General features: G+C 46.5%; 2 protein-coding genes and 1 long non-coding RNA gene across 6 annotated transcripts; all 3 read left to right on the forward strand.

Moving 5' to 3' along the window:
• Positions 1-7,824: 7,824 nt before the first annotated feature.
• On the forward strand, positions 7,825-85,216 carry LOC110511734 (exostosin-1a). 2 transcript variants are annotated; one of them, XM_090215869.1, is made up of 12 exons: positions 8,230-8,585; positions 8,746-10,055; positions 53,455-53,548; positions 64,918-65,025; positions 65,790-65,909; positions 66,411-66,543; positions 73,731-73,849; positions 75,327-75,422; positions 76,706-76,795; positions 77,860-78,020; positions 82,776-82,947; positions 84,243-85,216. In XM_090215869.1, the coding sequence occupies exons 2-12, from the start codon at positions 9,106-9,108 to the stop codon at positions 84,426-84,428; spliced, it is 2,229 nt and encodes a 742-aa protein (XP_090071995.1). In that variant the 5' UTR covers positions 8,230-8,585; positions 8,746-9,105; the 3' UTR covers positions 84,429-85,216. The 2 variants fall into 2 exon arrangements, with proteins under 2 accessions (XP_090071992.1, XP_090071995.1); XM_090215866.1 differs by having other exon boundaries at positions 7,825-10,055.
• A 2,342-nt stretch (positions 85,217-87,558) lies between these two features.
• Positions 87,559-91,138, forward strand: LOC149984743 (uncharacterized). The gene is made up of 2 exons (XR_016490601.1): positions 87,559-89,478; positions 89,536-91,138. It is a non-coding gene; the product is annotated as an uncharacterized LOC149984743 (long non-coding RNA).
• A 4,363-nt stretch (positions 91,139-95,501) lies between these two features.
• Positions 95,502-114,947, forward strand: LOC149984744 (double-strand-break repair protein rad21 homolog A-like). 3 transcript variants are annotated; one of them, XM_090215878.1, is made up of 14 exons: positions 95,502-95,686; positions 96,463-96,652; positions 97,221-97,350; positions 97,592-97,691; positions 98,013-98,119; positions 99,780-99,974; positions 101,130-101,252; positions 101,798-101,923; positions 102,958-103,181; positions 104,490-104,640; positions 108,090-108,223; positions 109,491-109,673; positions 111,143-111,223; positions 113,874-114,947. In XM_090215878.1, exons 2-14 carry the CDS (start codon positions 96,509-96,511, stop codon positions 114,063-114,065), a joined length of 1,890 nt encoding a protein of 629 aa, XP_090072004.1. In that variant the 5' UTR covers positions 95,502-95,686; positions 96,463-96,508; the 3' UTR covers positions 114,066-114,947. The 3 variants fall into 3 exon arrangements, with proteins under 3 accessions (XP_090072004.1, XP_090072007.1, XP_090072011.1); XM_090215881.1 differs by lacking the exon at positions 95,502-95,686 and adding an exon at positions 95,820-95,919; XM_090215885.1 differs by lacking the exons at positions 95,502-95,686; positions 96,463-96,652; positions 97,221-97,350 and adding an exon at positions 97,419-97,476.
• Positions 114,948-116,468: the final 1,521 nt, after the last annotated feature.

Raw genomic sequence — 116,468 nt, forward strand, 5'->3', positions numbered from 1 at the left:
TAACCACTAGGCTACCCTGCCTCCTCTACACTCTAACCACTAGGCTACCCTGCCTCCTCTACACTCTAACCACTAGGCTACCCTGCCACCTCTACACTCTAACCACTAGGCTACCCTGCCACCTCTACATTCTAACCACTAGGCTACCCTGCCGCCTCTACACTCTAACCACTAGGCTACCCTGCCTCCTCTACACTCTAACCACTAGGCTACCCTGCCTCCTCTACACTCTAACCACTAGGCTACCCTGCCACCTCTACACTCTAACCACTAGGCTACCCTGCCTCCTCTACACTCTAACCACTAGGCTACCCTGCCACCTCTACACTCTAACCACTAGGCTACCCTGCCGCCATGATGGACGGCGATGGCTGCTCCCCCTGACTGTCGTTTTCCGTCAACAACCTGCTTCATCGCAGCCAAGACCGTGTTGCAGACAAGACCGTGTCACAGCCAAGACCGCGTTGCAGACAAGACCGTGTCACAGCCAAGACCGCGTCGCAGACAAGACCGTGTCCCAGACAAGACCGTGTCACAGACAAGACCGCGTCGCAGACAAGACCGTGTCACAGACAAGACCGCGTCGCAGACAAGACCGTGTTGCAGCCAAGACCGTGTCCCAGCCAAGACCGTGTCCCAGACAAGACCGTGTCGTAGACAAGACCATGTCCCAGCCAAGACCGTGTCCCAGCCAAGACCGTGTCCCAGACAAGACCGTGTCGCAGCCAAGACCGTGTTGCAGACAAGACCATGTCCCAGCCAAGACCGTGTCCCAGCCAAGACCGTGTCGCAGCCAAGACCGTGTTGCAGACAAGACCATGTCGCTGCCAAGACCGTGTTGCAGACAAGACCGTGTCCCCAACACACATTCTGTATTCCATATATTTCTGCTGAGAATACATTTGGAATCCCCACGTTCTGTATTCCATATATTTCTGCTGAGAATACATTTGGAATCCCCACGTTCTGTATTCCATATATTTCTGCTGAGAATACATTTGGAATCCCCAACACACGTTCTGTATTCCATATATTTCTGCTGAGAATACATTTGGAATCCCCACGTTCTGTATTCCATATATTTCTGCTGAGAATACATTTGGAATCCCCACGTTCTGTATTCCATATATTTCTGCTGAGAATACATTTGGAATCCCCACGTTCTGTATTCCATATATTTCTAAGCCTCGTACAACCATCCTGATCTCATCAGCTTGCGCTCTGTTTCTCTGAGTGAAAGGATATGAGAGAGCAGCTGGTCAGGATGGTGGATCAGGCTGTACGTTTCCTGCCTTTTGGTGTTAAACCATATCAGTTGACATAGCACACCTCATAGTGCTCTGCATCCCTGGTTTCTACACAAGCATGGCTGTGCTTGCTAATGCTAACCCTGATGCTAACGCGTCGATAGCGATCAGCAGCTAGCTCTACCGGAGACCTCAGAAAATATATTGTATTTCACACCCTTTCAGGACACAATACTGTCCACTAATGTCACTGTCTCTTATCAGGACAACTTGGTCTCATCCCTAATGGCACCCTATTCCCTATATAGTGCACTACTTCTGACCAGAGCCCTATGGCACCCTATTCCCTATATAGTGCACTACTTCTGACCAGAGCCCTAAAGTTGTCGCCGGGACACTGCTGGTAAGATTCCCTTTAAATGATATTCATTGTTTTCATTGGTTAAGAATAACTCTATTTGTACGATTAACATCAGTATATTTTTGTGCTTAGAGAGGACAAAGGGTTTTTAATTGTGTCAATCAATTTGAATCTTGATGATTGTTAGACCCAGTGTGTGCCCTATATAGCCATTAGGGCTGCAAACTATTCCACCCCCCCCCCGCCCCCGCCCCAGTGAAATCCTACTATCTGTCCGCTGATGTCACTGATGCCACTGATGTCACTGATGTCACTGATGTCACTGATGTCACTCCCGTCTGCTGATAGGCTGGAGCTTGGAGCTAAACAGTCCTAAAACTATTTCCATTTATGCACTTCAACAATCCATGAAGGATTGTGTGGAAAAATACCCATTTTGTAACCATCCCATTCTGCATTGATTCAACATTCAAAACCCATTCATAATTGAGCCTGTTGCAGTCAATATTACCTCCCCCTACGTTTGGTTAAATGTCCCATCACTACTAACACAACATAATGTACATTTCAAATGTGTGCAGAACCACAAATTACCCTCAATCCGACCCAGCAGCTGACAAATAAGCCCCATTTGGCAGCTCTGATAAGGGAAGGGCGGCGTTGACCCTGGCAGCATCTGAATTACATTTTGGCTTCTACATGTATTACCAGCCTGGTCTCATAGACTAGACGTAACATAGTAAATGTAAAACCAAGACACTCCAATTACTATGATATGTTACCTTTGGTATGATTATATAAGTGGAGGCAGGCAGCCTAGTGGTTAGAGCGATGGGCCAGTAACCGAAAGGTTGCTGAATCGAATCCCCGAGCTGACAAGGTAAAATTATGTTGTTCTGCCCCCAGAACAAGGCAGTTAACCCACTGTTACCCGGTAGGATGTCATTGTAAATAAGAATTTGTTCTTAGCTCACTTTCCTAGTTAAATAAAGGTTACTTAAAAAATAAAAATAAGACACAAGGTCACTTGTTTAAAAAGCAAAAACAAAAGGAGGTTTTTTTTTTATTTGATTTTATTTAACCTTTATTTAACCAGGTAGGCTAGTTGAGAACACCTTTATTTAACCAGGTAGGCCAGTTGAGAACACCTTTATTTAACCAGGTAGGCTAGTTGAGAACACCTTTATTTAACCAGGTAGGCTAGTTGAGAACACCTTTATTTAACCAGGTAGGCTAGTTGAGAACACCTTTATTTAACCAGGTAGGCTAGTTGAGAACACCTTTATTTAACCAGGTAGGCTAGTTGAGAACACCTTTATTTAACCAGGTAGGCTAGTTGAGAACACCTTTATTTAACCAGGTAGGCTAGTTGAGAACACCTTTATTTAACCAGGTAGGCTAGTTGAGAACACCTTTATTTAACCAGGTAGGCTAGTTGAGAACACCTTTATTTAACCAGGTAGGCTAGTTGAGAACACCTTTATTTAACCTGGTAGGCTAGTTGAGAACACTTTTATTTAACCAGGTAGGCTAGTTGAGAACACCTTTATTTAACCAGGTAGGCTAGTTGAGAACACCTTTATTTAACCAGGTAGGCTAGTTGAGAACACCTTTATTTAACCAGGTAGGCTAGTTGAGAACACCTTTATTTAACCAGGTAGGCTAGTTGAGAACACCTTTATTTAACCAGGTAGGCTAGTTGAGAACACCTTTATTTAACCAGGTAGGCTAGTTGAGAACACCTTTATTTAACCTGGTAGGCTAGTTGAGAACACTTTTATTTAACCAGGTAGGCTAGTTGAGAACACCTTTATTTAACCAGGTAGGCTAGTTGAGAACACCTTTATTTAACCAGGTAGGCTAGTTGAGAACACCTTTATTTAACCAGGTAGGCTAGTTGAGAACACCTTTATTTAACCAGGTAGGCTAGTTGAGAACACCTTTATTTAACCAGGTAGGCTAGTTGAGAACACCTTTATTTAACCAGGTAGGCTAGTTGAGAACACCTTTATTTAACCAGGTAGGCTAGTTGAGAACACCTTTATTTAACCAGGTAGGCTAGTTGAGAACAAGTTCTCATTTGCAACTGCGACCTGGCCAAGATAAAGCATAGCAGTGTGAACAGACAACACAGAGTTACACATGGAGTAAACAATTAACAAGTCAATAACACAATAGGGAAAAAAGGAGAGTCTATATACATTGTGTGCAAAAGGCATGAGGAGGTAGGCGAATAATGGGTGGAGGGGTACGCATACATCTAGCAGCCAAAAGGTTCATTTGAATCTCATCATGGACAACATTAGTATTTTAGCTAATTAGCAACTACTTACTACTTTTTAGCTACTTAGCATGTTAGCTAACCCTTACCCTAACCATAACCCTTTAATATAACTCCCAACCATAACCCTACACCCTAGCCTCGCTAATGTTAGCCACCTAGCTAACATTAAACTGAAAATCGTAACATATAGTACGTTTTTGTGGCAAAATCATAAAATAATCAAATTGTAATTCGTAACATATCATACGAAATGGACGATGAACATCTACAAATGAATACACACCATACGCAACGAAACGTAACATATCATACTAAATGGATTATCTCGGATTTATGTACAGAATAAAAGGAAATGTTCTGAGACCAGGTTGGCATTAAACAGTGGGGAGACTAGCTTAGCAGCTTAGCATCCCTGCTGATTCTAATATAGAGATAATGGGCAACCAGACAGAAAATCATTGGCCATCTAAATGTTTACTGTGCCGCGTGTTTTCCTAGAAACCAATCCATTGTATTTGGATTGTATTCTATTCCACTGCTCATTCTGTAAACACCATCTCTGAGAACGTTTAGTCGTTAAAGGGGGGCTGGTTTCCTGGAGACAGATTAAGCCGAGTCCTGACTTGGACTGAAAACACATGGTCATTGGGAAAACGTTCATTGAATAGCTTTTCAGTCCAGTACGAACTCCCCTGTGTGTCAACAGAATTAGCTGAACTGGTGCCGTGGGTCAGCTGTTTGTTCACCTGCACCCAGCAATTGCTAATAACCCATTCGCAACCGCCTGACTATATGTGATTAAGTGAAAGTCTAAGGTCCACACCCGACCCTAACCTGCTAATATAGAAAATACGCTGTAGGCTACAGTCAGAGACAGGTGTGTTGACAGGGGGTGGGATTTTATTTAGCCAGGTTGAGATGTTTCTACTTATCCTTTCTTATAAAGACTATTAGTTAGTCAACTTGTCTATAGTTAGATACATGTAGCTTCTCTTCTGTCATTATACATTGCCCTAGAAGACTAAAGAAACAATTGCTCACCGGAATAATGTAATCAGTTATTGAATGAATGCTTCAGTCTAGCTGACATGGGTAAAGACGTTCAGGGACCGGGGAGAAAATGCATTACCTAAAAATTAAGTGAAAGATCTTCTGTGTAAAGTTTCCAAATGAAATCAGTTTGACCGGTGGTAAGGAAATAAAAAGCTGTGAAAACAACTAGCCAACATGTTTCTGATCAGGTTTCAGATCTGCTTGGATGTATATATTATGTAGTTGAACTACTATCAGCTTTTATGACGCTGATAAAGATGGCAACTTTACAGACGTACCCTAACTGTGGTTGAAATACTATCAGCTTTATTAATGACGCTGATAAAGATGGCACCTGTGATGTCGATTAAGGCAGCGCCCCGCATATGTCACGACTTCTACCTGTCACGGGGGACTAGGTGTGTGAGGGAAGAATCAGGCGCAGAGAGCAGAGAGTTCCACAGGGAGAAGTGCACTTTAATATGGCACCAAAATACAATGCCCAAAACACAGGGCGCGAAAAATATGGACCAACCCAAAACAGCATTACAGCATCTCTCTGATTCAGAGGGGGTTGGGTTAAATGAGGAAGACACATTTCAGTTGAACGTATTCAGTTGTACTACTGACTGGCTATCCCCCTTTCCATTTTAACTTTCCTCTACAGAAGTAGGCTACCTAACTGAGCATTCACATTATCTCAAGATGCTGAAAGAAAGAAATCATATTTCTCCACTCCTGTTCCCAAGTCAAAATCGTAGCCTACATTTGGTGGATCAATTTTACTGCAAGAAAATTTTAATTCTGCAGGTGTTAATATAGAAGGCTCTGTGAGAGGTTATAGACCTACAGTCAGTGTCCAGATGTCAGTTTCCATTTATCCCATCTGAACATTAGGATACAGTTCCCTGTGACGTTCCATAGGCCTGTTTGAAGTCTCGGTCTTGTGACTGTTGTATTTGTAAGGCTAAGGTTCCCTTTGAGGTGCTGTAGGCCTGTTTGAAGTCTCGGTCTTGTGACTGTTGAATTTGTGGGTTACAGTTCCCTTTGACGTTCCATAGGCCTGTTTGAAGTCCCTCCTCCTGTGACTGTTGTATTTGTAAGGCTACAGCGCCTCACAATCATCACATCATTACACAACTGCTATCATCTCTTCTACTACTTCACCTAATCTAATCTAATGAAAGAGAGAGGGATGGAAGGAAGGTTGGGCCAAGGAGGAATGGGGAGGGGAGGAGGAATAGGGAGGAAAGGAAGGAGGATGAATAGGGAAGAGAGAAAGGAAGACAGGAAGGAGGAGAGGAGGACAGGAAGGAGGAGAGGAAGAGGAATAGGGAGGAGAGGAATGATGAGAGGAGGAGAGGAGGAGGAGGACTTGTCTTTGATCAGTGGACCATAGGAGCAGCACCCGCTGTCCACCGAACACAGACCCTGCTCCACAGCTCCCGAGGAACGCAGGTCAAATTCCTCTTTCGCTCACTCCCTGGCTGTGTCCCAACTGACACCTTATTCTCTATATAGTGCACTACTTTGGACCAGAACCCTATTCCCTATATAGTGCACTACTTCGAAACCAGAGCCCTATTCCCTATATATTGCACTACTTTGGACCAGAGCCCTATTCCCTATATAGTGCACTACTTTGGACCAGAGCACTATTCCCTATATAGTGCACTACTTTGGACCAGAGCCCTGGTCTAAAACCTTATGGGCTCTAGTCAAAAGTAGTGCACTATATAGGGAATAGGGTGCCATTTGGGATGCAAACACCTCCTGTCTCTCCGCTCTGCAGAATCACTTCTAGTCTTTCCGATCTCTTTCAGACCACGGCAGCTGTGAAAACAGATCAGGCCAGGAGGACATGCCTCAAGACTACAAGCCCAAAAGATTTATAAGCAACATAACTAAAGCTGATATATGAAGTAGTCAGCCATCTCCTGAAAACAACACGAGTGTTGGTAATATCATCCTGTGGATGGACGTATATAACAGCATAAATATGCCATTCACAGTGTGCTGGTGGGAGCTAGTGGTATCCTGCACCGTCCAATCACAGTGTGCTGGCGGGAGCTAGTGGTATCCTGCACCGTCCATTCACAGTGTGCTGGTGGGAGCTAGTGGTATCCTGCACCGTCCAATCACAGTGTGCTGCTGGGAGCTAGTGGTATCCTGCACCTTTGCAGAACGCTTCCAACCAATTCAGCCGTAGTGTCTGGTGCTCTGCTGTGACAGGGCTCATCCTGTCTTCATTGCAGAGTTCCTCAAAGCCCAATCAGAATAGTGAGATTAGGGGGGGGGGGTCAGAGGTTGTGCTGAATGGGAACAACAGTGTATTAGTGCCCTGCAAGGAGAGATGCAAAGTGCTTTGCAAGTATTGTGCCAGTGTAGCAGATGGGAAGCTCACTCCTCAGCCTGAATGGCTCCGGTAGCTAGCTGAATGGCTCCGGTAGCTAGCTGAATGGCTCCGGTAGCTAACTGAATGGCTCCGGTAGCTAGCTGAATGGCTCCGGTAGCTAGCTGAATGGCTCCGGTAGCTAGCTTTTCGGTGACGACTGGATAAGACGCTTCAGAAGGGTGGTCAGTCACTGGGTGGTTTGTGAGGCAGAGCTCCTGGGGTTTTGAGCCCCAGTATGAGCTGAAAATCAAAAGGAAGCAGTTTTGTCTGTACTCTGCATTTGCATAAAGAATAAATTAGAATATAGTCCTAGACTATCATCAAGAGGATGAATGAAAATGAGTTAGAAATGTGTTTTTATTTTTTATTTCACCTTTATTTCACCAGGTAGGCTAGTTGAGAACAAGTTCTCATTTGCAACTGCGACCTGGCCAAGACAAAAGCAAAGCAATTTGACACAATACAACAACACAGAGTTACACATGGAGTAAACAAAACATACAGTCAATAATACAGTAGAACAAAAGAAAGTAAAAAGTTTATATACAGCGTGTGCAAATGAGGTAAGATAAGGGAGTTAAGGCAATAAATAGGCCATGGTGGCGAAGTAATTACAATATAGCAATTAAACACTGGAATGGTAGATGTGCAGAAGATGAATGTGCAAGTAGAGATACTGGCGTGCAAAGGAGCAAGATAAATAAATAACAGTTAGGAGAGGTCGAACCAAAATGTGCTGTTAAAATGAGATATATTTAAAATAAAAGCAATGCAATAGAGAAACCCTGTCATGCATCTCTAACCTCTAGGGTTAGGTTACTCTTGGCGGGTCTCCAGTTGTGAATGGGATGCGGAAGCCCCGCCTGTTTCGGTATATGACGCGAACCAATGAAAAAGCCCAGTGCGTTATGGAAGAACGTCATATCGTCATCAGACGCCGTAGGGTTGGAATGCCTCCGTGTGAGATCCAGAACAACTCACCAAACATTTTTTACAATTGGGATATGTTACGGATATGTTTCTTTCAAATGTGTAACAATAATTTCCCGACGCTTCAAGAGACTGCGTTGTCTTTCCTTGGACTAGGAGAGTAAATGAGAGAGAAATAGTGTTGTGAATGCTGCCAAGTCGAATTGCTTTCAACTATTGATTGAAGTGCAGAAATTCATATGGACCAGAAGGCTAGATATCAGGCTTGGTACCCTCCAACATTATGTTATATAGTTCGTTTGGACCATGGAGTAGTCCAACACGGACCGTTATAATGTGAGTCCTGAATCTCTGGATGTTTGGGCAAGCTAGCCAAGTTGGCTACATTCTTGTCGCCCCGTGTAGCTGGCTAGAAAATTGTGATTGTGTGTTGCTGGAGCGTTAGGCTACAAAGCAAGAAAGTGTAAGTGAAAACACCTGCTTCTTTTTCATACAGGCAGATGAAACACTGAAGACGAATCCGCTAATGGCATAAAGAAATGTAAGGTCCGGGTGCATCTTCAATCCCTAACTTACCAGGAAGGTAGTCTACTCCTAAGTGCTGGAAGATAGCCACTGTTAGCCATAACTATTGACAAGGGGAGAAGTAAATGATCATTATAAATCGCCCACATGCGCTGGATCAATCGTCGGCTTGGGGAAAGGAATCAGAAGGTGGTGGACGTGTTGAGCGCTAAACCCTTCCTGGCTGCAGGAAGATGGCGCAGCCGTTCAATTGGAAGTAGTGGCGAGAGGAGTGAAACTTCATCGGGGCTCGTTGGATTTACTAGACATCTCGACCCTGATCGAAGGACACATGCAGGCCAAAAAACGGTACTTAATTCTGTTCTCCGCCGGTGCGTGTCTCATTCTGTTGTTGTACTTTGGAGGGATGCAAACCCCGCTATCCAGAAGCAACAACCGGCGTGATGACCGCAGCCTCGATGGACACCACGGGAGTCCCCAGTGGCACCACTTCTCGGGGTCCCTGCAGCCGTTCAGCCCCTGGGACCAAATGGAGACCGAGGAGTACAACGTTCACATATCGCCACGACAGAAGAGGGATGTCATTTCGGGAGTTTATAACGGGAAACGTTGCCGGATGGACTCCTGCTTTGATTTTTCCTTGTGCAAAACCAACGGATTTAAAGTTTACCTTTACCCGCAACAGAAAGGAGAGAAGATGTCAGAGAGTTATCAGAATATTTTATCTTCCATTGAGGCTTCCAGGTTCTATACGTCTGACCCGGGACAGGCTTGTCTGTTTGTCCTGAGTTTGGACACTCTAGACAGGGACATTCTGTCTCCGCAGTATGTTCACAACCTCAGAACTAAAGTCCATAACTCGCATCTGTGGAATAACGGAAAGAATCACCTCATCTTCAACCTCTATTCGGGAACTTGGCCCGACTACACGGAAGATCTGGGCTTCGACTTTGGACAGGCCATGCTAGCCAAGGCAAGCATCGGCGCAGAGAACTTCAGACCCAATTTCGATGTCTCCATCCCTCTTTTTGGGAAAGACCACCCCAGCGCCGGAGGGGAGAGGGGCTTTTTAAAACACAACTCTATCCCACCGTACAGGAAATACATGCTTGTGTTCAAAGGGAAACGATACCTCACTGGAATCGGATCAGACACGAGGAATGCGTTATATCACGTCCATAACTCCGAGGACGTGGTGCTACTCACCACATGTAAACACGGGAAAGACTGGCAGAAGCACAAGGATGCCCGCTGTGACCTCGACAACGCCGAATATGACAAGTAAGTACATTACTATTGCCATGGTCCTGTATAGAGAGAGGTCTGTTGTCGTTTTAGATTTTTTTCAGGTAAATGTGAGGGTGGCAGTGTGACATCACTCACCAGCCTTGATGTGTGGCTGGCGTGGGACACATCAATGGATCAGTGTTGTCTGAGTTTGTTCGGACCCAAGGGAATTCATTAACTCAGTCGATATTGAAACAGATCTCATTAATAGAATGGAATAACAGTGATACTGCCCAGTGTGTTTATAACAGTGATACTGCCCAGTGTGTTTATAACAGTGGTACTGCCCAGTGTGTTTATATCAGTGGTACTGCCCAGTGTGTTTATAACAGTGATACTGCCCAGTGTGTTTATAACAGTGGTACTGCCCAGTGTGTTTATAGCAGTGGTACTGCCCAGTGTGTTTATAGCAGTGGTACTGCCCAGTGTGTTTATATCAGTGGTACTGCCCAGTGTGTTTATATCAGTGGTACTGCCCAGTGTGTTTATCAGTGGTACTGCCCAGTGTGTTTATATCAGTGGTACTGCCCAGTGTGTTTATAGCAGTGATACTGCCCAGTGTGTTTATAACAGTGATACTGCCCAGTGTGTTTATAGCAGTGGTACTGCCCAGCATGTTTATAACAGTGATACTGCCCAGTGTGTTTATAGCAGTGGTACTGCCCAGTGTGTTTAACAGTGATACTGCCCAGTGTGTTTATAGCAGTGATACTGCCCAGTGTGTTTATAGCAGTGGTACTGCCTAGTGTGTTTATAGCAGTGGTACTGCCCAGCATGTTTATAACAGTGATACTGCCCAGTGTGTTTATAACAGTGATACTGCCCAGTGTGTTTATAGCAGTGGTACTGCCCAGTGTGTTTATAGCAGTGGTACTGCCCAGTGTGTTTATAGCAGTGGTACTGCCCAGTGTGTTTATAGCAGTGGTACTGCCCAGTGTGTTAATAGCAGTGGTACTGCCCAGTGTGTTTATAGCAGTGGTACTGCCCAGTGTGTTTATAGCAGTGATACTGCCCAGTGTGTTTATAGCAGTGATACTGCCCAGTGTGTTTATAGCAGTGGTACTGCCCAGTGTGTTTATAACAGTGATACTGCCCAGTGTGTTTATAACAGTGTGTTTATAACAGTGATACTGCCCAGTGTGTTTATAACAGTGATACTGCCCAGTGTGTTTATAACAGTGGTACTGCCCAGTGTGTTTATAACAGTGGTACTGCCCAGTGTGTTTATAACAGTGATACTGCCCAGTGTGTTTATAACAGTGATACTGCCCAGTGTGTTTATAGCAGTGATACTGCCCAGCGTGTTTATAACAGTGTGTTTATAACAGTGATACTGCCCAGTGTGTTTATAACAGTGTGTTTATAACAGTGGTACTGCCCAGTGTGTTTATAATAGTGGTACTGCCCAGTGTGTTTATAACAGTGATACTGCCCAGTGTGTTTATAACAGTGATACTGCCCAGTGTGTTTATAACAGTGGTACTGCCCATTGTGTTTATAACAGTGATAGTGCCCAGTGTGTTTATAACAGTGATACTGCCCAGTGTGTTTATAGCAGTGATACTGCCCAGCGTGTTTATAACAGTGTGTTTATAACAGTGATACTGCCCAGTGTGTTTATAGCAGTGATACTGCCCAGTGTGTTTATAACAGTGTGTTTATAACAGTGATACTGCCCAGTGTGTTTATAACAGTGGTACTGCCCAGTGTGTTTATAACAGTGATACTGCCCAGTGTGTTTATAACAGTGATACTGCCCAGTGTGCTTATAACAGTGGTACTGCCCATTGTGTTTATAACAGTGATAGTGTCCAGTGTGTTTATAACAGTGATACTGCCCAGTGTGTTTATAGCAGTGATACTGCCCAGTGTGTTTATAACAGTGTGTTTATAACAGTGATACTGCCCAGTGTGTTTATAGCAGTGATACTGCCCAGTGTGTTTATAACAGTGTGTTTATAACAGTGATACTGCCCAGTGTGTTTATAACAGTGATACTGCCCAGTGTGTTTATAACAGTGATACTGCCCAGTGTGTTTATAACAGTGGTACTGCCCAGTGTGTTTATAACAGTGGTACTGCCCAGTGTGTTTATAACAGTGATACTGCCCAGTGTGTTTATAACAGTGATACTGCCCAGTGTGTTTATAACAGTGATACTGCCCAGTGTGTTTATAACAGTGGTACTGCCCAGTGTGTTTATAACAGTGGTACTGCCCAGTGTGTTTATAACAGTGATACTGCCCAGTGTGTTTATAGCAGTGATACTGCACAGTGTGTTTATAACAGTGGTACTGCCCAGTGTGTTTATAACAGTGGTACTGCCCAGTGTGTTTATAACAGTGATACTGCCCAGTGTGTTTATAACAGTGATACTGCCCAGTGTGTTTATAACAGTGGTACTGCCCAGTGTGTTTATAACAGTGATACTGCCCAGTGTGTTTATAACAGTGATACTGCCCAGTGTGTTTATAACAGTGGTACTGCCCAGTGTGTTTATAACAGTGATACTGCCCTGCGTGTTTATAACAGTGTGCTTATAACAGTGATACTGCCCAGTGTGTTTATAACAGTGATACTGCCCAGTGTGTTTGTTTTATACCGGTGAGACTCTCCCTGTTTGTTTCAGGTCGTATTGACAAGAACAATGTAGTGTTGAAAGCCAGTTGAAGGCCCACCACTCTGAAACCAGGAGGCAAAGTATGTTGAATCTTTGCATCCAAATTTGTCCCTTTTTATTGAACCAGATGGGTCTAATCTCCAGTCAACATCTAGAATTACCACTGCTGGTCTGATGGTGCTGCTAATATCAGTCACAGTCTACGATCAGTCACAGTCTACGATCAGTCACAGTCTACGATCAGGCAGCCAGTCACAGTCAGTCAGTCACAGTCTGTCAGCCAGACAGTCCAGTATCAGTCAGTCAGTCAGTCAGTCAGTCAGTCAGTCAGTCAGTCAGTCAGCCAGTCAGTCACAGACAGACTGATAGATACTGGACTATCAGTCAGTCAGTCACAGAGCTACTGCATATTGTTCCTGCTGCTCTGAGGTCAAACCCTTCTGAATGACCATGTTCAGGAAGCCCAGGTCCCTTCCCTGGCATTAAAACCGTCTGAATAAACTGACCCGGTCTCTGTTTAGTCAGTGGGCTCCCTGTCCTCCAGACCCTACAGTACTGTTGTTACTCTGACCGTGGCTCAGCTGGCACACGTTCATCAGGGCACAACGTTTTGAAACCTCTCCACTTTAAAACAAAACAAGCTCTTCTCATTGGACGATGTCCTCTTAGTCCCTCCGGCCTGTTTTGAGTCTTGTTTTCATTGCGTTTTATTGCCTTATGAACACAACCCTGCCCTGTGTGTTGGACTGTGGCTCATTGATGGGTTAGTGGGGTAGTCTGGTTACACTGCCCCGGTGACAGCAGGGAAAGCCTACCTCCCACTGTTGACTCAGTCACTTCCCAGCAGCAGGACCCCACTCTGTAGCTTGCTTCCCAATTGGCTCCCTATTCCCTAGTTAGTGCACTAGTTTTGACCAGGGCTGATAGGTCTCTGGCCAAAAGTAGTGCACTTATATAGGGAATAGGGAGCCATTTGGGATGCAGGCAATGGCCCCTGGAATGTGTCCTGTTTAAACTTCCTGACTGTGGTGGTGCTGTGTGTGGATGGTGCTGGGTGGCTTAGAGCTCTCCTACCCCAGCACGACGGGCCCCGACAGGATACATCGGGTTAGGGCCGGGCCTGTTTTCTTTCATCAGTAACTAGGGCCGGGCCCGTTTTCTTTCATCAGTAACTAAGGCCGGGCCTGTTTACTTCATCAGTAACTAGGGGCCAGGCCTGTTTACTTCATCAGTAACTAGGGGCCAGGCTTGGGGAACCCTAACATTTCTTTAACCTGAGACATTTCCAGTCCCGTCATGTCGGACTAAGATCATAACGTGGTGTCAGAAGTCCTTCAACCTCGTCAAATATAAAACACCACAGATTTTTATTTCACACCAACTAATAATGTTCCTTGAGTTTTGTCAGAGTTTTTAGAGTGACAACGTAACTAACTGCTAACTGCTCTCATGTCTCTTCATTGAGCAGAGCCGTTGCTATGGATACTCAGAGCGCCATGAGCAGAGTGCATGCAGAGCGAGTGGCGCAGGGAGCGAGTCACAGACTGACAGAAGCAGCTCATGGATTTACTGACGGAAGGAACTTATTTCGGACAGGGCCGGGGGTTTAAATTTGGCAGAAGCAATCGGGCCTGGATAGTGTAGGGCGTTGAGCGTCGTGGGTATGGGTAGGATTCCGGCTTAAAATACACGCAGGGCTCTAGTGTGGCTGTTTCTGTGTGGTGTGGGGCTGTCACTGTGTGGGGCTGTTACTGTGTGGGGCTGTTACTGTGTGGGGCTGTTACTGTGTGGGGCTGTTACTGTGTGGGGCTGTTTCTGTGTGGTGTGGGGCTGTTTCTGTGTGGGGCTGTTTCTGTGTGGTGTGGGGCTGTTTCTGTGTGGTGTGGGGCTGTGTGTGTGGTGTGAGGCTGTTTCTGTGTGCTGTGGGGCTGTGTGACCCCCCCCCCCCCACTATCAACCCTGCCTTCACAGGAAGGAACATTGTCTGCCCTTTATGGATCAGCTGAGGACCTACTATGCCTTCTGTCCACACAGATGAGCCGACAACAAGAACATCTACCCTGTAGACACTGGCCCACGTACACTACCAGTCATACGTTTGGACACACCTAATCATTCAAGGGGTTTTCTACATTGTTGAATAATAGTGAAGACATCAAAACTATGAAAAAACACACATGGAATCATATAGTAACCAAAGAAGTTTTGAGATTCTTTGAAGTAGCCACCCTTTTTGCCTTGACAGCTTTGCACACTCTTGGCATTCTCTCAACCAGCTTCATGAGGCAGTCACCTGGAATGCATTTCAATTAACAGGTGTGCCTTGTTAAAAGTTAATTTGTGTAATTTCTTTCCGTCTTAATGAGTTTGAGCCAATCAGTTGTTTTTGTGACTAGGTAGGGGTGGTATACAGAAGATAGCCCTATTTGGTAAAAGACCAAGTCCATATTATGGAAAGATGCATCGACCTGTCAACTGTTTCCAGGGAAACTAAGATGCATCGACCTCTCAACTGTTACCAGGGCGGCTAAGATGCATCGACCTGTCAACTGTTTCCAGGGAAACTAAGATTCATCGACCTGTCAACTGTTTCCAGGGAAACTAAGATGATGAAGAGGAGTCAAACCCTAACAAAGGAACATCACTTATGACTAATGTCCTAGAGATATATTGATAAAAGTCACCTTGTCCTAGAGATATATTGATAAAAGTCACCTTGTCCTAGAGATATATTGATGAAAGTCACCTTGTCCTAGAGAGATTGACATGGTAATTAAAACGCCACACCGGGGTAAACTACACCAAACACAGCCCTTATTTTAACTGTTTCTAAAATCCCCTATAGGGGGGGGAAAATGAATGGTGAGAGAAAGATTGGAACCATTTCCCTGTTTTTGACCCGCTAGGTTTTATGGGTATTATGACACCACCTCCACGGTGGGGCTCTATACCTCCAGTACCCTGCTGAAGTGAAGTCCTCTCAGCCAGAGGCTCTCCATTGGGATAAATACAGAGCTGGTACAGATACTGTATGACTCCATGTGAAAATGCTGCTAGCGTTCATGTTGAACAATTAAAAAATATATATATTTTAAACATTTTTTACCCCCTTTTTCTCCCCAATTTCGTGGTATCCAATTGTTAGTAGCTACTATCTTGTCTCATCGCTACAACTCCCGTACGGGCTCGGGAGAGACGAAGGTTGAGAGTCATGCGTCCTCCGATACACAACCCAACCAAGCCGCACTGCTTCTTAACACAGCGCGCATCCAACCCGGAAGCCAGCCGCACCAATGTGTCGGAGGAAACACCGTGCACCTGACAACCTTGGTTAGCGCGCTCTGCGCCCGGCCCGCCACAGGAGTCGCTGGTGCGCGATGAGACAAGGACATCCCTACCGGCCAAACCCTCCCTAACTCGGACGATGCTAGGCCAAGTGTGCGTCGCCCCACGGACCTCCCGGTCGCGGTCGGTTACGACAGAGCCTGGGCGCGAACCCAGAGTCTCTGGTGGCACAGCTGGCACTGCAGTACAGGGCCCTTAACCACTGCGCCACCCGGGAGGCCCATTGAACAATTTTTTATTACATTTCTCTTTATTTTCCAGTCTTTTATCTGATGCTTTCTACATTTTAATTTATAGCTTGTACCATTTCTGTATCCATACAAATCGGTAGAATATGTTATTTTTTGGTTCTGTGGAGTTGTGATCCTATGTGATGCACCTGGGCTCTGGTTTATACACACCTGGTCACATCACCTGGCTAATCACTTTTAAAGTTCTCCCAATCCTCTGTAAGATGTTTTTCCAATGGGGAATCCTTAAAGCTGGCTGGGGTTAGCGTGTCCTGTCTGAAGTCCAAGCCGTTAGCTCTGTGTGGACACAGACAGCAGACCTGGGAAGTGCTTCAATGGATGAAATGGGGTTTTTATGTTTCCACTGATACTTCCTCTTCGCCAGGAGGGACTACTATTTAGACTTCGGCTTATTGTAGGCTTACATGTGTTCAGTATAGCTAGTCCCAGATCTGGAGCTAGGCCCAGAGCTGTAGCTAGGCCCAGAGCTGAGGCTATGTTCAGTATAGCTAGGCCCAGATCTGAGGCTATGTTCAGTATAGCTAGGCCCAGATCTGAGGCTATGTTCAGTATAGCTAGGCCCAGAGCTGAGGCTATGCATGCATTGAAGAGGCCATAACAGAGAAATGGTTGGTCACCATGTTGACGCTGCATTGAAGAGGCCATAACAGAGAAATGATTGGTCAGAAAAGACTTCTATGACTAAATATACCAGCAGCCTACAACCTTGGATCGACTAGCAGGAAATAACCTTCATGACAACATAAACCTGTTTTATTATTCCCGTGTGACCCATACAGCATCTATCAAATGCATACTGAATGTCAACACAACACATATCCACAGGCTTCATAATACTGTGTGTTTAAAAACATTTTTGATCAGGCATTATATTACAAAGAAACAGAGATTCAGAGACCTAATGAGACAGGCATCCTGAAACGGCACCCTATTCCCTACATAGGGGACTTATTGACCCTAGTCAAAAGTAGTGCACTAAAAAGGGGACTAGGATGCCATTCGGGACACAGGCGTGGTTCCTATCTAGAGACTGGGTCAGATGGAGAGAGAGAGAGGGCAGTCTGGTTTACTAGCGAGAGACTGGGTCAGATGGAGAGAGAGGGCAGTCTGGTTTACTAGCTAGAGACTGGGTCAGATGGAGAGAGAGAGAGGGCAGTCTGGTTTACTAGCTAGAGACTGGGTCAGATGGAGAGAGAGAGGGCAGTCTGGTTTACTAGCTAGAGACTGGGTCAGATGGAGAGAGAGAGAGGGCAGTCTGGTTTAATAGCTAGAGACTAGGTCAGATGGAGAGAGAGAGGACAGTCTGGTTTAATAGCTAGAGACTGGGTCAGATGGAGAGAGAGAGAGAGGGTAGTCTGGTTGACTAGCTAGAGACTGGGTCAGATGGAGAGAGAGAGGGCAGTCTGGTTTGACCAGGCGGAAGCCATGTTATTTCTCCCTCACAGTGGCCCATTGTGGGACATATCCTGCTTTCCTCTCTCTCTGTCTATAAGGAAGTTATTGCCATCCTGCAGGGGTTCATCCTCTGATATTAATACCATATTAGAACTTAGTAATAACCTTTAAATACGTTATTGTAGTTGTTATTTATTATTATTATGGTTATTATTTATAATTATTATTATGGTTATTATTATTTATAATTATTATTATGGTTATTATTATTGTAATTGTTATTATTATTATGGTTATTATTATTTATAACTATTATTATGGTTATTATTATTTATAATTATTATTATGGTTATTATTATTTATAATTATTATTATGGTTATTATTATTTATAATTATTATTATGGTTATTATTATTTATAATTATTATTATGGTTATTATTATTTATAATTATTATTATGGTTATTATTATTTATAATTATTATTATGGTTATTATTATTTATAATTATTATTATGGTTATTATTATTTATAATTATTATTATGGTTATTATTATTTGTAATTATTATTATGGTTATTATTATTTATAATGATTATTATGGTTATTATTATTTGTAATTATTATTCTGGTTATTATTATTTATAATTATTATTATTATGGTTATTATTATTTATAATTATTATTATGGTTATTATTATTTATAATTATTATTATTATTGTAATTGTTATTATTTATAATTATTATTATGGTAATTATTATTGTAATTGTTATTTATTATTTATTGTTATTATTTATAATTATTATTATGGTTATTATTGTTTTTACTACTATTATTATTTGTTATTACTAGGCATACACTTGCCTTTTGAGAAATACTGAGAGGGATTCAGAAATGACTGTCTGCTTTAATACAAAAAACAACATCCTGAAGTAGAGAGACTTCATTCCCAGGAGGCTGTATGTGGTAATGAGAACCGTGGACTGACAGACTAGTGTAGCTGTCTAGAGGGCTAAAGAGACACACACACACAACATTCCTCTGGGAGCATTGTATACACGATGCAGGGGATTGGTGGCTTTTGGGTTTCAAAAGTGCCCAGGATAAAAAGCATCTCATAGAGAGGACAGGGCTGTAGAGACTGTTCCTGGAACAGAACAGAGCACCTGTATCAATCCTACAATAGAGAGGACAGGGCTGTAGAGACTGTTCCTGGAACAGAACACCTTGGTCAATCCTACAATAGAGAGGACAGGACTGTAGAGACTGTTCCTGGAACAGAACAGAACACCGGTATCAATCCTACAATAGAGAGGACAGGACTGTAGAGACTGTTCCTGGAACAGAACAGAACACCGGTATCAATCCTACAATAGAGAGGACAGGACTGTAGAAACTGTTCCTGGAACAGAACAGAACACCTGTATCAACCCTACAATAGAGAGGACAGGACTGTAGAGACTGTTCCTGGAACAGAACAGAACACCTGTATCAACCCTACAATAGAGGGGACAGGACTGTAGAGACTGTTCCTGGAACAGAACAGAACACCTGTATCAACCCTACAATAGAGGGGACAGGACTGTAGAGACTGTTCCTGGAACAGAACACCTGTATCAATCCTACAATAGAGAGGACAGGGCTGTAGAGACTGTTCCTGGAACAGAACACCTGTATCAATCCTACAATAGAGAGGACAGGACTGTAGAGACTGTTCCTGGAACAGAACAGAACACCTGTATCAACCCTACAATAGAGGGGACAGGACTGTAGAGACTGTTCCTGGAACAGAACACCTGTATCAATCCTACAATAGAGAGGACAGGGCTGTAGAGACTGTTCCTGGAACAGAACACCTGTATCAATCCTACAATAGAGAGGACAGGGCTGTAGAGACTGTTCCTGGAACAGAACAGAACACCTGTATCAATCCTACAATAGAGAGGACAGGACTGTAGAGACTGTTCCTGGAACAGAACACCTGTATCAATCCTACAATAGAGAGGACAGGACTGTAGAGACTGTTCCTGGAACAGAACAGAACACCTGTATCAACCCTACAATAGAGAGGACAGGGCTGTAGAGACTGTTCCTGGAACAGAACACCTGTATCAATCCTACAATAGAGAGGACAGGACTGTAGAGACTGTTCCTGGAACAGAACAGAACACCTGTATCAATCCTACAATAGAGAGGACAGGACTGTAGAGACTGTTCCTGGAACAGAACACCTGTATCAACCCTACAATAGAGAGGACAGGACTGTAGAGACTGTTCCTGGAACAGAACAGAACACCTGTATCAACCCTACAATAGAGAGGACAGGGCTGTAGAGACTGTTCCTGGAACAGAACAGAACACCTGTATCAATCCTACAATAGAGAGGACAGGGCTGTAGAGACTGTTCCTGGAACAGAACACCTTAGTCAATCCTACAATAGAGAGGACAGGACTGTAGAGACTGTTCCTGGAACAGAACAGAACACCTGTATCAACCCTACAATAGAGAGGACAGGGCTGTAGAGACTGTTCCTGGAACAGAACACCTGTATCAATCCTACAATAGAGAGGACAGGACTGTAGAGACTGTTCCTGGAACAGAACAGAACACCTGTATCAACCCTACAATAGAGAGGACAGGACTGTAGAGACTGTTCCTGGAACAGAACAGAGCACCTGTATCAATCCTACAATAGAGAGGACAGGGCTGTAGAGACTGTTCCTGGAACAGAACAGAGCACCTTAGTCAATCCTACAATAGAGAGGACAGGACTGTAGAGACTGTTCCTGGAACAGAACACCTGTATCAATCCTACAATAGAGGGGACAGGACTGTAGAGACTGTTCCTGGAACAGAACAGAACAGCGGTATCAATCCTACAATAGAGGGGACAGGACTGTAGAGACTGTTCCTGGAACAGAACAGAACAGCGGTATCAATCACGTTAGGATGGACATGAGCAGAAAATGAGTTCTCTGGGGACGTTTGTTGTCTACAATTAGAAAAGTATGTTTGATCTGAGCGCTCTCCTTTCATCCCTCTTGAACACAGTATCTCTCCTCATACAGAGACTGATGTTAGGAGACAGACAGACAGGCCGACAGACAGGAAGACAGACAGGCCGACAGACAGGCCGACAGACAGACAGGCCAGCAGACAGGCCGACAGACAGGAAGACAGACAGACAGGCCGGCAGACAGGCCGACAGACAGACAGGCCAGCAGACAGGCCGACAGACAGGAAGACAGACAGACAGGCCGGCAGACAGGCCGACAGACAGACAGGCCGGCAGACAGGCCGACAGACAGACAGAGAGAGAGCCCTGACATTTCTCTGGTGAAGTGATGAGCATCGCATATATCCACCACATTTTGAGTTTCACATGTACACTTCAAACAGCCTGCTGGTGGGGGGGGGGGGGTAAGCTAGGAAATGGTGGAAAATTTAGGTCAGATAAATGATCCTCTTTCTGACATTTATCTGATGCAGAAGATCCCAAAGAAGCGATCTCATTTGAGTGAGAGGTGAGAGAGGATGATGAAAGCTTTGTGGCATATTCTATTTTATTACTTAGCCTATGTCTATCTATGTTATTACTTAGCCTATGTCTATCTATGTTATTACTTAGGCTAAGTAATGACCTACATAGGCTAAGTAATAACATACATAGGCTAAGTAATAACATAGGCTATCTATGTTATTACTTAGCCTATGTCTATTTGAATTTCAGTGGGTGAGTTTTAAGAGCTGTCAGCCAGTTCCCTTTTTAAATATTGTGGCAGCAGTTTGTCGTCTGCCCCTCTTCCCATCTCCTCTGACGATGGGATGGGTCCTAAACCTACTCCTAGCTAGCTGTTCATCCCTGTGTTTAGTTAAATATTGTGGCAGCAGTTTGTCGTCTGCCCCTCTTCCCATCTCCTCTGACGATGGGTCCTAAACCTACTCCTAGCTAGCTGTTCATTACTGTGTTTAGTTAAGTATTGCCATGCTTGATGTGAATGTCACAGATCAGCTGGGACCTCTCTGTATCATTCTGCATCTGACCAAGGCAACCCAGAGCTGTAAATAGCCTATATGGCTCTGTTCTGAGGCAACCTGCCTTTTCAAAGTATGCAGGTCCCTTTAATGCAAAATCTTTGTCTCTGGTTGGTCCACGGCTCTTCCTAGGAGTCTCTGGTTGGTCCACGGCTCTTCCTAAGGGTCTCTGGTTGGTCCACGGCTCTTCCTAAGGGTCTCTGGTTGGTCCACGGCTCTTCCTAAGGGTCTCTGGTTGGTCCACGGCTCTTCCGGAGGTCTCTGGTTGGTCCACGGCTCTTCCGGAGGTCTCTGGTTGGTCCACGGCTCTTCCGGAGGTCTCTGGTTGGTCCCCGGCTCTTCCTAAGGGTCTCTGGTTGGTCCACGGCTCTTCCGGAGGTCTCTGGTTGGTCCACGGCTCTTCCGGAGGTCTCTGGTTGGTCCACGGCTCTTCCGGAGGTCTCTGGTTGGTCCACGGCTCTTCCGGGGGTCTCTGGTTGGTCCACGGCTTTTCCAGAGGTCTCCTGTTGCCCTAGCTAGCTAGCTTCTGTTGTCCTAGCTAGCCGAGTACTGGTGTCCTAGCTAGCTAGCTCCTGTTGTCCTAGCCAGCTAGCTCCTGTTATCCTAGCTAGCTGAGTTCTGGAGTCCTAGCTAGCTAACTCCTGTTGTCCTAGCTAGCTGAGTACTGGAGTCCTAGCTAGCTAACTCCTGTTGTCCTAGCTAGCTGAGTACTGGAGTCCTAGCTAGCTAGCTAGCTCATGTTGTCCTAGCTAGCTGAGTACTGGAGTCCTGGTTGAAAAATGGACCTATAGAAGTATAAAGAGACGTTCCTGCCGAATTGTGGGCCGCAAAACACAACCTTTTCCCTAGGGCAGGGATGATTTCTGTCTGTCTACCCGACTGCCCTTCCCCCCGTCTGCCTGTCTACCCGACTGCCCTTCCCCCCGACTGCCCTTCCCCCCGACTGCCCTTCCCCCCGACTGCCCTTCCCCCCGACTGCCCGTCTCCCCGACTGCCCGTCTCCCCGACTGCCTGTCTCCCCGTCTCCGGGTCTGCCTGCTCCATTGCCCAGCTCTGTCCTGAGGGGGTTGGTTGGAGAGAACACGTTGGCCTGCAGCAGCACATCATCAGGGTTTAGTTTAGCCAATACCCAGGATTAAACTTCTCTATAAATACTTCTATCAGACTAACGTCATTCAGTGGCATCTCTCTCTCTCTCTGTCTTCAGTCTCTCTCTCTTCCTCTCTCTTCAGTCTCTCTCTCTCTTCCTCTCTCTTCAGTCTCTCTCTCTCTTCCTCTCTCTTCAGTCTCTCTCTCTTCAGTCTCTCTCTCTTCCTCTCTCTTCAGTCTCTCTCTCTCTCTTCAGTCTCTCTCTCTCTCTCGTTCGCTCGCGCTTGGCACTGCCTCTTAATTGGAACCATGCTGGCAGCTTTCAGTTTCAGGTTAAACATTTGATATCCTCAGCCTCCTGGCGTGACTTTCCCTTTCTCAGGGCTCACAATCTACAGTGTCCTACGCGGTAGTGGCTCGTGTCCTACGCGGTAGTGGCTCGTGTCCTACGCGGTAGTGGCTCGTGTCCTACGCGGTAGTGGCTCGTGTCCTACGTGGTAGTGGCTCGTGTCCTACGTGGTAGTGGCTCGTGTCCTACGTGGTAGTGGCTCGTGTCCTACGCGGTAGTGGCTCGTGTCCTACGCGGTAGTGGCTCGTGTCCTACGCGGTGGTGGCTCGTGTCCTACGCGGTGGTGGCTCGTGTCCTACGCGGTTGTGGCTCGTGTCCTACGCGGTAGTGACTCGTGTCCTACGCGGTAGTGGCTCGTGTCCTACGCGGTGGTGGCTCGTGTCCTACGCGGTGGTGACTCGTGTCCTACGCGGTTGTGGCTCGTGTCCTACGCGGTAGTGGCTCGTGCCCTACGCGGTAGTGGCTCGTGTCCTACGCGGTAGTGGCTCGTGTCCTACGCGGTAGTGGCTCGTGTCCTACGCGGTAGTGGCTCGTGCCCTACGCGGCAGTGACTCGTGCCCTACGCGGTGACTTGTAGCTGTGAGAGGATGGGCCATATTGCACAGTAGTGTATGTAAGGAGCAATAGTTTCCACAAAGTCAAAATGAGGAGAAGGTACTCAGAGTCTCTCTGGGGAGAATGAAGAGACGCTACTCACCGAGTCTCTCTGGGGAGAATGAAGAGACGGTACTCACGGAGTCTCTCTGGCTGTATTCTACATACTGCAGGGTACACAGTGGTAAAGTATTGACATGTAGATGAGGTAGAATGAAGAGACGGTACACACTGAGTCGTGACTCACTCCGCCAGCTGGTACAGACGACAGGGTGTCTCAAACTAATGACGATGGACAGCAGGAAGTCGAATGACAAAAAAAATAATTTAGCTATGTCATTTAGTTAATCATCTCTGTAACTTGGCTTTGTGATGGCTTTGTGATTCTCTACAGAGGCAGTAGCTACTAGCTAGCTACTAGTTTATCACCCTGTGGCGCTCTGGAGCATCCCGTCTTGTAAATATATCTCAGCTGTGGGGGGGTTTTCCCCCCCATGTTGACCAACCATTCTAATCTGTCCAGAGGTTATGTGATATTTGTTAACATGTTTGATTTAGAGACCTGCCTCTTTCCCCAGTAGAACGACATTTTAATGAGAGGGAAAATAAATCCCCCTGTGTTTCCTTCCTCGTCCAGAGGACTGGGCTTTCCCCGATGTGTTAATGATATGTGTTAATGATATGTGTTTATTAGGCATTGCAGGGTACTTTCTTTTAACAACATACAAACTTGCAAGGATGATTGTGTATTTTTTTTAAATTATTTTTTTAATGGTCTTATCAAAACAACTGTAATGCAGACCAAAGATTATGTCTTATGCAACTGATAACGTCTTCCTTGGCTCACTGTGGACAAGAGTAATGAAAGGCGGAGAGCAGATGTCCCCACGCACTGCAGTTTCACGGTTGAAGTGCTGGTTGAATCTGTGGCGTGTAGCATATAGCTTAGGCCTAGGCATGTTGAACACTTTCCATGTAGCCTTGGCATATTGAACACTTTCCATGTAGCCTAGGCATATTGAACACTTTCCATGTAGCCTTGGCATATGGAACACTTCCCATGTAGCCTAGGCATATTGACCACTTCCCATATAGCCTACTGTAGGCATATTGAACACTTCCCATATAGCATAGACATATTGAACACTTTCCATATAGCCTACTGTAGGCATATTGAACACTTCCCATATAGCATAGGCATATTGAACACTTCCCATATAGCATAGACATATTGAACACTTCCCATATAGCCTAGGCATATTGAACACTTCCCATATAGCCTACTGTAGGCATATTGTACACTTCCCATATAGCCTACTGTAGACCTACGGAACACTTGCCGTGTAGTTTACTGTAGACCTACGGAACACTTGCCGTGTAGTTTACTGTAGACCTACGGAACACTTGCCGTGTAGCCTACTGTAGACCTACGGAACACTTGCTGTGTAGCTTACTGTAGACCTACGGAACACTTGCCGTGTAGCCTACTGTAGACCTACGGAACACTTGCTGTGTAGCTTACTGTAGACCTACGGAACACTTGCCGTGTAGTTTACTGTAGACCTACGGAACACTTGCCGTGTAGCCTACTGTAGACCTAGGGAACATTTCCCGTGTAGCCTAGACATATTGACAATCAGGCCGTTCTGTCCCATAGGGCTCTCAAACGGCACCATATTCACTACCCCATATGGCTCTGGCCAAAAGTAGTGCCCTACCCCATAGGGCTCTGGTCAAAAGTAGTGCCCTACCCCATAGGGCACTGGTCTAAAGTGGTGCCCTGCCCCATAGGGCTCTGGTCTAAAGTAGTGCCCTACCCCATAATGCTCTGGTCTAAAGTAGTGCCCTGTCCCATAGGGCTCTGGTCTAAAGTAGTGTCCTATGTAAGATTTGGGATGTAGTCATGTTGTTTGGTGTCAGGAAATACCCAGTCTCTTTTTAGAGAGATCTAACAGAGTGACATGTTGTCTTTAAACTACTGGATGTGTTGAGTCCCTGCTGGGAAGTGTTTAAATCCTAGGTTGTATACCGTATAGGTCCTTTTAGGACTGGGTTGTATACCGTATAGGTCCATTTAGGTCCTAGGTTGTATACCGTATAGGTCCATTTAGGACTAGGTTGTATACCTTATAGGTCCATTTAGGACTGGGTTGTATACCTTATAGGTCCATTTAGGTCCTAGGTTGTATACCTTATAGGTCCATTTTAGGACTAGGTTGTATACCTTATAGGTCCATTTAGGTCCTAGGTTGTATACCATATAGGTCCATTTAGGACTAGGTTGTATACCATATAGGTCCATTTAGGTCCTAGGTTGTATACCTTATAGGTCCATTTAGGACTGGGTTGTATACCGTATAGGTCCATTTAGGACTGGATTGTATACCATATATGTCCATTTAGGACTGGATTGTATACCATATATGTCCATTTAGGACTGGATTGTATACCATATATGTCCATTTAGGACTAGGTTGTATACCTTATAGGTCCATTTAGGACTAGGTTGTATACCTTATAGGTCCATTTAGGACTGGGTGGTTTTACCTTCTGTAACGGTATTTGAGTGTTTGGTTTGTTAAATGGGATACGCAGTGTGTAAAGTCCATTTTTATAGTTTACTTGGCTCCTTGAGTCATTACTCTCCGCTTCCCACACAGACCTAGCCCCGCCCCGCCCTGCCCCGCCCCGCCCCGCTGCGATTCAAGGAGCGCCTTTGTTGTTCCTCGCCCACAACACACTTGTGTTCAGTCTCTGCATGGTCAATGCAGCGCATGTAACCATGTTGATGACAACGATGCTGTTTTCTCTTTGCATCTTAATATAAATCCACTAGTGTTCTATAGTGACACTATTAGTTTGTGTTTCTTACATCTGCAAACATCTAGTTTGTCTTTTTTCTTAGCAAGTTGGGCCTGAGTCATGTTAGCAGCTCTTAACCCTGATTGGTCCAGTAAGTCGCTCTGGAGAAGAGCGCCTGCTAAATAACTCAAATGTAAAAGTTGAATTGAACAGTATTTAACCAATCAGAATGGAGAAAGACCCATTGACATCACTTAGAATGTGTGTGTGTTGCCACCCTGGGATCACTCACTTCTCCTAAAGCACCCTGGGATCACTCACTACTCCTAAAGCACCCTGGGATCACTCACTACTCCTAAAGCACCCTGGGATCACTCACTACTCTTAAAGCACCCTGGGATCACTCACTACTCCTAAAGCACCCTGGGATCACTCACTACTCATAAAGCACCCTGGGATCACTCACTACTCCTAAAGCACCCTGGGATCACTCACTACTCATAAAGCACCCTGGGATCACTCACTACTCATAAAGCACCCTCGGATCACTCACTACTCATAAAGCACCCTGGGATCACTCACTACTCCTAAAGCACCCTGGGATCACTCACTACTCACTACTCCTAAAGAACCCTAGGATCACTCACTACTCATAAAGCACCCTGGGATCACTCACTACTCCTAAAGCACCCTGGGATCACTCACTACTCATAAAGCACCCCAGGATCACTCACTACTCCTAAAGCACCCCAGGATCACTCACTACTCCTAAAGCACCCCAGGATCACTCACTACTCATAAAGCACCCCAGGATCACTCACTACTCCTAAAGCACCCTGGGATCACTCACTACTCCTAAAGCACCCTGGGATCACTCACTACTCATAAAGCACCCTGGGATCACTCACTACTCATAAAGCTCCCTAGGATCACTCACTACTCCTAAAGCACCCTGGGATCACTCACTACTCCTAAAGCACCCTGGGATCACTCACTACTCCTAAAGCACCCCAGGATCACTCACTACTCCTAAAGCACCCTGGGATCACTCACTACTCCTAAAGCACCCCAGGATCACTCACTACTCCTAAAGCACCCTGGGATCACTCACTACTCCTAAAGCACCCTGGGATCACTCACTACTCATAAAGCACCCTGGGATCACTCACTACTCATAAAGCTCCCTAGGATCACTCACTACTCCTAAAGCACCCTGGGATCACTCACTACTCCTAAAGCACCCTGGGATCACTCACTACTCCTAAAGCACCCTGGGATCACTCACTACTCATAAAGCACCCTCGGATCACTCACTACTCATAGAGCACCCTGGGTCCATATCGCCCAGCCCTAGCTCCATTCCCGTCTCCCTCCCACACTGTGACTGATATGTGTGTCTCTGACGGGAGTCTCCGGCTGACTCCGGCATCATGATTAAACCAGGGAGTCGAGCCTGGGCATGTTCTCTAACAACCAGGACTAGAATTTAAGACCCGGGACACTGGAATGCTCTGAAAGTGAAGACTGGGTCAACCTCTAATGATCTCTATAGACTTCTTTAGGACAAACGTGCACGTCTAGTTGTAGGTGACTGTTTAAAGTGGAGAGTACCCTGGTTTGAGGCTCTCGACTACAGAAACCAACCTGATTTCCCTGGTGATCATTTTCCATAGTTTGCTACATTATACTTTTAAATTATTTTATAAAGATCTTTCTCAGTAAACCGAATGTGGGCCTCTACACGCCTGAGGAGGGAAAAGCTGAGCTTGTCGAATTCAGATCCATGCTGTGTGTTCAGGCTGTGTGTTCCTACCATCATCCATCACAATAAGGCAATGTGTTCAACTCTCCTAACTACTGCAGTAGTACTTAATATATATATACAACCATCATCAACTCTCCTAACTACTGCAGTAGTACTTAATATATATACAACTATTATCAACTCTCCTAACTACTGCAGTAGTACTTAATATATATACAACTATTATCAACTCTCCTAACTACTGCAGTAGTACTTAATATATATACAACCATTATCAACTCTCCTAACTACTGCAGTAGTACTTAATATATATACAACCATCATCAACTATCCTAACTACTGCAGTAGTACTTAATATATATACAACTATTATCAACTATCCTAACTACTGCAGTAGTACTTAATATATATACAACCATCATCAACTATCCTAACTACTGCAGTAGTACTTAATATATATACAACTATTATCAACTCTCCTAACTACTGCAGTAGTACTTAATATATATATACAACCATCATCAACTCTCCTAACTACTGCAGTAGTACTTAATATATATACAACTATTATCAACTATCCTAACTACTGCAGTAGTACTTAATATATTTACAACCATCATCAACTATCCTAACTACTGCAGTAGTACTTAATATATATACAACCATCATCAACTATCCTAACTACTGCAGTAGTACTTAATATATATATACAACCATCAGCCAACCAGCGCAGGTCCATCGTTAGGCCCAACCATCAGCCAACCAGCGCAGGTCCATCGTTAGGCCCAACCATCAGCCAACCAGCGCAGGTCCATCGTTAGGCCCAACCATCAGCCAACCAGCGCAGGTCCTTCGTTAGGCCCAACCATCAGCCAACCAGCGCAGGTCCATCGTTAGGCCCAACCATCAGCCAACCAGCGCAGGTCCATCGTTAGGCCCAACCATCAGCCAACCAGCGCAGGTCCATCGTTAGGCCCAACCATCAGCCAACCAGCGCAGGTCCATCGTTAGGCCCAACCATCAGCCAACCAGCGCAGGTCCATCGTTAGGCCCAACCATCAGCCAACCAGCGCAGGTCCATCATTAGGCCCAACCATCAGCCAACCAGCGCAGGTCCATCGTTAGGCCCAACCATCAGCCAACCAGCGCAGGTCCATCGTTAAGCCCAACCATCAGTCAACCAGCGCAGGTCCATCGTTAGGCCCAACCATCAGCCAACCAGCGCAGGTCCATCGTTAGGCCCAACCATCAGCCAACCAGCGCAGGTCCTTCGTTAGGCCCAACCATCAGCCAACCAGCGCAGGTCCATCGTTAGGCCCAACCATCAGCCAACCAGCGCAGGTCCATCGTTAGGCCCAACCATCAGCCAACCAGCGCAGGTCCATCGTTAGGCCCAACCATCAGCCAACCAGCGCAGGTCCATCGTTAGGCCCAACCATCAGCCAACCAGCGCAGGTCCATCGTTATTCCCAACCATCAGCCAATCAGCGCAGGTCCATCGTTAGGCCCAACCATCAGCCAACCAGCGCAGGTCCATCGTTAGGCCCAACCATCAGCCAACCAGCGCAGGTCCAACCATCAGCCAATCAGCGCAGGTCCATCGTTAGGCCCAACCCATCTCCCTGTAGAGGAGCCAATGTTTTGAACATACACAGGTTTCAGACGACCAACAATCAGCCAACCAGCGCAGGTCCAACCATCAGCCAATCAGCGCAGGTCCAACCATCAGCCAATCAGCGCAGGTCCAACCATCTGAGCGGTTTCTGAGGATTCTGTGTTTGTGGTGTGTTTCTGATTGATTTTCTCCTGTGTCATTTGTCTTCGTTCTGACTCCACTTGCTTTTGACTCCCGTGGATTTTACCGCAGCAAACGGACCAATAACTCGTAACATCCGTGAGTTATAGACCCGCGGAGAGGAGCCTGGGGAGAGGAGCCTGGGGAGAGGATCAACTGGATGTGTTGGTGAACAGGGCGAATAGGGCACAAGGATTATCAGGTGGTCATACTGCAGGGATTATAGAGAACTATAGCTGTTATCAGCTGGTCATACTGCAGGGATTATAGAAAACTATAGCTGTAACCAGCTGGTCATACTGCAGGGATTATAGAAAACTATAGCTGTTACCAGCTGGTCATACTGCAGGGATTATAGAAAACTATAGCTGTTACCAGCTGGTCATACTGCAGGGATTATAGAAAACTATAGCTGTAACCAACTGGTCATACTGCAGGGATTATAGAGAACTATAGCTGTAACCAGCTGGTCATACTGCAGGGATTATAGAAAACTATAGCTGTAACCAGCTGGTCATACTGCAGGGATTATATAGAACTATAGCTGTTACCAGCTGGTCATACTGCAGGGATTATAGAGAACTATAGCTGTTACCAGCTGGTCATACTGCAGGGATTATAGAAAACTATAGCTGTTACCAGCTGGTCATACTGCAGGGATTATATAGAACTATAGCTGTAACCAGCTGGTCATACTGCAGGGATTATAGAGAACTATAGCTGTTACCAGCTGGTCATACTGCAGGGATTATAGAAAACTATAGCTGTTACCAGCTGGTCATACTGCAGGGATTATAGAGAACTATAGCTGTTACCAGCTGGTCATACTGCAGGGATTATAGAAAACTATAGCTGTTACCAGCTGGTCATACTGCAGGGATTATAGAGAACTATAGCTGTTTCCAGCTGGTCAAACTGCAGGGATTATATAAAACTATAGCTGTTACCAGCTGGTCATACTGCAGGGATTATATAGAACTATAGCTGTTACCAGCTGGTCATACTGCAGGGATTATAGAAAACTATAGCTGTTACCAGTTGGTCATACTGCAGGGATTATAGAAAACTATAGCTGTTACCAGCTGGTCATACTGCAGGGACTATAGAGAACTATAGCTGTAACCAGCTGGTCATACTGCAGGGATTATAGAAAACTATAGCTGTAACCAGCTGGTCATACTGCAGGGATTATAGAGAACTATAGCTGTTACCAGCTGGTCATACTGCAGGGATTATAGAGAACTATAGCTGTTACCAGCTGGTCATACTGCAGGGATTATAGAAAACTATAGCTGTTACCAGCTGGTCATACTGCAGGGATTATATAGAACTATAGCTGTAACCAGCTGGTCATACTGCAGGGATTATAGAAAACTATAGCTGTTACCAGCTGGTCATACTGCAGGGATTATAGAAAACTATAGCTGTTACCAGCTGGTCATACTGCAGGGATTATATAGAACTATAGCTGTTACCAGCTGGTCATACTGCAGGGATTATAGAGAACTATAGCTGTTACCAGCTGGTCATACTGCAGGGATTATAGAAAACTATAGCTGTTACCAGCTGGTCATACTGCAGGGATTATAGAGAACTATAGCTGTTACCAGCTGGTCATACTGCAGGGATTATAGAAAACTATAGCTGTTACCAGCTGGTCATACTGCAGGGATTATATAGAACTATAGCTGTGGAATTAAAGAGAATGACGGATGAAAAGCGATCCAATCGGGATTTGTTATCCGAGAAGCAGTGTCATCTGTCCCAAGTCTCTCCTCTCCATCACTAGTTAACCCTTTTCATCGTGTGCCCCATGCTGACTGCTGGGATTGAATCAGCAGCTGTACCATTTATGGAGCTGTCGAAGGTTTTGGGCTTCGTCTGTTTTAAACTGACACAATGTCAATGGGTTGGACCTCGTCTGTTTTAAACTGACACAATGTCAATGGGTTGGACCTCGTCTGTTTTAAACTGACACAATGTCAATGGGTTGGACCTTGTCTGTTTTAAACTGACACAATGTCTTTGGGTTGGACGTCGTCTGTTTTAAACTGACACAATGTCAATGGGTTGGACCTTGTCTGTTTTAAACTGACACAATGTCAATGGGTTGGACCTTGTCTGTTTTAAACTGACACAATGCCAATGGGTTGGACCTTGTCTGTTTTAAACTGACACAATGCCAATGGGTTGGACGTCGTCTGTTTTAAACTGACACAATGTCAATGGGTTGGACGTCGTCTGTTTTAAACTGACACAATGTCAATGGGTTGGACGTCGTCTGTTTTAAACTGACACAATGTCAATGGGTTGGACGTCGTCTGTTTTAAACTGACACAATGTCAATGGGTTGGACGTCGTCTGTTTTAAACTGACACAATGCCAATGGGTTGGACGTCGTCTGTTTTTGAAGTTTTAGATGTCCAGCAGACTTCATAGATCAAATAAAATGTATTTATAAAGCCCTTCGTACATCAGCTGATATCTCAAAGTGCTGTACAGAAACCCAGCTGAAAACCCCCAAACAGCAAGCAATGCAGGTGTAGAAGCACGGTGGCTAGGAAAAACTCCCTAGAAAGGCCAGAACCTAGGAAGAAACCTAGAGAGGAACCAGGCTATGTGGGGTGGGCCAGTCCTCTTTTGGCTGTGCCGGGTGGAGATTATAACAGAACATGGCCAAGATGTTCAAATGTTCATAAATGACCAGCATGGTCAAATAATAACAATCACAGAGACCAATGATGGGCTACTTCAAGCACATTTGAGGCTGGTGGTCATGTTTGACGAGTGGTGAAACCTAATGCTTTGCTTCCCTGTTTCCAGTCACCGAGCAGCGGTATGAGCCCTGCTGGAAGGGAGGGAGGTGGAGACGGGTAGAGGGCATTGCCATTGTTTACTTAGCTTTCCCCTGTGTTCTGACAAGATGATGTATCTGTGGACCTTGGCAGCTCCATGCGCAGGTGATGTATTTGACTTGGAATGCTCTGGGTAGATATTATGCTCATAACCAGCCAGCCAGACGCAGTCAGAGCCAGCCAGCCAGCCAGTCACATAACCAGCCAGCCAGACGCAGTCAGAGCCAGCCAGCCAGTCACATAACCAGCCAGCCAGACGCAGTCAGAGCCAGCCAGCCAGATGCAGTCAGAGCCAGTCACATAACCAGCCAGCCAGACGCCGTCAGAGCCAGTCACATAACCAGCCAGCCAGACACATAACCAGACAGCCAGTCACATAACCAGCCAGCCAGACGCCGTCAGAGCCAGTCACATAACCAGCCAGCCAGACACATAACCAGACAGTCAGTCATATAACCAGCCAGCCAGCCGGTCACAGTATGGAATCAGCCAACCAGCCAGCCTCAGAACCAACTAGTCAGCTACAGAGCAGAACCAGCCATCCAGCAGCCAGCCAGTCACAGTATGGAATCAGCCAACCAGGAATATAGCATAGCCAGGCAGCTACAGAGCCAACCAGGAATATAGCACAGCCAGGCAGCTACAGAGCAGAGCCAGCCAGGACTATAGCATAGCCAGGCAGCTACAGAGCAGAGCCAGCCAGTCAGCTACAGAGTAGAGCCAGCCAGTCAGCTACAGAGCAGAGCCAGCCAGGAATATAGCATAGCCAGGCAGCTACAGAGCCAACCAGGAATATAGCACAGCCAGGCAGCTACAGCGCCAACAGGAATATAGCATAGCCAGGCAGCTACAGAGCCAACCAGGAATACAGCACAGCCAGTCAGCTACAGAGCCAACCAGGAATATAGCACAGCCAGGCAGCTACAGCGCCAACCAGGAATATAGCACAGCCAGGCAGCTACAGAGCCAACCAGGAATATAGCACAGCCAGGCAGCTACAGAGCCAACCAGGAATATAGCACAGCCAGTCAGCTACAGAGCCAACCAGGAATATAGCACAGCCAGGCAGCTACAGAGCAGAGCCAGCCAGGAATATAGCATAGCCAGACAGCTACAGAGCAGAGCCAGCCAGGAATATAGCATAGCCAGACAGCTACAGAGCAGAGCCAGCCAGGAATATAGCATAGCCAGACAGCTACAGAGCAGAGCCAGCCAGCCAGGAATATAGCACAGCCAGGCAGCTACAGAGCAGAGCCAACCAGGAATATAGCATAGCCAGGCAGCTACAGAGCCAGCCAGGAATATAGCACAGCCAGGCTGCTACAGAGCCAACCAGGAATATAGCACAGCCAGGCAGCTACAGAGCCAACCAGGAATATAGCACAGCCAGGCTGCTACAGAGCCAACCAGGAATATAGCACAGCCAGGCAGCTACAGAGCCAACCAGGAATATAGCATAGCCAGGCAGCTACAGAGCCAACCAGTAATATAGCACAGCCAGGCAGCTACAGAGCCAACCAGTAATATAGCACAGCCAGGCAGCTACAGAGCAGAGCCAGCCAGGAATATAGCATAGCCAGACAGCTACAGAACCAACCAGGAATATAGCACAGCCAGGCAGCTACAGAGCCAGCCAGGAATATAGCACAGCCAGGCAGCTACAGAGCAAAACCAGCCAGTCAGCTACAGAGCCAGCCAGGAATATAGCACAGCCAGGCAGCTACAGAGCAGAACCAGCCAGTCAGCTACAGAGCCAACCAGGTATATAGCACAGCCAGGCAGCTACAGAGCAGAGCCAGCCAGGAATATAGCACAGCCAGACAGCTACAGAGCCAGCCAGCCAATCAGCTTGCCTGTGCGTGACCTGGATGCACCATTCCCCCTCCCCCTTCCTTCAAAGCCAATTGATAACCTGCTTCCTCAGTATGACAAGGCTTTAGTAATTATCCCCCTGTGTACAATGGAATCTGTTCTGAGAGCCGAATGGAGAATGAAGTGCATGTAGCCAGTAAAACCACAGGCAGGTCAAATCCTATGGGTTGTAATCCTGCTGTACTGCAGAGGAGAGACCTTCTGGCTCTCTGACTCTTTACCATCAGGGCCTGATTTTAGTTTTTTTTGGGGGGGGGGGGGGTAAAAAAGAGGATTATGTGCCATATTAATCAGCCTTAGTAATGTCTGTAGATTTGCAGTGCAAACCTAGGGGGAAGCTGGTGGAGAGAATGCCAAGAGTGTGCAAAGCTGTCATCAAGGCAAAGGGTGGCTACTTTGAAGAATCTCTCATCTGAAATATATTTTTTATTTAATTTTAACTATAGTTAAATAACTATATAACTTTATTTAACTTTAGTTGCGTGGCTGGACTACATGTCTTGTCAGCAGTATGTTGTGTGGCTGGACTACATGTCTTGTCAGCAGTATGTTGTGTGGCTGGACTACATGTCTTGTCAGCAGTATGTTGTGTGGCTGGACTACATGTCTTGTCAGCAGTATGTTGTGTGGCTGGACTACATGTCTTGTCAGCAGTATGTTGTGTGGCTGGACTACATGTCTTGTCAGCAGTATGTTGTGTGGCTGGACTACATGTCTTGTCAGCAGTATGTTGTGTGGCTGGACTACATGTCTTGTCAGCAGTATGTTGTGTGGCTGGACTACATGTCTTGTCAGCAGTATGTTGTGTGGCTGGACTACATGTCTTGTCAGCAGTATGTTGTGTGGCTGGACTACATGTCTTGCCAGCAGTATGTTGTGTGGCTGGGCTACATGTCTTGTCAGCAGTATATTGCGTGGCTGGGCTACATGTCTTTCCACCAGCAGTATGTTATGTGGCTGGGCTACATGTCTTTCCATCACCAGCACTATGTTTTGTGGCTGGGCTACATGTCTTGTCAGCAGTATATTGCGTGGCTGGGCTACATGTCTTGTCAGCAGTATGTTGTGTGGCTGGGCTACATGTCTTTCCATCACCAGCAGTATATTGAATGGCTGGGCTAGCCAGTACTGATTTCAGGATAACACCACTCCCTTACACCTAAATGCTATCTCCTCCAGCCCGGAGTCGCCACTTCTTCACTGGTGATAAGGGCCGAGGTCTGATACCAACACTGACTGTCTGAGGGCCAAGTGGGGCCGTTACCATCCTCACAACACACAGAGGCTGCTGGTAGAAGGGTGCAATTCCCTCCCATTCCTCTATGGGTTTGGCTCGATCAGTGTCTGTTCATTTAGCCTTTGTCACACGCTCTTCCAAGCTCTCCTCATCTTCAACACACGGTACACTCGTGACTCAACACTTTTTTAAAAAATTTTAAGGTCATTGCTTTTTATCTTTAGGGAAACAAACAAAAGAAGCTTCTGGTCTGAAATGGCGTGCGACATCAGACTTCCTTCATCAAGATGTTCTGATTCTTTTTTTTAGATAACCTGCTTGGCTCCTACCTCCCATACTGTGTCCCGATTATGGTCTCTTCTGCTTGAGGGAACTTGTACAGTCCCTTGGCCTCTGTCCACTGCCTGGTTGGGAACACTGGGGGGTGGGGGGTATGTCCCAAATGGCGCCCTATGGGCCCTGTTCAAAAGTAGTGCGCCGTATATGAAAAAGGGTGCCATTTTGGGACACATGCCTGGTGATTTGTATGGTGAGATCAGGTTGCACCACCACCACCACCATTCCTGGCTGAGTGGATGGGATGATTTTGGTTCCTAGCCCACTGCTTCTCCTCTTCCTGCTCCTCCAAACCTGTCTAAACAACACCAGACTATTCAAACAGAGCCGTGGGAAGACCCCCCCCCCCCCCTCCTTAAAGGTTAGGCAGGCGGGCTACTCCTCCTCCTGCATTCTTTGTCTCAATGGTGACCTTTTTAAACGAAAACAGCTGTTTTGCATATTACTGATGTTCCTCTAAAGCAATCTTTAAAAAAAAAAATATGTTGACATTTTACTAGTTTACTAGTTGAAATTTTACTAGTTTACTAGTTGACATTTTACTAGTTTACTAGTAGACATTTTACTAGTTTACTAGTAGACATTTTACTAGTTTACTAGTAGACATTTTACTAGTTTACTAGTAGACATTTTACTAGTTTACTAGTAGACATTTTACTAGTTTACTAGTAGACATTTTACTAGTTTACTAGTAGACATTTTACTAGTTTACTAGTAGACATTTTACTAGTTTACTAGTAGACATTTTACTAGTTTACTAGTAGACATTTTACTAGTTTACTAGTTGACATTTTACTAGTTTACTAGTTGACATTTTACTAGTTTACTAGTTGACATTTTACTAGTTTACTAGTTGACATTTTACTAGTTTACTAGTTGACATTTTACTAGTTTACTAGTTGACATTTTACTGTTGTGTTTTTTTTGCTTGACCATCGATGGGACGACTTCGAACTGTCGTAGCCTCTTCTGAGGTAGATCTGCCGTTGTTTAGTCTGAAGACTGGGTCCACCTGGTTTCACAGCAGGCAACCCTTTGGACAGGCTCTTCCTCTCTTTCTGCTAAACTGTCCTCGAGCTCCAGAAACCTTCTGCCTTCCATCCTGCCACCTCAGTGGAACCTCTGACTTCCTGGTGTAGAGGTCATAACTAAGGAGGGTAGTGCTCTTTTAATCCCTCCCTCCTGGAGAGTTAACAACACCCTCAGTGGAACCTCTGACTTCCTGGTGTGAGGTCATAACTAAGGAGGGTAGTGCTCTTTTAATCCCTCCCTCCTGGAGAGTTAACAACCCTCAGTGGAACCTCTGACTTCCTGGTGTGAGGTCATAACTAAGGAGGGTAGTGCTCTTTTAATCCCTCCCTCCTGGAGAGTTAACAACACCCTCAGTGGAACCTTTGACTTCCTGGTGTGAGGTCATAACTAAGGAGGGTAGTGCTCTTTTAATCCCTCCCTCCTGGAGAGTTAATAACACCCTCAGTGGAACCTCTGACTTCCTGGTGTGAGGTCATAACTAAGGAGGGTAGTGCTCTTTTAATCCCTCCCTCCTGGAGAGTTAACAACCCTCAGTGGAACCTCTGACTTCCTGGTGTGAGGTCATAAATAAGGAGGGTAGTGCTCTTTTAATCCCGCCCTCCTGGAGAGTTAACAACCCTCAGTGGAACCTCTGACTTCCTGGTGTGAGGTCATAACTAAGGAGGGTAGTGCTCTTTTAATCCCTCCCTCCTGGAGAGTTAACAACCCTCAGCTCGACTCGGCTGTCGGCCCTGGACTTCATTAACACGGGGTTTATCGGTGGTGATTTGTCTGTCAGTTTTACTGCTAGCTAGACCTTCCTTTTAACCTTTCGGGTCCAACTGAGGTTAATAAGATATTCATGACTGCCTCAAAGACGGGGAAAAACGACATTTCGAAGCTGTTAAATTAACGTGTTTTATTGGGAGGTGTATTGTCCTGTTTGCTATTATGCTGCCTTGCCCATTCTGTTCTATACCATCTCTCTAAGGTGGTCTGCTCTGGATATATCTAACAGCCACTGAGGAGTTGACCTGTAGTCTGAGGAGTTGACCTGTAGTCTGAGGAGTTGACCTGTAGTCTGAGGAGTTGACCTGTAGTCTGAGGAGTTGACCTGTAGTCTGAGGAGTTGACCTGTAGTCTGAGGAGTTGACCTGTAGTCTGAGGAGTTGACCTGTAGTCTGAGGAGTTGACGTGTAGTCTGAGGAGTTGACCTGTAGTCTGAGGAGCTGACGTGTAGTCTGAGGAGTTGACCTGTAGTCTGAGGAGTTGACCTGTAGTCTGAGGAGTTGACCTGTAGTCTGAGGAGTTGACCTGTAGTCTGAGGAGCTGTCCTGTAGTCTGAGGAGCTGACCTGTAGTCTGAGGAGTTGACCTGTAGTCTGAGGAGTTGACGTGTAGTCTGAGGAGCTGACCTGTAGTCTGAGGAGTTGACCTGTAGTCTGAGGAGTTGACCTGTAGTCTGAGGAATTGACCTGTAGTCTGAGGAGTTGACCTGTAGTCTGAGGAATTGACGTGTAGTTTGAGGAATTGACCTGTAGTCTGAGGAGTTGACCTGTAGTCTGAGGAGTTGACCTGTAGTCTGAGGAGTTGACCTGTAGTCTGAGGAGTTGACCTGTAGTCTGAGGAGTTGACCTGTAGTCTGAGGAGTTGACCTGTAGTCTGAGGAGTTGACCTGTAGTCTGAGGAGTTGACCTGTAGTCTGAGGAGTTGACTTGTAGTCTGAGGAGCTGACCTGTAGTCTGTCTGAGGAGTTGACCTGTAGTCTGTCTGAGGAGTTGACCTGTAGTCTGTCTGAGGAGTTGACCTGTAGTCTGTCTGAGGAGTTGACCTGTAGTCTGTCTGAGGAGTTGACCTGTAGTCTGTCTGAGGAGTTGACGTGTAATCTAGGGGCTAGCCCCAGAGGAGTTGGTGTGTAATCTGAGGCGTTGGTGTGTAATCTGAGGAGTTGTGTAATCTAGGGGCTAGCCCAGAGGAGTTGGTGTGTAATCTGAGGAGTTGGTGTGTAATCTAGGGGCTAGCCCCAGAGGAGTTGGTGTGTAATCTGAGGAGTTGTTGTGTAATCTGAGGAGTTGGTGTGTAATCTAGGGGCTAGCCCAGAGGAGTTGGTGTGTAATCTAGAGGAGTTGATGTGTCAATGTGTAATCTAGGGGCTAGCCCCAGAGATGTTGGTGTGTAATCTGAGGAGTTGGTGTGTAATCTGAGGAGTTGTTGTGTAATCTAGGGGCTAGCCCCAGAGGAGTTGGTGTGTAATCTAGAGGAGTTGGTGTGTAATCTGAGGAGTTGTTGTGTAATCTAGGGGCTAGCCCCAGAGGAGTTGGTGTGTAATCTGAGGAGTTGGTGTGTAATCTAGAGGAGTTGATGTGTCGATGTGTAATCTAGGGGCTAGCCCAGAGGAGTTGACATGGGCAAAATGTGGAAAAAGTCAAGGGGTCTGAATACTTTCAGAGGTGCTTTGTGCTTACACTGAGTACCCTCTCTGTCTTGGGTACTCTCTTTGCCTTGTACTCCAGTTTAGCCTTTACTACCTTCTATCTTCTTTCAGGGTTTAGATGTTGACAGTTATTGCCACTAAGTACAATTACATTGATCTGGTTTTTCTTCATGAGATCCCATTTAAAAGAGAAAGGTTGTTTGGGAAGAAATAGGCTTGTTGTTGACATGATACTCTGTGTGATCTCCTCTAATGGAGATATCCAGTCCTGTCAGGTCACGAGGACTGTTCCCGTCGGGTCACCATGACTGTTCCCGTCGGGTCACCATGACTGTTCCCGTCGGGTCACCATGACTGTTCCCATCGGGTCACCATGACTGTTCCCGTCGGGTCACCATGACTGTTCCCGTCGGGTCACCATGACTGTTCCCGTCGGGTCACCATGACTGTTCCCATCGGGTCACCATGACTGTTCCCGTCGGGTCACGATGACTGTTCCCGTCGGGTCACCATGACTGTTCCCATCGGGTCACCATGACTGTTCCCGTCGGGTCACCATGACTGTTCCCGTCGGGTCACGATGACTGTTCCTGTCAGGTCACGATGACTGTTCCTGTCGGGTCACGATGACTGTTTCCTGTCGGGTCACGATGACTGTTCCCGTCGGGTCACCATGACTGTTCCTGTTGGGTCACGAAGTCCGTTCCTGTCGGGTCACCATGACGGTTCCTGTCGGGTCACCATGACGGTTCCTGTCGGGTCACCATGACGGTTCCTGTCGGGTCACGAGGACTGTTCCTGTCGGGTCACGATTACTGTTTCCTGTCAGGTCACGATGACTGTTCCCGTCGGGTCATGATGACCGTTCCTGTCGGGTCACGATGACCGTTCCTGTCGGGTTCCTGTCGGGTCACGATGACCGTTCCTGTCGGGTCACGATGACCGTTCCTGTCGGGTCACGATGACCGTTCCTGTCGGGTCACGATGACCGTTCCTGTCGGGTTCCTGTCGGGTCACCATGACTGTTCCCGTCGGGTCATGATGACCGTTCCTGTCGGGTCACGATGACCGTTCCTGTCGGGTTCCTGTCGGGTCACGATGACCGTTCCTGTCGGGTCACGATGACCGTTCCTGTCGGGCCACGATGACGGTTCCTGTCGGGCCACGATGACTGTTCCTGTCGGGTCACTGGTGTGGACTGTTCCCTGTCGGGTCACTGGTGTGGACTGTTCCCTGTCGGGTCACTGGTGTGGACTGTTCCCTGTCGGGTCACTGGTGAGGACTGTTCCCTGTCTGGTCACTGGTGCGGACTGTTACCTGTCGGGTCACTGGTGAGGACTGTTCCCTGTCGGGTCACTGGTGCGGACTGTTCCCTGTCGGGTCACTGGTGAGGACTGTTCCCTGTCGGGTCACTGGTGCGGACTGTTCCCTGTCGGGTCACTGGTGCGGACTGTTCCCTGTCGGGTCACTGGTGCGGACTGTTCCCTGTCGGGTCACTGGTGCGGGCTGTTCCCTGTCGGGTCACTGGTGCGGGCTGTTCCCTGTCGGGTCACTGGTGCGGACTGTTCCCTGTCGGGTCACTGGTGCGGACTGTTCCCTGTCGGGTCACTGGTGCGGACTGTTCCCTGTCGGGTCACTGGTGCGGACTGTTCCCTGTCGGGTCACTGGTGCGGACTGTTCCCTGTCGGGTCACTGGTGCGGACTGTTCCCTGTCGGGTCACTGGTGCGGACTGTTCCCTGTCTGTCGGGTCACTGGTGTGGACTGTTCCCTGTCGGGTCACTGGTGCGGACTGTTCCCTGTCTGTCGGGTCACTGGTGCGGACTGTAGTCGAGGGATTCATTTCCTCAGCCTTCTGCTTTACAACTAACCCAGTTGTGTCAAGTGCTTCAACATGTCTTCTGCTGTAATTCTGTCTACTTAAGAGCCTGAATGCCAATGTTCACTCTCTTCCCCCCATCCACACCCCATAATCTGTCAAACTCCGTGACAAAGCCTGACTGACTCTAGGCTTCGACTGTGGTTTGGTAATGTTGGGACTGAGGGTGTATCTACACACATTCTGGCAGTTCACTGAAATCCTGCTTTAGTCTCCACACTGCAGGTGAAATCCTGGGTTAGTCTCCACACTGCAGGGTAAATCCTGGTTTAGTCTCCACACTGCAGGTGAAATCCTGGGTTAGTCTCCACACTGCAGGGGAAATCCTGGTTTAGTCTCCACACTGCAGGTGAAATCCTGGTTTCGTCTCCACACTGCAGGTGAAATCATAGTTTAGTCTCCACACTGCAGGTGAAATCCTGGTTTAGTCTCCACACTGCAGGTGAAATCCTGGTTTCGTCTCCACACTGCAGGTGAAATCATAGTTTAGTCTCCACACTGCAGGTGAAATCCTGGGTTAGTCTCCACACTGCAGGTGAAATCCTGGTTTAGTCTCCACACTGCAGGTGAAATCCTAGTTTAGTCTCCACACTGCAGGTGAAATCCCGGGTTAGTCTCCACACTGCAGGGGAAATCCTGGTTTAGTCTCCACACTGCAGGTGAAATCCTAGTTTAGTCTCCACACTGCAGGTGAAATCCTAGTTTAGTCTCCACACTGCAGGTGAAATCCCGGGTTAGTCTCCACACTGCAGGGGAAATCCTGGTTTAGTCTCCACACTGCAGGTGAAATCCTAGTTTAGTCTCCACACTGCAGGTGAAATCCTGGTTTAGTCTCCACACTGCAGGTGAAATCCTAGTTTAGTCTCCACACTGCAGGTGAAATCCTGGTTTAGTCTCCACACTGCAGATTGAATGGGGTACTGTGGATCGCGCTAACATGCTGGAGATGACTCTGGCACTCTGAGTTAAAATGGGACCAGAATAACAGGTTGTTGATGGTGACAGGGAAATTAACTCATTGTTGAAATCACACTGAGCAGTCTTTACCCTAGAGATGACCTCTGTGATGTCATCATCCTGACCCACCCCAGCTGCCCTGACCGTGTGTGTGTGTGTGTGTGTGTGTATACTGTCATTATCCTAGTGAGGACCAGACCACTGCCCTGACCGTGTGTGTGTGTGTGTGTATATACTGTCATTATCCTAGTGAGGACCAGACCACTGCCCCTGCAGCTCTGCTAGATTACGTCTCTATCTGCTCTGCCACTTGGTATATTGGATCTGATCTGACTGACTCTGTGTTCCAAACGGAACCCCATGTCCTATATAGTGTCCCTATAGGGCCCTGGTGAAGGTAGTGTCCTATACAGTGTCCCTATAGGGCCCTGGTGAAGGTAGTGTCCTATAGGGCCCTGGTGAAGTTAGTGCCCTTATATAGTGTCCTATACGGCCCTGGTGAAGGTAGTGCCCTATAGAGGGTTGTATTTGGGACATGCCCTCAGTCTGCTCCTGTCTGATGGTATGATGGGAAATCCATAATCAGATGGCATTTAGGATGTAACCTACTGTCTCTTGTTGTCTAGGGTGTCATGGTTACTTTGACATTTAAAGGCAATATCTGCTGTGTGGTTTTCTAAATCAAAGGTGTGTTTGATAAAGGATTAGGATTAGTTTTGTTTTGTTTGTCGACTGCTTAAGAACGTGAGGTGAATTCTGAAAGGGTTGTTGTGAATCGCTCGGCTCTGGGGCTGATGGTTGCTGGTTGAAGGGTTTTAACCTCCGTTGTCCTCAGATCAAGTCCCTCTCAAACCATCTCTCTCTCATCCTCTCTCCTTTCTCTCTCTTTCTGTCTCTGTCTCTCTCTCCCTCTCTCCCTCTCTCTCTCCCATCCTCTCTCCATCCCCCTCTGACATGTCTGGCCCAGGAACAATCACATTCCTTCTCTCTGATTAACTCTCGAGTAGAACAGATCTCTTTTTTCCAGGAAGCAGAAACAACAACACTCCTCTCCTCGTTGTTATGTCTGAATCAGTCTCTCAGCTGAGAGGGACTCCTGACTCATCTCCTCAAGGGTTGTATCCCAAATGACAGCCTGTTCCCTATAGAGCCCTGGTCTATAGTAGTGTACTATATAGGGAATAGGGTTCCATTGGGTTCTGGTCTATAGTAGTGTACTATATAAGGAATAGGATGCCATTGGGTCCTGGTCTATAGTAGTGCACTATATAAGGAATAGGGTTCCATTGGGTCCTGGTCTAAAGTAGTGCACTATATAGGGAATAGGATGCCATTGTCCCCCTCCCCCTCATTTTCCTATTGGCCTAGAGACAGAGAGAGGCCTATTGGGTTGATGTATCTTGATGAATTGATTGAAGATAAGAAACCTCTAACCTCTGTCATGACTGTCCACCAGAATCCAAATAGGTCAGAACAGCTTTGCAATGAATAACTTCAATCAGACGCCCCCCTTCTCACCCGCGGAGGAGGATGGGGAGGAGGGAACTGGTAAGGGGGTGAACAACTCCCGTTCTGTTGTAAATCATGTGGAGATTATCCAAGTCTCGCTCTCCCAGGAGTCACCAAAGTATTTGTCCTTTTGTTTCAATAGACTTTTCCAGCTGAAACGCTTAACACGTTCAAAAGCAGGATACTGGAACAATATTTCTGACATGGGAACCTGGGGAATGGTCATAGGCGATCTATAGAACACGGCTGCAGCTGCACGTTTTTATATGGTTTTAACTGTGAATTTCAACACGAGGTGGAGGCGATAAAACTCACCTCCCGGACAATCACTGGTACGGCTGATTTAAAACTGTCCTAAGTAAAGTATCTTAGAAAAGCGAATTTCAGTAGGACCATTCTGTTACTCTGCTCAAACCATCGTATATCACTGCTCTCATCATCACCCCACTGGGGAACCATCGACACGGCTGGCTAGCCTATCTTCAAAGAAGCATCTTCAAGAGCGAATGGAAGGGAAATGAACTTTGTTCTGTTCAGGACTACGTGACACGTCACCGGACACCGGACTCGACTACAAATCATAAGTAAGGCTAGGGTTTTTGCAGATGCAAGGTTACGACTGTTCAGAATGGTGATATAACACAAGGTTATGATTAATAAATTGACTGTTTTATAGATGTGATAGGTAAAGACCTTTTTAGATTTTCATTTGGGAGAGGGTCACTCTTTTAAAGAACTGCTCTCATGGTGCCCCAGATCCTAATGAGTTAATTGTTACATGATTAATTTCATCAGGTAAAAATTTAACATAGTTATTAGTTGATTAGATAATTAACCTCTTGATGTTGCCTCACATTACGAGCCCCTGACAATCAAACGTTAATGGTCGTACCATTAACACACATTTTAATGAACTCTTTATGGGTTAGGTCACTCACCCTAGTTTATGGAGAGTACTTTGTAGGTTTTCCTGGTAACCGATACTATGGGTGGAGAATGTACAGGTAACTGCCAAAATAAAGGAAACCCAATCATAATAGGGCTTTAGGCCACCACGAGCTACCAGAATAAAGGAAACCCCAACATAATAGGGCGTTGGGCCACCACGAGCTACCAGAATAAAGGAAACCCCATCATAATAAGGCGTTGGGCCACCACGAGCTACCAGAATAAAGGAAACTCCAACATAATAGGGTGTTGGGACACCACGAGCTGCCAGAATAAAGGAAACCCCATCATAATAGGGTTTTGGTGGGAGAGAGAGGTGGGGGGGGGAGAGCGAGATGAGAGATGGTTTGGCTAGTTCTTTGTGTTGTAATTAGATAATTTAACCCAGGGTCTTTTCATGTAGAGTTGTGATGATGAAGCTGTGGAGACTCCTCTCATCTCTGTGGGGCTCTAAATGCTTTATGACGTCTGCTTTGATCCCCTCCACCGCACCAGAAGCCTGGGATTAAAGCCAGGGATTGAAGCCTGGGATTGAAGCCCGGGATTAAAGCCAGGGATTGAAGCCTGGGATTGAAGCCTGGGATTGAAGCCCGGGATTGAAGCCCGGGATTGAAGACCGGGATTGAAGACCGGGATTGAAGACCGGGATTGAAGCCCGGGATTGAAGCCCGGGATTGAAGACCGGGATTGAAGCCAGGGATTGAAGCCTGGGATTAAAGCCAGGGATTGAAGCCAGGGATTGAGGCCTGGGATTGAAGCCAGGGATTAAAGCCTGGGATTGAAGCCAGGGATTGAAGCCTGGGATTAAAGCCTGGGATTAAAGCCAGGGATTAAAGCCAGGGATTGAAGCCTGGGATTGAAGCCAGGGATTAAAGCCAGGGATTGAAGCCAGGGATTGAAGCCAGGGATTGAAGCCAGGGATTGAAGCCAGGGATTGAAGCCAGGGATTGAAGCCAGGGATTAAAGCCAGGGATTAAAGCCAGGGATTAAAGCCAGAGATTAAAGCCAGAGATTAAAGCCAGGGATTAAAGCCAGGGATTAAAGCCAGGGATTAAAGCCAGGGATTGAAGCCAGGGATTGAAGCCAGGGATTGAAGCCAGGGATTGAAGCCAGGGATTGAAGCCAGGGATTGAAGCCAGGGATTAAAGCCAGGGATTAAAGCCAGGGATTAAAGCCAGGGATTAAAGCCAGGGATTGAAGCCAGGGATTGAAGCCAGGGATTGAAGCCAGGGATTGAAGCCAGGGATTGAAGCCAGGGATTGAAGCCAGGGATTGAAGCCAGGGATTGAAGCCAGGGATTGAAGCCAGGGATTGAAGCCAGGGATTGAAGCCAGGGATTGAAGCCCGGGATTGAAGCCCGGGATTGAAGCCCGGGATTGAAGCCCGGGATTAAAGCCCGGGATTAAAGCCTGGGATTGAAGCCTGAGATTGCCACTAGTGTCAAGGGAATCTTTTTGATAGAAGTGATTTGGAATTACATTTGATGGAACCAGGAATACAGACTCTTCTCTTCCTGTATCAGTGTTATCTCTCTTCTGTTAGCTGAGTCGTGCTTGCTGAGTCGTGCTTGCTGAGTCGTGCTTGCTGAGTTGTGCTTGCTGAGTCGTGCTTGCTGAGTCGTGCTTGCTGAGTCGTGCTTGCTGAGTCGTGCTTGCTGAGTCGTGCTTGCTGACTCGTGTTTGCTGTCTCGTGTTTGCTGACTCGTGTTTGCTGACTCGTGTTTGCTGACTCGTGTTTGCTGACTCGTGTTTGCTGTCCAATCCATGACAGATTGTGGAATAAATGTCAAGTACACAACACTGTTTATGGTCTGAACATTTACCTTGCTGTGAAGTCCGCTGGAAGAGGGCGTGTGTTGTGGATGATAGCACTTCTTTACACACTGACTGGTGGTCAGGAAAAACCAACCATTGTGGCCATTTTGATTGCAACATTTGGTTGAGTTTAAACCGCTTGTGAACATTGCAGTGTAAACCACAATCACTCAAAAACCACCCTGTCATTAGGAGAATAGAGACTCTATAACCACCCTGTCATTAGAACAGAGACTCTATAACCACCCTGTCATTAGGAGAACAGAGACTCTATAACCACCCTGTCATTAGGAGAACAGAGACTCTATAACCACCCTGTCATTAGGAGAATATAGACTCTATAACCACCCTGTCATTAGGAGAACAGAGACTCTATAACCACCCTGTCATTAGGAGAACAGAGACTCTATAACCACCCTGTCATTAGGAGAACAGAGACTCTATAACAACCCTGTCATTAGGAGAATAGAGACTCTATAACCACCCTGTCATTAGGAGAACAGAGACTCTATAACCACCCTGTCATTAGGAGAACAGAGACTCTATAACCACCCTGTCATTAGGAGAATAGAGACTCTATAACCACCCTGTCATTAGAACAGAGACTCTATAACCACCCTGTCATTAGAAGAACAGAGACTCTACAACCACCCTGTCATTAGGAGAACAGAGACTCTATAACCACCCTGTCATTAGGAGAACAGACTCTATAACCACCCTGTCATTAAAACAGAGACTCTAACCACCCTGTCATTAGAACAGAGACTCTATAACCACCCTGTCATTAGAACAGAGACTCTATAACCACCCTGTCATTAGGAGAACAGAGACTCTATAACCACCCTATCATTAGGAGAACAGAGACTCTATAACCACCCTGTCATTAGGAGAACAGAGACTCTATAACCACCCTGTCATTAGAACAGAGTCTCTATAACAACCCTGTCCTTAGGAGAACAGAGACTCTATAACCACCCTGTCATTAGGAGAACAGAGACTCTATAACCACCCTGTCATTAGGAGAACAGAGACTCTATAACAACCCTGTCCTTAGGAGAACAGAGACTCTATAACCACCCTGTCATTAGGAGAACAGAGTCTCTATAACAACCCTGTCCTTAGGAGAACAGAGACTCTATAACCACCCTGTCATTAGGAGAACAGAGTCTCTATAACAACCCTGTCCTTAGGAGAACAGAGACTCTATAACCACCCTGTCATTAGGAGAACAGAGTCTCTATAACAACCCTGTCCTTAGGAGAACAGAGACTCTATAACCACCCTGTCATTAGGAGAACAGAGTCTCTATAACAACCCTGTCATTAGGAGAACAGAGACTCTATAACCACCCTGTCATTAGGAGAACAGAGACTCTATAACCACCCTGTCATTATGAGAATAGAGACTCTATAACCACCCTGTCATTAGAACAGCACTGCATATTCTTCCCCTGGAGACTAGGCCTAACTCCTTCAGAGACAATGCGATGTGTTATCAGTCTTGTATGATAAATTAGTATTTTCAGAGACGACTCAATGATTTTTTTGGGGGGTGACTGGTTGACATCCTGCTGACAGTCTATTGCCAGTTTCTCTGCATGGAAGATCTTTTACCATTTGATGTGACTCTGGGGATTCTGTCTGTGAATTTATTCAGATGGGAAAAACTAAAATCAATATTGTGCATCAGGGGTGGCAGCTGGTGGGTTGTTCGTTTCCGTCTTTACAGGAAACACATGTCAGGTGGTGAACGCATGTGCTTCAATGTCCATTTTTAAGGACATTCGCTCGACTCGCACTGGTTATTATGCCTTCTAATGAAAGCTTTTCTTTTACTATTCTTGTACGCGGTTGTACTTTACTGTAAATCGAAACATGTTTAGGTATTTGTGAGTTGGCCTAAGTGTTGCCATAACTCAAAGCTATAGGACTGATTTATACATTACGTTTGACATTTGAGTAATTTAGCAGAGGCTCTTATCCAGAGTGACTTCCTGTTAGTCCCATTCATCTTCAGATAGATAGGTCAGACTACCACATAGTGACTTCCTGTTAGTCCCATTCATCTTCAGATAGATAGGTCAGACTACCACATAGTGACTTCCTGTTAGTCCATTCATCTTCAGATAGATAGGTCAGACTACCACATAGTGACTTCCTGTTAGTCCATTCATCTTCAGATAGCTAGGTCAGACTACCACATAGTGACTTCCTGTTAGTCCCATTCATCTCCAGATAGATAGGTCAGACTACCACATAGTGACTTCCTGTTAGTCCCATTCATCTCCAGATAGCTAGGTCAGACTACCACATAGTGACTTCCTGTTAGTCCATTCATCTCCAGATAGCTAGGTCAGACTACCACATAGTGACTTCCTGTTAGTCCATTCATCTTCCGATAGCTAGGTCAGACTACCACATAGTGACTTCCTGTTATAGGTCCAGACACTGAGCTATAGGTCCAGACACTGAGCAAAAGGTCAAGACACTGAGCTATAGATCCAGATACTGAGCTATAGGTTGACACTGAGCTATAGATCCAGACACTGAGCTATAGGTTGACACTGAGCTATAGATCCAGATACTGAGCTATAGGTTGACACTGAGCTATAGATCCAGACACTGAGCTATAGGTTCAGACACTGAGCTATAGGTTGACACTGAGCTATAGATCCAGATACTGAGCTATAGGTTGACACTGAGCTATAGATCCAGACACTGAGCTATAGGTCCAGACACTGAGCTATAGATCCAGACACTGAGCTATAGGTTGACACTGAGCTATAGGTTGACACTGAGCTATAGATCCAGACACTGAGCTATAGGTTGACACTGAGCTATAGATCCAGACACTGAGCTATAGATCCAGACACTGAGCTATAGATCCAGACACTGAGCTATAGATCCAGACACTGAGCTATAGATCCAGACACTGAGCTATAGATCCAGACACTGAGCTATAGATCCAGACACTGAGCTATAGGTTGACACTGAGCTATAGGTTGACACTGAGCTATAGATCCAGACACTGAGCTATAGGTTGACACTGAGCTATAGATCCAGACACTGAGCTATAGATCCAGACACTGAGCTATAGGTTGACACTGAGCTATAGGTCCAGACACTGAGCTATAGATCCAGACACTGAGCTATAGATCCAGACACTGAGCTATAGGTCCAGACACTGAGCTATAGGTCCAGACACTGAGCTATAGATCCAGACACTGAGCTATAGATCCAGACACTGAGCTATAGATCCAGACACTGAGCTATAAGTAGACACTGAGCTATAGGTCCAGACACTGAGCTATAGGTAGACACTGAGCTATAGATCCAGACACTGAGCTATAGATCCAGACACTGAGCTATAGATCCAGACACTGAGCTATAGATCCAGACACTGAGCTATAGGTTCAGACACTGATGACGTACGTATGGCCTCATCTATACATTATCGTTCTCTTGATGACGTACGTATGGCCTCATCTATACATTACCGTTCTCTTGATGACGTACGTATGGCCTCATCTATACATTGATTTCCTGTTAGTCCCATTCATCTCCAGATAGATAGGTCAGACTACCACATAGTGACTTCCTGTTAGTCCCATTCATCTCCAGATAGCTAGGTCAGACTACCACATAGTGACTTCCTGTTAGTCCATTCATCTCCAGATAGCTAGGTCAGACTACCACATAGTGACTTCCTGTTAGTCCATTCATCTTCCGATAGCTAGGTCAGACTACCACATAGTGACTTCCTGTTATAGGTCCAGACACTGAGCTATAGGTCCAGACACTGAGCAAAAGGTCAAGACACTGAGCTATAGATCCAGATACTGAGCTATAGGTTGACACTGAGCTATAGATCCAGACACTGAGCTATAGGTTGACACTGAGCTATAGATCCAGATACTGAGCTATAGGTTGACACTGAGCTATAGATCCAGACACTGAGCTATAGGTTCAGACACTGAGCTATAGGTTGACACTGAGCTATAGATCCAGATACTGAGCTATAGGTTGACACTGAGCTATAGATCCAGACACTGAGCTATAGGTCCAGACACTGAGCTATAGATCCAGACACTGAGCTATAGGTTGACACTGAGCTATAGGTTGACACTGAGCTATAGATCCAGACACTGAGCTATAGGTTGACACTGAGCTATAGATCCAGACACTGAGCTATAGATCCAGACACTGAGCTATAGATCCAGACACTGAGCTATAGATCCAGACACTGAGCTATAGATCCAGACACTGAGCTATAGATCCAGACACTGAGCTATAGATCCAGACACTGAGCTATAGGTTGACACTGAGCTATAGGTTGACACTGAGCTATAGATCCAGACACTGAGCTATAGGTTGACACTGAGCTATAGATCCAGACACTGAGCTATAGATCCAGACACTGAGCTATAGGTTGACACTGAGCTATAGGTCCAGACACTGAGCTATAGATCCAGACACTGAGCTATAGATCCAGACACTGAGCTATAGGTCCAGACACTGAGCTATAGGTCCAGACACTGAGCTATAGATCCAGACACTGAGCTATAGATCCAGACACTGAGCTATAGATCCAGACACTGAGCTATAAGTAGACACTGAGCTATAGGTCCAGACACTGAGCTATAGGTAGACACTGAGCTATAGATCCAGACACTGAGCTATAGATCCAGACACTGAGCTATAGATCCAGACACTGAGCTATAGATCCAGACACTGAGCTATAGGTTCAGACACTGATGACGTACGTATGGCCTCATCTATACATTATCGTTCTCTTGATGACGTACGTATGGCCTCATCTATACATTACCGTTCTCTTGATGACGTACGTATGGCCTCATCTATACATTACCCTGCGTCAGACCAGATGTCACCATGTGTCTATGGGACAGGATAGGTGAGGGCGTACAGTGCATGTAGTCCTCATGTTGATGGTAGACGTCTGATCTGTTAGAGCCACAGAGAAGGACAACACGCAGCTGGTTCTAGAACCATCTATCCCTGACAGCTCAGTTAGCAGTGATGGTTCGTACGGACGCCGTCAGGTCCTGCCATGAGTGCGATGTGATAAACAGCATGGGATTCTCCCTGCCAGGGGCCAGGAATGACTTCCTGTTTCATGTATCTGCTCTGTACGTAGGTCAGGCTTTCTTGGCTTGACTAGAGATCTCCGGGCTAGGTACGGCTTCATCAGGGTCCAATTACACAATAATTATCACTGTACAGGTTGTCCCACATCTGTCAAACGTCACTCTCATGCTTCCCGTAGTTTCTACTCATCTGATTGATGGGGAAGCTGATTCAACTCAGACTCATCGTGTGAACAAACTAACAGGATGTTTCTAAGGCAACTAGTAAACACAACAGGCTAGCTAGATAAACAGGACGTTGTTGGGCTGTGTGAACATAACTGTTGTTTCTACACGGCTGGGAAGACATCTCTGTACTAGTCTTATCTATCAGCTTACTGGGTTCCAAGACTAGAACTCATCAATCTATCAGCTTACTGGGTTCCAAGACGAGAACTCATCAATCTATCTATCTATCAGCTTACTGGGTTCCAAGACGAGAACTCATCAATCTATCAGCTTACTGGGTTCCAAGACGAGAACTCATCAATCTATCAGCTTACTGGGTTCCAAGACGAGAACTCATCAATCTATCAGCTTACTGAGTTCCAAGACGAGAACTCATCAATCTATCAGCTTACTGAGTTCCAAGACTAGAACTCATCAATCTATCTATCTATCAGCTTACTGGGTTCCAAGACGAGAACTCATCAATCTATCAACTTACTGGGTTCCAAGACTAGAACTCATCAATCTATCTATCAGCTTACTGGGTTCCAAGACGAGAACTCATCAATCTATCAGCTTACTGGGTTCCAAGACGAGAACTCATCAATCTATCTATCAGCTTACTGGGTTCCAAGACGAGAACTCATCAATCTATCTATCAGCTTACTGGGTTCCAAGACGAGAACTCATCAATCTATCAGTTTACTGGGTTCCAAGACTAGAACTCATCAATCTATCAGTTTACTGGGTTCCAAGACTAGAACTCATCTATCTATCAGCTTACTGTCACGTTCTGACCTCAGTTCCTTTGGTCAGGGCGTGAGTTGGGTGGGCAGTCTGTTTGTTTTTCTATGTTGGTTTTTGAGTTTGGCCTGGTATGGTTCTCAATCAGAGGCAGCTGTCAATTGTTGTCCCTGATTGAGAATCGTACTTAGCTAGCCTGGGTTTCAGTTTTTGGGTTGTGGGTGTTTGTCTTCCGTGTCAGTGTTTGTGATGCTGCACACAGTCACTGTTGTAAAGTCACTGTTGTGAAGTCACTGTCGTTAAGCCACTGTCGTGAAGTCACGTTAAGTCACTGTTGATACGTGTCTACTGAATGCCAGGTCATATTAACGTGTAAAGTCACTGTTGATACGTATCTACTGAATGCCAGATCATATTAACGTGTAACCCGTCTGTTCTGTCTTCAGACATGATTACAGAGAGATGCTTCACAACTCTACCTTCTGTCTGGTTCCCAGAGGACGACGCCTGGGATCCTTCCGCTTCCTGGAAGCACTGCAGGTACACACACACCATGCACACACACACACACACACACCATGCACACACACACACCATGTACACAAACACACACCATGTACACACACACACACCTTGTACACACACACACACACAACACGCACACACACACAACACGCACACACACACACACACACAACACGCACACACACACACACCCCGTACACACACACCACGTACACACACACACACCACGTACACACACACACACACACCACGCACACACACACACACACACACACACCACGTACACACACACACACACACACCACGTACACAACACGTACACACACACACCCCGTACACACACACACCCCGTACACACACACACCCCGTACACACACACACCCACACACTCTCTCTGTCCCGACCCCAGAAAGAGAGAGAGAGAGCAGCCTTCCTCTGTGTCTCTGTCCCGACCCCAGAGGGAGAGAGCAGCCTTCCTCTGTGTCTCTGTCCCGACCCCAGAGGCAGAGAGCAGCCTTCCTCTGTGTCTCTGTCCCGACCCCAGAGAGAGAGAGCAGCCTTCCTCTGTGTCTCTGTCCCGACCCCAGAGGCAGAGAGCAGCCTTCCTCTGTGTCTCTGTCCCGACCCCAGAGGGAGAGAGCAGCCTTCCTCTGTGTCTCTGTCCCGACCCCAGAGGGAGAGAGCAGCCTTCCTCTGTGTCTCTGTCCCGACCCCAGAGAGAGAGAGAGAGCAGCCTTCCTCTGTGTCTCTGTCCCGACCCCAGAGGGAGAGAGCAGCCTTCCTCTGTGTCTCTGTCCCGACCCCAGAGGGAGAGAGCAGACTTCCTCTGTGTCTCTGTCCCGACCCCAGAGGGAGAGAGGGAGAGAGCAGCCTTCCTCTGTGTCTCTGTCCCGACCCCAGAGGGAGAGAGGGAGAGAGCAGCCTTCCTCTGTGTCTCTGTCCCGACCCCAGAGGGAGAGAGGGAGAGAGCAGCCTTCCTCTGTGTCTCTGTCCCGACCCCAGAGGGAGAGAGGGAGAGAGCAGCCTTCCTCTGTGTCTCTGTCCCGACCCCAGAGGGAGAGAGCAGCCTTCCTCTGTGTCTCTGTCCTGACCCCAGAGGGAGAGAGCAGCCTTCCTCTGTGTCTCTGTCCCGACCCCAGAGGCAGAGAGCAGCCTTCCTCTGTGTCTCTGTCCCGACCCCAGAGGGAGAGAGCAGCCTTCCTCTGTGTCTCTGTCCCGACCCCAGAGGGAGAGAGCAGCCTTCCTCTGTGTCTCTGTCCCGACCCCAGAGGGAGAGAGCAGCCTTCCTCTGTGTCTCTGTCCCGACCCCAGAGGGAGAGAGCAGCCTTCCTCTGTGTCTCTGTCCCGACCCCAGAGGGAGAGAGGGAGAGAGCAGCCTTCCTCTGTGTCTCTGTCCCGACCCCAGAGGGAGAGAGCAGACTTCCTCTGTGTCTCAGCTTTCATCTACTGTCCCCATCTACTGTCCCCATGTAGATCACTATACTGTCTCCATCTACTGTCTCCATCTACTGTCTCCATATAGATCACTATACTGTCTCCATCTACTGTCTCCATCTACTGTCCCCATGTAGATCACTATACTGTCTCCATCTACTGTCTCCATCTACTGTCCCCATGTAGATCACTATACTGTGTCCATCTACTGTCTCCATCTACTGTCCCCATCTACTGTCCCCATGTAGATCACTATACTGTCTCCATCTACTGTCCCCATCTACTGTCCCCATGTAGATCACTATACTGTCTCCATCTACTGTCCCCATCTACTGTCCCCATGTAGATCACTATACTGTCCCCATCTACTGTCTCCATGTAGATCACTATACTGTCCCCATCTACTGTCTCCATCTACTGTCTCCATGTAGATCACTATACTGTCTCCATCTACTGTCTCCATCTACTGTCCCCATGTAGATCACTATACTGTCCCCATCTACTGTCCCCATCTAGATCACTATACTGTCCCCATCTACTGTCCCCATATAGATCACCATCTACTGTCCCCATATAGATCACCATCTACTGTCCCCATATAGATCACCATCTACTGTCCCCATATAGATCACCATCTACTGTCCCCATATAGATCACCATCTACTGTCCCCATATAGATCACCATCTACTGTCCCCATATAGATCACCATCTACTGTCCCCATATAGATCACCATCTACTGTCCCCATATAGATCACCATCTACTGTCTCCATCTACTGTCTCCATATAGATCACCATCTACTGTCCCCATATAGATCACCATCTACTGTCCCCATATATATCACCATCTACTGTCCCCATCTACTGTCCCCATATAGATCACCATCTACTGTCTCCGTATAGATCACCATCTACTGTCCCCATATAGATCACCATCTACTGTCCCCATATAGATCACCATCTACTGTCTCCATATAGATCACCATCTACTGTCTCCATATAGATAACCATCTACTGTCCCCATATAGATCACCATCTACTGTCTCCATCTACTGTCTCCATATAGATCACCATCTACTGTCCCCATATAGATCACCATCTACTGTCCCCATCTACTGTCCCCATATAGATCACCATCTACTGTCTCCGTATAGATCACCATCTACTGTCTCCATATAGATCACCATCTACTGTCCCCATATAGATAACCATCTACTGCCCCCATCTACTGTCTCCATATAGATCACCATCTACTGTCTCCATATAGATCACCATCTACTGTCTCCATATAGATCACCATCTACTGTCTCCATATAGATCACCATCTACTGTCCCCATATAGATCACCATCTACTGTCCCCATCTACTGTCCCAATATAGATCACCATCTACTGTCCCCATATAGATCCCCATCTACTGTCCCCATATAGATCACCATCTACTGTCCCCATATAGATCACCATCTACTGTCCCCATATAGATCACCATCTACTGTCCCCATATAGATCACCATCTACTGTCCCCATCTACTGTCCCCATATAGATCACCATCTACTGTCCCCATATAGATCACCATCTACTGTCTCCATATGATCACCATCTACTGTCTCCATATAGATCACCATCTACTGTCTCCATATAGATCACCATCTACTGTCCCCATATAGATCACCATCTACTGTCTCCATATAGATCACCATCTACTGTCTCCATATAGATCACCATCTACTGTCTCCATATAGATCACCATCTACTGTCCCCATATAGATCACCATCTACTGTCTCCATATAGATCACCATCTACTGTCCCCATATAGATCACCATCTACTGTCTCCATATAGATCACCATCTACTGTCCCCATATAGATCACCATATACTGTCTCCATATAGATCACCATCTACTGTCCCCATATAGATCACCATCTACTGTCCCCATATAGATCACCATCTACTGTCCCCATATAGATCACCATCTACTGTCCCCATCTACTGTCCCCATATAGATCACCATCTACTGTCCCCATATAGATCACCATCTACTGTCTCCATATAGATCACCATCTACTGTCTCCATATAGATCACCATCTACTGTCTCCATATAGATCACCATCTACTGTCTCCATATAGATCACCATCTACTGTCCCCATATAGATCACCATCTACTGTCCCCATATAGATCACCATCTACTGTCTCCATATATATCACCATCTACTGTCTCCATATAGATCACCATCTACTGTTCCCATATAGATCACCATCTACTGTTCCCATATAGATCACCATCTACTGTTCCCATATAGATCACCATCTACTGTCTCCATATAGATCACCATCTACTGTCTCCATATAGATCACCATCTACTGTCTCCATATAGATCACCATCTACTGTCTCCATATAGATCACCATCTACAGTCCCCATATAGATCACCATCTACTGCCCCCATCTACTGTCTCCATATAGATCACCATCTACTGTCTCCATATAGATCACCATCTACTGTCTCCATATAGATCTCCATCTACTGTTCCCATATAGATCAGCATCTACTGTTCCCATATAGATCACCATCTACTGTCCCCATATAGATCACCATCTACTGTCTCCATATAGATCACCATCTACTGTCCCCATATAGATCACCATCTACTGTCCCCATATAGATCACCATCTACTGACTCCATATAGATCACCATCTACTGTTCCCATATAGATCACCATCTACTGTCCCCATCTACGGTCTCCATATAGAGCACCATCTACTGTCCCATGTAGATCACCATCTACTGTCTCCATATAGATCACCATCTACTGTCTCCATATAGATCACCATCTACTGTCCTCATATATATCACCATCTACTGTCCCCATCTACTGTCCCCATATAGATCACCATCTACTGTCCCCATATAGATAGATCACCATCTACTGCCCCCATCTACTGTCTCCATATAGATCACCATCTACTGTCTCCATATAGATCACCATCTACTGTCCCCATATAGATAACCATCTACTGCCCCCATCTACTGTCTCCATATAGATCACCATCTACTGTCTCCATATAGATCACCATCTACTGTCCCCATATAGATCATCATCTACTGTCCCCATATAGATCACCATCTACTGTCCCCATATAGATCACCATCTGTCCCCATATAGATCACCATCTACTGTCCCCATGTAGATCACCATCTACTGTCCCCATCTACGGTCACCATCTACTGTCCCCATCTACGGTCTCCATATAGATCACCATCTACTGTCCCCATGTAGATCACCATCTACTGTCTCCATCTACTGTCCCCATGTAGATCACCATTCACTGTCTCCATCTACTGTCTCCATATAGATCACCATCTACTGTCCCCATATAGATCACCATCTACTGTCCCCATCTACTGTCTCCATATAGATCACCATCTACTGTCCCCATGTAGATCACCATCTACTGTCTCCATCTACTGTCCCCATATAGATCACCATCTACTGTTCCCATCTACTGTCTCCATATAGATCACCATCTACTGTCCCCATATACAGTACCAGTCAAAGTTTGGACACACCTACTCATTCAAGGGCTTTTCTTAATTTTTTACTATTTTCTACATTTTAGAATAATTGTGAAGACATCAAAACTATGAAATAACACATATGGGATCATGTAGTAACCAAAAAAGTGTTAAACAAATTTTATTTGCCTTAATGACAGCTTTGCACACTCTTGGCATTCTCTCAACCAGCTTCATGAGGTAGTCACCTGGAATGCATTTCAATTAACAGGTGTGCCTTGTTCAAAGTTCATTTGTGGAATATCTTTCCTTCTTAAAGTGTTTGAGCCAATCAGTTGTGTTTATGACAAGGTAGGAGGGGTATACAGAAGATAGCCCTATTTGGTAAAAGACCCAAGTCCATATTATGGCAAGAACAGCTTAAATAAGCAAAGAGAAACGACAGTCCATCGTTACTTAAGACACAAATGTCAGTCTATCCGGAGAATTTCAAGATCTTTGAAAGTTTCTTCAAGTGTAGTCGCAAAAAACCATCAAGCGCTATGATGAAACTGGTTCTCATGAGGACCGCCTCAGGAAATGAAGAACCAGACCAATAAGGAGAGTGATGGAGTGCTGCATCAGATGACCTGGCCTCCACAATCATGGAGCCTCTATTTGGACACAGAGACAGTGGAGCACAGAGAGTGACACACACACACACACACACCCACACACACACACGCGCAAACAAATGAATTTGCATACACATTTACACATTCTAATAGGCTCAAATGAAACATTTACCATTTTACTTTAGTCACAATTACAACAACAATTTGAGCAATTTGAGTCCTTGGCAGTGGAATTAATTAGGCTATTTTAATGACTAGAGTTCACAGGTCATGTCTTGCTGTGCGGCGCGTGAATAAAATGGTCTATCTGCTCTTACAGCTGAAAGGGAAGTAGAAAGATCTGCTGAAGAAACCGACGTCCAGATGGCGCAGCGTGTTTTAAAGCCCCAAACCACTGATCACATGTCCGGGATGATTTCTTTGTTGTTTTTGCTGACGATAATTTGCATTATTAGATGGTTCGGCAGACTGCATTAGTGTCATTAGTACTGACATCAGGGACACGCTGCTTTGACTTCCTCTTGTCCTCATGGAACTAGACACAATACTAGTGGTGTCCTGTCCTGTCCTCATGGAACCAGACACAATACTAGTGGTGTCCTGTCCTCATGGAACTAGACACAATACTAGTTGTGTCCTGTCCTGTCCTCATGGAACCAGACACAATACTAGTGATGTCCTGTCCTCATGGAACCAGACACAATACTAGTGGTGTCCTGTCCTCATGGAACCAGACACAATACTAGTGGTGTCCTGTCCTGTCCTCATGGAACCAGACACAATACTAGTGGTGTCCTGTCCTGTCCTCATGGAACCAGACACAATACTAGTGGTGTCCTGTCCTGTCCTCATGGAACTAGACACAATACTAGTGGTGTCCTGTCCTCATGGAACCAGACACAATACTAGTGGTGTCCTGTCCTCATGGAACTAGACACAATACTAGTGGTGTCCTGTCCTCATGGAACCTGACACAATACTAGTGGTGTCCTGTCCTCATGGAACCAGACACAATACTAGTGGTGTCCTGTCCTCATGGAGCCAGACACAATACTAGTGGTGTCCTGTCCTGTCATCATGGAACTAGACACAATACTAGTGGTGTCCTGTCCTCATGGAACTAGTCACAATACTAGTGGTGTCCTGTCCTGTCCTCATGGAACTAGACACAATACTAGTGGTGTCCTGTCCTCATGGAACCAGACACAATACTAGTGGTGTCCTGTCCTGTCCTCATGGAACCAGACACAATACTAGTGGTGTCCTGTCCTGTCCTCATGGAACCAGACACAATACTAGTGGTGTCCTGTCCTGTCCTCATGGAACTAGACACAATACTAGTGGTGTCCTGTCCTGTCCTCATGGAACTAGACACAATACTAGTGGTGTCCTGTCCTCATGGAACCAGACACAATACTAGTGGTGTCCTGTCCTGTCCTCATGGAACCAGACACAATACTAGTGGTGTCCTGTCCTCATGGAACCAGACACAATACTAGTGGTGTCCTGTCCTCATGGAACCAGACACAATACTAGTGATGTCCTGTCCTGTCCTGTCCTCATGGAACTAGACACAATACTAGTGGTGTCCTGTCCTGTCCTCATGGAACTAGACACAATACTAGTGGTGTCCTGTCCTCATGGAACTAGTCACAATACTAGTGGTGTCCTGTCCTCATGTAACCAGACACAATACTAGTGGTGTCCTGTCCTCATGGAACTAGACACAATACTAGTGGTGTCCTGTCCTCATGGAACCAGACACAATACTAGTGATGTCCTGTCCTGTCCTGTCCTCATGGAACTAGACACAATACTAGTGGTGTCCTGTCCTGTCCTCATGGAACTAGACACAATACTAGTGGTGTCCTGTCCTCATGGAACTAGTCACAATACTAGTGGTGTCCTGTCCTCATGTAACCAGACACAATACTAGTGGTGTCCTGTCCTGTCCTCATGGAACTAGACACAATACTAGTGGTGTCCTGTCCTCATGGAACTAGTCACAATACTAGTGGTGTCCTGTCCTCATGGAACCAGACACAATACTAGTGGTGTCCTGTCCTCATGGAACCAGACACAATACTAGTGGTGTCCTGTCCTGTCCTCATGGAACTAGTCACAATACTAGTGGTGTCCTGTCCTGTCCTCATGGAACCAGACACAATACTAGTGGTGTCCTGTCCTCATGGAACTAGACACAATACTAGTGGTGTCCTGTCCTGTCCTCATGGAGCCAGACACAATACTAGTGGTGTCCTGTCCTGTCCTCATGGAACCAGACACAATACTAGTGGTGTCCTGTCCTGTCCTCATGGAGCCAGACACAATACTAGTGGTGTCCTGTCCTGTCCTCATGGAACCAGACACAATACTAGTGGTGTCCTGTCCTGTCCTCATGGAACTAGACACAATACTAGTGGTGTCCTGTCCTCATGGAACCAGACACAATACTAATGATGTCCTGTCCTGTCCTCATGGAGCCAGACACAATACTAGTTAGTGGTGTCCTGTCCTGTCCTCATGGAGCCAGACACAATACTAGTGGTGTCCTGTCCTGTCCTCATGGAACTAGACACAATACTAGTGATGTCCTGTCCTCATGGAACCAGACACAATACTAGTGATGTCCTGTCCTCATGGAACTAGACACAATACTAGTGGTGTCCTGTCCTGTCCTCATGGAACCAGACACAATACTAGTGGTGTCCTGTCCTGTCCTCATGGAACCAGACACAATACTAGTGATGTCCTGTCCTCATGGAACCAGACACAATACTAGTGGTGTCCTGTCCTGTCCTCATGGAACCAGACACAATACTAGTGGTGTCCTGTCCTGTCCTCATGGAACCAGACACAATACTAGTGATGTCCTGTCCTCATGGAACCAGACACAATACTAGTGGTGTCCTGTCCTGTCCTCATGGAACCAGACACAATACTAGTGGTGTCCTGTTCTGTCCTCATGGAACCAGACACAATACTAGTGGTGTCCTGTCCTGTCCTCATGGAACCAGACACAATACTAGTGGTGTCCTGTTCTGTCCTCATGGAACCAGACACAATACTAGTGATGTCCTGACCTCATCATTGTGTTAGAGAATAGGGTTGACACAAGCACCATAATACACTATTAGACCTAAACTAGGATTTCACCTGCAGTGTGGAGACTAAACTATGATTTCACCTGCAGTGTGGAGACTAAACCAGGATTTCACCTGCAGTGTGGAGACTAACCCAGGATTTCACCTGCAGTGTGGAGACTAAACCAGGATTTCTCCTGCAGTATGGAGACTAAACCAGGATTTCACCTGCAGTGTGGAGACTAACCCAGGATTTCACCTGCAGTGTGGAGACTAACCCAGGATTTCACCTGCAGTGTGGAGACTAACCCAGGATTTCTCCTGCAGTGTGGAGACTAAACTAGGATTTCACCTGCAGTGTGGAGACTAAACTAGGATTTCTCCTGCAGTATGGAGACTAAACCAGGATTTCACCTGCAGTGTGGAGACTAACCCAGGATTTCACCTGCAGTGTGGAGACTAACCCAGGATTTCACCTGCAGTGTGGAGACTAAACCAGGATTTCACCTGCAGTGTGGAGACTAAACTAGGATTTCACCTGCAGTTTGGAGACTAAACTAGGATTTCAGTGAACTGCCAGAATGTGTGTACACCCTCAGTCCCAACATTACAAAACCACAGACGAAGCCTAGAGTCAGTCAGGCTTTGTCACGGAGTTTGACAGATTATGGGGTGTGGATGGGGGGAAGAGAGTGAACATTGGCATTCAGGCTCTTAAGTAGACAGAATTACAGCAGAAGACATGTTGAAGCACTTGACACAACTGGGTTAGTTGTAAAGCAGAAGGCTGAGGAAATGAATCCCTTGACTACAGTCCGCACCAGTGACCCGACAGGGAACAGTCATGGTGACCCGACAGGGAACAGTCCGCACCAGTGACCCGACAGGTAACAGTCCGCACCAGTGACCCGACAGGGAACAGTCCGCACCAGTGACCCGACAGGGAACAGTCCTCACCAGTGACCCGACAGGGAACAGTCCACACCAGTGACCCGACAGGAAACAGTCCACACCAGTGACCCGACAGGAAACAGTCCACACCAGTGACCCGACAGGGAAGAGTCCGCACCAGTGACCCGACAGGGAACAGTCCACACCAGTGACCTGACAGGAACAGTCATCGTGACCCGACAGGGAAGAGTCCGCACCAGTGACCCGACAGGGAACAGTCCGCACCAGTGACCCGACAGGGAACAATCCGCACCAGTGACCCGACAGGGAACAGTCCTCACCAGTGACCCGACAGGGAACAGTCCGCACCAGTGACCCGACAGGGAACAGTCCGCACCAGTGACCCGACAGACAGGGAACGGTCATCGTGACCCGACAGGAACGGTCATCGTGACCCGACAGGGACAGTCATCGTGACCTGAAAGGAACGGTCATCGTGACCCGACGGGAACAGTCATCGTGACCTGAAAGGAACAGTCATCGTGACCCGACGGGACCAGTCATGGTGACCCGACAGGAACAGTCATCGTGACCTGACGGGAACAGTCATCGTGACGAGACAGGGAACAGTCCACACCAGTGACCCGACAGGGAAGAGTCCTCACCAGTGACCCGACAGGGAACAGTCCGCACCAGTGACCCGACAGGGAACAGTACGCACCAGTGACCCGACAGGGAACAGTCCGCACCAGTGACCCGACAGACAGGGAACAGTCCGCACCAGTGACCCGACAGGGAACAGTCCGCACCAGTGACCCGACAGACAGGGAACAGTCTGCACCAGTGACCCGACAGGGAACAGTCCGCACCAGTGACCCGACAGGGAACAGTCCGCACCAGTGACCTGACAGGGAACAGTCCGCACCAGTGACCCGACAGGGAACAGTCCGCACCAGTGACCCGACAGACAGGGAACGGTCATCGTGACCCGACAGGGACGGTCATCGTGACCCGACAGGGACGGTCATCGTGACCTGAAAGGAACAGTCATCGTGACCTGAAAGGAACAGTCATCGTGACCTGACGGGAACAGTCACCGTGACCTGACGGGAACAGTCATCGTGACCCGACGAGAACAGTCATCGTGACCTGAAAGGAACAGTCATCGTGACCTGACAGGACTGGATATCTCCATTAGAGGAGATCACACAGAGTATCATGTCAACAACAAGCCTATTTCTTCCAAACAACCTTTCTCTTTTAAACTGGATCTCATGAAGAAAAAAAACAGATCAATGTAATTGTACTTAGTGGCAATAACTGTCAACATCTAAACCCTGAAAGAAGATAGAAGGTAGTAAAGGCTAAACTGGACTACAGGGCACAGACAGTAAACCAAGACAGAGAGGGTACTCAGTGTAAGCACAAAGCACATATAGCGCCCTCTGAAAGTATTCAGACCCCTTGACTTTTTCCACATTTTGCCCATGTCAACTCCTCTGGGGCTAGCCCCTAGATTACACATCGACACATCAACTCCTCTAGATTACACACCAACTCCTCTGGGCTACCCCCTAGATTACACAACAACTTCTCAGATTACACACCAACGCCTCAGATTACACACTTTTATTTATTTTACCTTAATTTAACTAGGCAAGTCAGTTAAGAACAAATTCTTATTTTCAATGACGGTCTAGGAACAGTGGGTTAACTGCCTGTTCAGGGACAGAACGACAGATTTGTACCTTGTCAGCTCAGGGGGTTTGAACTTGCAACCTTCCAGGTTACTAGTCCAACGCTCTAACCACTAGGCTACCCTGCCTGTGTGTCGGCCTGCAGGCTGCCTGTGTACCTGTGATACTCAGTAACGGCTGGGAGATGCCCTTCTCTGAGATCATCCACTGGAACACAGCAGCTGTGATCGGGGACGAACGACTGCTACTTCAGGTGACGTAGATATTTTAACCCTGTGTTCACCAGGTAACGTTGGCTGAGAGACAACACATTCTTATTTTTTATATTTTTTTAATATTTGTGATCAGTTCCACCAGTATGTTAGAATGGTCTATTTGACTGAATGGTCTATTTGACTGAATGGTCTGTTTGACTGAATGGTCTATTTGACTGAATGGTCTGTTTGACTGAATGGTCCATTTGACTGAATGGTCCATTTGACTGAATGGTCCATTTGACTGAATGGTCCATTTGACTGAATGGTCTATTTGACTGAATGGTTTATTTGACTGAATGGTCTATTTGACTGAATGGTCTGTTTAACTGAATGGTCTATTTAACTGAATGGTCTATTTAACTGAATGGTCTATTTGACTGAATGGTCTATTTGACTGAATGGTCTATTTGACTGAATGGTCTATTTGACTGAATGGTCTATTTGACTGAATGGTCTGTTTGACTGAATGGTCTATTTGACTGAATGGTCTGTTTGACTGAATGGTCCATTTGACTGAATGGTCTGTTTAACTGAATGGTCTATTTAACTGAATGGTCTATTTAACTGAATGGTCTATTTGACTGAATGGTCTATTTGACTGAATGGTCTATTTGACTGAATGGTCTATTTGACTGAATGGTCCGTTTGACTGAATGGTCTATTTAACTGAATGGTCCATTTAACATGTCCAGTGTCTCTGACTGTTTGATTGACAGATCACGTCACTGTATTCGTTCTGACTGTAGTTCTGTTGTTCCAGATTCCGTCTACGGTGCGTTCCATTCACCGGGACAACATCTTGTCTCTCAGACAGCAGACCCAGTTCCTGTGGGAGGCCTACTTCTCTTCTGTAGAGAGGATAGTACTCACAACACTAGAGGTAAGAGGACCGTATACTGCTGCTACTATTATTACTACCACTACTACTACTACTGCTGCTACTACTACTACTACTGCTACTACTACTACTGCTACTACTACTACTACTACTGCTGCTACTGAGGTAAGAGGACCGTATACTACTACTACTACTACTATTATTACTATTACTACTTCTACTACTATTACTACAACTACTACTACTATTTCTACCACTACTACCACTACTACTACTACCACTACTAGTACTATTACTACCACTACTACTACTACCACTTCTAGTACTATTACTACCACTACTACTACTACCACCACTACTACTACCACTACTACTAGTAGTAGTAACAGGTGTTTGTCAGAGAGCTACTCAGAAGCCTTCTTGGCCGTAGCTCTGCTTGGGTGCCTCGTGAGGGTTCAGGTAATCCTCGACCAGTGAATTGTCTCGTTAGCAGCTTTGATTATTACTGTTGTTGACTTGACTCTGTTTCTCTCCCTGCACCAGATCATCCATGACCGGGTGCTCCAGCATGCAGCCCGTAGTAACCTGATGTGGAACAGTCTTCCCGGAGGTCTCTACTCCCTGCCTCAGTACTCCTCATACCTGGGGGACTTCCCTTTCCACTATGCAAAGCTAGGTGAGTCCTGCCACGATCTTCAGATAGATCTCAAATGTGCATCAAAGTTCATCCATGTGGATGGTCATGAATTTGGTTTTCCGGGCATTACGACAGGGTAAAACAAGGTTCTATTTTAGGCCCTGTTCAGTTCACCATTTAAATATCCTATCTGGTAGACTTCCCCGTTCGCCAAAGCCAGGTGAGTCCTGCAACGATCTTCAGATAGATGAACTTTGATGCACATTTGAGATCTATGTGGATGGTCATGAATTTGGTTTTCCGGGCATTACGACAGGGGTACCGCAAGGTTCTATTTTAGGCCCTGTTCAGTTCACCATTTAAATCTCCTATCTGGTAGACTTCCCCGCTCGCCAAAGCTAGGTGAGTCCTGCAACGATCTTCAGATAGATGAACTTTGATGCACATTTGAGATCTATGTGGATGGTCATGAATTTGGTTCTCCGGGCATTACGACAGGGGTACCGCAAGGTTCTATTTTAGGCTCTGTTCAGTTCACCATTTAAATCTCCTATCTGGTAGACTTCCCCGTTCGCCAAAGCCAGGTGAGTCCTACTGTAACATAACGTGTGGTGTTGTTCCACGAGCATCTACATGCTTGTAATTGCTCAGATCTTCCACTACGCCAAGCTACATGTCGGTGAGTCTTGTAACCATCTGTTAAAGAGAACCCAGAACGTTAACGCGGATGGTTGTAAAATCTGGTTTCCAGGACATTACAAAAGAGTGTACCACAAGGTTCTATTTTAGGCCCAGTCCTTTTACCATTTCTATAAATGACATTGGTAAAACGGGGGAGCGAAATGTAGCTTCATCTGTATTTAATTTTTTTTATTTTTATTTCACCTTTATTTAACCAGGTAGGCAAGTTGAGAACAAGTTCTCATTTACAACTGCGACCTGGCCAAGATAAAGCAAAGCAGTTCGACACATACAACGACACAGAGTTACACATGGAATAAACAAAACGTACAGTCAATAACACTGATTGTTGATGATACTCTTCTACATTCATGTGCTCCCTTATGAAGATGCATATCACATCCGTTAGCAATATTGTGTGTTCGTTGTATATAGTGGGAAGTCACATATCAGCCTACTACCATACACTTGTGGAATAATCTCCAAAGGTCTCTCAAAAGTGGATGGTTTGGTGTCCAGGGGTAATTCAGACGGCTGGATGAGGTCCTTCAAAGTGGATGATTTGGTGTCCAGGGTAATTCAGACGACTGGATGAGGTCCTTCAAAGTGGATGATTTGGTGTCCAGGGTAATTCAGATGGCTGGATGAGGACCTTCAAAGTTGATGGTTTGGTGTCCAGGGTAATTCAGATGGCTGGATGAGGACCTTCAAAGTGGATGATTTGGTGTCCAGGGTAATTCAGATGGCTGGATGAGGACCTTCAAAGTGGATGATTTGGTGTCCAGGGGTAATTCAGATGGCTGGATGAGGACCTTCAAAGTGGATGATACGGTGTCCAGGGGTAATTCAGACGGCTGGATGAGGTCCTTCAAAGTGGATGATTTGGTGTCCAGGGTTAATTCAGACGGCTGGATGAGGTCCTTCAAAGTGGATGATTTGGTGTCCAGGGGTAATTCAGACGGCTGGATGAGGTCCTTCAAAGTGGATGGTTTGGTGTCCAGGGGTAATTGAGACGGCTGGATGAGGTCCTTCAAAGTGGATGGTTTGGTGTCCAGGGGTAATTGAGATGGCTGGATGAGGTCCTTCAAAGTGGATGATTTGGTGTCCGAGGGTAATTCAGACGGCTGGATGAGGACCTTCAAAGTGGATGATTTGGTGTCCAGGGGTAATTCAGACGGCTGGATGAGGACCTTCAAAGTGGATGATACGGTGTCCAGGGGTAATTCAGACGGCTGGATGAGGACCTTCAAAGTGGATGATTTGGTGTCCAGGGGTAATTCAGACGGCTGGATGAGGACCTTCAAAGTGGATGGTACGGTGTCCGAGGGTAATTCAGACGGCTGGATGAGGTCCTTCAAAGTGGATGATTTGGTGTCCAGGGGTAATTCAGACGGCTGGATGAGGACCTTCAAAGTGGATGATTTGGTGTCCAGGGGTAATTCAGACGGCTGGATGAGGACCTTCAAAGTGGATGATTTGGTGTCCAGGGGTAATTCAGACGGCTGGATGAGGACCTTCAAAGTGGATGATTTGGTGTCCAGGGGTAATTCAGACGGCTGGATGATGACCTTCAAAGTGGATGATTTGGTGTCCAGGGGTAATTCAGACGTCTGGATGAGGTCCTTCAAAGTGGATGATTTGGTGTCCAGGGGTAATTCAGACGGCTGGATGAGGTCCTTCAAAGTGGATGATTTGGTGTCCAGGGGTAATTCAGACGGCTGGATGAGGTCCTTCAAAGTGGATGATTTGGTGTCCAGGGGTAATTCAGACGGCTGGATGAGGTCCTTCAAAGTGGATGATTTGGTGTCCAGGGGTAATTCAGACGGCTGGATGAGGTCCTTCAAAGTGGATGATTTGGTGTCCAGGGGTAATTCAGACGGCTGGATGAGGTCCTTCAAAGTGGATGATTTGGTGTCCAGGGGTAATTCAGACGGCTGGATGAGGTCCTTCAAAGTGGATGATTTGGTGTCCAGGGGTAATTCAGACGGCTGGATGAGGTCCTTCAAAGTGGATGATTTGGTGTCCAGGGGTAATTCAGACGGCTGGATGAGGTCCTTCAAAGTGGATGATTTGGTGTCCAGGGGTAATTCAGACGGCTGGATGAGGTCCTTCAAAGTGGATGATTTGGTGTCCAGGGTAATTCAGACGGCTGGATGAGGACCTTCAAAGTGGATGATACGGTGTCCAGGGTAATTCAGATGGCTGGATGAGGTCCTTCAAAGTGGATGATTTGGTGTCCAGGGTAATTCAGACGGCTGGATGAGGTCCTTCAAAGTGGATGATTTGGTGTCCAGGGGTAATTCAGACGGCTGGATGAGGTCCTTCAAAGTGGATGAATTGGTGTCCAGGGGTAATTCAGACGGCTGGATGAGGTCCTTCAAAGTGGATGATTTGGTGTCCAGTGGTAATTCAGACGGCTGGATGAGGTCCTTCAAAGTGGATGATTTGGTGTCCAGGGGTAATTCAGATGGCTGGATGAGGTCCTTCAAAGTGGATGATTTGGTGTCCAGGGGTAATTCAGACGGCTGGATGAGGTCCTTCAAAGTGGATGATTTGGTGTCCAGGGGTAATTCAGACGGCTGGATGAGGTCCTTCAAAGTGGATGATTTGGTGTCCAGGGGTAATTCAGACGGCTGGATGAGGTCCTTCAAAGTGGATGATTTGGTGTCCAGGGTAATTCAGACGGCTGGATGAGGACCTTCAAAGTGGATGATACGGTGTCCAGGGTAATTCAGATGGCTGGATGAGGTCCTTCAAAGTGGATGATTTGGTGTCCAGGGGTAATTCAGACGGCTGGATGAGGTCCTTCAAAGTGGATGATTTGGTGTCCAGGGGTAATTGAGACGGCTGGATGAGGTCCTTCAAAGTGGATGGTTTGGTGTCCAGGGGTAATTGAGATGGCTGGATGAGGTCCTTCAAAGTGGATGATTTGGTGTCCGAGGGTAATTCAGACGGCTGGATGAGGACCTTCAAAGTGGATGATTTGGTGTCCAGGGGTAATTCAGACGGCTGGATGAGGACCTTCAAAGTGGATGATACGGTGTCCAGGGGTAATTCAGACGGCTGGATGAGGACCTTCAAAGTGGATGATTTGGTGTCCAGGGGTAATTCAGACGGCTGGATGAGGACCTTCAAAGTGGATGGTACGGTGTCCGAGGGTAATTCAGACGGCTGGATGAGGTCCTTCAAAGTGGATGATTTGGTGTCCAGGGGTAATTCAGACGGCTGGATGAGGACCTTCAAAGTGGATGATTTGGTGTCCAGGGGTAATTCAGACGGCTGGATGAGGACCTTCAAAGTGGATGATTTGGTGTCCAGGGGTAATTCAGACGGCTGGATGAGGACCTTCAAAGTGGATGATTTGGTGTCCAGGGGTAATTCAGACGGCTGGATGATGACCTTCAAAGTGGATGATTTGGTGTCCAGGGGTAATTCAGACGTCTGGATGAGGTCCTTCAAAGTGGATGATTTGGTGTCCAGGGGTAATTCAGACGGCTGGATGAGGTCCTTCAAAGTGGATGATTTGGTGTCCAGGGGTAATTCAGACGGCTGGATGAGGTCCTTCAAAGTGGATGATTTGGTGTCCAGGGGTAATTCAGACGGCTGGATGAGGTCCTTCAAAGTGGATGATTTGGTGTCCAGGGGTAATTCAGACGGCTGGATGAGGTCCTTCAAAGTGGATGATTTGGTGTCCAGGGGTAATTCAGACGGCTGGATGAGGTCCTTCAAAGTGGATGATTTGGTGTCCAGGGGTAATTCAGACGGCTGGATGAGGTCCTTCAAAGTGGATGATTTGGTGTCCAGGGGTAATTCAGACGGCTGGATGAGGTCCTTCAAAGTGGATGATTTGGTGTCCAGGGGTAATTCAGACGGCTGGATGAGGTCCTTCAAAGTGGATGATACGGTGTCCAGGGTAATTCAGATGGCTGGATGAGGTCCTTCAAAGTGGATGATTTGGTGTCCAGGGTAATTCAGACGGCTGGATGAGGTCCTTCAAAGTGGATGATTTGGTGTCCAGGGGTAATTCAGACGGCTGGATGAGGTCCTTCAAAGTGGATGATTTGGTGTCCAGGGGTAATTCAGACGGCTGGATGAGGTCCTTCAAAGTGGATGATTTGGTGTCCAGTGGTAATTCAGACGGCTGGATGAGGTCCTTCAAAGTGGATGATTTGGTGTCCAGGGGTAATTCAGATGGCTGGATGAGGTCCTTCAAAGTGGATGATTTGGTGTCCAGGGGTAATTCAGACGGCTGGATGAGGTCCTTCAAAGTGGATGATTTGGTGTCCAGGGGTAATTCAGACGGCTGGATGAGGTCCTTCAAAGTGGATGATTTGGTGTCCAGGGGTAATTCAGACGGCTGGATGAGGTCCTTCAAAGTGGATGATTTGGTGTCCAGGGTAATTCAGACGGCTGGATGAGGACCTTCAAAGTGGATGATACGGTGTCCAGGGTAATTCAGATGGCTGGATGAGGTCCTTCAAAGTGGATGATTTGGTGTCCAGGGTAATTCAGATAGCTGGATGAGGTCCTTCAAAGTGGATGATTTGGTGTCCAGGGGTAATTCAGACGGCTGGATGAGGTCCTTCAAAGTGGATGATTTGGTGTCCAGGGTAATTCAGACGGCTGGATGAGGTCCTTCAAAGTGGATGATTTGGTGTCCAGGGGTAATTCAGACGGCTGGATGAGGTCCTTCAAAGTGGATGATTTGGTGTCCAGGGGTAATTCAGACGGCTGGATGAGGTCCTTCAAAGTGGATGATTTGGTGTCCAGGGGTAATTCAGACGGCTGGATGAGGTCCTTCAAAGTGGATGATTTGGTGTCCAGGGGTATTTCAGACGGCTGGATGAGGTCCTTCAAAGTGGATGATTTGGTGTCCAGGGGTAATTCAGACGGCTGGATGAGGTCCTTCAAAGTGGATGATTTGGTGTCCAGGGGTAATTCAGACGGCTGGATGAGGTCCTTCAAAGTGGATGATTTGGTGTCCAGGGGTAATTCAGACGGCTGGATGAGGTCCTTCAAAGTGGATGATTTGGTGTCCAGGGGTAATTCAGACGGCTGGATGAGGTCCTTCTGACTGAAGAATGTGTTTGTTTTCTATGATTCTGTTTTTGCTTTTCCCAATTGTATTGATACAACACACACACACACACACACACACACACACACACACACACACACACACACACGCATAAACACACACACGCATAAACACCCACACACACACACATAAACACCCACCCACACACACACGCATAAACACACACACACGCACAAACACCCACCCACACACACACACACACACACACACATAAACACCCACCCACACACACACACACACGCATAAACACACACACACACACACACACACACACACACGCATAAACACACACACACACGCATAAACACACACACGCATAAACACCCACACACACACGCATAAACACCCACCCACACACACACGCATAAACACCCACCCACACACACACACGCATAAACACCCACCCACACACACACGCATAAACACACACACACACACCGACTTGAGAGCAGGTTAACGTCATTTATTAGGGTGAGTCTTGTCCTTGGATGCAGTACTGAGTCATTTCTGCTAGATGGGCCAGCTACAAAGTCAAAATGGTCTATATTGGAAGAATTCATGGGGGAAAAAATTGCTTTTTGGTCTTAATCTAAGGTTAGGGTTAGGCATTAGGGTTAGCAGTGTGGTTAAGGTTAGGGTTAGGCATTAGGGTTAGCAGTGTGGTTAAGGTTAGGGTTAGGCATTAGGGTTAGCAGTGTGGTTAAGGTTAGGCATTAGGGGTAGCAGTGTGGTTAAGGTTAGGGTTAGGCATTAGGGTTAGCAGTGTGGTTAAGGTTAGGGTTAGGCATTAGGGTTAAGGTTAGGTTTAAAATCAGATTGTATGACTTTGGGGCTGTGCCAGCTAGTGACCACTCTACAGAGCTTCCTCCAGATCACGATTCGTGAAACAAAACTCTAACCTTCGTCTTGGGAGGTCGTTATTGTTAACCCGGTGACTGACGCAATCGTTGATACCGTCCCGTCCCCCAAATTGGAAGTAGTGGGATACTGGATTGGGAGAATGAGGAACGGTCCTAGTGTTTAATATTCTGACTGGCAGCTAGCTACTGTATTCATTGGCTATATCACTGTTGAGTTGAGTTTATATTTATTACAGGGACAGTGCACATTAATCAACGTTTCAGTAAAAGTGCAGGTTTTAGCCAGTCGGCTAATTTTCAACCGAAGTGCCTGTTACACTGTGCCTGAAACAATGCATCATGATGAGATGCAAGGAGGGACACATTTCCAGCATCCTTTTGGTGTTAATATGTAAATAATCTAGATAACATTGTTGACTTTGACATTCGTCCTGTGTAGCTCAGTGGGTAAGAGCATTGGCGTTAGCCATGCCAGGGTTGTAAAGGTTCAATTCCTGCAGGGATCATGCACACTCGTAAATGTATGCACGGACGACTGGAAGTGGCTCTGATGTAGTGAATATTGTTGTTATTCGGCTGTGTTTCAGGTATCAAGCCTCGTCCCAAGTTCACGGCGATCATCCATGCTGTGACTCCCCTGGTCTCCCAGTCTCAGCCCATCCTCAAGCTACTGGTGGCTGTCTCCAAGTCCCAGCACTGTGTCCAGGTAGACTATCTAACTCACATCTCAACACTGTGTCCAGGTAGACTAACTAACTCACATCTCAACACTGTGTCCAGGTAGATTAACTCACATCTCAACACTGTGTCCAGGTAGACTAACTAACTCACATCTCAACACTGTGTCCAGGTAGACTAACTAACTCACATCTCAACACTGTGTCCAGGTAGACTAACTAACTCACATCTCAACACTGTGTCCAGGTAGATTAACTCACATCTCAACACTGTGTCCAGGTAGACTAACTCACATCTCAACACTGTGTCCAGGTAGACTAACTCACATCTCAACACTGTGTCCAGGTAGATTAACATCTGTACAAACAATAGTACGCAAGTATAAACACCATGGAACCACGCAGCCGTCATACCGCTCAGGAAGGAGATGCGTTCTGTCTCCTAGAGATGAACGAACTTTGGTGCGAAAAGTGCAAATCAATCCCAGAACAACAGCAAAGGACCCAGTGAAGATGCTGGAGGAAACAGGTACAAAATTATCTATATCCACAGTAAAAGGAGTCTTATATCGACATAACCTGAAAGGCAGCTCAGCAAGGAAGAAGCTACTGCTCCAAAACCGCCATAAAAAAAGCCAGACTACAGTTTGCAACATGGGGACAAAGATCGTACTTTTTAGAGAAATGTCCTCTGGTCTGATGAAACAAAAATATAACTGTTTGGCCATAATGACCATTGTTATATTTGGAGGAAAAAGGGGGAGGCTTGCAAGCCGAAGAACACCATCCTAACCGTGAAGCAGGGGGGTGGCAGCATCATGATGTGGGGTTGCTTTGCTGCAGGAGGGACTGGTGCACTTCACAAAATAGATGGCATCATGAGGAGGAAAATGATGTACATATATTGAAGCAAAATCTCAAGTCATCAGTCAGGAAGTTAAAGCTTGGTCGCAAATGGGTCTTCCAAATGGACAATGACCCCAAGCATACTTCCAAAGTTGTGGCAAAATGATTTACGGGCAACAAAGTCAAGGTATTGGAGTGGCCATCACAAAGCCCTGACCTCAATCCTATAGAACATTTGTGGGCAGAACTGAAAAGGCGAGTGTGAGCAAGGAGGCCTACAAACCTGACTCAGTTACACCAGCTCTGACAGGAGGAATGGGACAAAATTCATCCAACTTATTGTGGGAGGCTTGTGGAAGGGGCTACCCGAAACATTTGACCCAAGTTAAACAATTTAAAGGCAATGCTACCGAATACTAATTTAGTGTAGGTAAACTTCTGACCCACTGGGAATGTGATGAAAGAAATAAAAGCTGAAATAAATAATTCTCTCTACTATTATTATTCTGACATTTCACATTTTTTAAATAAATTGGTGATCCTAACTGACCTAAAACAGGGACATTTTACTAGGATTCAATGTAGTAGCTTTTGGTTGTGATATAATCCATCCTGATGAAAACGCCATTTCATGTTTAAATGGATGTCATATTATTCCAGGTGATCGTCCTATGGAACTGTGACAAGCCCCTCCCGGCCAATCACCGCTGGCCTGCCACCGCCGTACCTGTCCTGGTCATAGATGGGGAGAGCAAGGTGAGTCCTCAATACCTGTCCTGGTCATAGAGGAGGAGAGCAAGGTGAGTCCTCAGTACCTGTCCTGGTCATAGATGGGGAGAGCAAGGTGAGTCCTCAGTACCTGTCCCGGTCATATAGGAGGAGAGCAAGGTGAGTCCTCAGTACCTGTCCTGGTCATATAGGAGGAGAGTAAGGTGAGTCCTCAGTACCTGTCCTGGTCATAGAGGAGGAGAGCAAGGTGAGTCCTCAGTACCTGTCCCGGTCATATAGGAGGAGAGTAAGGTGAGTCCTCAGTACCTGTCCTGGTCATAGAGGAGGAGAGCAAGGTGAGTCCTCAGTACCTGTCCTGGTCATAGAGGAGGAGAGCAAGGTGAGTCCTCAGTACCTGTCCTGGTCATATAGGAGGAGAGTAAGGTGAGTCCTCAGTACCTGTCCTGGTCATAGAGGAGGAGAGCAAGGTGAGTCCTCAGTACCTGTCCCGGTCATATAGGAGGAGAGCAAGGTGAGTCCTCAGTACCTGTCCCGGTCATATAGGAGGAGAGTAAGGTGAGTCCTCAGTACCTGTCCTGGTCATAGAGGAGGAGAGCAAGGTGAGTCCTCAGTACCTGTCCCGGTCATATAGGAGGAGAGTAAGGTGAGTCCTCAGTACCTGTCCTGGTCATAGAGGAGGAGAGCAAGGTGAGTCCTCAGTACCTGTCCTGGTCATAGAGGAGGAGAGCAAGGTGAGTCCTCAGTACCTGTCCTGGTCATAGATGGGGAGAGCAAGGTGAGTCCTCAATACCTGTCCTGGTCATAGATGGGGAGAGCAAGGTGAGTCCTCAGTACCTGTCCCGGTCATATAGGAGGAGAGCAAGGTGAGTCCTCAGTACCTGTCCTGGTCATATAGGAGGAGAGTAAGGTGAGTCCTCAGTACCTGTCCTGGTCATAGAGGAGGAGAGCAAGGTGAGTCCTCAGTACCTGTCCCGGTCATATAGGAGGAGAGCAAGGTGAGTCCTCAGTACCTGTCCTGGTCATATAGGAGGAGAGTAAGGTGAGTCCTCAGTACCTGTCCTGGTCATAGATGAGGAGAGCAAGATGAGTCCTCAGTACCTGTCCTGGTCATAGAGGAGGAGAGCAAGGTGAGTCCTTTTCTCCTATAGCTTCACATACATCAATGTGCTGATGGATGTGCAGAGAAAAGTCTACATTTATCCCTAGTAAGCACATTCTAGTCACGGGTATTGATTGTTCTCAGATATATAGTGACTTGTATTGATTGTTGTTGCAGTGAAGAGTCCTACTGTTTGTTGCTGTGTCTTCAGGTGATGAGCAGTCGTTTCCTTCCCTATGACACAATACCAACAGACGCCGTTCTGAGTCTGGACGAGGATACAGTTCTCTCTACTACTGAGGTGAGTTACTGCCAGGAGTTTATTACTGTATGTAAACTAAAGGGGGTACCACATGGTTCTATTTTAGGCCCAGTTCTCTCTACTACTGAGGTGAGTTACTGCCAGGAGTTTGTTACCGTATGTAAACTAAAGGGGTAAACTAAGGGGGTACCACAGGGTTTTATTTTAGGCCCAGTTCTCTCTACTACTGAGGGGAGTTACTGCCAGTAGATTTATTACCGTATGTAAACCAAAGGGGTACCTCAGGGTTTTATTTTAGGCCCAGTTCTCTCTACTACTGAGGGGAGTTACTGCCAGTAGATTTATTACCGTATGTAAACTAAAGGAGGTACCCCAGGGTTCTATTTTAGGCCCAGTTCTCAAATCAAATCAAAGTTTATTTGTCACGTGCGCTGAATACAACAGGTGTACAACAGACCTTACAGTGAAATGCTTACTTACAGGCTCTAACCAATAGTGCAAAAAGGTATTAGGTGAACAATAGGTGGGTAAAGAAATAAAACAGTAAAAAGACAGGTTATATACAGTAGAGAGGCTACATACAGTAGAGAGGCTACATACAGTAGAGAGGCTACATACAGTAGAGAGGCTATATACAGTAGAGGCTATATACAGTAGAGGCTATATACAGTAGAGGCTATATACAGTAGAGAGGCTATATACAGGAGAGGCTATATACAGTAGAGAGGCTGTATACAGTAGAGAGGCTACATACAGTAGAGAGGCTACATACAGTAGAGAGGCTATATACAGACACCGGTTAGTCAGGCTGATTGAGGTAGTATGTACATGTAGATATGGTTAAACTGACTGCATATATGAGGAACAGAGAGTAGCAGTAGCGTAAAAGGAGGGGTTGGCGGGTGGCGGGTGAGACACAATGCAGGTGTTCACCATTTTATATAAATGACAAAAACGGTCAACTTCATCGATATATGCTGGATGCACTGTCACAACAGATGAGCTGAAGCTGAATGGAAGGATTGAAATCATGTACTGTAGTTGTATTACGAGCTATAGGGGCTCAATGTTAAACCACTCTCTCTCTCCCCCGTTTTTTGCAGGTGGACTTTGCTTTCACGGTGTGGCAGAGTTTCCCAGAGAGGATTGTGGGATACCCGGCCAGGAGTCATTTCTGGGACAGCAACAAGGAGAGGTGGGGTTACACCTCCAAGTGGACCAACGACTACTCTATGGTCCTGACAGGAGCTGCTATATACCACAGGTGAGAAGACTGAGGCTTGTTAGATTAGGGCTGACTACTCTAGGAGCTGCTGTATACCACAGGTGAGAAGACTGAGGTTTGTTAGATTAGGGCTGACTACTCTCTGGTCCTGACAGGAGCTGCTATATACCACTACCTGTCTTTACCTGTAGATATTACCACTACCTGTAGATATTACCACTACCTGTAGATATTACCACTACCTGTCTTTACCTGTAGATATTACCACTACCTGTAGATATTACCACTACCTGCCTTTACCTGTAGATATTACCACTACCTGTAGATATTACCACTACCTGGAGATATTACCACTACCTGTCTTTACCTGTAGATATTACCACTACCTGGAGATATTACCACTACCTGTAGATATTACCACTACCTGTAGATATTACCACTACCTGTCTTTACCTGTAGATATTACCACTACCTGGAGATATTACCACTACCTGTAGATATTACCACTACCTGTCTTTATCTGTAGATATTACCACTACCTGTAGATATTACCACTACCTGTCTTTATCTGTAGATATTACCACTACCTGTAGATATTACCACTACCTGCCTTTACCTGTAGATATTACCACTACCTGTAGATATTACCACTACCTGTAGATATTACCACTACCTGTAGATATTACCACTACCTGTAGATATTACCACTACCTGTATATATTACCACTACCTGTAGATACCACTACCTGTCTTTACCTGTAGATATTACCACTACCTGCCTTTACCTGTAGATATTACCACTACCTGTCTTTACCTGTAGATATTACCACTACCTGTAGATATTACCACTACCTGTAGATATTACCACTACCTGCCTTTACCTGTAGATATTACCACTACCTGTCTTTACCTGTAGATATTACCACTACCTGTAGATATTACCACTACCTGCCTTTACCTGTAGATATTACCACTATCTGTCTTTACCTGTAGATATAACCACTACCTGTCTTTACCTGTAGATATTACCACTACCTGTCTTTACCTATAGATATTACCACTACCTGTCTTTACCTGTAGATATTACCACTACCCGTCTTTACCTGTAGATATTACCACTACCTGTCTTTACCTGTAGATATAACCACTACCTGTCTTTACCTGTAGATATTACCACTACCTGTAGATATTACCACTACCTGCCTTTACCTGTAGATATTACCACTACCTGTCTTTACCTGTAGATATAACCACTACCTGTCTTTACCTGTAGATATTACCACTACCTGTCTTTACCTATAGATATTACCACTACCTGTCTTTACCTGTAGATATTACCACTACCCGTCTTTACCTGTAGATATAACCACTACCTGTCTTTACCTGTAGATATTACCACTACCTGTAGATATTACCACTACCTGCCTTTACCTGTAGATATTACCACTACCTGTCTTTACCTATAGATATTACCACTACCTGTCTTTACCTGTAGATATTACCACTACCCGTCTTTACCTGTAGATATTACCACTACCTGTCTTTACCTGTAGATATTACCACTACCTGTAGATATTACCACTACCTGTCTTTACCTGTAGATATAATCACTACCTGTCTTTACCTGTAGATATTACCACTATCTGTAGATATTACCACTACCTGTAGATATTACCACTACCTGTCTTTACCTGTAGATATTACCACTACCTGTAGATATTACCACTACCTGTCTTTACCTGTAGATATAATCACTACCTGTCTTTACCTGTAGATATTACCACTATCTGTAGATATTACCACTACCTGTAGATATTACCACTACCTGTAGATATTACCACTACCTGTAGATATTACCACTACCTGTCTTTACCTGTAGATATTACCACTACCTGTAGATATTACCACTACCTGCCTTTACCTGTAGATATTACCACTACCTGTCTTTACCTGTAGATATTACCACTACCTGCCTTTACCTGTAGATATTACCACTACCTGTCTTTACCTGTAGATATTACCACTACCTGTCTTTACCTGTAGATATTACCTGTAGATATTACCACTACCTGTAGATATTACCACTACCTGTAGATATTACCACTACCTGTAGATATTACCACTACCTGTAGATATTACCACTACCTGTAGATATTACCACTACCTGCCTTTACCTGTAGATATTACCACTACCTGTAGATACCACTACCTGTCTTTACCTGTAGATATTACCACTACCTGTAGATATTACCACTACCTGTCTTTACCTGTAGATATTACCACTACCTGTAGATATTACCACTACCTGTAGATATTACCACTACCTGTCTTTACCTGTAGATATTACCACTACCTGTAGATATTACCACTACCTGCCTTTACCTGTAGATATTACCACTACCTGTAGATATTACCACTACCTGGAGATATTACCACTACCTGTCTTTACCTGTAGATATTACCACTACCTGGAGATATTACCACTACCTGTAGATATTACCACTACCTGTAGATATTACCACTACCTGTCTTTACCTGTAGATATTACCACTACCTGGAGATATTACCACTACCTGTAGATATTACCACTACCTGTCTTTATCTGTAGATATTACCACTACCTGTAGATATTACCACTACCTGTCTTTATCTGTAGATATTACCACTACCTGTAGATATTACCACTACCTGCCTTTACCTGTAGATATTACCACTACCTGTAGATATTACCACTACCTGTAGATATTACCACTACCTGTAGATATTACCACTACCTGTAGATATTACCACTACCTGTATATATTACCACTACCTGTAGATACCACTACCTGTCTTTACCTGTAGATATTACCACTACCTGCCTTTACCTGTAGATATTACCACTACCTGTCTTTACCTGTAGATATTACCACTACCTGTAGATATTACCACTACCTGTAGATATTACCACTACCTGCCTTTACCTGTAGATATTACCACTACCTGTCTTTACCTGTAGATATTACCACTACCTGTAGATATTACCACTACCTGCCTTTACCTGTAGATATTACCACTATCTGTCTTTACCTGTAGATATAACCACTACCTGTCTTTACCTGTAGATATAACCACTACCTGTCTTTACCTGTAGATATTACCACTACCTGTCTTTACCTGTAGATATAACCACTACCTGTCTTTACCTGTAGATATTACCACTACCTGTAGATATTACCACTACCTGCCTTTACCTGTAGATATTACCACTACCTGTCTTTACCTGTAGATATAACCACTACCTGTCTTTACCTGTAGATATTACCACTACCTGTCTTTACCTATAGATATTACCACTACCTGTCTTTACCTGTAGATATTACCACTACCCGTCTTTACCTGTAGATATAACCACTACCTGTCTTTACCTGTAGATATTACCACTACCTGTAGATATTACCACTACCTGCCTTTACCTGTAGATATTACCACTACCTGTCTTTACCTATAGATATTACCACTACCTGTCTTTACCTGTAGATATTACCACTACCCGTCTTTACCTGTAGATATTACCACTACCTGTCTTTACCTGTAGATATTACCACTACCTGTAGATATTACCACTACCTGTCTTTACCTGTAGATATAATCACTACCTGTCTTTACCTGTAGATATTACCACTATCTGTAGATATTACCACTACCTGTAGATATTACCACTACCTGTCTTTACCTGTAGATATTACCACTACCTGTAGATATTACCACTACCTGTCTTTACCTGTAGATATAATCACTACCTGTCTTTACCTGTAGATATTACCACTATCTGTAGATATTACCACTACCTGTAGATATTACCACTACCTGTAGATATTACCACTACCTGTAGATATTACCACTACCTGTCTTTACCTGTAGATATTACCACTACCTGTAGATATTACCACTACCTGCCTTTACCTGTAGATATTACCACTACCTGTCTTTACCTATAGATATTACCACTACCTGTCTTTACCTGTAGATATTACCACTACCTGTCTTTACCTATAGATATTACCACTACCTGTCTTTACCTGTAGATATTACCACTACCTGTAGATATTACCACTACCTGTAGATATTACCACTACCTGTAGATACCACTACCTGTCTTTACCTGTAGATATTACCACTACCTGCCTTTACCTGTAGATATTACCACTACCTGTCTTTACCTGTAGATATTACCACTACCTGCCTTTACCTGTAGATATTACCACTACCTGTCTTTACCTGTAGATATTACCACTACCTGTCTTTACCTGTAGATATTACCACTACCTGTAGATATTACCACTACCTGTAGATATTACCACTACCTGTAGATATTACCACTACCTGTAGATATTACCACTACCTGTAGATATTACCACTACCTGCCTTTACCTGTAGATATTACCACTACCTGTAGATACCACTACCTGTCTTTACCTGTAGATATTACCACTACCTGTAGATATTACCACTACCTGTCTTTACCTGTAGATATTACCACTACCTGTAGATATTACCACTACCCGTCTTTACCTGTAGATATAACCACTACCTGTCTTTACCTGTAGATATAACCACTACCTGTCTTTACCTGTAGATATTACCACTACCTGTCTTTACCTGTAGATATTACCACTACCTGTAGATATTACCACTACCTGTAGATATTACCACTACCTGTCTTTACCTGTAGATACTACCTGTAGATATTACCACTACCTGTAGATATTACCACTACCTGTAGATATTACCACTACCTGTCTTTACCTGTAGATATTACCACTACCTGTACACCAGTTACCTGCCGGCTAGTCTGAGGGGCCTGGTGGACCAGCTGTCGAACTGTGAAGACATCCTGATGAACTTCCTGGTGTCGGCCGTCACCAAGCTGCCGCCCGTCAAGGTCACCCAGAAGAAACAGTACAAGGAGACTATGATGGTGCAGGTGAGGTCTTTCTGGTCTTCCCCCGTTTGGTCTGCTTCAGGAACAACAACAGGAGGAGATATTACTATAGGGTCGTCACGAAGGAGCAGCGTGGTATGTTTTCATCCTTTTTATTAGGAAGAAAAACTTATAACAAAAATAAATACCGCGAACAAACCAAACGGGAAGCTCAGGGAGTAGTGCTCACAGGCAACTATACCTAGACAAGATCCCACAAAGCACAAAGGGGGAAATGGCTGCCTAAATATGATCACCAATCAGAGACAACGATAAACAGCTGCCTCTGATTGCGGAATCATACCAGGCCAAAATAGATCTATAATTACCTAGATGACCCACCCATGTCACACCCCCGACCTGACCAACATAGAGAATAACAGGCTCTCTATGGTCAGGGCGTGACAACAGCATGGTCAATGAGAAGTTTACACAAACACATCCAACTAACTTTTCCGATGCAGGGTAGCCTAGTGGTTAGAGTGTTGGACTAGTAACCAAAAGGTTGTAAGTTCAAATCCCCGAGCTGACAAGGTACAAATCTGTTGTTCTGCCCCTGAACAAGGCAGTTAACCCACTGTTCCTAGGCCGTCATTGGAAATAAGATTTTGTTCTTAACTGACCTGTCTAGTTAAATAAATAATAAAAAATAAAATAAAAAAACAATAACATTTAATTTAACATTGAATTTGAGCCTTCTCAGGAATAGGAGTCCCTTGCTGCTGTGCCATATCTGTAGGGGGAAATGGTGATAAAGATTATTCTTGATTTATTTCCCATTTCTCAGGAAGTGCACAGGAAGTGCCGTGGCTTTTTAATGTTATTTTTTATTTCCTTTAATGTTCCTGATGACTTCAACAGACGCCACAGGTTCCACCTGCGTTGTTATAGATGTTTCTTATTGTTGCGTAAATAGATTTGGTTTCTGGCCTGAAACAAATAAACAAACCAATAACTACAGTAAAACCATCAACTTTAATTGGTAACATTATGAATCCATCAGTACTAATATCTCTGTCTCTCTCTCTCTCTCTCTCTGTCTCTCTCTCTCGCCCTCTCGCCCTCTCTCTCTCTCTCCCCCTCTGTCTGTCTCTCTGTCTCTCTCTCTCCCCCCTCTCTCTCTTCCCACCCCCCCCCTCTCTCTCTCTCTCTCTCTCTCTCTCTCTCTCTCTCTCTCTCTCTCTCTCTGTCTGTCTCTCTCTCTGTCTCTGTCTCTGTCTCTCTCTCTCTCTCTCTCACCCCCTCTCTCTCTGTCTCTGTCTCTCCCTCTCTCTCTCTGTCTCCCCCTCTCCCTACAGACCTCCAGAGCGTCTCGGTGGGCCGACCCAGACCACTTTGCCCAGCGACAGAGCTGCATGAATAAGTTTGCCAGCTGGTTTGGCAGCATGCCCCTGGTGCACTCTAATGTGCGTCTGGACCCGGTGTTGTTTAAAGACCAGGTGTCCATACTGAGAAAGAGATACAAGGACATAGAGAGACTATAACCTGCCTGATCCTCTCTGTCTCCATGGTGGAGTGGAGAGGGACAGAGAGAGACTAGAACCAGCCTGTTCCTCTCTGTCTCCATGGTGGAGTAGAGAGAGACTATAACCAGCCTGATCCTCTCTGTCTCCATGGTGGAGTGGGACATAGAGAGACTAGAACCAGCCTGATCCTCTCTGTCTCCATGGTGGAGTGGAGAGGGACAGAGAGAGACTAGAACCAGCCTGATCCTCTCTGTCTCCATGGTGGAGTGGAAAGGGACATAGAGAGACTATAACCAGCCTGATCCTCTCTGTCTCCATGGTGGAGTGGAGAGGGACAGAGAGAGACTAGAACAGCCTGATCCTCTCTGTCTTCATGGTGGAGTAGAGAGAGACTAGAACCAGCCTGATCCCCTGCTGCCCCCTAGAAGGACAGGAGAGTAGAGGGACAGAGAGGGACTACAACAAGCCTGAGACCCCTGCTGCCTCCTGGAAGGACAGGAGAGTAGTGGGATGGGAGACACACAGAGACCCTCCCAGAGAGAAGAGAGGAACAGGGGAAGAAACGAGAGGAGAGGACAGGGCGCTGTGGAGCCAGGACGCCACGGTTGACCCTCCCAGAGAGAAGGGAGGAACAGGGGAAGAAATGAGAGGAGAGGACAGGGCGCTGTGGAGCCAGGACGCCACGGTTGACCCTCCCAGAGAGAAGGGAGGAACAGGGGAAGAAATGAGAGGAGAGGACAGGGCGCTGTGGAGCCAGGACGCCACGGTTGACCCTCCCAGAGAGAAGGGAGGAACAGGGGAAGAAACGAGAGGAGAGGACAGGGCGCTGTGGAGCCAGGACGCCACGGTTGACCCTCCCAGAGAGAAGGGAGGAACAGGGGAAGAAATGACAGGAGAGGACAGGGCGCTGTGGAGCCAGGACGCCACGGTTGACCCTCCCAGAGAGAAGGGAGGAACAGGGGAAGAAATGAGAGGAGAGGACAGGGCGCTGTGGAGCCAGGACGCCACGGTTGCGTCTTCCACCCACACTCTCCATCTTTGAATGCTGTTGCTGGTGCCAACAGTGGTAACCGTGACAACCCAGGCTGTATTTCGGTAGGAGCTGTACACAGAAATTAAACTAGTTCATGCACAACTGACAACATGGACGTCTGGGGAGGGGGGGGGGACTTTGTTCTAGAACTTTCTACACGAGGAGAGACCCTGGCTGATGCCGTCTCCTCAGAGTCAACACGACGGCCGTTATAGTCAAGGAGAGACCATGGCTGCAGTCCTAACGACGGTCCACTGGTAGACTGTCTCTACAGACTGTGTTCAGTCTGCCAGTGGTAAATCTCTCCCAACCTACTAAAAAAACCCTACGATGAAACCAAGGGAGGAGTACTTGTTTAGTTATAGAAGTGAACCTTTGTTCTGTTTGGTTCTTAACACTATGCACAGGTTCAACACAATTGCTGCCAGAATCTGAAAATGCTATTTGGCTGTGTTTTAGTTAGTTTTTATAGTAAAGAATGAATGTCCAGCATTACTGTCTCTACTGTGTCCAGCCTTGGGTGGGGGGGGGGGTCTGTGTTTTCCTGCTGTGACAGGCTAGAAATACAGAGCTCAACCACAGAACTGACATTTCACTGTACCTGTAGTTAGGACTAATGTTGTGGTTGTTGTGCTCTGGGAGTCCTGAGTGTGACTGGGAGTCCTGAGTGTGACCGGGCGTGAATCGATGCTCACCTTGATCACGCTGCTTCACCTTTGATGATTCGGTGATTTTTTAACTTGATTTGCCATTTCTTTTTTCAGTATTCTAGAGAAGTTCTAAAAATCACCAACAAAATATATATTTCTGAGTGTCTGACTGAAGTACAATGAATCTTGCCCTTTGACCTCATCCTCCTTATCCCTTATTAGCGTATTGATCCAACTGCATTGTAAGGTTTAACAGTTGAGTTTCATATTGATCCAGCTGCATTGTAAGGTTTAACAGTTGAGTTTCATATTGATCCAGCTGCATTGTAAGGTTTAACAGTTGAGTTTCATATTGATACAGCTGCATTGTAAGGTTTAACAGTTGAGTTTCATATTGATCCATCTGCATTCCCCGTTCCACGTTCTCCCCCTCACAATTTATTCCCCGTTCCACGTTCTTCCCCTCACAAGACCTGGTGAACCACTATAATCACACAGCCCTCACCTAGTCAGCCCCCACTATAATCACACAGCCCTCACCTAGTCAGCCCCCACTATAATCACACAGCCCTCACCTAGTCAGCCCCCACTATAATCACACAGCCCTCACCTAGTCAGCCCCCACTATAATCACACAGCCCTCACCTAGTCAGCCCCCACTATAATCACACAGCCCTAGTCAGCCCCCACTATAATCACACAGCCCTCACCTAGTCAGCCCCCACTATAATCACACAGCCCTCACCTAGTCAGCCCCCACTATAATCACACAGCCCTCACCTAGTCAGCCCCCACTATAATCACACAGCCCTCACCTAGTCAGCCCCCACTATAATCACACAGCCCTAGTCAGCCCCCACTATAATCACACAGCCCTCACCTAGTCAGCCCCCACTATAATCACACAGCCCTCACCTAGTCAGCCCCCACTATAATCACACAGCCCTCACCTAGTCAGCCCCCACTATAATCACACAGCCCTCACCTAGTCAGCCCCCACTATAATCACACAGCCCTCACCTAGTCAGCCCCCACTATAATCACACAGCCCTCACCTAGTCAGCCCCCACTATAATCACACAGCCCTCACCTAGTCAGCCCCCACTATAATCACACAGCCCTAGTCAGCCCCCACTATAATCACACAGCCCTCACCTAGTCAGCCCCCACTATAATCACACAGCCCTCACCTAGTCAGCCCCCACTATAATCACACAGCCCTAGTCAGCCCCCACTATAATCACACAGCCCTCACCTAGTCAGCCCCCACTATAATCACACAGCCCTCACCTAGTCAGCCCCCACTATAATCACACAGCCCTCACCTAGTCAGCCCCCACTATAATCACACAGCCCTCACCTAGTCAGCCCTCACTATAATCACACAGCCCTCACCTAGTCAGCCCCCACTATAATCACACAGCCCTCACCTAGTCAGCCCCCACTATAATCACACAGCCCTAGTCAGCCCCCACTATAATCACACAGCCCTCACCTAGTCAGCCCCCACTATAATCACACAGCCCTCACCTAGTCAGCCCCCACTATAATCACACAGCCCTCACCTAGTGTATAATATAATAACTATAATAACAACATATAATATCTAACACAACCTTTTATGCAAAGACACAAACATTTTACATCTGGGTGGTCCCAGGAATCGAACCCACTACCAAGACTAACACCCACATCACCTGTTTTGACCAATAATGGCTCTCTTCTTTGTCCATCTTCAGCTCTCATTCACATTAACATGATCAGATTGATTTGAGTTGACACACATTCATCATCTTTAGAGTTAAAAGGACACTAAGGGGGTTTTGGCATCTACTGACCCAGAGTCAGATGAGGTCCATTATCTACTGACCCAGAGTCAGATGAGGTCCTTTATCTACTGACCCAGAGTCAGATGAGGCCCTTTATCTACTGACCCAGAGTCAGATGAGGTCCTTTATCTACTGACCCAGAGTCAGATGAGGCCCTTTATCTACTGACCCAGAGTCAGATGAGGTCCTGTATCTACTGACCCAGAGTCAGATGAGGTCCTTTATCTACTGACCCAGAGTCAGATGAGGCCCTTTATCTACTGACCCAGAGATGAAGGCCTTTATCTACTGACCCAGAGTCAGATGAGGCCCTTTATCTACTGACCCAGAGTCAGATGAGGTCCTGTATCTACTGACCCAGAGTCAGATGAGGTCCTTTATCTACTGACCCAGAGTCAGATGAGGTCCTTTATCTACTGACCCAGAGTCAGATGAGGTCCTTTATCTACTGACCCAGAGATGAAGGCCTTTATCTACTGACCCAGAGATGAAGGCCTTTATCTACTGACCCAGAGTCAGATGAGGTCCTTTATCTACTGACCCAGAGTCAGATGAGGTCCTTTATCTACTGACCCAGAGATGAAGGCCTTTATCTACTGACCCAGAGTCAGATGAGGTCCTTTATCTACTGACCCAGAGTCAGATGAGGTCCTTTATCTACTGACCCAGAGTCAGATGAGGTCCTTTATCTACTGACCCAGAGTCAGATGAGGCCCTTTATCTACTGACCCAGAGTCAGATGAGGTCCTGTATCTACTGACCCAGAGTCAGATGAGGTCCTTTATCTACTGACCCAGAGTCAGATGAGGTCCTGTATCTACTGACCCAGAGTCAGATGAGGTCCTTTATCTACTGACCCAGAGTCAGATGAGGTCCTTTATCTACTGACCCAGAGTCAGATGAGGTCCTTTATCTACTGACCCAGAGATGAAGGCCTTTATCTACTGACCCAGAGTCAGATGAGGTCCTTTATCTACTGACCCAGAGTCAGATGAGGTCCTTTATCTACTGACCCAGAGATGAAGGCCTTTATCTACTGACCCAGAGTCAGATGAGGTCCTTTATCTACTGACCCAGAGTCAGATGAGGTCCTTTATCTACTGACCCAGAGATGAAGGCCTTTATCTACTGACCCAGAGTCAGATGAGGTCCTTTATCTACTGACCCAGAGTCAGATGAGGTCCTTTATCTACTGACCCAGAGTCAGATGAGGTCCTTTATCTACTGACCCAGAGTCAGATTCCATCTTTATGTCTCTGTGTACAGTATGAAGGAAGTTAATTAATAAGAGGTAGTTCCGTGAGCCAATGCTAATTAGCATTAGCGCAATGAATGGAAGTCTATGGGTATCTGCTAGCATGCTAGCAGGGACATGGCTAGTCTTTATTTGAACAGGTAGTTTGTCTGATGGAGCGGTGTACATCTATATAGATTCATTATTAATATGACATTTAGATTATTGTGCCAACAGTTCAATGTTTTAATGTTCAATGATTTCACATCCCTAGAATGTCCCCTTGTTTTGATAAGAGAAAAGTCCCCCTTTCCATTTTTAGGTGAGGGCTGTGTGACTAGGTGAGGGCTGTGTGACTAGGTGAGGGCTGTGTGACTAGGTGAGGGCTGTGTGACTGTAGGTGAGGGCTGTGTGACTGTAGGTGAGGGCTGTGTGACTGTAGGTGAGGGCTGTGTGACTGTAGGTGAGGGCTGTGTGACTGTAGGTGAGGGCTGTGTGACTGTAGGTGAGGGCTGTGTGATTATATGGTGTGTAGTGTGACTGTGTAGTGTGACTGTGTAGTGTGTGACTGTAGTGTGACTGTGTGTGGTGTGACTGTGTGAGGTGTGACTGTGTTGTGTGAATGTGTAGTGTGTCTGTGTGAGGTGTGACTGTGTAGTGTGACTGTGTGGTGTGACTGTGTAGTGTGACTGTGTGAGGTGTGACTGTGTGAGGTGTGACTGTGTAGTGTGACTGTGTGAGGTGTGACTGTACAGTCCAGGATGTAGCCCCTAGCTCTGGTCCAGGGCATTAGTGCTGCTCTCTAACACTGAGCCTCCTGAACAGGCTGCACTAACATCCTGGACCAGAGCTAGTGGGCCTCGTGACAGACAACAGATGAGATATCTCAGCATTAATAGAAACACATTGTGTGTGTGTGTGTGTGTGTGTGTGTGTGTGTGTGTGTGTGTGTGTGTGTGTGTGTGTGTGTGTCAGAACCCTATGGGTTAATTCTCATGGTGCAATATGTGTTTGAGATTAAATCTAATCTCTCTCTGATCCTGTTCTCATTCTGGGTTGTGTCCCAAATGTCCCCCTATTCCCTATGGGCCCTGGTCAAATGGCCCCCTATTCCCTATGGGCCCTGGTCAAATGGCACCCTATTCCCTATGGGCCCTAGTCAAATGGCCCCCTATTCCCTATGGGCCCTGGTCAAATGGCCCCCTATTCCCTATGGGCCCTGGTCAAATGGCACCCTATTCCCTATGGGCCCTAGTCAAATGGCACCCTATTCCCTATGGGCCCTAGTCAAATGGCACCCTATTCCCTATGGGCCCTAGTCAAATGGCACCCTATTCCCTATGGGCCCTAGTCAAATGGCACCCTATTCCCTATGTGTCCTGGTCAAATGGCACCCTATTCCCTATGGGCCCTGGTCAAAGACAACACATCACATAGTGCACTATAAAGGGAATGGGGTGACATTTGGGATGCAAGCCTCTGATTCCCCTGTTGCTGTTCTAGGATGAAAATGATTGTGCCTTTTTAAAGAAAGCCACTTCAGAATGATTGTATTGTTGCCTTTTTAACAGAGGAGTTCCCATTTTAGTGAAGATCTCTCTGTGTCCCCAGTAACACTGACTGCTACAGTAGCTGGTTGTTTAGGTGACCTTATTGTCTAAACACTGGGACGTGACTCCATCTGATCTGTAACAGACAGGTTCCTGTCTGTGTTTCGCTGGAACATTACGGAGCCTCTGTCGGTTCAGTCACAGTCTGGTCCCAGATCTGTCTGTAGTGTCTTGCCAACTCCTGTTATGATCGTTGTAGCGCAGCACAAACTGATCTGGGACCAGGCTAATTCAGACACTCTTCTTCCTGCCTGTTCTCTTCCTCCACCCTGGTCATTTACACACATCATTTTATAGAGATTGACATTCCAATAGAAACATCAACATTTTGTAAAGTGATTTTATAAAAGAAATAAACAAATATTTGATACATTTGTTGTCATGTTTCCTTCATGTTGTTGTTGTTGTTGTTGTTGTTGTTGTTAATGTGTTGATGTGTTGTGTTGTTGTGTTGATGTGTTGTTGCGTTGCTATGTTGTTGTGTTGCTGTGTTGTTGTTGATGTGTTGATGTGTTGTTGTGTTGATGTGTTGTTGTGTTGCTGTGTTGATGTGTTGCTGTGTTGTTGTTGTTGCTGTGTTGTTGTTGATGTGTAGCTGTGTATTGAATCTGTTGAAACTACAGGCCTAGAATCTATCCTAGCAGCCATTGGAGGCCAAAGTTCCACCACCCCAACTGCTCTTAACACACTCAGATAGGCTAATACCTCTACACAGATAAACAGTCAGACAGGCCAATACCTCTACACAGATAAACAGTCAGACAGGCTAATACCTCTACACAGATAAACAGTCAGACAGGCCAATACCTCTACACAGATAAACAGTCAGACAGGCTAATACCTCTACACAGATAAACAGTCAGACAGGCTAATACCTCTACACAGATAAACAGTCAGACAGGCTAATACCTCTACACAGATAAACAGTCAGACAGGCTAATACCTCTACACAGATAAACAGTCAGACAGGCTAATACCTCTACACAGATAAACACTCAGACAGGCCAATACCTCTACACAGATAAACAGTCAGATAGGCCAATACCTCTACACAGATAAACACTCAGACAGGCCAATACCTCTACACAGATAAACACTCAGACAGGCCAATACCTCTACACAGATAAACACTTAGACAGGCTAATACCTCTACACAGATAAACATCAGACAGGCTAATACCTCTACACAGATAAACACTCAGACAGGCTAATACCTCTACACAGATAAACACTCAGACAGGCCAATACCTCTACACAGATAAACACTTAGACAGGCTAATACCTCTACACAGATAAACACTCAGACAGGCTAATACCTCTACACAGATAAACATCAGACAGGCTAATACCTCTACACAGATAAACACTCAGACAGGCCAATACCTCTACACAGATAAACAGTCAGATAGGCTAATACCTCTACACAGATAAACAGTCAGACAGGCTAATACCTCTACACAGATAAACACTCAGACAGGCTAATACCTCTACACAGATAAACAGTCAGACAGGCCAATACCTCTACACAGATAAACACTCAGACAGGCCAATACCTCTACACAGATAAACACTCAGACAGGCTAATACCTCTACACAGATAAACACTCAGACAGGCCAATACCTCTACACAGATAAACAGTCAGATAGGCTAATACCTCTACACAGATAAACAGTCAGACAGGCCAATACCTCTACACAGATAAACACTCAGACAGGCTAATACCTCTACACAGATAAACACTCAGACAGGCTAATACCTCTACACAGATAAACATCAGACAGGCTAATACCTCTACACAGATAAACACTCAGACAGGCCAATACCTCTACACAGATAAACAGTCAGATAGGCTAATACCTCTACACAGATAAACAGTCAGACAGGCTAATACCTCTACACAGATAAACATCAGACAGGCTAATACCTCTACACAGATAAACACTCAGACAGGCCAATACCTCTACACAGATAAACAGTCAGATAGGCTAATACCTCTACACAGATAAACACTCAGACAGGCCAATACCTCTACACAGATAAACACTCAGACAGGCTAATACCTCTACACAGATAAACACTCAGACAGGCTAATACCTCTACACAGATAAACACTCAGACAGGCTAATACCTCTACACAGATAAACAGTCAGACAGGCTAATACCTCTACACAGATAAACAGTCAGACAGGCTAATACCTCTACACAGATAAACACTCAGACAGGCCAATACCTCTACACAGATAAACAGTCAGACAGGCTAATACCTCTACACAGATAAACAGTCAGACAGGCTAATACCTCTACACAGATAAACAGCCAGACAGGCTAATACCTCTACACAGATAAACAGTCAGACAGGCTAATACCTCTACACAGATAAACAGTCAGACAGGCTAATACCTCTACACAGATAAACAGTCAGACAGGCTAATACCTCTACACAGATAAACAGTCAGACAGGCTAATACCTCTACACAGATAAACAGTCGTAGTTATAATTCATTAAATAATCCATCTGGACATTTACTGCGGCAGGAAAGCCCCCCCCCCCCCCCCTCACGTCCTCTTGTAAATCAGGCTCTCATTGGCAGAGGATCATTCCCAAGCATACCAAGCATGTTAGGTGAAACGGTGGGCGTCACTGGGCGAGCCAGACTAAATTATAACGCTCTGTGTGTGTGTGTGTGTGTGTGTGTGTGTGTGTGTGTGTGTGTGTGTGCGTGCGTGTCAGCCGAGCCCCATTACAAAACAGCAGCTGTGAACATCAGTCTCAGAGGGAGGCAGCGATCGGTTAAGACAAGTAAATAACAGCTACCATCTATCTATCCAAGCTGATCCCATAGTGGTACCACTGTCAACAACCATCTATCTATATATCCAAGCTGATCCCATAGTGGTACCACTGCCAACAACCATCTATCTATATATCCAAGCTGATCCCATAGTGGTACCACTGACAGCTACCATCTATCTATCCAAGCTGATCCCATAGTGGTACCACTGACAACAACCATCTATCTATCCAAGCTAATCCCATAGTGGTACCACTGCCAGCTACCATCTATCTATCCAAGCTGATCCCATAGTGGTACCACTGACAGCTACCATCTATCTATCCAAGCTGATCCCATAGTGGTACCACTGCCAACAACCATCTATCTATCCAAGCTGATCCCATAGTGGTACCACTGACAACAACCATCTATCTATCCAAGCTGATCCCATAGTGGTACCACTGCCAACAACCATCTATCTATCCAAGCTGATCCCATAGTGGTACCACTGCCAACAACCATCTATCTATCCAAGCTGATCCCATAGTGGTACCACTGTCAACAACCATCTATCTATCCATCCAAGCTGATCCCATAGTGGTACCACTGACAACAACCATCTATCTATCCAAGCTGATCCCATAGTGGTACCACTGCCAGCAACCATCTATCTATCCAAGCTGATCCCATAGTGGTACCACTGACAACAACCATCTATCTATCCAAGCTGATCCCATAGTGGTACCACTGCCAGCAAACCATCTAACTATCCAGGATCAGCTTGGAGAATAGGGAAGCCCTGACCACAGTAGATTAGGGAAGCCCTGACCCGTCATCAGGTTATCTGCACCAAACTCCCTCCCTTCACAGTACCCCTTCACAGTGACTCTGTACTCCTTGTATATAGTCTCATTACTACCTGGTACCCCTGCACAGTGACTCTGTACTCCTTGTATATAGTCTCATTACTACCTGGTACCCCTTCACAGTGACTCTGTACTCCTTGTATATAGTCTCATTACTACCTGGTACCCCTGCACAGTGACTCTGTACTCCTTGTATATAGTCTCATTACTACCTGGTACCCCTGCACAGTGACTCTGTACTCCTTGTATATAGTCTCATTACTACCTGGTACCCCTGCACAGTGACTGGTACTCCTTGTATGTAGTCTCATTACTACCTGGTACCCCTGCACTGTGACTCTGTACTCCTTGTATATAGTCTCATTACTACCTGGTACCCCTGCACAGTGACTCTGTACTCCTTGTATATAGTCTCATTACTACCTGGTACCCCTGCACAGTGACTCTGTACTCCTTGTATATAGTCTCATTACTACCTGGTACCCCTGCACTGTGACTCTGTACTCCTTGTATATAGTCTCATTACTACCTGGTACCCCTGCACAGTGACTCTGTACTCCTTGTATATAGTCTCATTACTACCTGGTACCCCTGCACAGTGACTCTGTACTCCTTGTATATAGTCTCATTACTACCTGGTACCCCTGCACAGTGACTGGTACTCCTTGTATATAGTCTAATTATTGTTATTTTATTGTGTTACTGTTACCTTTTTTGCTCATTGTTTTTACTTTTTAACCCTGCATTGTTGGGAAAGGGCTTGTACATAAGCATTTCACGGTCGGCGCATGTGACATTTATAAACATTTATTACATTTACTTTTGCCCGTTCAAGTCACGGGCCATAGACTGGTGCCCCTTGGCTAATCGAATCCGCACATTTTAAAGTCTGGCTGAGGAGCAAAGCATCTCGTCCTTCTCTATCTTTCACACACATACATTTTTTTGTCTGTTATCCAGAGCGATTTTACAGTACAATTTTACACACTTGAATTAATCAGATTGCATATTTTATTTTTGCAATAATCGAATTTAAACAATCTCGCCCGCTATCATTGGTCAATGCATTTGCCATTTGCAGCTGGCTGTCAACACGAGCAGACTCCTCCCTTCGCCATGTTTCGGGCTGTAAACATCCTGCTGATTTTAAAAGGACACTGAGCGGGAGGAAGTCTACTGGCGCCATCTTGACTCTTTTCATGAGTACAACAGGAAGAGACAATCGCTGGGAGTAATTGCATAATCATTGATATTTATTTTGAAAGGGGGGGTACAATCGGTAAGTTAAATATATTTTACTTTATGAAAAAAAAAAAATGATTTGTGAGTTTTGTGATGAGAAATTAGCGTGCACGCCGATGCTTTCTGTACCGGGGCCCTCCTACCAACTAGCGCGCCTGCTAACCGCTACCGGGGGGGAAAAAAGTGTTTGCAGTTAATGCACGCACGCTCAGCACCGTCGCTAGTTAGCGTGAAATGATGCATCCCACAATTATGATCAATTAGGATGATGTATTATCATGCTTATCTTCTTATTTTGTTTACTTTGATAGATTTTCCGAAATTGTTGCTAGGATTTCAAGCTAGCTAACTAGCTCTCTTGCTAACTGAACAGTTAACGTGAGCTAGCATGTTAGCATGCTAGCCTAGCCATGTTCAATCAAAGCCCCAAGTAGTAGATTTTTTTTTTCCGGACAACTTTTAACTCGCAAGTCCACCAGTACTTGAATATGAGCTGCTAACTATATAAATCCCGTTTCAACCAGTACAATAATTAGCTACCTTAAGTTATTTATTAGATTGCAAGGCAGATATTTCTGATTATTGGTCTCCTATCATCCAAAAAGTCAAAAGAGTCGTGAATGAGTCTTATTTTCAATCCAAAACTACACATTTCATTTGTTGATATTAGTTGATATTAGCTACAACTACCGTCTATTTTGCATGTAGAATTTTCTTCCCAAAAGCTTAGCTACCTAAACATTTTGAGAAAGTTGCTATTTCACATACCATCACATACCATAAAGCTTTCAAATACGTCTTTCTCTATTCCAGGTGCTCTTACCCCCGGTTCTTCAAGAGCTAGCAACCAACCGGGGCAATGTTCTACGCCCACTTTGTCCTGTCCAAACGTGGGCCTCTGGCCAAGATCTGGCTAGCGGCCCACTGGGACAAGAAGCTGACCAAGGCTCATGTGTTTGAATGTAACCTAGAGAGCAGTGTGGAGAGCATTATCTGCCCCAAGGTAAGCGGAGACCTGGCTCGCAGATATCATGATTCATGTCTCTGTTGAATGCCCTTACACAATGAAGACCCAGTCTGAGAAGTCAGTCTCATCCCTTGGCCGTTCATTAGACATCCCATTGGCTAACCTTATTTCCGCATTGACCAATCCTATGGTTTCAGATCTACGTGTGGAAGAAGTAGGTATGGGTCTAATGATGGAACTAGGTAGTGACCAGATTAGAACCAGGCCGATTGACTGAGGCAGCATGCATGTTACCCACATCAAGTAACATACCTTGGTAGTGACCACAGCTACTGGGTAATGCTTGCGGTCGACTGTTCTTCAGCCGACGATGATGATGATGATGTAATGTTACCTATGACGTCTCCTCCCTGATGTGATCCATGGGACCTGGTCAGGAGGGCACATCGTTACGCAACGTTCACACTAGAAGTCTATTCTTGTAGACCAGAAATGATTGTCAGATAGAATAGGGAATCATATAGTCTCTCTTCATTCTGTATCAACTGCGTTCCGAACATTTCACCACACTGAATACACCCATGGTTCTGTCTCCTCCCCCTAGGTGAAGATGGCGCTGAGGACCTCGGGTCACCTCCTGCTCGGTGTGGTGAGGATCTACAACAGGAAGGCCAAGTACCTCCTGGCTGACTGTAATGAAGCCTTCATCAAGATCAAGATGGCTTTCAGACCAGGTGCGTAGCTTGGCTCTTATTATGGGACTAGGAAATAAACTTAATCAAGATGGCTTTCAAACCAGGTATGTAGCTAGGGTCTTATGGGACTAGGAATAAGGTTAATCAACGTGGCTTTCAGACCAGGTACTTGACTAGGACTAAACTTGAGGAGATCAGGAGTTTGAGCGGCTGGTGATCCTAGTCTTACTGATTTTTTTGTTTGTTTATTTGCTCACCACTCTGTCTGGCTGCCCCCCAGGTGTGGTGGATCTGCCAGAGGAGAACAGAGAGGCTGCCTACAACGCTATCACCCTGCCGGAGGATTTCCACGACTTTGACCAACCCTTACCTGACCTTGAGTAAGTCATGTATATATATATATATGTGTGTATATGTGTGTATATGTATATGTGTGTATATGTATGTATGTGTGTCTATGGAGGAAGTTCCCTCCCAATACAACCCTACACAGCCCTCCCAGGAAGAGGACTGTTGCTTTTGTAACAGGCAACTAATGAGGATGCAAATCACCTAACAAGTATCCTCCTAATTTTAGGAGACCCCCGTCCCTTCCTAACCAAATACAGATTGTACTCGGCTATCTGACGTAAGGAACGGGTGATTATGCAGCGCTATAACGAACTGAGTTGAAACGTTGACACTTCCGGTTGTTTCCACAGCGACATAGACGTCGCCCAGCAGTTCACCCTGAACCAGAGCAGAGTGGAGGAGATCACCATGAGGGAGGAGGTGGGGAACCTCAGCCTCATGCAGGACAATGACTTTGGTAAGGGGCTGTCTGTCAATATTCCTGGTTTTTGTTCGACGTGCTCCGGTATTTTTGGCGACCAAGAAAGTGTGTATATTTATTTCAACTCCCGTCTTTGGCTTGATGTCAATGTGGAGTTTACATCTCCCCCATGTGGGCCGGTCAGCCACCTAGCGATTTCAGTTCTAGCCAATGAGCTTCAGCTCCTCCCATTTTGCATAATCTATGAGCAGAATTACTCATACCTCAATTAGCTGTGAAATCCCCAGTTTCAAAGCAACTTTTTAAATATTTTTTTAATTTTAATTTTTTTTTTTTTTTTAACTGTAAGGTACATTTGGCATGGCACATCTCCCCCATGTGGGCCAGCCCCCTAGCAATTTTAGTTCTAGCCAATGAGCTTCAGCTCCTCCCATTTGAGTGACTGCTAGCCAGAGGCCTGCCCAGCGATATCCAGGGCGGGCTCAACGGCCCAGTGGACACAGCAGAGAGAGAGAGCAACGACGTGGTGCACATATCAGCACGTGTGTGATGTATTATGCAAATTTTTGTGGGCCGCTTTTGGCTCGTGTGCTACTTTCAGAACTACTGGCTGAAAAGTATACAAAGTACCTGAGAATCTCTTTAACCGGGTTTTGGATCGCTACTGAATATGCAACAGCAAGTCATGTTCATAATACACAACGTTGCATTTCCCCTGTAAAAACCAAACTGGTTCATGAATATGCAAATCTAAAACTAAGTCATACATTCTCATAATGCTAACTAGGTTACTTAGCTGGAGACATTCTCATAATGCTAACTAGGTTACTTAGCTGGAGACATTCTCATAATGCTAACTAGGTTACCTAGCTGGAGACATATATTGTTATTATGCTAACTAGATCACCTAGCTGGAGACATTCTCATAATGCTAACTAGGTTACTTAGCTGGAGACATTCTCATAATGCTAACTAGATTACCTAGCTGGAGACATTCTCATAATGCTAACTAGGTTACTTAGCTGGAGACATTCTCATAATGCTAACTAGATTACCTAGCTGGAGACATTCTCATAATGCTAACTAGGTTACTTAGCTGGAGACATTCTCATAATGCTAACTAGGTTACCTAGCTGGAGACATTCTCATAATGCTAACTAGATTACCTAGCTGGAGACATTCTCATAATGCTAACTAGGTTACTTAGCTGGAGACATTCTCATAATGCTAACTAGGTTACCTAGCTGGAGACATATATTGTTATTATGCTAACTAGATCACCTAGCTGGAGACATTCTCATAATGCTAACTAGGTTACTTAGCTGGAGACATTCTCATAATGCTAACTAGGTTACCTAGCTGGAGACATATATTGTTATTATGCTAACTAGATCACCTAGCTGGAGACATTCTCATAATGCTAACTAGGTTACTTAGCTGGAGACATTCTCATAATGCTAACTAGATTACCTAGCTGGAGACATTCTCATAATGCTAACTAGATTACTTAGCTGGAGACATATTCTCATAATGCTAACTAGATTACCTAGCTGGAGACACATTCTCATAATGCTAACTAGATTACTTAGATTAGTTAGAATCAGACCTTCTCATGAATATTACCTTACATCCTATCTCTTTGCCATTGGCTTTCCATGTATTGTAACAACCCTCTGTGTCCCTCCCGCGCTCCCAGCTGACTTTGGCATGGATGACCGTGAGATGATGAGGGTAGAGGGAGGCTTTGAAGAGGACATCATCCATGGAGCGACAGCCTCCAATCTGCTGCTGGAGGCAGAGCCTGGGCCTGCTCACCTGCCGGACAAGTCCAACCACCTGGAGTACGACGACTTTGGAGACACCATGGAGAACAACGAAGGGGGAATGCTGGGTAGGGAGGAGGAGGAGGAGGGGGGGGGGGGGGTGCTGGGAGGGAGGGGAATGCTGGGTAGGGAGGGGGGGTGCTGGCGGGGTAGGGTAGGGAGGGGGGTGCTGGCGGGGTAGGGAGGGAGGGGGATGCTGGGTAGGGAGGGGAATGCTGGGGGGTGGTTGGGGGGGGGGGGGGTGCTGGGAAACCGCTCTTAGTGTTGACTGTCTCTGTGCTCTTAGGGAGGGAGGGGAATGCTGGGATACCGCCCCATAGTGTTGACTGTATCTGTGCTCTTGGGGAGGGGAATGCTGGGAAACCGCCCCATAGTGTTGACTGTATCTGTGCTTTTAGGGAGGGGAATGTTGGGTAGGGGGGAGGGGAATGCTGGGATACCGCCCCATAGTGTTGACTGTCTCTGTGTTCTTAGGGAGGGGAATGTTGGGTAGGGGGGAGGGGAATGCTGGGATACCGCCCCATAGTGTTGACTGTCTCTGTGTTCTTAGGGAGGGGAATGTTGGGTAGGGAGGGAGGGGAATGCTGGGAAACCGCCCCATAGTGTTGACTGTCTCTGTGCTCTTAGGGAGGGAGGGGAATGCTGGGATACCGCCCCATAGTGTTGACTGTCTCTGTGTTCTTAGGGAGGGAGGGGAATGCTGGGATACCGCCCCATAGTGTTGACTGTCTCTGTGTTCTTAGGGAGGGAGGGGAATGCTGGGATACCGCCCCATAGTGTTGACTGTCTCTGTGTTCTTAGGGAGGGAGGGGAATGCTGGGATACCGCCCCATAGTGTTGACTGTCTCTGTGTTCTTAGGGAGGGAGGGGAATGCTGGGATACCGCCCCATAGTGTTGACTGTCTCTGTGTTCTTAGGGAGGGAGGGGAATGCTGGGATACCGCCCCATAGTGTTGACTGTCTCTGTGCTCTTAGGGAGGGAGGGGAATGCTGGGTAGGGTGGGAGGGGAATGCTGGGTAGGGAGGGGAATGCTGGGTAGGGTGGGGAATGCTGGGATACCGCCCCATAGTGTTGACTGTCTCTCTGCTCTAAGCTGTGTGTTTGTGTGAAGGATTAATATAGTACTATTCTAGATTCAGAGTGATGTGATGACGGCAGTCACCCCCCCCTCCCCAAATGGTTTGTCCCGGAGCCTGAACCGTGTGTTGTCTCGTTTGTCCAGTGGATAAACTACTGTCCCAGGAGGATGGGGGTGGTATATTTGACGACCCTCCAGCCATCACAGAGAGCGTGATTCCCCCAGACCATGGAGACGATGAGGATGACTTCGACAACCTACAGTCACGTGCGTTCATTACCCAGACCGATGTGGTCATTTTAAAACCTGTTGATCTTTCTCTCTTTCTGGGATAACGTGTCAGTGTGTTGTTCATTACCCAGACCGATGTGGTCATTTTAAAACCTGTTGATCTTTCTCTCTTTCTGGGATAACGTGTCAGTGTGTTGTTCATTAGGGCGTACCGTAGCAAATACGTTTCCCACAGAAAAACAAAACACCTGTGTTCTCATTTGACAAGTTCAGGTTGTAACCTCCCTGTTTCAAAACATTTTCTCCCTACTGAACACTACCCGGATCACAAGCTTGTGTGTTTGGTTAATCGATAACAATTCACCATTAAAAGACCTAGAAGCTTGTTATTGTCGACTTAACCATGACACCATTAAAATGACCTAGAAGCTTGTTATTATCGACTTAACCTTGACACCGTTAAAACGACCTAGAAGCTTGTTATTATCGACTTAACCATGACACCGTTAAAACGACCTAGAAGATAATTACTGCTGTCATCACTGCTACTGTGTGCATTAAGATGTGTTGTTGTCCCACAGCGGGTCCAGACAGTCCCGACTCCGGCCCAGTCGAGCCCCTGCCGGCCATGCAGGACCAGACGGAGCAGACCACTCTGGTCCACAATGAGGAGGAGGCTTTTGCCTTGGAGCCCATCGACATCACTGGTGAGCAGCTCTCCTCTGTCAGAATACTGTAGAGACACGACCAATAACACTTCTCTCAGCTCTCCTCTGGTACAGAGACATTCTAGAACTCTCTGGTACAGAGACATTCTAGAACTCTCTGGTACAGAGACATTCTAGAACTCTCTGGTACAGAGACATTCTAGAACTCTCTGGTACAGAGACATTCTAGAACTCTCTGGTACAGAGACATTCTAGAACTCTCTGGTACAGAGACATTCTAGAACTCTCTGGTACAGAGACATTCTAGAACTCTCTGGTACAGAGACATTCTAGAACTCTCTGGTACAGAGACATTCTAGAACTCTCTGGTACAGAGACATTCTAGAACTCTCTGGTACAGAGACATTCTAGAACTCTCTGGTACAGAGGAGAATTAATTCATGGTTCCTTCTATTAAGGCAAGTCGTCCAGGTCCTGAGGCAGCAAAGCATCCCCAAAACCATCAAAATCAAATGTATTTATATAGCCCTTCGTACATCAGCTGATATCTCAAAGTGCTGTACAGAAACCCAGCCTAAAACCCCCAAACAGCAAGCAATGCAGGTGTAGAAGCACGGTGGCTAGGAAAAACTCCATAGAAAGGCCAAAACCTAGGAAGAAACCTAGAGAGGAACCAGGCTATGTGGGGTGGCCAGTCCTCTTCTGGCTGTGCCGGGTAGAGATTATAACAGAACATGGCCAAGATGTTCAAATGTTCATAAATGACCAGCATGGTCGAATAATAATAAGGCAGAACAGTTGAAACTGGAGCAGCAGCACGGCCAGGTGGACTGGGGACAGCAAGGAGTCATCATGTCAGGTAGTTCTGTCTAGTGAACGAGAATGACATCCACACTTCCCTGTCTAGTGAAAGAGAATGACATCCACACTTCTGTCTAGTGTCAGAGAATGACATCCACACTTATGTCTAGTGAATGAGAATGACATCCACACTTCCCTGTGTAGTGTCAGAGAATGACATCCACACTTCCCTGTGTAGTGTCAGAGAATGACATCCACACTTCTCTGTCCAGTGAAAGAGACCAAGGCGAAGAGGAAGAGGAAGCTGATTGTCGACAACCTGAAGGAGCTGGACAGTAAGTCGATCCGCGCCCAGCTCAGCGACTACTCGGACATCGTGACCACGTTGGACCTGGCCCCTCCCACCAAGAAGCTGATGATGTGGAAAGAGACCGGAGGAGTGGAGAAACTCTTCTCTCTCCCCGCACAGCCGCTCTGGAACAGCAAACTGCTGAAGGTAAGAGACAGGAGGAGATCAACGCACAGACGTGAACACACACAGACACATACACACAGACGTGAACACACACAGACGTGAACACACAGACGTGAACACACACACACAGACGTGAACACACACACACAGACGTGAACACACACACACAGACGTGAACACACACACACAGACGTGAACACACACACACAGACGTAAACACACACACACAGACGTGAACAATGGCCTTTTGAAGTTGCAGTAACCGATGCATGAAACCATTTACCTTTCAGCTTGTATCTCACTAGATATAGACGAGTCTAGACTTCTGAATCAGCTTGTCTGGAGGGGGTGGACACGCAGCTTTAGTCTGGAGGGGGTGAACACACAGCTTTAGTCTGGAGGGGGTGGACGCGCAGCTTTAGTCTGGAGAGGGTGAACACGCAGCTTTAGTCTGGGGGGGGTGGACACGCAGCTTTAGTCTGGGGGGGGTGGACACGCAGCTTTAGTCTGGAGGGGGTGAACACACAGCTTTAGTCTGGAGGGGGTGGACGCGCAGCTTTAGTCTGGAGAGGGTGAACACGCAGCTTTAGTCTGGGGGGGTGGACACGCAGCTTTAGTCTGGGGGGGGTGGACACGCAGCTTTAGTCTGGGGGGGTGGACACGCAGCTTTAGTCTGGAGGGGGTGGACACGCAGCTTTAGTCTGGAGGGGGTGGACACGCAGCTTTAGTCTGGAGGGGGTGGACACGCAGCTTTAGTCTGGAGGGGGTGGACACGCAGCTTTAGTCTGGAGGGGGTGGACACGCAGCTTTAGTCTGGAGGGGGTGGACACGCAGCTTTAGTCTGGAGGGGGTGGACACGCAGCTTTAGTCTGGAGGGGGTGGACACGCAGCTTTAGTCTGGAGGGGGTGGACACGCAGCTTTAGTCTGGAGGGGGTGGACACGCAGCTTTAGTCTGGAGGGGGTGGACACGCAGCTTTAGTCTGGAGGGGGTGGACACGCAGCTTTAGTCTGGAGGGGGTGGACACGCAGCTTTAGTCTGGAGGGGGTGGACACGCAGCTTTAGTCTGGAGGGGGTGGACACGCAGCTTTAGTCTGGAGGGGGTGGACACGCAGCTTTAGTCTGGAGGGGGTGGACACGCAGCTTTAGTCTGGAGGGGGTGGACACGCAGCTTTAGTCTGGAGGGGGTGGACACGCAGCTTTAGTCTGGAGGGGGTGGACACGCAGCTTTAGTCTGGAGGGGGTGGACGTGTCGGAGATCTCATTAACTGTCCCTCTGGGACGACCGGAGTTGAATGGGTTTTAACTGAAATATGTCCTGTGTTGTCAGATGTTCACGCGCTGCCTGACTCCCCTGGTGCCAGATGAGATGAGGAAGAGGAGGAAGGGAGGAGAGGCTGATAGTCTGGATGAGTTCCTGAAGGACCTGGAGAACCCAGAGGTGCCCAGAGAGGAGGCTCTGTCTGGCAGGGACGTTATTGGTAAGTTACCTTCAGCCTCCCATCCCTCATATACTAACCCCAGAGAGGAGGCTGTCCCATCCCTCATATACTAACCCCAGAGAGGAGGCTGTCCCATCCCTCATATACTAACCCCAGAGAGGAGGCTGTCCCATCCCTCATATACTAACCCCAGAGAGGAGGCTGTCCCATCCCTCATATACTAACCCCAGAGAGGAGGCTGTCCCATCCCTCATATACTAACCCCAGAGAGGAGGCTGTCCCACCCCTCATATACTAACCCCAGAGAGGAGGCTGTCCCACCCCTCATATACTAACCCCAGAGAGGAGGCTTTCTCCCTGTCTCACCCCTCATATACTAACCCCAGAGAGGAGGCTGTCTCACCCCTCATATACTAACCCCAGAGAGGAGGCTTTCTCCCTGTCTCACCCCTCATATACTAACCCCAGAGAGGAGGCTGTCTCACCCCTCATATACTAACCCCAGAGAGGAGGCTGTCTCACCTCTCATATACTAACCCCAGAGAGGAGGCTTTCTCCCTGTCCCACCCCTCATATACTAACCCCAGAGAGGAGGCTGTCCCACCCCTCATATACTAACCCCAGAGAGGAGGCTTTCTCCCTGTCTCACCCCTCATATACTAACCCCAGAGAGGAGGCTGTCTCACCCCTCATATACTAACCCCAGAGAGGAGGTTTTCTCCCTGTCTCACCCCTCATATACTAACCCCAGAGAGGAGGCTGTCTCACCCCTCATATACTAACCCCAGAAAGGAGGCTGTCCCATCCCTCATATACTAACCCCAGAGAGGAGGCTGTCCCACACCTCATATACTAACCCCAGAGAGGAGGCTGTCCCACCCCTCATATACTAACCCCAGAGAGGAGGCTGTCCCATCCCTCATATACTAACCCCAGAGAGGAGGCTGTCCCATCCCTCATATACTAACCCCAGAGAGGAGGCTGTCCCATCCCTCATATACTAACCCCAGAGAGGAGGCTGTCCCATCCCTCATATACTAACCCCAGAGAGGAGGCTGTCCCACCCCTCATATACTAACCCCAGAGAGGAGGCTGTCCCATCCCTCATATACTAACCCCAGAGAGGAGGCTGTCCCATCCCTTATATACTAACCCCAGAGAGGAGGCTGTCCCATCCCTCATATACTAACCCCAGAGAGGAGGCTGTCCCACCCCTCATATACTAACCCCAGAGAGGAGGCTTTCTCCCTGTCTCCCCCCTCATATACTAACCCCAGAGAGGAGGCTGTCTCACCCCTCACATACTAACCCCAGAGAGGAGGCTGTCCCATCCCTTATATACTAACCCCAGAGAGGAGGCTGTCCCATCCCTTATATACTAACCCCAGAGAGGAGGCTGTCCCATCCCTTATATACTAACCCCAGAGAGAAGGCTTTCTCCCTGTCTCACCCCTCATATACTAACCCCAGAGAGGAGGCTTTCTCCCTGTCTCACCCCTCATATACTAACCCCAGAGAGGAGGCTTTCTCCCTGTCTCACCCCTCATATACTAACCCCAGAGAGGAGGCTGTCTCACCCCTCATATACTAACCCCAGAGAGGAGGCTGTCCCATCCCTTATATACTAACCCCAGAGAGAAGGCTTTCTCCCTGTCTCACCCCTCATATACTAACCCCAGAGAGGAGGCTTTCTCCCTGTCTCACCCCTCATATACTAACCCCAGAGAGGAGGCTTTCTCCCTGTCTCACCCCTCATATACTAACCCCAGAGAGGAGGCTGTCCCACCCCTCATATACTAACCCCAGAGAGGAGGCTTTCTCCCTGTCTCACCCCTCATATACTAACCCCAGAGAGGAGGCTGTCTCACCCCTCATATACTAACCCCAGAGAGGAGGCTGTCCCACCCCTCATATACTAACCCCAGAGGAGGCTTTCTCCCTGTCTCACCCCTCATATACTAACCCCAGAGAGGAGGCTGTCCCACCCCTCATATACTAACCCCAGAGGAGGCTTTCTCCCTGTCCCACCCCTCATATACTAACCCCAGAGAGGAGGCTGTCTCACCCCTCATATACTAACCCCAGAGGAGGCTTTCTCCCTGTCTCACCCCTCATATACTTACCCCAGAGAGGAGGCTTTCTCCCTGTCTCACCCCTCATATACTAACCCCAGAGAGGAGGCTGTCCCACCCCTCATATACTAACCCCAGAGAGGAGGCTTTCTCCCTGTCTCACCCCTCATATACTAACCCCAGAGAGGAGGCTGTCCCACCCCTCATATACTAACCCCAGAGAGGAGGCTTTCTCCCTGTCTCACCCCTCATATACTAACCCCAGAGAGGAGGCTGTCCCACCCCTCATATACTAACCCCAGAGAGGAGGCTTTCTCCCTGTCTCACCCCTCATATACTAACCCCAGAGGAGGCTGTCCCACCCCTCATATACTAACCCCCAGAGAGGAGGCTTTCTCCCTGTCTCACCCCTCATATACTAACCCCAGAGAGGAGGCTTTCTCCCTGTCTCACCCCTCATATACTAACCCCAGAGAGGAGGCTGTCTCACCCCTCATATACTAACCCCAGAGAGGAGACTTTCTCCCTGTCTCACCCCTCATATACTAACCCCAGAGAGGAGGCTTTCTCCCTGTCTCACCCCTCATATACTAACCCCAGAGAGGAGGCTGTCCCACCCCTCATATACTAACCCCAGAGAGGAGGCTTTCTCCCTGTCTCACCCCTCATATACTAACCCCAGAGAGGAGGCTTTCTCCCTGTCTCACCCCTCATATACTAACCCCAGAGAGGAGGCTTTCTCCCTGTCTCACCCCTCATATACTAACCCCAGAGAGGAGGCTTTCTCCCTGTCTCACCCCTCATATACTAACCCCAGAGAGGAGGCTGTCTCACCCCTCATATACTAACCCCAGAGAGAGGCTGTCCCACCCCTCATATACTAACCCCAGAGAGGAGGCTTTCTCCCTGTCTCACCCCTCATATACTAACCCCAGAGAGGAGGTTTTCTCCCTGTCTCACCCCTCATATACTAACCCCAGAGAGGAGGCTGTCTCACCCCTCATATATTAACCCCAGAGGAGGCTTTCTCCCTGTCTCACCCCTCATATACTAACCCCAGAGAGGAGACTTTCTCCCTGTCTCACCCTCATATACTAACCCCAGAGAGAGGCTGTCCCACCCCTCATATACTAACCCCAGAGAGGAGGCTGTCCACCCTCATATACTAACCCCAGAGAGGAGGCTGTCCCACCCCTCATATACTAACCCCAGAGAGGAGGCTGTCTCACCCCTCATATACTAACCCCAGAGGAGGCTTTCTCCCTGTCTCACCCCTCATATACTAACCCCAGAGAAGGTTTTCTCCGTCTCTCTCCTCAGACCAGACCTGTCATTATCAAACCAACCCTGTGTCTCTCTCTCTCCTCAGACCAGACCTGTCATTATCAAACCAACCCTGTGTCTCTCTCTCCTCAGACCAGACCATCATGGAGGAACCCAGTATGCTGCAGGCCTCAGCCATGGAGGGAAGTAGGACCACCCTGGATGAGACTGTCATGCCACCACCGTCCACCCCACACGGACTCAAACACAAGGAGGCTGGCCTGCCTGTGAGTACTGCTGCTTTCATTCAGGAGACTGGCCTGCCGTGAGTACTGCTGCTTTCATTCAGGAGGCTGGCCTGCCTGTGAGTACTGCTGCTTTCATTCAGGAGACTGGCCTGCTGTGAGTACTGCTGCTTTCATTCAGGAGCTGGCTTGCCTGTGAGTACTGCTGCTTTCTTCAGGAGGCTGGCCTGCCTGTGAGTACTGCTGCTTTCATTCAGGAGGCTGGCCTGCCTGTGAGTACTGCTGCTTTCATTCAGGAGGCTGGCCTGCCTGTGAGTACTGCTGCTTTCATTCAGGAGGCTGGCCTGCCTGTGAGTACTGCTGCTTTCATTCAGGAGGCTGGGATATCAGGCCCCCCCCCCCCCCCACTGCTGTTACAGTTGATTGGGATATCAGCCCCCCCCCCCACTGCTGTTACAGTTTATTGGGATATCAGGCCCCCCCCCCCCCCCCCCACTGCTGTTACAGTTGATTGGGATATCAGCCCCCCCCCCCCCCCCCCCACTGCTGTTACAGTTGATTGGGGATATCGCCCCCCCCCCCCCCACTGCTGTTACAGTTGATTGGGATATCAGCCCCCCCCCCCCCCCACTGCTGTTACAGTTGATTGGGATATCAGCCCCCCCCCCCCACTGCTGTTACAGTTTATTGGGATATCAGCCCCCCCCCCCCCACTGCTGTTACAGTTGATTGGGATATCAGCCCCCCCCCCCCCACTGCTGTTACAGTTGATTGGGATATCAGCCCCCCCCCCCCCCCCCCCCCCACTGCTGTTACAGTTGATTGGGATATCAGCCCCCCCCCCCCCCCCCCCCCCCCCTTGCTGTTACAGTTGATTGGGATATCAGCCCCCCCCCCCCCCCCACTGCTGTTACAGTTGATTGGGATATCAGCCCCCCCCCACCACTGCTGTTACAGTTGATTGGGATATCAGCCCCCCCCCCCTTGCTGTTACAGTTGATTGGGATATCAGCCCCCCCCCCCCCCCCCACTGCTGTTACAGTTGATTGGGATATCAGCCCCCCCCCACCACTGCTGTTACAGTTGAATGGGATATCAGCCCCCCCCCCCCCCCCCAGTAATGACAGCAAGGTGTAAATAAAGGTATTCAACAACCAGTAATGACAGCAAGGTGTAAATAAAGGTATTCAACAACCAGTAATGACAGCAAGGTGTCAACAACCAGTAATGAAATGGTTGATGTTTTGTCTTCCCTCTGACTTGTTCTGGTGTGTGTATCCAACAACCCTCTCTCGTCTCGTCCTTTTAGATGGGAGCCCAGGAGCCTCAGGCTGATCTCTCAGTCCTCTCGTTAGCTCAGGCTGATCAGTCGGTCCTCTCCATGGCCCAGGTAGACCTGCCCCCAGAGGAGAGCCTCAACCTCACACAGCTGGTCCCTGAGCTGGACCTGCTGGACAAGGAGAAGAAGGACAAGGATGACAGTGATGAGGAGGTGAGTGGTGGCAACTTACCATCAGGGAGGGTTTATACGGGGGGGTGGGGAGGAGGTGAGTGGTGGCAACTTACCATCAGGGAGGGTTTATACGGGGGGGTGGGGAGGAGGTGAGTGGTGGCAACTTACCATCAGGGAGGGTTTATACGGGGGGGTGGGGAGGAGACTGGGGGGGGTGGGGAGGAGACTGGGGGGGGGGGGGAGGAGACCTGGGGGGTTGGGGAGGAGGGTAGAGACTGGGGGGGTGGGTAGAGACCTGGGGGGGTGGGGAGGGGGGTTGGGGAGGAGGGTAGAGAGCTGGGGAGGAGGGTAGAGACCTGGGGGGGTGGGGAGGAGGGTAGAGACCTGGGGTGGGGGGGGTGGTAGAGAATGGGGAGGAGGGTAGAGACCTGGGGGTGGGTAGAGACCTGGGGGGTTGGGGAGGAGGGTAGAGACCTGGGGGGTTGGGGAGGAGGGTAGAGACCTGGGGGGTTGGGGAGGAGGGTAGAGGACCTGTGGGGTTGGGGAGGAGGGTAGAGACCTGTGGGGTTGGGGAGGAGGGTAGAGACCTGGGGGGTTGGGGAGGAGGGTAGAGGACCTGTGGGGTTGGGGAGGAGGGTAGAGACCTGGGGGGTTGGGGAGGAGGGTAGAGACCTGGGGGGTTGGGGAGGAGGGTAGAGGACCTGGGGGTTGGTGGGGTGGGTAGAGACCTGGGGGGTTGGGGAGGAGGGTAGAGACCTGGGGGGTTGGGGAGGAGGGTAGAGGACCTGTGGGGTTGAGGAGGAGGGTAGAGACCTGAGGGGTTGGGGAGGAGGGTAGAGACCTGGGGGGTTGGGGAGGAGGGTAGAGACCTGGGGGGTTGGTGGGGTGGGTAGAGACCTGGGGGGTTGGGGAGGAGGGTAGAGACCTGGGGGGTTGGGGAGGAGGGTAGAGACTGGGAAGGGTGGGTAGAGACCTGGGGGGTTGGGGAGGAGGGTAGAGACTGGGGGGGTGGGGAGGTGGGGTAGAGACCTGGGGGGTTGGGGGGAGGGGGGGTAGTGACCTGGGGGGTTGGGGAGGAGGGGAGGGTAGAGACTGGGGGGTTGGGGAGGAGGGGAGGGTAGAGACTGGGGGGTTGGGGGGGGGTAGAGACTGGGGGGGTGGGGAGGAGGGTAGAGACCTGGGGGGTTGGGGAGGAGGGGAGGGTTGAGACTGGGGGGGGGTAGAGACTGGGGGGAGATGGAGTGACGTAACTGATTAGAAATTAAGATCAGAAGATGTGTAAAGAATGTTTATTTTTTTATGTCGTCACACTTGGGGTCAACTTGAACCGTAGCTTCATAAACACGTCAACAATGTGACCTCAACTGGCCTGATGGAAAAGTTACATCTGTGGGTAATACACATCTATGATACCTTTGGAGATGAATGGACTGTGTCCAGCCACCTTGAGGTCCTGCATGTTTTCAGAGAGAGTGTGTGTGTGTGTGTGTGTGTGTGTGTGTTTTCAGGAGGAGGAGGGTGATCCAACTCAGGACCAGGAGGAGAAGAGGTGGAACAAGAGGACCCAGCAGATGCTGCATGGCCTTCAGGTAAACAAATAACCTGTTATTCACTTCTTCAGGTAAACAAACAAACAAACTATGCTGATGTTCTGTTGGAAATTAGAGGTACAGAATATTACATGTCCATGTGGAATATTGCTGTAATGGAAAACAGGTCGTTGGAGAATATCTGATGTCTACATCTGATGATATCTGATATCTACATCTGATGATATCTGATGTCTACATCTGATGATATCTGATGTCTACATCTGATGATATCTGATATCTACATCTGATGATATCTGATGTCTACATCTGATATCTGATGTCTACATCTGATGATATCTGATATCTACATCTGATTATATCTGATGTCTACATCTGATTATATCTGATGTCTACATCTGATGATATCTGATATTTACATCTGATGATATCTGATATCTACATCTGATGATATCTGATGTCTACATCTGATTATATCTGATATCTACATCTGATGATATCTGATATCTACATCTGATGATATCTGATGTCTACATCTGATATCTGATGTCTACATCTGATGATATCTGATATCTACATCTGATTATATCTGATGTCTACATCTGATTATATCTGATGTCTACATCTGATTATATCTGATGTCTACATCTGATGATATCTGATATCTACATCTGATGATATCTGATATCTACATCTGATGATATCTGATGTCTACATCTGATGATATCTGATATCTACATCTGATGATAGCTGATGTCTACATCTGATGATATCTGATATCTACATCTGATGATAGCTGATGTCTACATCTGATGATATCTGATATCTACATCTGATGATATCTGATGTCTACATGTGATGATATCTGATGTCTACATCTGATGATATCTGATGTCTACATCTGATGATATCTGATATCTACATCTGATGATATCTGATGTCTACATCTGATGATATCTGATGTCTACATCTGATTATATCTGATGTCTACATCTGATATCTACATCTGATGATATCTGATGTCTACATCTGATGATATCTGATATCTACATCTGATGATATCTGATGTCTACATCTGATGATATCTGATATCTACATCTGATGATATCTGATGTCTACATCTGATGATATCTGATATCTACATCTGATGATATCTGATATCTACATCTGATGATATCTGATGTCTACATCTGATGATAGCTGATGTCTACATCTGATGATAGCTGATGTCTACATCTGATGATATCTGATGTCTACATCTGATGATATCTGATATCTACATCTGATGATATCTGATGTCTACATCTGATGATATCTGATATCTACATCTGATGATATCTGATATCTACATCTGATGATATCTGATGTCTACATCTGATGATAGCTGATGTCTACATCTGATGATATCTGATATCTACATCTGATGATATCTGATATCTACATCTGATGATATCTGATGTCTACATCTGATGATAGCTGATGTCTACATCTGATGATATCTGATGTCTACATCTGATTATATCTGATGTCTACATCTGATTATATCTGATGTCTACATCTGATGATATCTGATATCTACATCTGATGATATCTGATGTCTACATCTGATGATATCTGATATCTACATCTGATGATATCTGATGTCTACATCTGATGATATCTGATATCTACATCTGATGATATCTGATGTCTACATCTGATGATAGCTGATGTCTACATCTGATGATAGCTGATGTCTACATCTGATGATAGCTGATGTCTACATCTGATGATATCTGATATCTACATCTGATATCTGATGTCTACATCTGATGATAGCTGATGTCTACATCTGATGATAGCTGATATCTACATCTGATGATATCTGATGTCTACATCTGATGATATCTGATGTCTACATCTGATGATATCTGATGTCTACATCTGATGATAGCTGATGTCTACATCTGATGATAGCTGATGTCTACATCTGATGATATCTGATATCTACATCTGATGATATCTGATATCTACATCTGATGATATCTGATGTCTACATCTGATGATAGCTGATGTCTACATCTGATGATAGCTGATGTCTACATCTGATGATAGCTGATGTCTACATCTGATGATAGCTGATGTCTACATCTGATGATATCTGATGTCTACATCTGAGTATAGCTGATATCTACATCTGATGATATCTGATGTCTACATCTGATGATAGCTGATATCTACATCTGATGATATCTGATGTCTACATCTGATGATAGCTGATGTCTACATCTGATGATAGCTGATGTCTACATCTGATGATAGCTGATGTCTACATCTGATGATAGCTGATGTCTACATCTGATGATAGCTGATGTCTACATCTGATGATAGCTGATGTCTACATCTGATGATAGCTGATGTCTACATCTGAGTATAGCTGATGTCTACATCTGAGTATAGCTGATGTCTACATCTGATGATAGCTGATGTCTACATCTGATATCATCTGATGTCTACATCTGATATCATCTGATGTCTACATCTGATATCATCTGATAATATCTGGTCGGTCTGTTGTCTAGCTGGTTGGACAACCCCCCTGGGTCGGTCTGTTGTCTAGCTGGACGACCCCCTGGGTCGGTCTGTTATCTGGTTGGTACAGACCATTGATCAGTAAGGTGACGGTCTCTCTGTTCTCTCCTCTCTACAGCGAGTCATGGCCAAGACGGGAGCCGAGCAGGTCAGCTTGTTGGAGCTGTGCCGAGACAACAACAAGAAGCAGGCGGCCGCCAAGTTCTACAGTTTCCTGGTCCTGAAGAAACAGCAGGCCATCGAGCTCAACCAGACCGAGCCTTACAGTGACATCATCGCTACAGCCGGACCAAGATTCCACCTGGTTTAGACACTGCCCGAGGTCCAAATGGCACTGGTTCCTATACAGCGCCCTACTTTTGACCAGAGCCTCCTAGGGTTCTGGGCAAAAGTAGTGCACTATATAGGGAATATGGTGCCATTTGGAAATGTCTTTTTCACTATTTTTATGTATGTTTTAGGGTTTTTTTTGCCATTTTTTTTGTTGGGGGGGGGGGGTCCTAAATGCTAACTTTGAAAAGGATTGTACTGTATCTACCACCAACTGAATCATGCAGTATTGTTGTTTTTTTTAAGTGAGAAATGCATTTATCCAGTATATTTATATTTCCTGTCAAGTTCCTTTTTTTTTTTCCTTCATTTTGTAAAGCTTTCCGACCACACTAGTTGTTTGTTTTGGGGGGGGGGTGTTGGAACAATACATGTCCCACTGCTCTGTAACGGTCAAATTCATCAAAAGATTCATCAAATTTTAGTCTCCAATCAAGAATTCCCCCCCCCCCCAAAAAAATGGTGTAAGAACATTTAGTCTTTTATGCTTACATACATGCTGTTTACAGGCACTGTTATATCATGAGAGAAATGGAATAAGTGCTCTTCACCTCGACTTCTTCCTCATTGCACTTGACATAAAATCCTGGTTTTCATATTAAAAAAAAAATCATTTTTTTCTGTTATTTCTGTTGATAAATTGGCTATATTACGACTAGCATTGAATTGTATTGTTTAGGTGTATAATAATGCCCATTTATTCCCGTTGCGTTTTGTACCTCCACAGCTATTGTTGTTGTTGTTGCTTAAAGAAACTAGACATGTTTCAATGAAAGTTGACGATCCCATGTTTTTAAGTCTTATAGTTAACTAGCTGTTGTGATACTTCTGTAAAGAATTTGAAATAAAAGTGTTTTAATTACCTGGTTTACACACTCTGAACCGTTCAGTCTGGTGAAATGACATCAAGCATCTGTTCCCGAAACCAAGATCAATGACTTGGTCCAGCTGACTGTTCAAAATGACTTGGTCCAGCTGACTGTTCAAAATGACTTGGCCCAGCTGACTGTTCAAAATGACTTGGTCCAGCCGACTGTTCAAAATGACTTGGCCCAGCTGACTGTTCAAAATGACTTGGTCCAGCTGACTGTTCAAAATGACTTGGTCCAGCTGACTGTTCAAAATGACTTGGTCCAGCTGACTGTTCAAAATGACTTGGTCCAGCTGACTGTTCAAAATGACTTGGTCCAGCTGACTGTTCAAAATGACTTGGCCCAGCTGACTGTTCAAAATGACTTGGTCCAGCTGACTGTTCAAAATGACTTGGTCCAGCCGACTGTTCAAAATGACTTGGTCCAGCTGACTGTTCAAAATGACTTGGTCCAGCCGACTGTTCAAAATGACTTGGTCCAGCTGACTGTTCAAAATGACTTGGCCCAGCTAACTGTTCAAAATGACTTGGCCCAGCCGACTGTTCAAAATGACTTGGTCCAGCCGACTGTTCAAAATGACTTGGCCCAGCCGACTGTTCAAAATGACTTGGTCCAGCCGACTGTTCAAAATGACTTGGTCCAGCTGACTGTTCAAAATGGCTTGGTCCAGCTGACTGTTCAAAATGGCTTGAAATGATTTAATCTTTTAGAGAAATGTGGACTTAAAATAACTGACTTGACAAATTGAGGCTAACTTAAAGGGATGCTTAAATATTTTGGCAATGAAACCTTTTTACATACTTCCTCAGAGTCCAATGAATTTGTGGATATCATTTTTATGTCTGTGTGCAGTTTGAAATCAAATCAAAATGTATTTGTCACGTGCGCAATTTAAAGGAAAAAAAGGGAAGTTGCTAACTAGCGTTAGCGCATTGAATGGAAGTCTATGGGAACAGCTAGCATGCTTCCTTCATTCTGGACACAGTCTGAGACACAAAAAATGGTATCCACGAGTTAATCTGACTGGGGAAGAAGATAAAGGACTTCATTGCCAAAATCTCGAGGTATCCCTTTAATAATCCTGCTGTTTAGAATACAACACCAGTTGACACTCGTGACTCCCGACGAAAAAATGTAAAACCCGCCAGCTGTATGTTAATCATGTTGTTCAGCCGCGACTCTGTGAAACAAGATATTAATCAAATGTATTTATAAAGCCCTTCTTACATCAGCTGATATCTCAAAGTGCTGTTCAGAAACCCAGCCTAAAACCCCAAACAGCAAGCAATGCAGATGTAGAAGCTCGGTGGCTAGGAAAAACTCCCTAGAAAGGCCAAAACCTAGGAAGAAACCTAGAGAGTAACCAGGCTATGAGGGGTGGCCAGTCCTCTTTTGGCTGTGCCGGGTGGAGATTATAACAGAACAAGATGTTCAAATGTTCATAGATGACCAGCAGGATCAGATAATAATAATCACAGTAGTTGTCGAGGGTGCAACAGGTCAGCACCTCA

Source organism: Oncorhynchus mykiss, chromosome 2, assembly GCF_057628025.1.
Source record: "Oncorhynchus mykiss isolate SJ-2025 chromosome 2, ASM5762802v1, whole genome shotgun sequence".
Taxonomy (NCBI): domain Eukaryota; kingdom Metazoa; phylum Chordata; class Actinopteri; order Salmoniformes; family Salmonidae; genus Oncorhynchus; species Oncorhynchus mykiss.

What these genes read in the sequence shown, in the direction of transcription:
- LOC110511734 (XM_090215866.1), top strand. Translation starts at nt 9,106, where the DNA reads ATGCAGGCCAAAAAACGGTACTTAATTCTGTTCTCCGCCGGTGCGTGT. An exon ending in TAGTACTCACAACACTAGAG is followed by an intron (nt 65,910 to 66,410) that starts GTAAGAGGACCG and finishes TCCCTGCACCAG; the next exon opens with ATCATCCATGACCGGGTGCT. An exon ending in CAGTTCTCTCTACTACTGAG is followed by an intron (nt 76,796 to 77,859) that starts GTGAGTTACTGC and finishes CGTTTTTTGCAG; the next exon opens with GTGGACTTTGCTTTCACGGT.
- LOC149984744 (XM_090215878.1), top strand. Translation starts at nt 96,509, where the DNA reads ATGTTCTACGCCCACTTTGTCCTGTCCAAACGTGGGCCTCTGGCCAAG. An exon ending in GTCTGGCAGGGACGTTATTG is followed by an intron (nt 104,641 to 108,089) that starts GTAAGTTACCTT and finishes CTCTCTCCTCAG; the next exon opens with ACCAGACCATCATGGAGGAA. An exon ending in AGATGCTGCATGGCCTTCAG is followed by an intron (nt 111,224 to 113,873) that starts GTAAACAAATAA and finishes TCCTCTCTACAG; the next exon opens with CGAGTCATGGCCAAGACGGG.